The 144,179-nt window shown below is 42.1% G+C and overlaps 1 long non-coding RNA gene and 1 other non-coding gene across 3 annotated transcripts; both read right to left on the bottom strand.

The window, feature by feature from the left end:
- Positions 1 to 24,802: 24,802 nt before the first annotated feature.
- Positions 24,803 to 24,909, bottom strand: LOC131820179 (U6 spliceosomal RNA). The gene has a single exon (XR_009349498.1). It is a non-coding gene; the product is annotated as a U6 spliceosomal RNA (small nuclear RNA).
- Positions 24,910 to 51,729: 26,820 nt separating this feature from the next.
- LOC131819973 (uncharacterized) lies at positions 51,730 to 136,258 on the bottom strand. 2 transcript variants are annotated; one of them, XR_009349431.1, is made up of 3 exons: positions 136,054 to 136,258; positions 63,090 to 63,149; positions 51,730 to 51,928 (listed from the first exon to the last, which is right to left on the bottom strand). It is a non-coding gene; the product is annotated as an uncharacterized LOC131819973 (long non-coding RNA). The 2 variants fall into 2 exon arrangements; XR_009349430.1 differs by lacking the exon at positions 136,054 to 136,258 and adding an exon at positions 71,639 to 71,715.
- Positions 136,259 to 144,179: the final 7,921 nt, after the last annotated feature.

Raw genomic sequence — 144,179 nt, 5'->3', positions numbered from 1 at the left:
TAAGGCTCTTTCCACAGGCACAACCGCGCTTTTCTCTCAGGCAGAGGGGATGCTCAGGCATAGAGGATTTCGTTCCATGCGGGTTTATTACACCGTGCTGAGGAAACCAGCTCAGGCAACAGGAGCATCCCTCAGACCTAACTCTAATTTCCCAAAGATTGCTGTGCTTTCCAAGAGGGGATGCCATGGCAAAGAGGCTTTCGCTCTATACGGGTTCACCCTTCGTGCTGCGATATTAGGCTAAGGCAAGCAGCAACAGCAGCCCACAGAACCGACTCTGATTTCCCAGCGACTGCTATGCGTTCGCAGAGGTTTTCAGCTTGGCACGAACCGCACTTCGCTGCTGCTTCCTCAGAAAGGCATTGGGTGTTCACACTGCGGGGCAGGGAAGAAGTGCCGCGGGAGAGGTGGTGCCTCTTGGGTTTGATTTCCCGGGCTCCGAGTTTACGCCCGGGATTCACCTTGCTATGCTGAAATAAGCAGACAAAGTCACAACCCTGCAGCAGAGAACTTGGCCTAGCATGGCATCTATGCCTATTAACATCTCCTGGGGTAGGTTAGGCTTTGCTTTTTGCTCTGGCTCTAAGGCAGGCTCGGCTAGGCCAGTGCCTTCACCACAGGAGAGAGGAGGCGACAGGATCCCTGCACACGGCCCGTGCACTGATTATGGAGCTTTTGGGGACTGTGCCCACTCCTTCTCCTTAAACCCCGTGCCTCCTCCAAGCTTCCACATCCTAGAGGAAGACAGCATCTGACTCCCCGTGCTTTCAGGGAGCTGTTTCTGCAAGTTTAGCGTAGGCGCCTGGTGGCTAGCCCAGTCTGCCCCAGGGACAGGTGGCCATGGAGCTGCTGTCTCCTTAGGCAAAGAGGTTCAGGAAAGGCATGCTTTCTGCCCAGACTCCTTCCTATGAGTGGAGCACGCGCCCTGCCCTACTCATGCCCTCCTGTCGCCTTAGCGGCCAGGCTTCTTTCACTCTGCATTTTTAGCGGGTGACAGTTGTATTGCCACTGGCCGCTGTGCCTGCCAGGGCCGGTTTTCATGCTCTGCAACCTTTTCCACACCAGAATGCCAACGGCTCCTGCTCTTCTGCCTGGTCAGCGTGCTGCACCTTCCACAGACATGCTCCTGGGAACCGCAGTGAAAAACGTGTCCCTTTCCTTAAGGCTCTTTCCAAAGGCGCAACCGCGCTTCTCTCTCAGGCAGAGGGGATGCCCAGGCATAGAGGATTTCGCTCCATGCGGGTTTATGACACCGTGCTGAGGAGACCAGCTCAGGCAACAGGAGCATCCCTCAGACCGGACTCTGATTTCCCAAATATTGCTGTGCTTTCCAAGAGGGGATGCCAAGGCAAAGAGGCTTTCGCTCTATACGGGTTTCACCCTTCGTGCTGCGAATATTATGCTAAGGCAAGCAGCAACAGCAGCCCACAGAACCGACTCTGATTTCCCAGCGACTGCTATGCGTTCGCAGAGGTTTTCAGCTTGGCACGAACCGCACTTCGCTGCTGCTTCCTCAGAAAGGCATTGGGTGTTCACTCTGCGGGGCAGGGAAGAAGTGCCGCGGGAGAGGTGGTGCCTCTTGGCATTTGATTTCCCTGGCTCCGAGTTTACGCCCTGGATTCACCTTGCTATGCTGAAATAAGCAGACAAAGTCACAACCCTGCAGCAGAGAACTTGGCCTAGCATGGCACTCTATGCCTATTACCATCTCCTGGGGTAGGTTAGGCTTTGCTTTTTGCTCTGGCTCTAAGGAAGACTCGGCTAGGCCAGTGCCTTCACCCCAGGAGAGAGGAGGCGTCAGGATCCCTGCACACGGCCCGTGCACAGATTATGGAACTTTTGGGGACTGTCTCCACTCCTTCTCCTTAAACCCCGTGCCTCCTACAAGCTTCCATATCCTAGAGGAAGACAGCATCTGACTCCCCGTGCTTTCAGGGAGCTGTTTCTGCGAGTTTAGCGTAGGCGCCTGGTGGCTAGCGCAGTCTGCCCCGGGGACAGGTGGCCATGGAGCTGCTGTCTCCTTAGGCCAAGAGGTTCAGGAAAGGCATGCTTTCTGCCCAGACTCCTTCCTAATAGTGGAGCACGCGCCCTGCCCTACTCATGCCCTCCTGTCTCCTTAGCAGCCAGGCTTTGTTCACTCTGCATTTGGAGAGGGTGACAGTTGTATTGCCACAGGCCGCTGTGCCTGCCAGGGCCGGTTCTCCTGCTTCGCAACCCTTTCCAGACCAGAATGCCAACGGCTCCTGCTCTTCTCCCCGGGCAGCGTGCAGCACCTTGCACAGAAATGCTCCTGGGGACCGCAGTGTAAAACGTTTCCCTTTCCTAAGGCTCTTTCCACAGGCACAACCGCGCTTCTCTCTCAGGCAGAGAGGATGCCCAGGCAAAGAGGCTTTCGCTGTATGTGGGTTTCTCCCACCGCGAGACTGGGCTCAAGCAAGCAGCAGCAGCCCACAGAACATTTCTCAGCGAATGATGTGCTTTCGCAGAGGCTTTGGCTTGGAGCGAACAGCCCTTCGCTACTGCTTCCTCATCAAGGCTTCAGTCGCGTCAGGGAAGAAGAGCTACGGGGAGCTGGTGCCCCTTGGGCCTTGCTTTCCCGAGCTCCATGTTCGTGTCCTGGGTTCACCCTGCCAGGCCAAACTAAGCAGATACAGCCACAGCCCTGCAGTAGCCTGCATAGCCTAGGATGGCACTCTATGCACACTACCATCTCCCAGTGTAGGCATCGCTTGGCCTTTTACTCTGGCGCTCAGGCGGATTCTCGGACTAGGCCAGTGCTTTCCCCACAGGAAACGAGAGGTGACAGGATCCATGCACACCGCCCGTGCACTGAATAGGGAGCTTTGGGGGACTGTCCCCACTCCTTACCCTTAAACCGCATGCCTCCTCCAAGCTTCCACATCCTGAAGGAAAGGAAGACGGCATCAAACTCCCCATTATTTCACGGAGCTGTTTCTGCGAGTTCAGCATAGGCGCCTGGTGGCTAGCGCATGTCTACCCCAGGGACAGGTGGCCAAGGAGCTGCTGTCTCCTTGGGCCCAGAGGTTCAGGACAGGCATGCTTTCTGCCCAGACCCCTTCCTAAGAGTTAGCATGCACCCTGCCCTACTCTTCCCCTCCTGTCTACTTAGCAACCAGGCTTCTGTCTGTCTGCACAGGGAGCGGGTGATAATTGTATTGCCGGCTCTCCTGCTTTGCAACCATTTCCAGACCAGAGGGTTAATGGCTCTTGTTCTCCCCGGACAGCGTGCTGCACCTTCCACAGACATGCTCCTGGGGACCGCACTGAAAAACATGTCCCCTTCCTTAAGGCTCTTTCCACAGGCACAACCGCGCTTTTCTCTCAGGCAGAGGGGATGCCCAGGCATAGAGGATTTCGCTCCATGCGGGTTTATTACACCGTGCTGAGGAAACCAGCTCAGGCAACAGGAGCATCCCTCAGACCTGACTCTAATTTCACAAAGATTGCTGTGCTTTCCAAGAGGGGATGCCATGGCAAAGAGGCTTTCGCTCTATACGGGTTCACCCTTCGTGCTGCGATATTAGGCTAAGGCAAGCAGCAACAGCAGCCCACAGAACCGAATCTGATTTCCCAGCGACTGCTATGCGTTCGCAGAGGTTTTCAGCTTGGCACGAACCGCACTTCGCTGCTGCTTCCTCAGAAAGGCATTGGGTGTTCACTCTGCGGGGCAGGGAAGAAGTGCCGCGGGAGAGGTGGTGCCTCTTGGGATTTGATTTCCCGGGCTCCGAGTTTACGCCCGGGATTCACCTTGCTATGCTGAAATAAGCAGACAAAGTCACAACCCTGCAGCAGCGAGCTTGACCTAGCATGGCATCTATGCCTATTACCATCTCCTGGGGTAGGTTAGGCTTTGCTTTTTGCTCTGGCTCTAAGGCAGACTCGGCTAGGCCAGTGCCTTCACCACAGGAGAGAGGAGGCGAAAGGATCCCTGCACACGGCCCGTGCACTGATTATGGAGCTTTTGGGGACTCCTTCCCCTTAAACCCCGTGCCTCCTCCAAGCTTCCACATCCTAGAGGAAGATGGCATCTGACTCCCCGTTCTTTCAGGGAGCTGTTTCTGCGAGTTTAGCGTAGGCGCCTGGTGGCTAGCGCATGTCTGCCCCAGGGACAGGAGGCCATGGAGCTGCTGTCTCCTTAGGCCAAGAGGTTCAGGAAAGGCATGCTTTCTCCCCAGACTCCTTCCTAAGAGTGGAGCACGCACCCTGCCCTACTCATGCCCTCCTGTCTCCTTAGTAGCCAGGCTTCTTTCACTCTGCATTTGGAGCTGGTGACATTGTATTGCCACCAGCCACTGTGCCTGCCAGGGCCGGATCTACTGCTCCGCAACCTTTTCAAGACCAGAATGCCAACGGCTCCTGCTCTTCTCCATGGGCAGCATGCTGCCCCTTCCACAGACATACTCCTGGGGACCGCACTGAAAAACGTGTCCCTTTCCTTAAAGCTCTTTCCACAGGCACAACCGCGCTTCTCTCTCTGGCCGAGGGGATGCCCAGGCATAGAGGATTTCGCTCCATGCGGGTGTATGACACCGTGCTGAGGAGACCAGCTCAGGCAACAGGAGCATCCCTCAGACCGGACTCTGATTTCCCAAAGTTTGCTGTGCTTTCCCAGAGGGGATGCCAAGGAAAAGAGGCTTTCGCTCTATTCGGGTTTCACCCTTCGTGCTGCGAATAGTAGGCTAAGGCAAGCAGCAACAGCAGCCCACAGAACCGACTCTGATTTCCCAGCGACTGCTATGCGTTCTCAAAGGTTTTCAGCTTGGCACGAACCGCACTTAGCTGCTGCTTCCTCAGAAAGGCATTGGGTGTTCACTCTGCGGGGCAGGGAAGAAGTGCCGCGGGAGAGGTGGTGCCTCTTGGCATTTGATTTCCCTGGCTCCGAGTTTACGCCCGGGATTCACCTTGCTATGCTGAAATAAGCAGACAAAGTCACAACCCTGCAGCAGCGAGCTTGGCCTAGCATGGCACTCTATGCCTATTACAAACTCCTGGGGTAGGTTAGGCTTTGTTTTTTGCTCTGGCTCTCAGGCAGACTCGGCTAGGCCAGTGCCATCCCCACAGGAGAAAGGAGGCAACAGGATCCCTGCACACGGCCCGTGCACAGATTATGGAGCTTTTGGGGACTGTCCCCACTCCTTCCCCTTAAACCCCGTGCCTCCTCCAAGCTTCCACATCCTAGAGGAAGACAGCATCTGACTCCCTGTTCTTTCAGGAAGCTGTTTCTGTGAGTTCAGCGTAGGTTCCTGGTGGCTAGCGCATATCTGTCCCGGGGACAGGTGGGATGGAGCTGCTGTCTTCTTAGGCCCAGAGGTTCAGGACAGGCATGCTTTCTGCCCAGACTCCTTCCTAAGAGTGGAGCACGCGCCCTGCCCTACTCTTCCCCTCCTGTCTCCTTAGCAGCCTGGCTTCTGTCTCTCTGCACTGGGAGCGGGTGATAATTGTATTGCAGGCGCTCCTGCTTCGCAACCGTTTCCAGACCAGAAGGTTAATGGCTCTTGTTCTCCCCGGACAGCGTGCAGCACCTTCCACAGACATGCTCCTGCGGACCGCACTGAAAAACGTGTCCCTTTCCTTAAGGCTCTTTCCACAGGTGCACCCGCGCTTCTCTCTCAGGCAGAGGGGATGCCCAGGCATAGAGGATTTCGCTCCATGCGGGTTGATGACACCGTGCTGAGGAGACCAGCTCAGGCAACAGGAGCATCCCTCAGACCGGACTCTGATTTCCCAAAGTTTGCTGTGCTTTCCCAGAGGGGATGCCAAGGCAAAGAGGCTTTCGCTCTATTCGGGTTTCACCCTTCGTGCTGCGAATAGTAGGCTAAGGCAAGCAGCAACAGCAGCCCACACAACCGACTCTGATTTCCCAGCGACTGCTATGCGTTCTCAAAGGTTTTCAGCTTGGCACAAACCGCACTTCGCTGCTGCTTCCTCAGAAAGGCATTGGGTGTTCACTCTCCGGGGCAGGGAAGAAGTGCCGCGGGAGAGGTGGTGCCTCTTGGCATTTGATTTCCCTGGCTCCGAGTTTACGCCCGGGATTCACCTTGCTATGCTGAAATAAGCAGACAAAGTCACAACCCTGCAGCAGCGAGCTTGGCCTAGCATGGCACTCTATGCCTATTACCATCTCCTGTGGTAGGTTAGGCTTTGCTTTTTGCTCTGGCTCTAAGGCAGACTCGGCTAGGCCAGTGCCTTCACCACAGGAGGGAGGAGGCGACAGGATCCCTGCACACGGCCCGTGCACTGATTATCGAGCTTTTGGGGACTGTCCCCACTCCTTCCCCATAAACCCCGTGCCTCCTCGAAGCTTCCACATCCTAGAGGAAGACGGCATCTGACTCCACGTTCTTTCAGGGAGCTGTTTCTGCGAGTTTAGCGTAGGCGCCTGGTGACTAGCGCAGTCTGCCCCAGGGACAGGAGGCCATGGAGCTGCTGTCTCCTTAGGCAAAGAGGTTCAGGAAAGGCATGCTTTCTGCCCAGACTCCTTCCTAAGAGTGGAGCACGCACCCTGCCCTACTCATGCCCTCCTGTCTCCTTAGTAGCCAGGCTTCTTTCACTCTGCATTTGGAGCTGGTGACATTGTATTGCCACCGGCCGCTGTGCCTGCCAGGGCCGGATCTCCTGCTCCGCAACCTTTTCCAGACCAGAATGCCAACGGATCCTGCTCTTCTCCCTGGGCAGCATGCTGCACCTTCCACAGACATACTCCTGGGGACCGCACTGAAAAACGTGTCCCTTTCCTTAAAGCTCTTTCCACAGGCACAACCGCGCTTCTCTCTCTGGCCGAGGGGATGCCCAGGCATAGAGGATTTCGCTCCATGCGGGTTTATGACACCGTGCTGAGGAGACCAGCTCAGGCAACAGGAGCATCCCTCAGACCGGACTCTGATTTCCCAAAGTTTGCTGTGCTTTCCCAGAGGGGATGCCAAGGAAAAGAGGCTTTCGCTCTATTCGGGTTTCACCCTTCGTGCTGCGAATAGTAGGCTAAGGCAAGCAGCAACAGCAGCCCACAGAACCGACTCTGATTTCCCAGCGACTGCTATGCGTTCTCAAAGGTTTTCAGCTTGGCACAAACCGCACTTCGCTGCTGCTTCCTCAGAAAGGCATTGGGTGTTCACTCTGCGGGGCAGGGAAGAAGTGCCGCGGGAGAGGTGGTGCCTCTTGGCATTTGATTTCCCGGGCTCCGAGTTTACGCCCGGGATTCACCTTGCTATGCTGAAATAAGCAGACAAAGTCACAACCCTGCAGCAGCGAGCTTGGCCTAGCATGGCACTCTATGCCTATTACCATCTCCTGTGGTAGGTTAGGCTTTGCTTTTTGTTCTGGCTCTAAGGCAGACTCGGCTAGGCCAGTGCCTTCACCACAGGGGAGAGGAGGCGACAGGATCCCTGCACACGGCCCGTGCACTGATTATGGAGCTTTTGGGGACTGTCCCCACTCCTTCCCCATAAACCCCGTGCCTCCTCCAAGCTTCCACATCCTAGAGGAAGACGGCATCTGACTCCCCGTTCTTTCAGGGAGCTGTTTCTGCGAGTTTAGCGTAGGAGCCTGGTGACTAGCGCAGTCTGCCCCAGGGACAGGAGGCCATGGAGCTGCTGTCTCCTTAGGCAAAGAGGTTCAGGAAAGGCATGCTTTCTGCCCAGACTCCTTCCTAAGAGTGGAGCACGCACCCTGCCCTACTCATGCCCTCCTGTCTCCTTAGTAGCCAGGCTTCTTTCACTCTGCATTTGGAGCTGGTGACATTGTATTGCCACCGGCCGCTGTGCCTGCCAGGGCCGGATCTCCTGCTCCGCAACCTTTTCCAGACCAGAATGCCAACGGCTCCTGCTCTTCTCCCTGGGCAGCATGCTGCACCTTCCACAGACATACTCCTGGGGACCGCACTGAAAAACGTGTCCCTTTCCTTAAAGCTCTTTCCACAGGCACAACCGCGCTTCTCTCTCAGGCAGAGGGGATACACAGGCAAAGAGGCTTTCGCTGTATGTGGGTTTCTCCCACCGCGAGACTGGGCTCAAGCCAGCAGCAGCAGCCCACAGAACATTTCTCAGCGAATGATGTGCTTTCGCAGAGGCTTTGGCTTGGAGCGAACAGCACTTCGCTGCTGCTTCCTCATCAAGGCTTCAGTCGCGTCAGGGAAGAAGAGCTACGGGAGAGCTGGTGCCCCTTGGGCCTTGCTTTCCAGGGCTTCATGTTCGTGTCCTGGGTTCACCCTGCCAGGCCGAACTAAGCAGATACAGCCACAGCCCTGCAGTAGCCTGCATAGCCTAGGATGGCACTCTATGCACACTACCATCTCCCAGTGTAGGCATCGCTTGGCCTTTTACTCTGGCGCTCAGGCGGATTCTCGGACTAGGCCAGTGCTTTCCCCACAGGAAAGGAGAGGTGACAGGATCCATGAACACCGCCCGTGCACTGAATAGGGAGCTTTGGGGGACCTTCCCCACTCCTTACCCTTAAACCGCATGCCTCCTCCAAGCTTCCACATCCTGAAGGAAAGGAAGACGGCATCTAACTCCCCATTATTTCAGGGAGCTGTTTCTGCGAGTTCAGCATAGGCGCCTGGTGGCTAGCGCATGTCTGCCCCAGGGACAGGTGGCCAAGGAGCTGCTCTCTCCTTGTGCCCAGAGGTTCAGGACAGGCATGCTTTCTGCCCAGACCCCTTCCTAAGAGTTAGCATGCACCCTGCCCTACTCATCCCCTCCTGTCTACTTAGCAACCAGGCTTCTGTCTGTCTGCACAGGGAGCGGGTGATAATTGTATTGCCGGCTATCCTGCTTCGCAAGCGTTTCCAGACCAGAAGGTTAATGGCTCCTCTTCTCCCCGGACAGCGTGCTGCACCTTCCACAGACATGCTCCTGGGTCCACAGTGAAAAACGTGTCCCTTTCCTTAAGGCTCTTTCCACAGGCGCAACCGGCTTCTCTCTCAGGCAGAGGGGATGCCCAAACATAGAGGATTTCGCTTCATAATGGTTTATTACACCGTGCTGAGGAGACCAGCTCAGGCAACAGGAGTATCCCTCAGACTGGACTCTGATTTCCCAAAGATTGCTGTGAATTCCCAGAGGGGATGCCAGGGCAAAGAGGCTTTTGCTCTATGCGGGTTTCACCCATCGAGCTGCGAATATTAGTCTAAGGCAAGCAGCAACAGCAGCCCACAGAAACGACTCTGATTTCCCAGCGACTGCTATGCTTTCGCAGAGGTTTTCAGCTTGGCACGAACCGCACCTTGCTGCTGCTTCCTTACAAAGGCATTGGGTGTTCACTCTGGGCGGCAGGGAAAAAGTGCCACGGGAGAGCTGGTGCCTCTTGGGATTTGCTTTCCCGGGCTCCGAGTTGACGCCCGGGATTCACCTTGCTGTGCTGAACTAAGCAGACACAGTCACAACCCTGCAGCAGCTTGCTTGGCCTAGCATGGCAGTCTATGCCTATTACCATCTCCTGGGGTAGGTGAGGCTTTGCTTTTTGCTGTGGCTCTCAGGCAGACTCGGCTCGGCCAGTGTCTTCCCCACAGGAGAGACGAGGCGACAGGATCCCTGCACACGGCCCGTGCACAGATTATGGAGCTTTTGGGGACTGTGCCCACTCTTTCCCCTTAAACCCCGTGCCTCCTCCAAGCTTCCACATCCTAGAGGAACGGCATCTGACTCCCTGTTCTGTCAGGGAGCTGTTTCTGCGAGTTCAGCGTAGGCGCCTGGTGGCTAGCGCATGTCTGCCCCAGGGACAGGTGGCCATGGTGCTGCTGTCTCCTTAGGCCCAGAGGTTCAGGACAGGCATGCTTTCTGCCCAGACTCCTTCCTAAGAGTGGAGCACGCGCCCTGCCCTACTCATCCCCTCCTGTCTCCTTAGCAGCCAGGCTTCTGTCTCTCTGCATTTTGAGCGGGTGACAGTTGTATTGCCACCGGCCGCTGTGCCTGCCAGGGCCGGCTCTCCTGCTTCGCAACCATTTCCAGAAGAGAAGGCCACCGGCTCCTGCTCTTTCCCCCCGGCAGCGTGCTGCACCTTCCACAGACATACTCCTGGAGACCGACTGAAAAACGTGTCCCTTTCCTTAAAGCTCTTTCCACAGGCACAACCGCGCTTCTATCTCTGGCAGAGGGGATGCCCAGGTTAAGAGGCTTTGGCTGTATGTGGGTTTCTCCCACCGCGAGACTGGGCTCAAGCAAGCAGCAGCAGCCCACAGAACATTTCTCGGCGAATGATGTGCTTTCGCAGAGGCTTTGGCTTGGAGCGAACAGCACTTCGCTGCTGCTTCCTCATCAAGGCTTCAGTCGCGTCAGGGAAGAAGAGCTACGGGAGAGCCTGTGCCCCTTGGGCCTTGCTTTCCAGGGCTTCATGTTCGTGTCCTGGGTTCACCCTGCCAGGCCGAACTAAGCAGATACAGCCACAGCCCTGCAGTAGCCTGCATTGCCTAGGATGGCACTCTATGAACACTACCATCTCCCAGTGTAGGCATCGCTTGGCCTTTTACTCTGGCGCTCAGGCGGATTCTCGGACTAGGCCAGTGCTTTCCCCACAGGAAACGAGAGGTGACAGGATCCATGCACACCGCCCGTGCACTGAATAGGGAGCTTTGGGGGACCTTCCCCACTCCTTACCCTTAAACCGCATGCCTCCTCCAAGCTTCCACATCCTGAAGGAAAGGAAGACGGCATCTAACTCCCCATTATTTCAGGGAGCTGTTTCTGCGAGTTCAGCATAGGCGCCTGGTAGCTAGCGTATGTCTGCCCCAGGGACAGGTGGCCAAGGAGCTGCTGTCTCCTTGGGCCCAGAGGTTCAGGACAGGCATGCTTTCTGCCCAGACCCCTTCCTAAGAGTTAGCATGCACCCTGCCCTACTCATCCCCTCCTGTCTACTTTGCAACCAGGCTTCTGTCTGTCTGCACAGGGAGCGGGTGATAATTGTATTGCCGGCTCTCCTGCTTCGCAACCGTTTCCAGACCAGAGGGTTAATGGCTCCTGTTCTCCCCGGACAGCGTGCTGCACCTTCCACAGACATGCTCCTGGGGACCGCACTAAAAAACGTGTCCCTTTCCTTAAGGCTCTTTCCACAGGCGCAATCGCGCTTCTCTCTCAGGCAGAGGGGATGCCCAGGCATAGAGGATTTCGCTCCATGCGGGTTTATGACACCGTGCTGAGGAGACCAGCTCAGGCAACAGGAGCATCCCTCAGACCGGACTCTGATTTCCCAAAGATTGCTGTGCTTTCCCAGAGGGGATGCCAAGGCAAAGAGGCTTTCGCTCTATACGGGTTTCACCCTTCGAGCTGTGAATATTAGGCTAAGGCAAGCTACAACAGCAGCCCACAGAACCGACTCTGATTTCCCAGCGACTGCTATGCGTTCGCAGAGGTTTTCAGCTTGGCAGGTAACGCACGTCGCTGCTGCTTCCTCAGAAAGGCATTGGGTGTTCACTCTGCGGGGCAGGGAAGAAGTGCCGCGGGAGAGGTGGTGCCTCTTGGCATTTGATTTCCCTGGCTACGAGTTTACGCCCGGGATTCACCTTGCTATGCTGAAATAAGCAGACAAAGTCACAACCCTGCAGCAGCGTGCTTGACCTAGCATGGCATCTATGCCTATTACCATCTCCTGGGTTAGGTTAGGCTTTGCTTTTTGCTCTGGCTCTCAGGCAGACTCGGCTAGGCCAGTGCCATCCCCACAGGAGAAAGGAGGCGACAGGATCCCTGCACTAGGCCCGTGCACTGATTATGGAGCTTTTGGGGACTGTCCCCACTCCTTCCCCTTAAACCCCGTTCCTCCTCCAAGCTTCCACATCCTAGAGGAAGACGGCATCTGACTCCCTGTTCTTTCAGGGAGCTGTTTCTGTGAATTCAGCGTAGGTTCCTGGTGGCTAGCGCATGTCTGTCCCGGGGACAGGAGGGATGGAGCTGCTGTCTTCTTAGGCCCAGAGGTTCAGGACAGGCATGCTTTCTGCCCAGACTCCTTCCTAAGAGTGGAGCACGCGCCCTGCCCTACTCTTCCCCTCCTGTCTCCTTAGCAGCCTGGCTTCTGTCTCTCTGCAATGGGAGCGGGTGATAATTGTATTGCAGGCTCTCCTGCTTCGCAACCGTTTCCAGACCAGAAGGTTAATGGCTCTTGTTCTCCCCGGACAGCGTGCTGCACCTTCCACAGACATGCTCCTGGGGACCGCACTGAAAAACATGTCCCCTTCCTTAAGGCTCTTTCCACAGGCACACCGCGCTTTTCTCTCAGGCAGAGGGGATGCCCAGGCATAGAGGATTTCGCTCCATGCGGGTTTATTACACCGTGCTGAGGAAACCAGCTCAGGCAACAGGAGCATCCCTCAGACCTGACTCTAATTTCACAAAGATTGCTGTGCTTTCCAAGAGGGGATGCCAAGGCAAAGAGGCTTTCGCTCTATTCGGGTTTCACCCTTCGTGCTGCGAATAGTAGGCTAAGGCAAGCAGCAACAGCAGCCCACAGAACCGACTCTGATTTCCCAGCGACTGCTATGCGTTCTCAAAGGTTTTCAGCTTGGCACAAACCGCACTTCGCTGCTGCTTCCTCAGAAAGTCATTGGGTGTACACTCTGCGGGGCAGGGAAGAACTGCCGCGGGAGAGGTGGTGCCTCTTGGCATTTGATTTCCCTGGCTCCGAGTTTACGCCCGGGATTCACCTTGCTATGCTGAAATAAGCAGACAAAGTCACAACACTGCAGCAGCGAGCCTGGCCTAGCATGGCACTCTATGCCTATTACCATCTCCTGGGGTAGGTTAGGCTTTGCTTTTTGTTCCGGCTCTAAGGCAGACTCGGCTAGGCCAGTGCCTTCACCACAGGAGAGAGGAGGCGACAGGATCGCTGCACATGGCCCATGCACTCATTATGGAGCTTTTGGGGATTGTCCCCACTCCTTCCCCATAAACCCCGTGCCTCCTCCAAGCTTCCACATCCTAGAGGAAGAGAGCATCTGACTCCACGTTCTTTCAGGGAGCTGTTTCTGCGAGTTTAGCGTAGGCGCCTGGTGACTAGCGCAGTCTGCCCCAGGGACAGGAGGCCATGGAGCTGCTGTCTCCTTAGGCAAAGAGGTTCAGGAAAGGCATGCTTTCTGCCCAGACTCCTTCCTAAGAGTGGAGCACGCACCCTGCCCTACTCATGCCCTCCTGTCTCCTTAGTAGCCAGGCCTCTTTCACTCTGCATTTCGAGCTGGTGACATTGTATTGCCACCGGCCGCTGTGCCTGCCAGGGCCGGATCTCCTGCTCCGCAACCTTTTCCAGACCAGAATGCCAACGGCTCCTGCTCTTCTCCCTGAGCAGCATGCTGCACCTTCCACAGACATACTCCTGGAGACCGCACTGAAAAACGTGTCCCTTTCCTTAAAGCTCTTTCCACAGGCACAACCGCGCTTCTCTCTCTGGCAGAGGGGATGCCCAGGCAAAGAGGCTTTCGCTGTATGTGGGTTTCTCCCACCGCGAGACTGGGCTCAAGCAAGCAGCAGCAGCCCACAGAACATTTCTCAGCGAATGATGTGCTTTCGCAGAGGCTTTGGCTTGGAGCGAACAGCACTTCGCTGCTGCTTCCTCATCAAGGCTTCAGTCGCGTCAGGGTAGAAGAGCTACGGGAGAGCTGGTGCCCCTTGGGCCTTGCTTTCCAGGGCTTCATGTTCGTGTCCTGGGTTCACCCTGCCAGGCCGAACTAAGCAGATACAGCCACAGCCCTGCAGTAGCCTGCATAGCCTAGGATCGCACTCTATGCACACTACCATCTCCCAGTGTAGGCATCGCTTGGCCTTTTACTCTGGCGCTCAGGCGGATTCTCGGACTAGGCCAGTGCTTTCCCCACAGGAAACGAGAGGTGACAGGATCCATGCACACCGCCCGTGCACTGAATAGGGAGCTTTGGGGGACCTTCCCCACTCCATACCCTTAAACCGCATGCCTCCTCCAAGCTTCCACATCCTTAAGGAAAGGAGGACGGCATCTAACTCCCCATTATTTCAGGGAGCTGTTTCTGCGAGTTCAGCATAGGCGCCTGGTGGCTAGCGCATGTCTGCCCCAGGGACAGGTGGCCAAGGAGCTGCTGTCTCCTTGGGCCCAGAGGTTCAGGACAGGCATGCTTTCTGCCCAGACCCCTTCCTAAGAGTAAGCATGCACCCTGCCCTACTCATCCCCTCCTGTCTCCTTAGCAACCAGGCTTCTGTCTGTCTGCACAGGGAGCGGGTGATAATTGTATTGCCGGCTCTCCTGCTTCGCAACCGTTTCCAGACCAGAGGGTTAATGGCTCCTGTTCTCCTCGGACAGCGTGCTGCACCTTCCACAGACATGCTCCTGGGGACCGCACTAAAAAACGTGTCCCTTTCCTTAAGGCCTTTACACAGGCGCAACCGCGCTTCTCTCTCAGGCAGAGGGGATGCCCAGGCATAGAGGATTCGCTCCATGGGGGATAATGGCACCGTGCTGAGGAGACCAGCTCAGGCAACAGGAGCATCCCTCAGATCGGACTCTGATTTCCCAAAGATTGCTGTGCTTTCCCAGAGGTGATGCCAAGGCAAAGAGGCTATCACTCTATACGGGTTTCATCCTTCGTGCTGCGAATATTAGGCTAAGGCAAGCAGCAACAGCAGCCCACAGAATCGACTCTGATTTCCCAGCGACTGCTATGCGTTCTCAAAGGTTTTCAGCTTGGCACAAACCGCACTTCGCTGCTGCTTCCTCAGAAAGTCATTGGGTGTTCACTCTGCGGGGCAGGGAAGAATTGCCGCGGGAGAGGTGGTGCCTCTGGGGATTTGATTTCCCGGGCTCCGAGTTTACGCCCGGGATTCACCTTGCTATGCTGAAATAAGTAGACAAAGTAACAACCCTGCAGCAGCGAGCTTGACCTAGCATGGCACTCTATGCCTATTACCATCTCCTGGGGTAGGTTAGGTTTTGCTTTTTGCTCTGGCTCTAAGGCAGACTCGGCTAGGTCAGTGCCTTCACCACAGGAGAGAGGAGGCGACAGGATCCCTGCACACGGCCCGTGCACAGATTATGGAACTTTTGGGGACTGTCTCCACTCCTTCCCCTTAAACCCCGTGCCTCCTACAAGCTTCCACATCCTAGAGGAAGACAGCATCTGACTCCACGTTCTTTCAAGGAGCTGTTTCTGCGAGTTTAACGTAGGCGCCTGGTGGCTAGCGCAGTCTACCCCGTGGACAGGTGGCCATGAAGCTGCTGTCTCCTTAGGCCAAGAGGTTCAGGAAAGGCATGCTTTCTGCCCAGACTCCTTCCTAAGAGTGGAGCACGCGCCCTGCCCTACTCATGCCCTCCTGTCTCCTTAGCAGCCAGGCTTCGTTCACTCTGCATTTGGAGCGGGTGACAGTTGTATTGCCACAGGCCGCTGTGCCTGCCAGGGCCCGTTCTCCTGCTTCGCAACCCTTTCCAGACCAGAATGCCAACGGCTCCTGCTCTTCTCCCCGGGCAGCGTGCAGCACCTTGCACAGAAATGCTCCTGGGACCCCAGTGTAAAACGTTTCCCTTTCCTTAAGGCTCTTTCCACAGGCACAACCGCGCTTCTCTCTCAGGCAGAGGCGATGCCCAGGCAAAGAGGCTTTCGCTGTATGTGGGTTTCTCCCACCGCGAGACTGGGCTCAAGCAGGCAGCAGCAGCCCACAGAACATTTCTCAGCGAATGATGTGCTTTCGCAGAGGCTTTGGCTTGGAGCGAACAGCACTTCGCTGCTGCTTCCTCATCAAGGCTTCAGTCGCGACAGGGAAGAAGAGCTATGGGAGAGTTGGTGCCCCTTGGGCCTTGCTTTCCAGGGCTCCATGTTCGTGTCCTGGGTTCACCCTGCCAGGCCGAACTAAGCAGATACAGCCACAGTCCTGCAGTAGCCTGCATAGCCTAGGATGGCACTCTATGCACACTAACATCTCCCAGTGTAGGCATCGCTTGGCCTTTTACTCTGGCGCTCAGGCGGATTCTCGGACTAGGCCAGTGCTTTCCCCACAGGAAACGAGAGGTGACAGGATTCATGCACACCGCCCGTGCACTGAATAGGGAGCTTTGGGGGACTGTCCCCACTCCTTACCCTTAAACCGCATGCCTCCTCCAAGCTTCCACATCTTGAAGGAAGACGGCATTTAACTCCCCATTATTTCAGGGAGCTGTTTCTGCGAGTTCAGCATAGGCGCCTGGTGGCTAGCGCATGTCTGCCCCAGGGACAGGTGGCCAAGGAGCTGCTGTCTCCTTGGGCCCAGAGGTTCAGGACAGGCATGCTTTCTGCCCAGACCCCTTCCTAATTGTTAGCATGCACCCTGCCCTACTCATCCCCTCCTGTCTACTTTGCAACCAGGCTTCTGTCTGTCTGCACAGGGAGCGGGTGATAATTGTATTGCCGGCTCTCCTGCTTTGCAACCGTTTCCAGATCAGATGGTTAATGGCTCCTGTTCTCCCCGGACAGCGTGCTGCACCTTCCATAGACATTCTCCTGGGGACCGCACTGAAAAACATGTCCCTTTCCTTAAGGCTCTTTCCACAGGTGCACCCGCGCTTCTCTCTCAGGCAGAGGGGATGCCCAGGCATAGAAGATTTCGCTCCATGCGGGTTTATGACACCGTGCTGAGGAGACCAGCTCAGGCAACAGGAGCATCCCTCAGACAGGACTCTGATTTCCCAAAGATTGCTGTGCTTTCCCAGAGGGGATGACAAGGCAAAGAGGCTTTCGCTCTATACTGGTTTCACCCTTCGTGCTGCGAATATTAGGCTAAGGCAAGCAGCAACAGCAGCCAACAGAACCGACTATGATTTCCCAGCGACTGCTATGTGTTCGCAGAGGTTTTCAGCTTGGCACGAACCGCACTTCGCTGCTGCTTCCTCGAAAAGGCATTGGGTGTTCACTCTGCGGGGCAGGGAAGAACTGCCGCGGGAGAGGTGGTGCCTCTTGGCATTTGATTTCCAGGGCTCCGAGTTTACGCCCGGGATTCACCTTGCTATGCTGAAATAAGCAGACAAAGTCACAACCCTGCAGCAGCGTGCTTGACCTAGCATGGCATCTATGCCTATTACCATCTCCTGGGGTAGGTTAGGCTTTGCTTTTTGCTCTGGCTCTAAGGCAGACTCGGCTAGGCCAGTGCCTTCACCACAGGAGAGAGGAGTCGACAGGATCCCTGCACACGGCCCGTGCACTGATTATGGAGCTTTTCGGGACTGTCCCCACTCCTTCCCCTTAAACCCCGTGCCTCCTCCAAGCTTCCACATCCTAGAGGAAGATGGCATCTGACTCCTCGTTCTTTCAGTGAGCTGTTTCTGCGAGTTTAGCGTAGGCGCCTGGTGGCTAGCGCAGTCTGCCCCAGGGACAGGTGGCCATGGAGCTGCTGTTTCCTTAGACCAAGAGGTTCAGGAAAGGCATGCTTTCTGCCCAGACGCCTTCCTAAGAGTGGAGCACGCGCCCTGCCCTACTCTTCCCCTCCTGTCTCCTTAGCGGCCAAGCTTCTTTCACTCTGCATTTGGAGCGGGTGACAGTTGTATTGTCACCGGCCGCTGTGCCTGCCAGGGCCGGTTCTCCTGCTCCGCAACCTTTTCAAGACCAGAATGCCAATGGCTCCTGCTCTTCTCCCATGGCAGCGTGCTGCACTTTCCACAGACATGCTCCTGCGGACCGCACTGAAAAACGTGTCCCTTTCCTTAAGGCTCTTTCCACAGGCGCAACCGCGCTTCTCTCTCAGGCAGAGGGGATGCCCAGGCATAGAGGATTTCGCTCCATGCGGGTTTATGACACCGTGCTGAGGAGACCAGCTCAGGCAACAGGAGCATCCCTCAGACCGGACTCTGATTTCCCAAAGATTGCTGTGCTTTCCCAGAGGGGATGCCAAGGCAAAGAGGCTTTCGCTCTATACGGGTTTCACCCTTCGAGCTGTGAATATTAGGCTAAGGCAAGCAGCAACAGCAGCCCACAGAACCGACTCTGATTTCCCAGCGACTGCTATGCGTTCGCAGAGGTTTTCAGCTTGGCAGGAAACGCACGTCGCTGCTGCTTCCTCAGAAAGGCATTGGGTGTTCACTCTGCGGGGCAGGGAAGAAGTGCCGCGGGAGAGGTGGTGCCTCTTGGCATTTGATTTCCCTGGCTACGAGTTTACGCCCGGGATTCACCTTGCTATGCTGAAATAAGCAGACAAAGTCACAACCCTGCAGCAGCGAGCTTGGCCTAGCATGGCACTCTATGCCTATTACAATCTCCTGGGGTAGGTTAGGCTTTGCTTTTTGCTCTGGCTCTCAGGCAGACTCGGCTAGGCCAGTGCCATCCCCACAGGAGAAAGGAGGCGACAGGATCCCTGCACACGGCCCGTGCACAGATTGTGGAGCTTTTGGGGACTGTCCCCAGTCCTTCCCCTTAAACCCCGTGCCTCCTCCAAGCTTCCACATCCTAGAGGAAGACGGCATCTGACTCCCTGTTCTTTCAGGGAGCTGTTTCTGTGAGTTCAGCGTAGGTTCCTGGTGGCAAGCGCATGTGTGTCCCGGGGACAGGTCGGATGGAGCTGCTGTCTTCTTAGGCCCAGAGGTTCAGGACAGGCATGCTTTCTGCCCAGACTCCTTCCTAAGAGTGGAGCACGCGCCCTGCCCTACTCATCCCCTTCTGTCTCCTTAGCAGCCTGGCTTCTGTCTCTCTGCACTGGGAGCGGGTGATAATTGTATTGCCGGCTCTCCTGCTTTGCAACCGTTTCCAGACCAGAGGGTTAATGGCTCCTGTTCTCCCCGGACAGCGTGCTGCACCTTCCACAGACATGCTCCTGGGGACCACACTGAAAAACGTGTCCCTTTCCTTAAGGCTCTTTCCACTGGTGCACCCGCGCTTCTCTCTCAGGCAGAGGGGATGCCCAGGCATAGAGGATTTCGCTCCATGCGGGTTAATGGCACCGTGCTGAGGAGACCAGCTCAGGCAACAGGAGCATCCCTCAGACCGGACTCTGATTTCCCGAAGATTGCTGTGCTTTCCCAGAGAGGAGGCCTGGGCAAAGAGGCTTTCGCTCTATGCGGGTTTCTCACATCGTGCTGCGAATATTAGTCTAAGGCAAGCAGCAACAGCAGCCCTCAGAACCGACTCTGATTTCCCAGCGTTGCTATGCTTGCGCAGAGGTTTTCAGCTTGGCGCAAACCGCACTTTGCTGCTCTTTCATCAGCAAAGCTTTGGGTGTTCGCTCTGTCGTGGTAGGGAAGAAGAGCCGCGGGAGAGCTGGGGCCTCTTGGACTTGCTTTCCCGGGGTCCAAATTCACTCTCGGGGTTCACCTTGCTATGCCGAAGTAAGCAGACGCAGTCACAAATCTGCAGCAGCGTGCGTGTCCTAGCATGGCACTCTATGCCTATTACCATCTCCTGGGGTAGGTAAGGCTTTGCCTTTTGCTCTGGCGCTCAGGCAAACTCGGGATCGAGGCCAGTGCCTTCACCACAGGAGAGGGGAGGCCACAGGATCCTTGCACACGGCCCGTGCACTGGCATGGGGTACTGTGGGGGACTGTCTTCACTCTTTCACCGGCACACCCCCTGCCACCCACATCGCTGCCACATCTTGGTGGAAGACGGCATCTGACTGCCCGTTTCTCCGTGGGGTTGTTTCTGGGAGTTCCGAGTATGGCACCCGGTGGCAAGCCCAAGTCTGCCCTTGGGACAGGTGGCCAAGGAGATGCTGTCCCTTTGGGACCAGAGGCACAGGACAGGCCTACCTTCTGCCCAGACTCCTTCCTCAGAGTGGAGCACGCGCCTCTGCCCTAGAGGTCCCCTCACGTTTCCTTAGCATCCAGGCTTCCATCTCTCCGCACAGGGAGCGGGTGACACTTGTCTTGCCACCGGCCTGCTGTTTGTGCCACGGCAGGCTATCCTGCTTCCCGAGCGTTTCCCGACCCCAAGGCCAACGGCTCCTTGCCTTCTCCGGGGGCGGCATGCTGTGCCTTCCCCACCCTTGGCTTCTCTCTCAGGCAGAGGGGATGCTAGGGCAAATGGTATTTCGCTCCATGCGGGTATCTTCCACCGAGCTGCAGAGACTAGCTCAGGCAAGCAGCAGTAGCATCCCCAAACCCAACTCTGATTTCCCAAGGAACGCTGTGCTTTCCCAGGGGTGATGCCCAGGCAAAGAGGCTTTCGCTGTATGCGGGTTTCTACCACCGCGAGACTGCGCTCAGGCAACCACCAGCTGCCCGCAGAACATTTCTCAGCGAATGCTGGGCTTTCGCAGAGGCTTTGGCTTGGAGCGAACAGCACTTCGCTGCTGCTTCCTCAGCAAGGCTTCCGTCGCGTCAGGGAAGAAGAGCTGCGGGAGAGCTGGTGCCTCTTGGGCCTTGCTTTCCCGGGCTCCATGTTCACATCCTGGGTTCACCCTGCCAGGCAGAACTAAGCAGACACAGCCACAACCCTGCAGTAGCGTGCATAGCCTAGGATGGCACTCTATGCACACTACCATTCCCAGTGTAGGCATCGCTTGGGCTTTTACTCTGGCGCTTAGGCGGAATCTCAGTCTGGCCAGACCAGCCCAGGGAAACAGTAGCAGCGCTCCGACTGGACTCTGAGTTCCCAAAGAATGCTGTGCTTTCCCAGAGGGGATGCCAGGGCAAAGAGGCTTTCGCTCTATGCGGGTTTCTCCGATCCTGCTGCGAATACTAGGCTAAGGCAAGCAGCAACAGCAGCCCTCAGAACCGACTGATTTCCCAGCGACTGCTATGCTTTCGAAGAGGTTTTCGGCTTGGCACGATCCGAACTTCGTTGCTGCTTCCTCAGAAAGGCATTGGGTGTTTACTCTGCGCGGCAGGAAAGAAGAGCTGAGGAAGTGCTGGTGCCACTTGGGATTTGATTTCCGGGCTCCAAGTTTACGCCCGGGATTCACCTTGCTATGCTGAACTAAGCAAAGTCACAACCCTGCAGCAGCGAGCTTGGCCTAGCATGGCACTCTATGCCTATTACCATCTCCTGGGTTAGGTTAAGCTTTGCTTTTTGCTGTGGCACTCCGGCAGACTCGGCTAGGCCAGTGCCTTCCCCACAGGAGAGAGGAGGCGACAGGATACCTGCACACGGCCCGTGCACAGATTATGGAGCTTTGGGGGACTGTCCCTACTCCTTCCCCTTAAACCCCGTGCCTCCTCCACGTGCTAAGACAAGTGTCACCCGCTCCCTTTGCGGAGTGATTGAAGCCTGGCTGCTAAGGAGACATGAGGGGACGACTAGGACAGGTACGCATGCTCCACTCTGATGAAGGAGTCAGTGCAGAAGGCAGGCCTGTCCTGTGCCTCTGGTCCCAAGGGGACAGCATCTCCTTGGCCACCTGTCCCAAGGGCAGACGGGCTTGACCCCAGGTGCCATACCCGGAACTCGCAGAAACAATCCCATGGAGAAACGGGCAGTAAGATGCCGTCTTCCACCAAGATGTGGCAGCGTTGTGGGTGTCAAGGGGTGTGCCGGGGAAGGAGTGGATACAGTCCCCCACAGTTCCCAAACCCAGTCCACGGGCCGTGTGCACATATCCTGACGGCTCCTCTCTCCTGTGGTGAAGGCACTGGCCTAGACACCGAGTCTGCCTGAGCGCCTGAGCAAAAGGCAAAGCCTTACATACACCAGGAGATGGTAATAGGCCTAGAGTGCCATGCTAGGCCACGCACGCTGCTGCAGGGTTGTGACTGTGTCTGCTTAGTTCGGCTTAGCAAGGTGAACCCCGGGCGCGAACTAAGAGCTCGGGAAAGCAAGGCCCAAAAGGCACGAGCTTTCCCGCGGCACTTCTACCCTGTCTCGACAGAGCCAACGACAAAGCCTTGCTGAGGAAGCAGCAGCGAAGTGCGGTTTGCGCCAACCTGAAAACCTCTGTGAAAGCATAGCAGACACTGGTAAATCCGAGTCGGTTCTGTGGGCTGCTTTTGTTGCTTGCCTTAGCCTAGTATTCGCAGAACGATGGGAGAAACCCGCATAGAGGAAAAGCCTTTTGCCGGGGCATACCCTGTGGGAAAGCACAGCATTCTTTGGGAAATCAGAGTCGGGTCTGTGGGATGCTGCCTGCTGCTTGCCGGAGCTAGTCTCCACAGCACGGTGTCATAAACCCGCATGGAGCGAAATCCTCTTGGCCTGGGCATCCCCTCTACCTGAGAGAGAAGCGCGTTGATGCCTGTGGAAAGAGCCTTAAGGAAAAGGACAAGTCTGTCACTGCAGAGCGATGGAAGCCTGGCTGCTAAGGAGACACGAGGGGAAGATTAGGGCAGGGGAAAGGGCTCCACTCTGAGGAAGGAGTCTGGGCAGAAAGCCTTTGGGCTCAAGGAAACAGCAGCTCTTTGGCCACTTGTCCGTGGGGGAGTCATGGGCTTGCCACCAGGCGCCTACCCTGAGCTCGAGAAACAACTCCCAGAAAGAACTGGCCATCAGGTGCCGTCTTCCTCCAGGATGTGGAAGCTTGGAGGAGGCACGGGGTTTAAGGGGAAGGAGAGGGGAAAGTTCCGCAAAGCTCCCTGTTCAGTGCACAGGGCAGTGTGCAGGGATCCTGTCACCTTCCTTTCCAGTGGGGAAAGCGCTGGCCTAGTCCGCGAGTCCTCCTGAGCGCCTGAGTAAAAGGCCAAGCGATGCCTACACCGCGAGATGGTAGTGTGCATAGAGTGCCATCCTAGGCTACGTACGCTACTGCACGGTTCTGGCTTTGTCTGCTTAGTTCGGCCTGACAGGGTGAACCCAGGATGGGAACATGGATCCCGGAAAGCAAGGCCAGGAGGCACCAGCTCTCCCACAGCTCTTCTTCCCTGATGCGAATGAAGCCTTGTTGAGGAAGCAGCGGCGAAGTGCTGTACGCTCCAAGCCAAAGCCTCTGCGAAAGCACCGCATTCCCTGAGAAATGTTCTGCGGGCTGCTGCTGCTTGCCCGAGCCCAGTCTCTGGGTGGGAGAAACCCGCATACAGCGATAGCCTCTTTGCCTGGGCATCTCCCCTGGGAAAGTACATCTTTTGTTGGGAAATCAGAGTTGGGTTTGGGGATGCTGCTGCTTGCCTGTTCTAGTCTCCACAGCAGGTTGGAAGATACCCGCATGGAGCGAAATTCTCTTTGCCCTAGCATCCCCTCTACTTGAGAGAGAAGCGTGGTCGCACACTTGTGTCACCGCGGTACCCAGGAGCAAGTGTGGGAAGGTACAGCACGCCACCCCCGGGGAAGAGAAGGTGCCGCTGGCCTTAGAGTCGGGAAAATTGAACAGCCACATGCAGAAAAATGACATTGAATCATTTCCTTACACCATACATGAAAATAGACTGGAAATGGATGAAGAAGTATAATGTGAGAAAGAATCCATCAAAATCCTTGAGGAGAGAGCAGGTAGCAACCTCTTTGACCTCAGCAGCAGCAACTTCTTCCTAGGAACATCACCAAAGGCAAGGGAAGCAAGGGCAAGAATGAACTATTGGGATTTCATCAGATCAAAAAGCTTTTGCCCAGCAAAGGAAACAGTTAACAAAGCCAAAAGATGACTGTCAGAAGTTATCTGGGTGAAGATATTTGCAAATAACATACCAGATAAAGGGCCAGTATCCAAAATTTATAAAGAGCTTATCAAACTCAACACCCTAAGAACAAATAACCCAATGAAGAAATGGGCAGAGCACATGAACAGACATTTCTGCAAAGAATACATCTAAATGGCCAACAGACACATGAAAAAATGCTCCACATTACTCGGCATCAGGGAAATACAAATCAAAACCAGAATGAGATACCACCTCACACCTTTCAGAATGGCTAAAATGAACAAGTCAGTCAATGACAGATGCTGGCGAGGATGTGGAGAAAGGGCAACCCTCCTACACTGTACGCGGGAATGCAAGCTGGTGCAACCACTCTGGAAAACAGCGTGGAGGTGCCTCAAAAAGCAGAAAATAGAACTACCCTATGACCCAGTGATTGTAGTACTGAGTATATACCCTAAAGATACAAACGTGGCATTCTGAAGGGGCACATGCACCCAAATGTTTATAGCAGCAATGTCCACAATAGTTAAACTATGGAAAGAACCTAAATGTCCTTCAACAGATGAATCAATAAATAAGATGTGGTATATATGTACAATGGAATACTATGCAGCCATCAAAAGAAATGAAATCCTGCTATTTGTGATGACGTGGATGGAACTAGAGGGTATTATGCTTGGCGAAATAAATCGATCTGAGAAAGACAACTATCCTATGATTTCCCTGATATGATGAAGTAGAGATGCAACATAGGCGGTTTCGGGCGTACGAAAAGAAAAATAGAAGATGGGATTGGGAGGGAGACAAACCATAAAAGACTGAATCTCACAAGACAGACTGAGGGTTGCTGGGGGGAGGTGTGTTGGGAGAGGATGGTGGGGGTATGGACATTGGGGAGGGCAAGTGCTATGGTGAGTGATGGTGAGTGCTATGAAATGTGTGAACCTGGTGATTCACAGACCTGTACCCCTAGGGATAAAAACACATTATATGTTTATAAAAAAATTTAAAAAATAATTTTAAAAATCCATTAAAGAGAAAACACATATTGCAAGCCCAGAGCTAATCTCATATTCAATCAAAAAAGTTTGAAAGTTTTCCCCTTAACGATCAGAAAAAAGACAAGTGTATCCACTTTCACTACTCTCATTTGACATACTACTGGATGTCCTAGCCAGAGAAACAAGGAACACAAGGAAATAAGAGACTCCAAAAAAAAAAAAAAGGAAGAAGTAAAATTTTATTTTTTTGGATAACATGAACTTACATGTTAAAAAATCCTAAAAACTTCACAAAAAATTTTGAATAAACAAATTTAGTAAAGCTGCCAAATACAAGATCAATATATAACAGACAAGAATTTTGTTTTGTTTCATTTCTTTTTAATATGGAATGCTTCCCAGTTTTTCATGTCATCCTTGTTTAGTGATCACGCTAATCTTCTCTGCATCATTCCAATTTTAGTATATGTGCTGCCAAAGTAAGCACAAGACAGGAGCATTTTAACACTCTAATGATGAACTATCTGAAAAAATAAAGAAAACAATCTAATTCACAATAGCATCAAAAATAATAAAATACTTAGGAATAGATTTAACTAAGAAGATGAAAGATCTGTACTCCATAAACTATGACATTGATAAAGAAATTGAAGGAGACACAAACGGAAAGATAGCTCATATTTATGAATGGCAAGAATTAACATTGTTAAAATGTCCATACTACCGAAAACCATCTGTAAATCCAATTCCTATCAAAAATCCAATGTTAGGGGCGCCTGTGTGGCTCAGTGGGTTAAGCCGCTGCTTTCGGCTCAGGTCATGATCCCAGGGTCCTGGGATCGAGCCCCGCATCAGACTCTCTGCTCAGCAGGAAGCCTGCTTCCTCTTCTCTCTCTGCCTGCCTCTCTGCCTGCTTGTCATCTCTCTCTGTCAAATAAATAAATTAAAAATCTTAAAAAAAATCCATATAATTTTTTACAGAAGTAAGTAAAGAATCCTAAAATTTATATGAGACCATAAAAGACGACAAATAATCAAAGCAGTTCTGAGAAAGAATGAAGAAGAGAAATTACACTTCTTGATTTGAAACTATACTACAAAGCCCTCATGCTCAAAACAATAAAGTATACTGGCATAAAAAAAGACCCATAAACAAGTAGAACAGAATTGAGAGTCCAGAAATAAATCCTTTCATAGTCACCTAATATTTGACAGGGGCCAACATATGTAATGGGTAAAGATAGTCTGTTCAATAAATGATATTTAAAACTGAATAGTCACATAAACAGTAAAACTGGAACCTTATATCACTCATAAGTCTTAACTTGAAATAGATTAAAGACTTAAAGGTGATGCATGAAACTACATTTCCTAAAGGAAAACATAGGAAAAATTCTCCTTGACATTGGTCTTGCCAATAGTTTTCTGGATACCAGACCAAAAACACAAGCAAAAAAAAAGCAAAAATAAATAAATGGTACTACATCAAACTAAAGTTTCTGCATTGCCAAAAAAAAAAGAGAGAGAGAATGAAAACACAATCCACAGAATGTAAGAAAATACTTACAAATCTTATATCTGAAAAGAGGTTAATAACCAACAGATACAAATAGAAAAAATATATATAATTAAAAAATAGCAAAAGGATCTCAATAGACTTTTTTTTTTTCAAAAAAGTTATATAAATGACCAACAGGAGCATTAAAAAGTGCTCAATGTAAAAAACTCAGGACAAAGTCATTATGTTGTTGTTGTTGTTGTTGTTTACCTCTGAAAAACACAGCAAGATATTACTACCTATTAGAATATATACTACCCAAAAATTGAAACTAACAAATTTTGGTAAATATTGGGGAAAATGGGGAACTTATGCACTGTGCTAGGGATATAAATTTGTATGGAAAACAGTATGGATATTATTCATATTATTAAAAGTAAAAATACCATATGATTCAGTAATCCCACTTCTAGGTATATATCTAAAGGAAACGAAGTCACTGTTCAAAGACATATCTGCACTCTTATGTTTATTATAAAATTATTAACTCTAAGCAAGAGATGGAAATAACTTCAATATCCATTAATGGATGAATGAATAAAATAAGTATGGTTAAAATATACTATGGAATACTACTTAACCATGAAAAATTAAGAAATACTGCCATTTACAACAGCATGGATGGATCTTGAAGGTGTTATACTAAGTGAAATATTTCAAAGATTTTATATATTTTTTTAATTTATGTATTATGATATCCCTTACATACAGGATCTGAGGAAAAGGCAAACTAATGGAAACGTAGAGTTGAGTTGACAAGGGGTGAACCTGGGGTGGAGTAAGGTGGTCAAAGGGTGCAAACTTGCAACTATAATATGAAAAAGTTCTGGGGATCTAATGTACAGCATGATGATCATAGTTAATAATATATACATACATTTTTATTGTGCTTCCCTTTATTAAACTTTGCATATATCACATTCTTACAAGTTGAAAGTTTATAGCAATCTTGTATAAAAGAGGTCTGCTGCCACCATTTTTCTAACAACATTTGTTCATTTTGTGTCTCTCTGTCACATGTTGGTAATTCTTGCAATATTTCAAGTTTTTTCATTATTATTGTATTTGTTATGGTGATCTGTGATCAGTAATTATGACCCACTGAAAACTCAGAACTAGTTTACTTAAGGTATATACATGGTTTTTCTTTAAAAACATAATGCTTTGGAACAGTAGAATATAGTGTTTATTTTTTATATGCACTGGGAAACGTAATTTTTATTTGCACTGGGAAACCAAAAAAAATAATAATTTGACTTAGTTTTTTGAGATAATCACTTTATTGAGGCAGTCTGGAACAAAACCCACAAGACCTCTGAAGTTTATCTCTACTATACTATATACATAAAAGTTGCTAAGAGAATAGATCTTAAAATTCCTTATGATACATGCATAAAAATCAGTGGCAACTATACAAGATAGATGTATTAACATTTTTATGTAGATTATATTGCAATAAAGATGTATACCAATTTATCAAATTGTACAAAATTTACACAATGTTAAAAGTTTGCAATGTTATAAGAAATCATTTCTTACATTTACAAATTATAATATGTCTTTTTTTTTTCAATAAAGCTGGAAAAAACTTTTTGTAGAATTAATCTATTTTTCAAAAAAGGAAGTAAGGAAGTAGAAACTGCAACTAACTCTGAAATAATAGAATATAAAATCCATTTTCGTTATATACACTGTGACAAAAACTATTACTTAGTTTACAATGAAGGAGTACTTATGAAGCATGAAGGATGGCCTATAAATAAGGCTGAAAGAGCTCAGTTTTAAGGTTTAAATTTAAAATCTTCTTTTGAAATACTAAACTGACCACCCAGTTTTCCAAACATAAATGTCTTAACTGCATGAATTTATTTCATACAACTCTATAATCTAGTTTCATAAGAAAGCAGCATGCAAATTTTGAATAAGACAGACTTGCTTAAGTTTCCTTATGTCCAACAGTAAAGGATACTTCCCTAAAAATAAATAGAAGAAAAATCAGCATATTTATTATGATAATTATTATTCATAATGAGATTCATATTGAATTAGGGAATATATATCCTCAGAGGGGGTAAAGTAAAATGAAATTTATTTTGGTAAATGTGTCTGTGAATAGTCAATACAATGCCTCAATATAAATGAATATTACCATTTTGAACAATTTAATTTATTATAAGTATAAAAATAGCTATCATTTTAGCATGGAATATGAGACACTCATGCTCCATGCTTCATCACATCCACACAACAACTCTGCATAATAAGTATTATCATCACCATTTCATGGGTGAAAAAACTGAGGCTAACACATTTAGATAACTGGTTTATGATTACATGGCTAGTAAAGATGCATCACACTAATTTAGGCTTTATGATTTCAGAATTGTACTCTTTCCACTGCACATTCTATTACTCTGTAAATACTTGGCCTGTTTTCATTTAGTTCTTTAATTTTATTCATGTGGTGATGGCTTAAAGCTTCATTTACCAAAAGCTCCCAAGAATTAAAAATGTCATGGATCTAATGTAGACATGGATATCATTAGTTAATGGGTAACTATATATTTTGCACTCTAGTGAGATAACAATCAGAGTATTTTTCTACGTTTTAGTCTCTCAGTGTTCAAAAGGACTTTGTTAAAATAGAAATATTTAGACAAAGGTGATCAAAAGTCTGGATCAGGTCACCTTAAGATAAATATGAGGAAACTGAGGAAACAAATGGAGATTTGAACACTGAGCTATGATATAATGAATGGTTTCAAGTATTTAGTAGAGTATAGAAAAGCCCTTTAAAGCCTGGTCTTAGCCTAGCATTGCAGCTTCTGGGATATCTGTCTATCTATCATTTATCTATCTAGATATATATTTGAAAACTTTTTTAACTTAAGATTTTGAGAAATAGAACATAATCAGCACCATAGAAGATCTGTTTATGATAACAACCTAGCCCCTCCTCCCAGTTTGTTAATATTCTCTCTTATTTAATGTAACATTGTGCAAATAGACCACTACTGATCTGCCGTTATGAATGAAATAGCTATAATCATCTGTGTGCATATCCTGGTGAAAATATTCATTTAGTTCCATGTTGTATTTCTAGGAATGGACCAAATCTTTATTTAAGTTTTTTAAGTTTTCTAAATATTGTCCAACTTACCTCAAATGTTTTTATTATGGGCACTTTCATTCTTTCACATTCTTGCAAGACAATTTTACTGTTGCCCAATATGGTAAGTGTGTAATAGTATGTCATTTTAGGTTTTAATTTATTTTTAATTTAATTCAATTTAATTCCAGATTCATAATAAAGATAAACAGTTTTTATATATGAGTGGCCATTTGGATTACCCTTTCTGTAAAGTACATGCTCAAATCTTTTGATTTGTGTCATACTGACTTCTTTAATAGTAGATATTCTGAATGAACTTTTAGCTGTGTAGGTCTTCTCTATTTTATTTTGAACTTGTTTTCATTTCAAAATCTTTATATTTATTTTCATAATCTGCTTTTATTTTGCTTTGTCTATTATCTATCTATCTATCTATCTATTTACAAGCAAGAGAGAGCGAGCAAGTGAGAGCGCAGGGAGGGATAGAAAAAGAAGGGGAAAGAATCTTAAGCAGGCTCCAGGCTCAGCACAGAGCCCAACTCTGGGCTCTATTTCACAACCCTGACATCATGACCTGAGCCAAAATGAAAGAAATAAAATACAATTAAGGTGTTAAAAAAAAAAAGGAAAATGAATTGGAGGTTTAATTAAGTGAGCCACCCAGGCACCCCTGTGGTATCTTAAATTAGCTGTCATATCTTTAAAGTTCTAGAGTATCCATTTGGTTCATTTATAAAACCTTTCTCAATATCATTTTTAGTTTCAGTTTTTTGTTCAATTTGCTTCCCCTCTCATTTCTTTGAGCAAAAAATAAAGTCATTTTACAATCTTTATTGATCATTTTAACATCATACTTAATCCCATTTTGTCTATCAAATCTTGTTAATGGTTTTTCTTTGTGTGCTTTGTTACATTTTGCTATGTTCAAGACATTATATTTGAAACTCTTATTGAGTAGGGATAATTAAGAGCTATAATAATGGTATGGTCCTCCTTGGCAGGATTTTCTCTTATATCTGAGACTCTACAAGACAATCATACTCCAAATTCAGTGATTGACTTTCTCAGTTTACACAGAAGGCATGGTAGGCTATAGTCTTATTTCTGCTTCTTCTTGTGCTTTGGGGATCTCAACTTAAATTTGGGTTGTACCAAAGTCCTCAAATTTGATTGCTGCTGGATTTTGAATTTTGTTTCTCTAGTATCAAGAGTCTATTAACAACACAGCTCAGTGTGTTTTAGCAGTTTCAAATGCTCTCATAGCTAAAATGGCTTCAGGGCATATATCTCTAGGCTCTCATTGTATTTCGTATTTTGGCCCAGTAATCCCAACCTTAATTTTTATAATCATTCTGATATTTTTAATTTTAAAAGCTATTTTGTCTGGATTATTAGTTGTCTTAAGTAGGAGTTTTTAGATCACCATTACTAGAAGCAACAACAAATATACATGAAAATGTCTGCAGTAGTTTATCACATCGTTATGGCTTTGAACTTCCGTAAGCTGAGGCATCCTTCTCTAATCACTTAGGCAAACTCCAATTTACCCTTTAAAACAACACAAGAATTGCTTCATTTAAGAACATGTTCAGGGATGACTCTTCCCCACTGTTCTTACCAACATTCCCACACACTCTTTGCTACCCACACCTTGTTTATGAACTTTCATTAGGTATATCAGCGTGACCAGAATTTTGCTCTATTGTATTTTTGTCCTTTAGAGCTTTAATTAAATATGAATTCCATAGGAAGTCTGTCCCTTTTCTTTCAAACCTGGGTTAGTTATTTCTTCTCATTCTTTGTCAGAAGTTACTTTATTAGAGAAACTTATAGCTCTATTGTGACTTTGGAGCCTTTACAGTTTTTTGACTGGAAAAATCACCCATCCCTGAGATTTTTACGCAGCTTCCTAGCTGATATTATTCAGAAATCTGTTCAAAACAGACTTTTTCAGGGAGGCCCTTTCGGACCACTCAGTTAAAAAGCCTCTTCTCAATCACTGCTCTTTTTAAAATGTGCTAATTTAGTTCAAATATGCATCACTATTAAAGAAAAACCAGTACGATTTTTTTTTTAAGTTGGCTTACCTATTATCTATCTCTCCCACTAAAATGATTCCTCTGTGCTGGGGTTTTGTTGTGCTCATCTTAGGCCTGGCACTCCATAAATTGTCTCTGAATGATTGAATTGTTTGACTCCCTTGCTAGATTCTCAACTTCATGAGGCCAAGGATTGTTCTATTCAGTCCTTCTTTATCCTCCATGTCTGTTATATTGCAGTCCCTTACGTGACTAATGGGAAAAATCACAGAAAGAAAGAGTTAAAACAACAGAAAAACCCTGTAGGTTCAATAACACAAAGCTTTCTAAAATTATTTAGCCCAGGAATTGAATACTGGCTGCACTTTTGATTTTTTTTAAATGGTATTGAATTTAATTTAAATGGAAATACTTGAATGGTAGAACAATTAAAAAATTATAAAAGCAACTTGCTCCTTAAAGTAAGAATTATATAGGGCATCTCTCCTAAAAGCAAAATTTTCAAATGTCAAACATCTGAAAGCATAGTAGGAGAAGTAAGAGTGTGAATTGTATTTCAATGCTCTTTTCTTTATATTCAGCAAACAGCTTCATTCACACCTTTCCAATTTTTTCAACTCTTTTGACAAAGCCTTAAGAGGAGTTACTGCTGATGACAACCATCACAGCCTAACAGGAGAAATTTTATAAAGAAAAATAATAGCATGTTTTTCCCAAATTGTTAAGGATATGGTGAAGCTCTGTCGGATTCAAAGGAGGAATGTGCAATTCCATGCTATATATCATAATAACTTATTTTAATAGTGGCTTTGCAATTTTTCAGATATATCCATTTACTGAAACCACTATCAAATAAACAGAAACAAACAAATTAACAGGGGTTCGAGACAGAAGTTATCTAATCTAAAAATAGCACATGTTCACAGAATACACAACACATATCCCAAGTACTACTATAGGTTTCAAGTAATAGTCAAAACAATAGTAAAAATGATTCAGACCCTACCAGTCAAATCATAAATGGGACCTTAACTGTAAATCCTTATCTTTAGATCAAAGCGCGTAATTGGGTGCTGAAGATACATTATAGAACTAATATGTTATAGAACTCCTCTGAAATGAGTCATTTATTCCATCACTTTTCCTGCATAGCTGCTGACCCATGTTTTGGTTCCTGGAAATAGCTGCTACCCTGTCATACTTCTTAAAAGCACATATATTGATAACTCTACTCATTCCTCCATTCCTCTGTGACTGTCACTGTGTTAAAATGTGGAATCAGCTGACTCACTTGGGGTGGTAATAAAGTAGATGAGTTTGCAAAGTATTTTGTTATTTCTAAAAATGCAAAAACCAAATTACATTGAAATCATAAGGGGTGTTTCAGGGAGAGCTGTAGGATGTGGTTTCTTGTGTAATCCACAGAGATTAGCTCCAACACATATTTCAACTCTCCTCTAGGAGCAACCTTAGTGGTAAAGCAAGAAGATAAACAGATGTATACGCACCCTGGCACAAAATTATCACTTATGTTTGGCTTCCTAGTCTCCTCGTGTTACTTATTTAACTTCTCTCTTGAAATCAGGGAACACAGAATCTCAATCAGTTGACATTTTTCTACTGAATGACCCAATAGTGTGATCATACCCCTAAGACTTTTTTAAATTATTTCACTCATAATCCCAAATCTGCTTTGCTTCCTCATCTGAGAACACTGTAATTTGATTTCAAAATGAGGACAGTTGTCAGTAATGCCACATTCATTAATCTATTTTACAATTCCATGTACTTAGAACTATGAAGATATGTTAATAACATCCATTCCAATAAGCCACCCTAAATTTATTATCATGAAACAAGACCTCAAGTAAGAGAATTCAAAATCATCCATGTATTTGCAACTTATTGCAATAAAGCCTTTATCAATAGACTTCCCTGTGCACATGGTGGTCAAATTGCTGGTGAAAACCAGCCAGATCTATTACAAGCTTTCTCATGGCTTCTAGGTAACCCAAGTGAGCCTTTATTGATACTGGGAAGGGATAAAGCAGGGAAGGGATAAACAGTGGTGTAAGAATTGGCTAGACAAAAGTAATGACTCTCATTGCAAAGTGAATATTTGAAAGCAAAAGAGCCTGTTGGGAATATTGTTTTATAAAATAGTGGTTTTTTTAATTAACTTTTTAAAATTCAATTAGTTAACATATAGTGTACCATTAGTTTCAAATGTAGATTTCAGTTATTCATCCATAGCATATAATAGCTAATGCTCAGTACATACTGTTATAGCTTCTTGAAAGCAGAATTTTAACCCACTGAGCCACCCAGGCGCCCTTGAAAGCAGACTTTTAGATCACATTTTCTGATTACTTCCATGTAGTACAACACTTTCCTGCTAGCAACCATCAAAACATACTGTTTGTTAGAGGAATTTCTTTAATAATAAATAAATAGGAATTTATTTAAATTTATAAATATATAAAATAAATAGGAATTTATTTAAATTTATTTAAAATTGCACACTTTCATTGTTCATAGTTGGTAGCACTGATATATCACTTTCTTTTTACTTCTCAGTGCATTCTCTTTACACAAAATAGATATATATTTTAAAAGAATCTGAATCTGTGGCAAACTTTTAAAAAACCCAATACAGTAAAGTTTATCATTTTTTTTTTAATAATTTTTTTATTTTTTATAAACATATATTTTTATCCCCAGGAGTACAGGTCTGTGAATCACCAGGTTTACACACTTCACAGCACTCACCAAATCACATGCCCTCCCCAATGTCCATAATCCCAACCCCTTCTCCCAAACCCCCTCCCCTCGGCAACCCTCAGTTTGTTTTGTGAGAATAAGAGTCACTTATGGTTTCTCTCCCTCCCAATCCCATCTTGTTTCATTTTAAGTAATCTCAATTATCTTCCTCAATTGTGATAGTATATCCTTCTATCTAGGCCAGATATTGTATGAGGGATTTGAAGAGACATACTTTTCTAAATTTCACTTTTCTCATCTGCAAAATGCTTATCAGGATCCTACAATAAAATACACTTACAATTTTTAGATGAAAATTTATTTACTTATTTTAAGATTTTATTTCTTTATCAGAGAGAGTGGGCGAGAGAGCAAGCACAGGCAGACAGAATGGCAGGCAGAGGGAGAAGCAGGCTCCCGGCCGAGCAAGGAGCCCGATGCGGGACTCGATCCCAGGATGCTGGGATCATGACCTGAGCCAAAGGCAGCTGCTTAACCAACTGAGCCACCCAGGCGTCCCTTTTGATGAAAATTTAATCTGTATAAACAATATATTTGCTGTAATGCATGGTTCATGGAAAACATCTTATTTAATTGTAAGCAACAACAGTATTAGAAATTAAGTAAATGTGTCTATAATATTTAAAGTTTTAACACATAATGCCAGTGCTTTGCCTTATTTTCTCAAATCCCTTTACCACTTTCACTGACAGAGTCAAATGTACTTTTTGAAAGAAAGATGCCCTTGTGAATTATTTATAATAGAGATATTAGCAATAATAATAATAATAATAATAAGTAGCAATGAAAATGTTAAAAAAAAAGTTTTCTTAACTAATTAGGGTTCTTAGACATCAATTAGAGGAACCACCTCTGGCAAGCAAATTAATCTGCAAAACATTCCCAGAACTAACAAGTCAGTCAGATACAGGGTTGTCCGTAGACTGAAAGGTGAAGCAAAAGGACTAGGTTTGGAAAATAGGTAAGGACAGTGAAAAAAATGATCAAATTTTTAGGCAAAATAAATTCTTAGGTGTCCTTTCAATGGAGTCCTGGGCATTATGTAGCAGAAACTCTGGAGATTATCTCAATCCATTGGAGTCACCCCGTTTATTAGCTTGCTATTGAAAAAGTTATTTACAAACTGTAGAGCAAGAGGTTGTAATGTAGAAAACTGATGGTAATGCACAAGATTCTTGGTAACAATAATGCAAGTTAGTGATTTTTCATTAGAGAACATAAATTCTATAACCCAAATTATGGGCCCAGAGCACTTCTGCTGCACAACTCTGCTTATATCCCAAATAACCATGTGAACTAGTTTTAATATCTGCTTCTCTTATTAATATTTGAATAAAAATTATTGACACAAGTATTTTATAATTGTGTGATAATCATATTTAATTTCATGGAGAACAAAACACACTTTAGCATAGCTAGGTTCGTTCACAGAACCAGCCTTGATAACACACTTCTATAAGTTAGAAATGATGTAATAAATGTAGAATATTGGGCACTTGTTTGGTATTCTTTGCCATGTTTTGCACTATCTAAAAAGAGATCAGTGAACTTGGACTGGAGTTAGTAGACATGGAAGAAAATAAAATATTACAGAGAAGAATACTCTGTTGTCCACAACCTAAACGGGCTGGGATTCCCATCATTTGGATCCCTGTAGCTTTACAAAAGTCAATTAAATTTTTGTATCTCCGATTAAAGTTGATCCCCCAGTACTTTTTCAAACATCTCTTGTAAAGTATTGTTTCCCAGAAAAAAAAGGATTTTGCACATATATCTGCCTTTGTCTCTGATCATGATCTCAGTCAGGATCCTGGGATCGAGCCCCATATCGGGCTTCCTGCTCATTACGGAATATACTTCTCAGTCTCTCTCTGCCGCTACATCCCCCTGCCCCACTCATGCTCTCTCTCTCTCTCAAATAAATAAATACAATCTTTAATTTTTTAATTAAAAATAAGATAAATAAAATAAAAAGTCTGGTCTTACTGCCCCATTTAGCTCCTTTTTTTTTCAGTTGTATTTAAAGCAGCATGAGAGAACATGAGGCTCTCAAACTTAAAAAAAAAAAGGAAAAAATTGAGTTTTGTTAGGATTTAAGATCTTGTCTGCTAGACAAAAATGTTGGCTTTGTTAACATGTGAAAATTAACAAAAGAGAATAAGATAGAACTCTAATAATTTTTGTAGAAATTAAAAATTTCCTCCAACCCAATTACATACAGACCCATTAAGTAAATTCATTCCAATGTCCCAAACCGACCTTTTCTAATAGTTATGCATCCGTGTAAACAGGGTCAACCCAAGGAATGAATAAATATTATTATTTTTTTCCTGTCTCTTCCACAGTCACATCTGGGTAGATTGGTAGCAAGCCAATTATCTATCTTATAAGACATGATATCATAAGGAAGGGTATTCTGTCCATTTGGAACAACTGAAAATCGTTGTAATTTTATCTTGGTGCAGTAACTTGAGATGGCACAGTGTGGGTTATGAATATATTTTATTTTTTTTACTGGGAAGAAGAGATTATAGAGATATTGGTTATCCAAGAGAAACTGACAGGTGTTGATAGTTGCCAGGTCAATATCCATTTACTTTTTCCTTTAATATCAGAAAGCACTGAGGGATTGACAACAAGGAAATTTAAAACAACATCAAATATTTTATTGTCTCTTTTCTAGTTACATTGTAACCATATGACAAAGTATCAGTCGTACAAGATATCATTCTCTTTTACCTCTATCTTTCTGCCAGAAATGTGGGCTTAATAGTGAGAACTCCAACAGCAATTTTTGCAACTGTGAATAAAAAGCCATGAAAACCTCTAAGATACTTCACTTGACTTTCTTAGGACTCTGAACCAACACCAGAAAACACTCTCTGTAGTCTTCTTGTTAAATGAAAAAATATGGTTAAACCACTTTTGACAGTCTACTACATACAGCAAAATGTAAATCTTAATTGAAATATGTCCTCTCAGCTGTGCTTAAGCAACTGAGTCCTGAGCTTTTCAGGTTTTCAGTCTGAAAGAGTACACCTCTGGTGCTCTGAAAGGGAAGAGAAAGGACACCCTGTTCTCCATATAAATTAAAGAAGAGAAATCTGTGCATTTAAGTGGGCCATATAAAATTTATCAAGCAATTATCTCCTAACTCCTTCCTATCCAAATTACCTGATATGCTCTCCCTACTCCTTTAATCCACGTTACTGCCTTTTCCAGGATTCTGTATCACATCACAACATGTCTTCTGTTATTTCCTTCTTGCAAGCTAGTTTTGTTTTCTCCATCTAAAAAAATCAACAATCATTGTGTATTTCAATTCCCATTTTCCTCAAATGCATTGATTCTTCTTATCTATTACTCTTTTCTCATACTCAGTGTCTTTGTCTTTATGGGGTTTGTACTTTGCTTTACCCCATCCTTTACTGCCCTTATATAATCAAATCTAATAACTTCTTAGAGAAAGTTAAAAATTCCTGCATAGCCACACGTGAACACAAAGTCACTGATTTTTAGCAAACCTATAAGATAGTCAGACATCCATTCAATTTCTTTTTTTAAAGATTTTATTTATTTATTTATTTGACAGAGAGAGATGACAAGCAGGCAGAGAGGCAGGCAGAGAGAGAGGAGGAAGCAGGCTCCCTGCTGAGCAGAGAGCCTGATTTGGGGCTCGGTCCCAGGACCCTGGGATCATGACCTGAGTCGAAGACAGTGGCTTAACCCACTGAGCCACCCAGGCGTCCCTCCATTCAATTTCTTAACTGAGTCTCAAATGCATCCTGAGTTCTAACCTAAACCTAAGTTCTACTTCTTACACGTTGTTCTATGACCAAATTCTTTCAGTTCAGTATTTTGTAACATGTAAATATTAATCAATTGATGCTTTGTTTGTGTATTTCTATGAAAATAATTTGAATGATTTATTGTTATATTTATAGATTTATAATCAAAGTTTCATCAGTTGAAGTTTTTGGAAATTTCAGATATAATGATTAACCTAAAATGATACTGCCTCAAATCCCTCTGATATCAAGGCCCAACACCTGATTATAGCCAAACCTGTGGTGGATAGTTCCATGGGAAATTGCAGCTACTTAACACTGATAGCATCTCATGTTCTCTCTCTCATTTTAGAATGTCTCCAACACAACCCAAAAGTGTAGGAGAGTTAATGTCCTCTGAGGACAGCTCTCAGTGAAGTGGAAATAAGAACCATAGGTAAAATTGTCAGTTTTCAGGTCTTCATGAGGACAACTTAAAGAAGTTTCTTAGGACCTTTCAGTAAAAGCAAGCCTTCATTTTCTATCCACAACAATTATATCAACAATGTACCTCTTTGACAAAGTTGCTTCTTCACTGTATCACTTTCCCATTCTTTTCTACCTTGGGTAATCTCCCAGATAAACTAACAGTACTCAAATCCTTTGTCCTACTCTTTGCTCTCAGGATAAATGGAGCCAAAAGTCTTAGATTAATATCAAGTTCTGAATGGGATCTTAGAGCTATTTCTGTCCAGATTTTCATAAACATAGGGACCTTTGAATTATCAGGCTATAAGTAAGTTCTAAATGGAGGGGGCAAAAGCAAAAAGTAGAAATTTTTATGTTTGATTTTTAATCATGATTAATTGACTTTATTGATTATTAAAAATACTAACATTATAAAAGCGTGGATCTTTGTAAAACAATGTCATTATGTAAGAAATAAGTTGCATAGTCCTTTTGAGAATATTAAACCAAGTGTTCAGGTGCCATCTAATTTCTTGTTTAATCCAGAACTTTGGTGTGCATTATCTTGAGGAATAGGATTTTGAAGTCCAGACAGACTAACAGAAAACTGATCGAAATGTGTGTGTTTATATTTCTGCTTTTGTTGTAAAAATCAAAGTGTGATTGCTGGTTTAAAATGGTAAAACTAATAATGTTCATGGACTCTATTATAAATTTTCTAATTGTATGGGAAGAATCCAATAAACATAGAATTAATTGATTTGCAAATCCTCAAAGAGCTACAGGATCAGGTAGTGGTATGTTCTGATTCAACAGCATCATAATGCAGCATTTTATATGTGTGGCTAATAGATATTTTCATGAGTGTTTGCTAGCTAGTCATCCAATACAGAGAAATATTAGGTAGGGTAATTACTCACAGTTCTGTTTAATAAAATGAGAGAAAATTATCAAATGACACTAATAATAATAATCCTATAGCAGGCTAAATAATTCAATGATAATTACAAGTATTAATCCGGCTTTCTTCCCTGATTATGACTCTTCTCTCCTTTATCCTAATGGGAGTAGCAGATTGTCTGCAATGAATTGTGAAAACCCAGCAGTGACTTTGGCAGTGAAGGCCTCCCATCAATTTTGATAGGTTAAAATGATTCTGGTTGGTCTTGAGCAAATGTGCCAATTTTTTTTTCGGTGTGTGTCAGAAAAGAAAGAAGCAATAGTAAATTCTTGCTGTTATTCCATGGAGCCAATAAAATCATACTGCCAACAAGAGGCTGTTGACACCGTAACTGTAGTTAACTGTCTTGAATACTAGGCCTGGAAATAAAATTCCAATATTTCACATAACCTCTTTTTTTTTTTAAAGAAAAAAACAAAACAAAACAAAACAACTATACAGCTTACATATAGGGCCCTGCTATTGTGTAACTATTTTTGAACATGTCTACTGTGTGTGTATATATATATGTATTTTTTTTCTGTGCAATAAATTCATTTGGAGATAAATTTGGATTGCAAATTATTTTGGGGGAGGCATGGTATTTGTGGCTAGTCTTACAAGTAAAAAGGACTAAAAGAAAGAAGAAAAACATTGTTTATTACAGCATATTTACATCTGTCCAAAGTACTTATTTACTATAATACTGACTAATGTATAATACTGTACACAAAGAAAGAAGTTAAATGAGTTATAATTCAGTTGAAGTATAGCTGGCCATTTTAAAACTTACCACTGAATCTTTCTGGTATGAAATGTGATATCTGGCAATCTGGTCCAGTTCATTACATCAGGTCATTTGTATGTTCTTATTACCATTTTGATAGCATAGCACATTTTATAACCCAGACATTTTACAATGGAACTATGATGCATGTATTTTCAAAAGTATAGACATACATGAAGCTAAGAGGTCAAAAAAGATGAATGTCCGTAGTACCATATAGACTCAACAAATAAAAGTGTCCAAGGCTCTGAGTGAGATTTATGAATATTGTATAAGATTAGGCCAACATGTGGTTTTGATATAAATAATCTGTTCTTAAATTAGAATTACAGTCGTTGAGTACAGTGTTGAAAATGGCAGATAGATTTTAGCTATCTTTGCTCACTAGGGAAAATGGAAAAATGTTTAGTTTGGTCAGATTTTCACTTAACTTCTGAAAAATCTTAAGTTTGAGAGAACCCTTCTGAAATAAGAATCGTTAAAGACATAACCCCTTTGGCACAAGTTTTCAAGAAACTTGTTGGATGTTGTAGACAATTATATGGCACGCGTACTGCTCTAGATGTTTCATGCCAATAATATGTAATCCATACCAAGGCGACATATACATATAGAGATGTTCCTCAGCTTACAAGGGGGCTATGTACAGAGAAACACATAAAAAATTGAAAATGCATTTAATACCCCTAAACTATCAAATATCATAGCTTACCTTAAGCTTATTTAAACATACTCAGAACACTTACATTTGCCTGCATTTGGGAAAAATCATCTTAAGCAAAGCCTATTTTATAACAAAGTATCAAATATCACATGCAATTTATTAAATATTACACTAAAAAAAAGAAGAATGGTTATATATAGAATGGTTGTAAGAATATCAGGTGTTCACCCCTGTAATCTTCTAGCTGACTGGGAGCTGTGGCTCACTGCCGCTGCCCAGCATCACAAGATGGCACCACCACATGTCACTGGCCCAAATTTATAAAGACCCAAATTCAAAATTCAAAGTACAGTTTCTACTGAATCACTTTCACTTTCACATCATTGCCAAATATATCATAAGTTGAATCACTGTAAATCAGGAGCCATCTTATTTGAAAGGTAAATCACAGTCACCCATATACACACAAAAAAAGGCCTTCATGTAGGGCCATCTATGGATCTCTAAACAACATAGCATGACATATCAACGGCAAAAAATGGACGTGAAGGGGACAATTGCTTTGCGTCAGTACTCTGAGCAGTAACATACATGGCCTTACTCACCTAGCAGAACTCCAGAGCTAGCTGATGGCAAGGAATTTTACAAATGTTTGCTGAACAGATGAAGCACTATTCTTTTTAAATTAGTGTGCATATCTGTTTTCTAAAAATATGTTAATTTATTTTATTGACTTATTACAAAACCAAATAATTTCCTCTTATTTAAGTGGCAGGTAAACAGAATTCTTTTTAATTTAAATCAAATGGCTTTTTAGGGAAAATATACTAAAAATTCTGAAACTTGTATTGCTTATGAATCTTTTATTGGAATCCTTATCAAGTTGTATTTTTCAAGTTTTTCCTAAATAATCTTCAATGAATTGAAAATATTTTTTGGATTTTATTCAAGGCTATTAACACACAATTTCACTTTGTTAAATATAGTGCTAAACTTTCAACCAAAACGTTGTTTCTTTTTTTTTCCACTACCACATCCTCCATCTACTGACTGGATTCTCTCCCCAACTAGCACATATATACCATTGTCTATCTTTAGGATAAGTAAGGGTCATCTTTTGTCTTTATTCTATTCCTCGTATGCTTCTGAACTTGTTGAATTTTAATATAGTCACACCATAAGCATCACATATTTGATTCCGCTTTAAATAGTAAACAGTGCACAACCAGAGCATACCTTCAAAGCTATCAATAGACTTACTCTGATATATTATTTTTGTATTTTTGTAAATTAAAATAATTAAATTATAGAACAAGAGTTTCAGGTGGTAGGTATTGTAAGTTTTACCCAAACTGACTTTTGTCAAACTCGTTTTTGTCATCATATATGTCAAGTAGTTTTCTCGGGTTTATTTTTAGAATATCCTTGTATAATGAATATTTACACTGATATCTAGTATAAAAATCTTGCAATTTATTTTAGAAACATTAAGATATTGAAAATCAATCTATTTCTTTAATTCATTGAAGACATTTTTGGCTTGTTTCTAGTACTTTCTTACTGGTTAAAAAATAAATTTGAAGTAGTCTGAATTTCATTATCATATGGCACTTGCCCTTTGATGAATACAAAGACGATATTCTATATTAGCTATCTGAGAAGAATTTATTTTTTTAATTTTATTTATTTGTAAGAGAGTGAGTGAGAGAGAGCACAAGCAGGGGTAGCAGCAGGGTGAGGGAGAAGCAAACTCCCGGCTAAGCAGGGAATCTGTTGCAGAACTGAGTGCCAGGACCCTAAGATCATGACCTGAGCTAAAGGCTCAGGCGTTTAACTGACTGAGCCACCCAGGTGTCCCAATCTGAGAAGAGTTCTGTATGTTATTCCTATTAATATGCAGTTTAAAGTCTAGGTAATTAACTTAATATTTAAGTGGCTATTACATAGATAGCACTATGTTCCAGGCAGAGGGTAAGAAAGAAATATTAAATCAACCATATTCTATGCATTCTAAATGAAAATAATTAATCAATCATAATAAATCCTTCTATTTATGGAATATCAACTTATAAGCTTTCCTCCATATGAACAATGCCAAATACCAGAATAAAGGGTCATCTAATACAAATAAAGGATAGAATTAAAGAATTCTGGTAAGCCATTTAATTTTGAAAAATGGTGTTCTATTGTTGCTGAGTTGTGGTTTTCAGTTACATAATATCTGATAAGTGTAGAAGTAACATGAGTGTTACGTGAGATGAGAAATGGTATATAATTAAGATATTTTTAAATGTACAGATAAATACAAATTTGTAAACATAGCATTATGGAGGAATAAAAATAAATGATAGCTACACACTCTAAAGTGAATAAATCTTGGAAAGCTAATAGAGAAGTAAAACAAGGACAGTGCAAAAAGTATGGTACATTTTTATGAAGTTCAAACAAATTCTGTGAAACCATAGATGGACTTAAAGATACTATTATGTATCAAATATTGTAAAAATTAAGCAAGGAAATAGCAAACATAAAATAACCAAAGCATACAAACTTGGGTAGATACAATAGGTGTGATCATGTTCTACTTCATAAAGAGATGAGTTAATAGATAAATAAAAGTAACTAGACTTTTTAGAAGTTAATAAAACTTTGCCTGTTATTTCTTAGTCATATAAAATATATGGTTTTCTAACAAAAACGTTTATCTTAAAAATATTTAAAAATAAATTTCAGGCTACTCATAAGGTTATATTTACTTTTCCACTGAAGGAAAAGCTGGTTGTTGTAGTTGTAGTTGTTTGTTTGTTTTAGTCTCCTTCTAGTTTTTATTATTATAATGTGGAATGAGGAATGTTAGATTGAAAAGGGAATTATTTTATAGACAAAAATCATTACTTGATTCACCTCCTGGTACAGCAGATGGAACTCCTGAATATATGCCCTTTTGCCTTACGGAAGAGTAACAGTTACGCTTACTTCTGAAACATACTTGGTGGTGGCCCTAAATAGTGACACCATAGTAAACATTTTGAATATTTGCAATTAATTTTTATAGTCATAGGGCTCCAAAAGGCACTGCTGGTATCGTAGCAGGTATTTCAATAAAGCTTAAAGTTGCCTGACTGTTAAAAATATTAACAAGGCACAAAACATGGCAGAAGTATTGTCCTCAGATATTATTTTTTCCATATGCTCCTGATTCCAGACATGACAAGTTATTTTTTAAAAAATTTTTTAATAAAAGATTTTATTTATTTATTTGACAGAGATCACAAGTAGGCAGAGTCAGGCAGAGAGAGAGAGGAGGAATCAGGCTCCCTGCTGAGCTGAGAGCCCGATGTGGGACTCGAACCAAGGATCCTGGGATCATGACCTGAGCCGAAGGCAGAGGCTTTAACCCACTGAGCCACCCAGGCGCCCCCATGACAAGTTATTTTTGATAGATATATATACAATGTATTTTCCAGTTATAAGAAAAATGGTTCTGCTATTTTAAACCTTTTTTTAAAATTACATAATTTTTTAATTAAAATTTTATTTTTTAATGTTTTACTTTTCTTTTCTTTTTTAAAGATTTTATTTATTTATTTGACAGACAGAGGTCACAAGTAGGCAGAGAGGCAGGCAGAGAGAGAGAGAGAGAGGGAAGCAGGCTCCCTGCAGAGCAGAGAGCCCGATGCGTGACTCAATCCCAGGTCCCTGAGATCATGACCCGAGCCGAAGGCAGCAGCCCAACCCACTGAGCCACCCAGGCGCCCCAATGGTTTACTTTTCAATATACTACTTAGAATATAAAACCTATTCCATTTTGTAAGAAGTTTAACCATTTAAAAAATGGTAATTTTCTCATTGTGTCTTCCCCTCACATTGCTTTATTTTGAAAAAAAATTTTCACAATAAACATAACTGATGCTTTCCTTCTGATGGTCCCTCTGTTGGTCATAGTGTATATGAGCCATGACAATTAGTTTTACAAAATTTATTGATGTTTGTTGATATGTTTTATCATAACTAATTTTCCCTCCCTTATCTAGATTCCCCAGCTTTCAGACAGGTGGACACTTCAATAAACCATACCCAAGGGTTGTATCAAGTACTTCTTAGACATTCTCTCAGATCCTTGAGGTCTAATTTTGCCTAGGGATTTGCAATAGGTTCTGCCAGAGGCACCACTGTGACAACTGATGTCCATGGTCTATCTCCTGCTAAGCTAAAGAGGTCACTGGTTTCCAAGTTTATCTATACAATTAATGCATTCCAGCAAGTTCTTTTTTTTTAATATTAACAAACTTATTTTAAAGTTTATATGGAGAGGCAAAGACTCACAGTAGTCAACATAGTGTTGAAGGAGAACAAAGACTGAGGACTGACTTAAAAGTTTACCATAACGATGGGGTGCCTGGGTGACTCAGTGGGTTAAGCCTCTGCCTTCGGCTCAGGTCATGATCCCAGGGGCTTGGGATCGAGTCCCGCATTGGGCTCTATGCTCAGCAGGGAGCCTGCTTCTCCTCATCTCTCTCTCTGTCTGTCTCTTGCCTATTTGTGATCTCTATCTCTGTCAAATAAATAAATAAAATCTTTAAAAAAGTTTACCATAACGATAATTGTAAGCAAGATATTGTAATACCACAGAAAGACTAGATTAAAGCAACAGAATATATATTATCAATTATATTTTATATTTAATATAAAAGCAAAAGCAATACAAGAGAGCAAAATACAATCTTGTAAACAAATGGTTCTGGAGTAATGGTGAAGCTAAATGTAAAAATATAAAATAAAATAAATTAAAAATATAAAATAAATCCAGGCAGATATCATACACTCTTCACAAAAATTAACTCAGATTGGATTATAAACCTAAACATGAAACATGTAGAAGGTAATATAGAAGAAAATTTAAATGACCTTGGTTTTGGCAATAACTTTAGCTACAAAAGCACAAGCCCTGAATTTAAAAATGTCTACTCTGTGAAACACAATGCCAAGAGAATGAAAAGGCAAAGCACAGACTATGAGAAAAAATTTGCAAAATACACATCTGGCAAAGGACTGTTAATCAAAAATACACAAAGACCCCTTAAAACTCAACAATGGGGGAAAAACCTGATTAAAAATGAGCCAAAGACCTTAGCAGATACCTCACAAAAGAAAATATTACAGATGGCAAATAAGCATATAAAAAGATGCTTCACATCATATGTCATCAGGAAAATGCAAATTAAAACAAAAAAGAGACACCAGTACATACCCAGAATCCAGAGCACTGACAACAGAACACGAAATGTTGGTGAGGATGTGGAGCAACAGGAATGTTCTTCCATGTCTATTGAGAATAAAGAATGGAAAACAACTTGGCAGTTTCTTAAAAAACTAAACATATTCTTGCCAGATGATTCAGCAGTAGCAGTTCTTGGTATTCATCCAAAGAAGATGAAATCTATACCCACAAAGATGTCTATAGTAGTTTTATTCATAACTGACAAAAGCTTGGAAGCAACCAAGATATCCTTCCATAGGTGAAAGGAAAAATAAAGTGTAGTATAGGCAAACAATGGAATATTATTTAATGCCAGAGAAATGAATTACCAAGCCATGAAAATATATGGATATAAATATTTAATAAATATTTGATTTTAGGCTTCTACCAGTCTATCAATAGTATTAGTATATTTTAACAGTGAATGCTCAGCATTCATGAATTTACCTAATAAAATATTTTGGTCTCAATATTTTAAATACTTCAACCTCTATGATTATATTCCTAATAATTTTGAATTGGGGTAAATAAACCTTAATTTTTTGTAACTTGTTTCTTATTGCAAAAGAGATCAATGAAATTTTAGAAAATACAAATTTACAAAAAAAAAGTTTAGTTTACTATTGCCAAATAATTTAAAACTTTATCTTATATTCAAATACATATATTTTTCTAAATTGATTTATATGCTACTAAAACCAAAAACTTTTAGTTATACTAGATTTCATATCATGCAATCAATGCCAGAAATCCATCTGGCAATGATTTGTCTTAAATAGAGTTAAGATGGGTGTTATTACAATGCAAGATGGAAACAAAGATAGTATAACAATTGGTGTTACATAACTTTTCCGTTTTGATCAAGTTACTAATCTACAAAAGGCTTTTATCAGTGACAGACTTGGGAATTTAACAAAACTTTTAAACTAGCATGTGCGACTCATTCCTAGAAAACAACACAAGAAAACAACACTTTATTTAGATTAAATCATGACTATTTCTCCATTTGAATAAAAAAGGTCGCAACCCCAATAAGTTTATTGAACATGAAAAGTTGAAATGCTATAATGCTCCTAAGGAATTAAATGATCCAGTCATGAATTACAAAAAAAGGATATAAATTACCAAAGTGTTTGTATAATTGGAATGTACAACTGCCCATTATCGTTCAATAGTGTAGGCTTGTACAAGAACTCTATAAAAGAACTCCACTTCTAAACTGTGGAACATATGTTCCCTTTCCCCCTATATACAACTATTAAGCCATTCATTTAGCTTTTAAAATATCCACTTAATACAGGCTTTTTACACATTTGAACAGGCAGCAGGGCTCTATTCTTATTGCTTACATCTGAAGGATAGACGTCTAGCGTAAGAGGTAAAGCCCATAAAGGAGCCCAATAATAACAACAAAATACAGTTTAGTGAGCCCTTACAATCTGCCAGCTACCTTTCTGAGAATACTTCAATTAATAAAACATATAAAATACCTGACCACAAAGAGCTTACATTCTTTTGAAATATAATAGTGAAATAAACCAATAATAGAGGGGCACCTCGGTGGCTCAGTCCATTGAGTGACTGCCTTTGGCTTGGGTCATGATCTCAGGGTCCTGGGATGTAACTCCCCAGCACGCTTTCTAGGCAGTGGGGTGTTTTCTTCTTCCTCTGCGCACCCTCCCAATTCTCTCTCTCTCTGTCTCAAATAAGAAAATAAACCAGTAATAGAATAATGATTGATGGTTGATGGTGATAAGTGTTACAAAGAAATACAAGAAAGGGAAAAGCCATTGCAGAATGCTGGGATGAAAGTTAATTTTATTTTGTGTTGGGTGGTTATATCTCATTTAGGAGATATTATTTGCACAAAGACCCAGGAAGTGAAGGAGAGTTTTATACAAATATTAAAGGAAAAGATTGCTCTAGGCAGAGCAAGTAAGTATATAGACTTTGTGTGAACAGCTTGTCTGTTGCTTTTGAGGAAAAGCAAGGAGGCCAATGTGGAGTTCATACTGGTAGAGAGAGGAAGAATGTATTGATGTATGACCTTCTAGTACATTGAAACGCCTTCAGTTTTTATTTAATATGAAAGGGGAACATACCAAAAGACTTTCAACAGCAGAATAAAATCATCTGACTTGATTTTTAGGTTAAATTGCTGTACCAAAATAAATTTGCAGGGAGAAAGGAGTGCAGTATGTGTGGAAGTGGGGTTATCAATCAAGTCAATAATTCAGGAACATATGATGGTGTTTTTAGCATGCTGGGTGTTAATAGAAGTGGTGAGGTATGGTTTTCATTTTGTATATATTTGGATGGTGAATATTCTGGTGAACGGGATGGGGTATGTGCAGGACAGACAATATCAACATTTATTTTACCTGCACAAACAGAAGGGTGGAGTCTTCATTTCCTGATATGGAGAGAACTCTGAGTTCAAATGTTCTTCCTCATTAAATGGCATAGTGATGATGAGGATTTAGTCAGACAGTGAAAGAGAGCAGTAAGCAAAGTGTTAAGCGGTAAGACATTATAATACATTTGAACATCAAAAAACGTTGTGTTGGATCATCTGTTTATGTGAGTAAATAAATAAATAAAGCTTCCTGGGGTTCTGATAGAGGTAAAGAAGACTGCTATATGATCCAAAGGGGCACGTGCACCAAATGTTTAAGGCAGTAATATCCACAATAGCCAAACTATGGAAAGAACCTAGATGTCCATCAACAAATGAATTTATATATATATATATATATATATATATATATATATATATATATGCGATGGAATACTATGCAGCCATCAAAAGAAATGAAATCTTGCCATTTGCGTTGACATGGATGGAACTAGAGGGTATTATGCTTAGCAAAATAAGTCAACCAGAGAAAGACACTATCATATGATCTCCCTGATATGAGGAAATGGAGGTGCAATGTGGGGGGTTTGGGGGACAGGAAAAGAGTAAATGAAACAAGATGGGATCGGGAGGGAGACAAACCATAAGAGACTCTTCATCTCACAAAACAAACTGAGAGTTGCCGGGGTGGTGGGGAGGGTAGGGAGAGGGTGGTGGGGTTATGAACATTGGGGAGGGGATGTGCTGTGGTGAGTGCTGTGAAGTGTGTAAACCTGGCGATTCACAGACCTGTACCCCTGTGGCAAATAATACATTATATGTTAATTAAAAAAGAAGAAGAAGAAGAAGACTACTATAAATCATATGCTCTGGTGTTCAGCAAAGAGTGTGTAATCAGGCATATTTTATTAAAGTAACCAAGTAAAATGATGGTCGAAAATTGGAATAACAGAAAACATAAAAATCAGAGATTTTAAAAAAAATATGGGACAGTGTAGAGAATATAGTCAATGATATTATAATAGTGTTATATGGTGACAGATGGTGGCTATATTTGTAGTGATCATAGAATAATGTATGGAGATATTGAAAACCTGAAACCAATGTAACACTGAATATCAACTATACTCAAATGAAAAAATAGTAAAAATTAAACATTTTAATTTAAAAAGATAAAAAGAGGGACAAGAATTTGAAAAGTCAATTTCAAAAAGAGTAAGATGAGGCTAAGACATACTCTGAACCTTGAGGAAAACACCATTTTGAAAATTCTTCCCATTCTGAGAAAACTCAAATGAATCAGTACCATAAAAGAACCCATTTTAACTGAGAGATGTAATGAATGCTCAAGAAATAATTTTATGACAGGATAATTCCTCCCTCTGAAACAGCATACAGAAACCAGGGGAAACACCTGGAAGCAAAATAAGCTATACTGAAAATAAGAATTAGGAAAAAGATAAATGATGAAAGATAAGAAAATTAGACCTGCGACAAAGACCTAGTGAAGAGAATTTTTAGCTTGTGGTTTAATGTTTTTGAGGATAATCTAGAGTTCATAACTGCCTTTAGGCAGACTGGTTGTAGGCAGTTTAGGCAGACCCCTAAGACAGGCCTACTTTGGGCAGGTGGTGTTGGAGGAGGCCATTGGGCTGGACAAAGACAAATCCAACCATTTGACTAAAGTGTCTGTGAAGATGTTGAAGTCAGATGCAACAGAGAAAGACCTGTCAAACCTAATCTCAGAAATGGAGATGATGAAGATGATTGGACAGCACAAGGACACCATCAACCTGCTGGGTCCTGCACACAGGACGGTCCTTCGTACACTCTCATGGAATATGCCTCCAAAGACAACATACAGGAGTACCTGCAGGCCCAGAGGCCTCCTGACCTGGAGTACTGTTACAATATCAGCCACAATGCAGCAGAGCAACTCTCCTCCAAGGACCTGGTATCCTGTGCCTACCAGGTAGCCTGAGGCATGGAGTACCTTGCCTCCAAGAAGTGCATACACCAAGACCTGGCCACCAGGGAAGTGCTGGTGACAAAGGACAACATGATGAAGATCTCAGACTTCAGCCTTGCCAGAAATATCACCACATCAGTTACTATAAAAAGACAACCGACAGTGGACTGCCTGTGAAGTGGATGGTCCCTAAGGCCATGTTTGACCAGATCTACATCCACCAGAGTGACTTCTGGTCTTTTGGGGTGATCCTGGGCAAAATTTTCACTCTGGAAGCCTCCCATATCCTGGAGTGCCTGTGGAGGTGGTTTTCAAGCTGCTGAAGGAGTCATTTGATGGATAAGCCAATAAGTGCACCAGAGAGTTATACACAATAATGAGGGGTGGCTGGCATGTGGTACCTTCGAGCTGCTGGTAGAAGACCTGGATCATACTGTGGCCTTGACCTCCAACCAGGAGTACCCGGACCTGTCCTTGGCCCTGGAACAATACTGTCTATGCTTTCCCAACACCCAAAGCTCCACCTGCTCCTCAGAGAAGAATTCCACCTTCTCTCATGTGCCGTTGCCCAGGGAGGCCTATCTGCCCTGACACCCAGCCCAATTGCCAATGGTGGACTCAAATGACTAGTATCCCTATTACTCCTGTCCAGATTCTGTCATAAGCTGTAACCCTTACCCCCCACCCTCCCTGAAAGACTCACTGCCTTCTCCTTTGTCCCTTTCCTACTGGCAGGAGCCGGCTGCCTACCTGAGGCCTCCACCCGTTGAAGTTCACCTCTCTTCCCCTTTCTCTTCCTCCTCCTTACAACCTGCTCATGAAAGAAAGGCACAGAGAGGCAGGTACTTGCTCGTGGCTACTTCCTTCCCTCCCATATGTTGGACCAAGACCCCTCCCTGTCATCTGGTACTGCCTGGACGTCGAGGGAGTTGGAGATGAGGCATGCCAGTGAAAGCTGTCGGAGCTTTCCTGTTTTGGTTTTGTCTGCTTAGCATAACATGTAAGACTGAGTTCTGGTGGCAGGGACCTAGTCCTTGGGGCTATAGCACTAGCGAGGGGAGGTCAACTGCTCTGGGCCTTGGCTAAGAGCAACCCCTGCTCCAGAGATATGGTGCCAAGGGCTTATTAATTTTGATACTAATTTGCTTTTCTGACCAAATACCTGGTATCAAAAGATGGGAAGGCAAAGACTGGAAGCAGTGTTGTGACCATTGGGTCCAGCCCCAAACTATGAAGAAAACACAAAGTGTATAAATCTGAGTAAGTATATATTTACACACCTTTTTAAATAGGTTGTTATCAAAGATTTAATCAATGGGTAATATGCTTCTCGTGGCTGGGAAGCATCAGTTGCCATATATTAAAAACAAAGAAAAGAGGTGTCTGGGTGGCTTCCTCCATAAGTGTCCCTTCTTTTCAGGTCATGATCCCAGGGTCCTGGGATGGAGCCCCACATCAGGCCCTATGCTCAGTGGGAAACCTGCTTCTCCTTTTCCCTCTGCCCTGCTTATAGTTCCTCTTCCTGTCTCTCTGTCTGTCAAATAAATAAAATATTTAAAAAAATACAAGAAAGAAAAAAATGTTTTTAAAAGGTCTTTTTTTTTTTTTTTAATTTTCTAGGGGTGCCTGGAAGACTCAGTTGTTTAAGCAGATGTTTGCCTTTGGCTGAGGTCATGATTCCAGTGTACAGGGATCCAGCCCTGCATGGGACTACTTGCACCCCAAGGAGCTTGCTTCTTCCTCTCCCTTTGCACGTGATTCCCCCTGCTTGTGTGCTTCTTCTTCTTCTCTCTCTCTCTCTCTCTCTCCTGCTGTCAATAAACAAAATAAAATCTTTTACTAAATAAATAAATAAACAAACAAACAAATAAATAAATAAATAAATCTACTTTCACTCTAGGTCCCTTAACAAAAATTGGTACTGCTTTATTTAAAAAAAAAAAAAAAAGATAATTTAGAAAGATGCTTCCAGAGTTAAAAAGCTGTTTTGTTTCTTTGTCAGGATTAAATATATAAGTGCTTTAAAAAGTAAAAGAAAATATATGCTATATTAACACTAATCACACTATAACTTTGGTGGTTATATCAAGATAATGAAAAGTGACAGATGCTGGCGAGGATGCGGAGAAAGGGGAACCCTCCTACACTGTTGGTGGGAATGCAAGCTGGTGCAGCCACTCTGGAAAACAGCATGGAGGTTCCTCAAAATGTTGAAAATAGAACTGCCCTATGACCCAGCAATTGCACTATTGGGTATTTACCCTAAAGATACAAATGAAAAGTGATTTTAAAGCAAATTTCATTATCAGACATAAAGATCAATTCAAAATTACAGAAGAGTAAAAGGATGAATTCATCAGGGAGTATAATAATTCTTGACTTTTAATACTTAATAACAGGGCACCTGGGTGGCTCCGTGGGTTAAGCCGCTGCCTTCGGCTCAGGTCATGATCTCGGGGTCCTGGGATCGAGTCCCACATCGGGCTCTCTGCTCAGCAGGGAGCCTGCTTCTCTCTCTCTCTCTCTGCCTGCCTCTCTGTCTACTTGTGACCTCTGTCTGTCAAATAAACAAATAAAATCTTTAAAAAAAATACTTAATAACTGATTTGGGGATATATAGGGAAAAACTAAGAACAAAAATCATAACTTCTACCTTAGAAGAGAAATGGAAAAAAATTTCAACACCCTTATTTTAAGATTATATAAGATTATATAGACAAATGGTCATCAAATTGGTAAGATATGTAAGACTTGAACTAAATTATCAACTAACTAGATATGCTTGATATTACAGAACACTCCCAACAACTGCAGACTACATATATCTTAATCCATGATTTTCTTTGCAAAATCAACATTGATAATGTTCTAGTCATACCGCCGTGTACCAGGAAAGAAGTAGCATATTTCTTGAAAAACACAGCTATCAAAGCTCCATTGAGAAACCGTAAAGATGGAGAAGGGATTTGCAAATTATATATCTGATAATGGACATCTACTCTGATTATTAAAAAATGAATAAAAATAAAAAACCTTACTAATAACCAAACAGAGTATCCAATTTTACATGTGAAGAACATTATTGAAGAGACATGTCACCAAAAGTATATGGATGGCTTATAAGCACATGACAAATTTCTCAACATTTAGACATTGAAGAAATACAAATTAAAATCATAATGAGACATGCTTACATATCTATTAGAATGGCTAAAATTATGAAGGCTAATTGTACTTCGTCTGAGCTCGATTGGGAAGCAACAAAAAATCTAAACTGTTGTTGGCATATATCATGATACCACCACTTTGGAAAATAGTTTGAAAATTTTTTTAAATGCAAAATATGTTGCAGTTACACAAATAGCCATTTTACTTCTAGGCATTCAACCAAGAGAAACAAACCCTATGTTCATACAAGGACTTGTATATGAATTTCATAGCAGCTTTATTTTTAAGAATTGAAAACAGTGGAAATGTTCATCAATGTCCATCAATAGAGCAAAGACAAATTATGATCTTTTCATTAAAGAGATTACTGTTCAACATCAAAATGAACTATTTACAATTGGAGATTCTCAAAGTAATGATGCTGAGAAAAGAAAAGCCAGACAATGAATAGTATATACTGTGTGATTCCATGACTATAAAAAATCAAGAAAATACAAATTTATATATAGTCACAGTCATCAAATATATTGGTGTGATTTTAGTGCCTTCTTCTGTGCTCCCATAGCTTCCTCCACTTGGATCTCCGAGCATTTGTTACACCATGTGAAAATATGAACTCTTTTTCTTTATTCTGTATTACTAGAATAAGAATCCTTGAAATTTTATGGACATTTGAACTCTCCGTTATTAGCAGAAATTCTATCACACAGTAAGTTTCCAAATATAAAAGCCAGAGTTTTACAATGACTTCTAAGCTTTTACATGATCTAGCCACTCATTTAACCTCTGTGACCTCTTTCCCTGCTACTCTTCAGTCACTCACAGTGGCCTCCTTGCTATTCCTCAGATATGCCAGGCATGATCCAACCTTATGGCCTTCAAGATAGCCAATTCCTTTGTCTGGAGTGACCTTATTGCTGATAGTTCTGGGCAAATTCATCACCTTTCCATACCTTTGTTCAATTGTCAGCTTCATTGTAACTACCCTGATCTTCCTATTAAAAATTTTAACTCCCCATCCCCTGCCTAGCAATCTTGATTTTTCTCACCCTGATCGAATTTTTCTTTTTCCCCATTGTACTCATCATTTTTGAATGCACTATGCAATTTTTATTAAGGTGTATAGCTTTTGATTGTCTCACCCATTAAAATAAAAGTTCTACAAAGCCAAGTATTTCATTTACCAGTGTAGTCTGAAGTAATATCTGCCATATAATAGGTTCAGTAGACAACTGGTAAATTTCAAAATAAATTAATGTTGAGAGTATACTGAATTTCATAAGTCATTTCAATATTTTTTCCAAAAAATAAACTATGTAAAACATACTTTATATTTACTTTCAAAATATTTTATAGCATATAATGGACAATATACATAAGCCTTAAAGAAACAATCATATAAATAACCATTTCATACCTGCTTAAAAATTGCATAATACCACACTCCTAGATCCTCTCTGAACGCTCTAAAATAACCCATCAAAGGAAATACATTTTTAAAAATAACAGAGTTTTTGGCAAATAATTTAATAAAATTAAAGTTTCATTCATCTATGTAGATCATAATAAATGTTTTTAATAAGCATGAAATTATAACTCTGAAGTGTGCTAAAATGAAACCACCTGCGAAGGGTGAGAGAACAAAAATAAACATCATTTTTCCAAATAAGAGGAATTTATTGCCTTTGAATCAAAGCATGTGGATTTGTTCAAACTGGCAATAAAGGATTATGGAAACACAAACCATAGAAAGTCAGATTTTAGATTTCTAAAAGACTTCGAAGTGAAGAGTATACATTTTTTAAATGCTACATAATGCTACATAATGACAAGATGACAGGTTGTGACAAATAGCATTTTAAAAGCTCTACTCATAATGGAACGGAAGGTGTCATTTCCCTATAATTTTATATATATCATTAATTTACTATATCTGGATACAACATATTACCAAACAGATGTTCATCAAAGACTAAATCATTTCTAATGGAACATAATAATTTGAACCTACATGTATTAATCATTTTTTCCGATCTAACATTTATAGTCTCGCTAAACATTTTATCAGTTGTCGACAAAATTCAAATAAAATAGGATAAAAAGTCGTGTTTGGAAAAGTAGATTTTTTTTCAAATTTGCATTTAAATGAAAATATTTGCTGATATTTTTAAAACTTTAAATGTAATTTTATATATATCTGACCTATCAGATGATATAAAATTCTTAGAGAAAATATGACATATTTTTTTATCTTGGTTGAAGGTATTAATAAAGAGCAACTGTTTGTATTATTTGTATTGTGATATCTTAGTTAATAAACATGAATAACTGGTATAAAATATGTTTTTTTAAAAATTTTATTTATTTACTTGACAGAGATCACAGGAAGGCAGAGAGGCAGCCAGAGAGAGAGGAATGGAAGCAGGCTCCCTGCTGAGAAGAGAGCCCACTGTGGGACTCAATCCCAGGAACCTGGAATCATGACCTGAGCTGAAGGCAGAGATTTTAACCCACTGAGCCACCCAGGCGCCCTAAAATATGTTTTTTTTTTTTATATAGAATTATAGTTCTTGCCAAAATATGGAACTAGCTGGAACTGAATGCCTCCTTCAAAGTCCGCTCTGGAGAAATTATGCAAGTGTAATATGGAACTATTTCAGATATTAACCAAAAACAAAGAAATGATGATAAATTCCTTAAAAGACTCAAAGTTGCTCTTGACTGGTATATTTCAAGCTCTATTCCTGGTTTGAAGACAGGTTTTAACAGGCCTGTCACTGTAGAAATCAGCTGGATGTTTAGAGGCTATCAGAACTGTACAAAAACCTTAAAGGGGTAAGGACTTGAAAATCCTTTAGAGAGATTAGATCCCTAAGGCATTATTCCTCCACACATTTTCCTCCAATCAATTAAGACTGATGGATGAGGGGCACCTGAGTGGCTCTCTCATCACGTGGGTGGTGGGTTAAGCCTCTGCCTTCATCTCAAGTCATGGTCTCTGGGTCCTGGGATCCAGCCCCACATCGGGCTCTACTCAAAAGGAAGCCTGCTTCCCTCCCTGCTTGCCTGCCTCTCTGCTTACTTGTGATCTCTCTCTCTCTCTCTCTTTCTCTCTCTCTGTGTCCAATAAATAAATAAAATCTTAAAAAATAAAGGCTGATGGATGATAAATTATGAAAACTGCTCCCTCCAAATGATGCTTCTTCATAAGGATTTAAGAATTTAAAATTTTAAGAATTTAAAATTGAAACTTGATCATAGGATTTATCTTATAGAATAACATCAAGTGAAGGCAGTTATTATTAGTTCTTAAGTATTTGTGATTCTGAACTCTTGGCCTCATTAGTAAATTTATTTTTAAATTCTCCCATGGAGTGGTGATTGGCCTTCAGTCTTTCATTGATGTACATCATTGGGTCAAATGAGATGTGTGTGCCCAGAACTATATATAATCTTCTTTGTATTTCACTGGAGATGGCATTTCTGAGTTTTGTTCAATTGAATTTGGACAGATGTTTTAATAGTCACTTCTAGAGTTGGCCCTGGAGAATATCTTCCTTTTTTTCTCTTCCCGATTCTCTGAAAAACCTAATTCACATTATCACAGTGATATCACAATTCAAGTTTTTCCAAGCACTATAGCTGCAAAATAGAAGGAAGCTACTCAGAATGTAATACTATTGTGAATGATTGAGAAAGAAAACATTATTATAATTAAGCTACCAGGTTTCAATGTATTTTATTGTTGCTTAGAAAATCCTAGCATACCCAGACTTTACAGAGATTTGATGATCCGAAGAGGAGCTGAACTCATGGACCAAAATAACTATGCACATAAAAAGTACAATTACTTACCTAAAAAAGATGATGTGGTTAACTTTATATGGCAATCCAAGTGTTATTGGAACAGGAATATAAAAAAAAAGCTTAGGGGCGCCTAGGTGGCGCAGTGGATTAAGCCACTGCCTTCAGCTCAGGTCATGATCTCAGGGTCCTGGGATCAAGTCCTGCATCAGGCTCTCTGCTCAGCAGGGAATCTGCTTCCCTCTCTTTCTCTCTCTCTCTCTGCCTGCCCTCCTTCTACTTGTGATCTCTCTCTGTCAAATAAAGAAAGAAAGAAAATCTTAAAAAAAAAAAAAAAAGAATGACTGTACTTTTAAAAAATAGCTTAAAAGGGGCGCCTGGGTGGCTCAGTGGGTTAAGCTGCTGCCTTCGGTTCAGGTCATGATCTCAGGGTCCTGGGATCAAGCCCCACATCGGGCTTTCTGCTCAACAGGTAGCCTGCTTCCCTTCCTCTCTCTCTGCTCGCCTCTCTGCCTACTTGTGATCTCTCACTGTCAAATAAATAAATAAAATATTTTTAAAAATAGCTTAAAAGTATATGATAAAATAATGATATACATATACAAAGAAAAGATACTATACTGTGAATATAAATTAAGTGAAAATTGTTGAAATAAAGAATACAATAAATGGAGACTAAGATGAATATAGCTGTAAAATGAATAAATGAGTTGGGAAAAACAAACAAACAAACAAATTAATGACTTCTGCCCAAATGCAGCAGAAGAGAAAAAAAAATAAAGAAAATATTTAAATAAGTACTGAGATAAATTTTGGAGAATTAAAGAAAGATAAAAGACACCAGACTTAAAATGATGCCAAACATGAGAAATCAGAAACAAAACAAAACAAAAACCACACACAAAAAAAAACCACTCATATACATTATGGTGAGTTTTAAGAATATCAAAAACAGAGAAGAGCATAAATGATGCCCAAGAGAAGAACAGATCACCTAAAATGTACAAGAATAATACTGACAACAGAATTCTCAATAGTAATAGCATATAAAGGAGACAGCTGGGTGTTTGTATAGATGGAAAAGATATTTGAAACTAGATATTATACATCAACCCAAATTATTTTTTTTAAAGATTTTATTTATTTATTTGACAGAGATCACAAGTAGGCATAGAGGCACAGAGGCAGGCAGAGAGAGAGAGAAGGAAGCAGGCTCCCCGCCAAGCAGAGAGCCCGATGCGGGACTCGATCCCAGGACCCTGAGATCATGACCTGAGCCGAAGGCAGCGGCTTAACCCACTGAGCCACCCAGGCGCCCCCATCAACCCAAATTATTGATTAAATTTGAGAGCACAGTAAAAATACAATGAAGCATGTTAGGTCTTAGAACATTTATCACACAGCGACACACATTTTAGAAAACTTCCTTGGAGGACAGCTCAATTTAGATAGAGAAAACAGAATTATGTACTCAAAGGCACATTTTGAAGGAAGGATTGAATATAGTCTGCACTGCAAATATTCTTTAATCGTATGTTCTGAATTTCCTAAATTTAAGAAGTATTTGTTTAAATATTTATCTTTAAATAAACCCTAGGAGACTTTTTCTTGGATTCTGGAAAATCAGTCCATTGGGATACAAATCTTTTTGCCACTGATGGAAATTGCCTAATGTATTGTTACAGCAATTGTGATTTGCCAATACATGGGTGATGTGTGTGTGTTGTGTGTGTTTATTTTTATTTTTGATGGTTTTACTCTTCTATGAGATTTTTAAGTAGACATAATTTTAATAAATTATGATTTGTTGAAATTTATCTGAGGTTATATATAATAAAATGAAATTTGTGTGAACTAAAGAAGTGCGTCTCCATTTTTTTGTTTTAAGAGTAGACTGGTCTTTAAATATTGTCCAAAGAAGTACATTATATTCATTATTAAATTTGATAATATACAATAAAGTATTTATGGGCATATGGAACCATATCAAATTCTACTATTAATTCATATTAATAATTACCATAAGAGGAAAAAGGGATATTTTTCAAAATGAAAATTAGCATATTCTTCGGAATATGATATAGTGTTATTCACTGAACAGAGGGAACAAATGTCAAAGTTTAACACAGTTTACAGAATGTTTTAACATAAATTGAAATTTAAATCTGACCAAATTTCACAGTTTTAAGTAAAATGGTAGCATTTTATATCCTTGAAAAGTGGTAAGTGACCCAAAACATTGCTTAGAAAAACAAATTTAACACTACACTAGTCTGCGATGGTTAAGTGATGGTACAACTTGCCATTGTGTATCATCAAATGGTATATTTTTTTCTTTTGGTCTTGTCATTATATTTTATTTTAGCCATTCTGGTAAGTGTGTAGTGATATCTCAGTGTCATTTTAATTGCATTTCCTTGATGTCTAATTATGTCAAAATATATTATTTTGATGTTTAATGTTCTGAGCTTTCTCAGTTCAAGACCATGAAGACACTTGGGAAAAATACAGTTGCAGATGCACTCATAGACCAACTCTTATTTAGAAATAAGAAGAAACATTACTACCCATTCCAACAAAAAATAGACTTGTTATGCAGTAGGGATTTTATAAATTACCTGACACAACTTATATAGTAAGATGAAATGGGACAGGTGGCTTCTTGCAGCTATATACAACATCATTTTAATTTCAATTTTCAGTATAATTTTTCCAAGGTATACACAGAATATATATTTAATGTAAATTGTGAACATTTTAAACTCTGTATATGGAAATTAATCAATCTTAAGTTTATAACAATCAAAATTAACGGAAGTTTATTTAAAATTAGTTAGCTTTCTCTGCATTGCAAGACAGAATAATCAAGAATTGGTAAGAAAAAAATAATCTCTGTAAAATTACCGGGGGTGCATTAATAAGTGTTCGGTAACCGATCAAACTCACAATTTGGATTGAATGGCAAGTGATTTTTAAAATCTGGAACTCATTGTCAATTTTTTTTTCTTCATTGTGTCTTAATAAATTACTCTGTTCATTTGCATGGAAGTGAAGAAAAATGCATGACATTTCATCTCAACACTAACACTTTTAACTGGCAACTCTGAATGTACTTTACAGCAGTGTCACAAAGTAAAGATCAATGATGTTTCATGAAATATTTGTTATAATTCTCAAGGAGATAGGGAGTTTGTGCAAAAATGCAAATCACTTTGCGACTAAACACATTGTTTATTTCAGCTAATTTTAAGAAAGTATGCTAAGACTCTCTCAAAAAAGGAAGCAATGATTTAGGTTTTCCTTCAAACTCCTTATCTAATCCTGAACCAACAGCACATAGTTCAAAGAGCAACTAATTGGAGCAGCTCCAATTTACACGTTTCCTAACAATGCTTAATTTAGTGGAATTTCTGTCCAATTATGTTAATTTGGTGTAGTGAAAGACAAACATTCAAAAAGATCATCCTTAATTTATATAGATTGCCAAACTCTGCATTTTCTGAATGACGCCCAGGAACGTATTTTCAAAAACAAACAAACAATGGCAGAACCACTATTATGTCATCTCTAGGCAGAAAGTGACTCAGAGCCTACATTACTCTCTACCTGAAAGTATACTGTAGGCACTGAAACTACTACCCTGAGTCTGTGCTATCAAATTCCTTAAGTTAGAAAGTTTTAAACCCGTCTGTGTGGGAGTATTTCATTTACAGATAGAGACTTGGTTGTTTATACATTTTCATACTTGATTTTTAGGGTGTAATAACTATGTTTTAAAATTCATGGTGGTGGGACGCCTGGGTGGCTCAGTTGGTTAAGCAGCTGCCTTCCGCTCAGGTCATGATCCCAGCGTCCTGGGATCGAGTCCCACATCGGGCTCCTTGCTCGGCGGGGAGACTGCTTCTCCCTCTGCCTCTGCCTGCCACTCTATCTGCCTGTGCTCCTGCTCTCTCTCTCTCTCTCTAACAAATAAATAAATAAAATATTTAAAAAAAAATTCATGGTGGTTTTGAATACTGTTGGATAATTGTGCTAAAATGGTATATCCATTCCTCCTAGGAAACAGAAATTATAGAAAGGTAGTGCTTTTCAGATCTGACATCTTTGAGTCATTGCAGTTTCAGTATAAATGCAATAGGAAAAGTGACATTCATGTTTATGATATTTTCTATAAATAAATTAGAATGTACTGGAGGCCTGATATAAAGTGGGATGCCTAAACTTCAGTAAGATCTTGTTTTCAATTCAAAATAAATTTTATTTTTTATTTTTTTTATAATGTCCCTCAATTTCAGATAAGTACCCCCCATTAGGTCCACTCCATTTTTTTTTTAAGATTTTATTTATTTTATTTGACTTATAGAGATCACAAGTAGGCAGAGAGGCAGGCAGAGAGAGAGGGAAGAGGAAGCAGGCTCCCTGCTAGGCAGAGAGCCCGATGCGGGGCTCGATCCCAGGACCCTGGGATCATGACCTGAGCCAAAGGCAGAGGCTTTAACCCACTGAGCCACCCAGGCGCCCCCAAAATAAATTTTAAAGTGAATTATGCACCTCTAAGTTCAGAGACAATAAACATCAACCAACACAATTAATAAGTTCTATTTCTTGAAATTTCGGGAGCATTGATAGTCTCATCTCCTGGAAGAACAACAGCTAAAATTTTTGGTCATGGATTCTTGCTAAAATATCACTTTCCCAAAGAAAATTAATCGAATTTTCATTGATTGTTATTGATCATGAAGAATATAACAACCACGATAAAAAGAATAGGAAAACCATGATATCTCATCTGTAAGGGCATGTGGAAAGTAGGAAATGCTAATAAAAATAACTACCATTATTTCCTAAGTTTACATAATATAACAGAACAAAAATATTTCATAACAATATTTTCTAGGCTCATTCTGATAACTCTTTTCTACATTCAAATTTAAAGGTTGAGGCATGTGATATATATTACACAAAAAACATCCCAAGGAATTTGTTAAAAAAAAAAAAAACTCTTAATAAAGGACAAATGCAAAGGAATTTTTTTCTAATTTAATTAACAAATTGTGAATCGACTTACCTATTTCATCACAGTGTATCAGGCACCAATAATATTTTTTAATCGTCATACCTGATGCAATAGTTACCATCTTTCAGACATACTGATCAGGAACAAGCAAATAAACAAGAGCACTGTAGCTTAAGATCTACCTGCATAAATATAGGACTACTTCAGACAATCTCTTCACCACAACATAGCAATGAATAGAAATCATACATGCTCTGTAATGGACATACAGATGAGATAGAAGGGGATGGGTGTTAATATATGCAGAATCTTTATTAATTACATTGTAAAACATAATATGGAAAAACAGAATACAATTTTAGAAATACCCAGGTCACCATCATTGTTTTATTTTTATATGTGTAGATAAGGAGTTTAATAAACAATCCATGACTATTCAACTTCTTATATTTTGTAAATTTTAGCAAAAGTAACAAACCTAGCAACTAGAAAATTGTATCGATCTGCAAAATACAGCTTTGCCAGTATGGTAGAGGAAAAGCAAAACAAAATAAGTAAGAAAAGTTTAACATTTCACAAGAGTTTTACTTTTATTTTTTTATTTATTATTTTTTATTTTTCATTTATTATTTACTTCTATTTTCTACTTTATTTTAATGAAAATGTCATGACCATAACATAAAAGCAGAATTAAACCAACATGAGAAATTATTTTTTCATAAGTTATAATAAACTAGCTTGGTGATTCATTCAAAAATTATATTACAAACTTCAGTGTTCTTGCAGTAAGTATCACTGCATAAACAAATGAGTCAGGAGTCATAAACTAATGATGATTCTAAATGTTATTTAGAGAGACATTCTGTTCTTAATATATTTCAAATATTCTACACAAGGCAAAGTGGATCCAAGTAATCTGTAGGCAAAATAAGATTTTAGAGAAGTATATATTTCCAACAGTATTTATAAAATATTACCTTTATGTAAGGCATCATCCTGGACTTTGTGGAGAACACACAAAGGAGTAAGAAGTGGCCCTTCAAGAAACATATACAATATCAAGGTTTAACATGAAGCAGCATGTCTTCTCTAAGTAAAAACACATTGTACCAACTGACTTTACTGAAACTTTATATTTATTGCTCTCGTTTTAGGTCATAGTGTCCTTCTGCATGCAGGCTGCTATAACGGACATGATATAGACTGAATAGCTTATAAAGAACAGGAATTTATTTCTCACAGTTCTAGAACTGAGAAGTTCAAGACTAAGGAAGGGGCAGATCCAGGGAGAGCCCACTTCCTCATAGATGGCTATCTTCTCACTGTAAACGTACATGATGAATGAATCAAGAGAACTCTCTGGGGTCTCCTTTAAAAGGACTGTCATCCCACTTATGACCTAATCACCTCCCAAAGGCCCCTATGTTTTAATACTATCACTTCCAGAGTTAGATTTCATAATATGATTTTGGGAGACACAAACATTCACACCATAGTATATATAAACAAAAAAAGACACAAAAACAACAAACAACAAAAATTATTTTAACTACCTATTATTTTCAACTACATAAAATTTTAATTTGTTTCTATATAATATTAAATAACTCATTTGAGTGATTCACTTATATCCAATGCATCTGAGTGCAATTAAATTTGCTTACCCAACATATCCAGCAGCACATTTCTTCAGACTATCCCATTCCCCACCTTACAGGATTTACCACAATTAGAAGACAGGGGATAGAGGATAGATAGATAGATGTATACGTAAACACACTTGTACATACACATATGCACAATTTTCCCTGTTAATGATACTCATGCAAATAAAATTGAAGCTCAAGGAAACCTGTCTTGTGTGTTACTTAATATCCAGTTTTTAGTCAACATCCAAAAACAAATAATCCAATAAAAACATGGATAGAAGACATGAACAAGTGTTTCCCCAAAGAACACATTCAAATGTTCAGTAGATACATGAAAAGATGTCCATCATCATGTATCATCAGGAAATTGCAAAGCAATACTAGAAAGACATACCACCTCACACCTGTCAGAATGGCTAAAATCAACACTACAAGAAACAAAAAGTGTTGGAGAGAATGTGAAAAAGTAACACTTGTGGGGGCTGCCTGGGTGGCTCAGTGGGTTAAGCCTCTGCTTTCAGGTCAGGTCATGATCTCAGGGTCCTGGAATCAAGTCCCACATCGGGCTCTCTGCCAGGCATGGAGCCTGCTCCCTCCTCTCTCTCTCTCTACTTGTGATCTCTCTCTGTCAAATGAATAAAATCTTAAAAAAAAAAAAGAAAAAGTAACAATTGTGAACTGTTGGTGGTGATGCAAACTGATACAGCCATATTTGAAAACAGTATGGAATTTCCATAAAATTTAAAAATAGAAGTCCTTTGTGATCCAACAATCCTGTTGGTGTGTATTTACCCAATGAATATAAGAAAACTTATTCAAAGGGATGCTAGCACCCCTATGTTTATAGCAGCATTATTTGTAAAGCTAAGATATGGAAAGAGCCCAAGTATCCATCAATTTATGAACAAATAAAGAATAAGTGGTATGTATATACAATGGAATTTTAATCTGCCATAAAAAAGACTGAAATCTTGCCATTTGCAATAACATGGATGGAACTAGACAGCATAATGCTAAAAGTGAAATAAGTCAGTCAGAGAAAGACAAATACCTTTACTCATATATGGAATAAAAGAAAAGGAAACAAACAAGCAAAGGGGAAAATAATAAGACATAGAAAGAGAAACAAAGCAAGAAACAGACATTTCATTACGGAGAGCAAACTGATGGTTACTTGAGGGGATCGGAAAGGAGTGATGGATTAAATAAGTGATGGGGGTTAATTAGAGCACTTGTCATGATGAGCACTGAGTGCTATATGTTATATTGTACACATGAAACTAATACAACCATATATGTTAACTAACTGGATTTCAAATGAAAACTTTTTTAAAATCCCAGTTTTTAGCTCACATTCTGGCTTACAAAAGGGATTTAGTCAGGAATTTGGAAATTAGTTAATGAACAAATAAGGGGTGAACAGGCAGTTGTTAGATAAAATTACTATCCTTTCTGGCATGATCTTATACCTTTTATCTAGAATTATTTTTAGCACATTAGACTCTTCTTATTTTATTTTGAGTCATTAAACAAAAATTTCCTCAAAAGACCTTAGACTCCATCCAATTTGAGCAACACTGTGAGAGAGGAAATGGTGTCAAGGAGGAAAAAAAAAAAAAAGATGAAACTACATGTGTTTACTAGTGAATGCATAGTTCTTCCACAGAAGAAGCTCTAAATGGTCATGGCTCCAGCTTTATATGTGTTCAGTCATATGTTCAGAAGTAGGTAACACTATCAAAAAATATAAAGCATCTGAGATTATTTTCCCTTATTTGAAAGCTGGTGTATGAGTCTGCCGTGGTTTCTTGGGTGTTGATAGAAGACGCAGACTCATGGTTCAGAAATAATATAGTTTATTATTCACAGCAATAGAGGTAGCCAGAATATTAACAGTATTTGTGTGTGTGTGTGTGTGTGTGTGTGTTTGTGTGTGTGTGTGTGTGTGTGTGTGTAGGGGTGGGAGTTATATATCAGTTCTGAGCCTCAGTTCCCACAAAAAGAATCAAAACAGAGGCAGATAATATTTGCAAACACAACAGGTTAAGTTAAAAAAAAAAAGATACTATTTCTGTCTTCCAAGTCTATTCAATACAACCATCTTCAAAGGATGGTCTAGAACAAATAATAAATGCAGAAATGTAAGCAACCAATTGAAAAGTGTCTCCCAAGAAACACACTTTGAGAGTCTTCATTTGACAAAAATACTATAGGATATTACATGGATCAGGTACATTGAATACTGGAAGGTTAAAATTACAAGGGACCAAATATTTTTAAGCAGTTCTGGCATCCAGTAGAGTTCAAATAGGTTTTATAAGATTGAGGAAAGAAGCCATCAAAACCTGGGCCCAGGGGCGCCTGGGTAGCTCAGTGGGTTAAGCCTCTGCCTTCGGCTCAGGCCATGATCTCAGGGTCCTGGGATCGAGCTCTGCATCAGGCTCTGTGTTCAGCAGGGAGCCTGCTTCCCCCTCTCTCTCTGCCTCTCTGCCTACTTGTGGTCTCTGTCTGTCAAATAAATAAATAAAATCATAAAACAAAACAAAAAACCTGGGCCCAATTTTCCCAAAAGTATGATTCTGATCCCAAAAGTATGATTCTGATTCTAGTCTCTATGATGTTATCCCTTGAAGACAATGTCTCTAATTGACTTGAATTAGTTTACTAAAGAGCATACCCCCATTTGTTGTAGGAGATGAACAATATTTTAACCTATGCTCACGTAAGTAACTTGGTGCATAATCCCTTTTCTATTAAACCATAGTGCAAGGACCAATGCCGCGTTTTTGAGAGAACCCCAAGCTATTTTTCTAGAATGGCCGTATGCCTATATATCAGGCGTCCTGTTTTCACTCCCTTTGTGGAGCACCTACCCTGGAGGTCATGTAATAACCAATGACCAAAAAACAATCAAAAAGCCCAAACATCCAGGTCGAAGTGCCATCCCTGCCTGGAGATGAGTAGACTGCTCAACAGATCCCGGGCAGGCATCTCAGCCCAGGCCTGTGCTGGGGAAGCTGGTTGCTGGCTTTGGGCGCAATCAGGAAGCCAGCAAACTGACTGGAGAGTGCAGCCAGGGTTAACAGGACTGATGACCTTTTCGCAGCCAGGCCATGGGCGGACACCCGCTCAGGGAGCCAGGCTAGGAGTCTGCCCAGAGCCGGCGCTGGCCACGCTTGCAGCCCCCCAGGGCTTCGGTCCCGCGCCCCAGCCCGGGCCGGCCTCAGGAGGGAGGGGGGCGGGGGCGGCGCAGAGAAGGGGCTTTGCTAATTGCCAAAGCGGGTAGTGAGCTCGGGGAGGACTCAGGAGGGATGGGGGCGGGGGCGGGTCGAGGGCGGCGGGAGAAGGGACTTTGCTAATTGCCAAAGCGGGAAGTAAGCTCTCGGAGGATGTGGCGGAGAGTCTGGGAGGAGGTGGAGCGGCTGGCGGAGGAAAGGCACGCAGCGCCGCGGTGCTGTGCTGCGGCCCAGTCGGGACTGCAGGACCCACCGGACTCGCCGTCCGTGGGCTCCTGCGTGAGGCCCTGCAGTCCCGCTCCTGCTGCCTGCTGCCCCTTCCCGCCCCAAGGCTTCTCCGAACCACCCTCTGCGCACAGGTAAAGTTACACCGCGCCGCGCCCTCACCAGGAGCAGAAAGCTGGGGACGCGACCTGGGGGCGGGGAGGGGGGTTGTCTAGGCCCAGCCTCCCAGGAACCCCAGGGCACCGGGACCACCCCGGACGCTGGGCCGAACCCGGGTCCGCATGGGGTCGGGCTGGGGACAGTGCCTTGCGAGGTGCCCCCCACCAGCGGGCGCACTAGCCCCCATCGTTGGGCACCCCCACTCCCGCGTGCTGAGGACCACCTTCCCTCCCCAGCCTTGGCCCCGCTGCTTTTGTTCTGGACTTGGGATCCCAGGTGGAAACTAGACCCTCAGACCTCCCTGGCAGCAAGGAGGGCAGGGAGGGATTCTTGGTCTTCTGCCCTGGCTCTTCCTCTCTCCCCATTCACAAGCCTTCTGGCTTCCCTTTCCTCTCCTCATTGTCAGTTTTATTAAATGGTTTTCTTCTGCATGTTGACCCGAAGAGCTATTTCATGAAAGAATATACACGAAACTGAGTCGGAGCCCACCTGTGAGAGCCCACCTGTAGAGGCCTTTCTTTAGAATGGTCTCTGGTTCTAGCCTCAGTTCAGAATACTGCATGTACCTGAGGACCTAGTCCAGATGTTTCTTTCATCTCTGACTTGAATTTGAAATCCTCCTCAGACTTCAGCTTCCAGGATTTCTCCAGTCCTTGCTCTCCCACTGTCTTGGTGGGGATCCGCCATGAGTGTTGAACCCAGGAATGAATGAATGATATATACCACAGATCGCTGGGGCTTTGTCTTGTTTTGCTGAGGTTGGAAAGGCTTGGGAGAGACCCCCTGTATGCAGATACAGAGCAGCATGCAATTGCTTAGATAAACGTGATCCCCACTATATTGCTTGGGCATTGAACATTTCGCCCTTAACCTGTGGCTTGAGCAGTTAGGAGGAGACAATCTGGAGGTGAATCAGAAGATGGCTGAATCCACATGGTGGTGGTCTGGGTTTGGGAGATTTTCCTGGAGATTCAAACGAAAGATCTAAATTCTTCCAGTGGGGAGTGGTAAACATTTTATGGATGGGAGATGGAAAATAAATGGTCTGGTTAACCTTTCCCTCCCCCTCAAAACCCATTATTTGAAAAAACAAAAAGAGAAGTGAAGGGAGAAATCCTCCCACTCCCATCCCCACTCACCTCCATAGCCACCTCCTCTTCCAAGAACCGAACAAACAAGGTGCCAAGAAGTGTTAGGTACCAGCAGTGGTCTCAGATCTCATTCAAGGATCATGGTGAAAGGCATTCAGAGATTGTGGGGGCACAGGGATCCAATTAAGGGGGACAAGTTTAAGGTTTGCCTGGCCCCCTAAAAATTAATGGCACTAGAGAAGATGAGTTTTGGGAACTATAGGTTAATGGATACAATGTGTAAAAAGCTTCAGTGAGTCATGGTGGGAAGAGGCCATGAGGGCAGCAAATACAGTCTTAGATGATGTTATTAATAGCACTACAGGCTCTAGATTTCCTGTGGTGGCAAGACCAGCCCGGCCAAAGTGGATACTCACAACCTGGAACAGAGGGTCTTGGAGATCCCAGCACGTGAGTTATGATGAGAAGGTAAAATGATAGGAGGTGTCCTTTGGAAGGGCTGTCTCCTTGACTTTAAAAGGGAGAACCCACATCTGTAGGTGAAATCTTTTTGGCTACAAAGAGGGCCGAGGCCTCCTAAGGTCAAGGTCTCCTCGTCACTTGCAAAGATGTTGAAGAACATATTCAGACATTTCAAAGATGTCCTCATGTCCATGGGTTCCCACTCTGGAATTCTATCAATAAGGTGAGAGTTCCTCTAGTTGCAAAAAAGATCTAAAAAGACGTCCCTTTCTCATGTAATTTCTGTAACCTCCAGGGCACACCCACCTCCACCTTCCAGCTCTGTAATGAAGCCACAGCTGGTGCCAATTTGTGGAACTCCTTAAAGGCTATTCTCCCTTATATACCCCCGGACCAAGTTCCCATGCTCCCTCACCTGATTTCCTGCACTCACCTCCCACCTGGTGTGTTCACACCTGCAAGTGCCTTTTACCAACCCCTTTGCCAAAAGGCAGCCAGAGTGACCTTTCAAAGACCTATCAGTTCCTGGCATTTGTCTCCATAGAAATCTGCACTGATCTTCTAACAAATTCCCAGTCCTCCAAAGGCACCCATAATCCTCGCATCAGTTTCTTCATAGCCCTCCAACTGACTGATGCCTGTTCTGCCCCATCTCTCTGCCCTTCAACCACACTGCCTCCCTCTTCCTGTGGAGACCCCTCATGGCGCCTGCCTCCAAGCACAGGTGATTCCCATTGATGGGAAGACCCTCTTCCTCTCCCCTATCTCCCCACTCCAGTTACTCCCAGTTATTCCTGAGCTCACAAGCCCCATGGTACACACTCTCCATGCAGCCTGCTCTCTCTTTTCTAGCACTGGCCTCCGTTTCTAGCTGTGGTTGTGTCATGGATGTCCCTCCCCAGCCAGCCTCCAAGCTCTCCTTCCCTTTAGCTCCAACACCTGACACAGTGCCTGGCACGTAGTAAGCCCTGGCTAGCTTCTAAGAGCCTCACTGAGGGACTGAAAGCATTTTAAAAACGTCACCACGTAGGCTCCAAACTGTAGGCAGAAAAATCTTTGCCTGGATTGACATTTTAGAGACGTATTCGTCAAGTTGGATATGTTCACTGACTTTACCTTGTAAAATTAAAAAAAAAAAAAAAGGACCTCTGTATCGCTTCGCATCTAACGAAGGCACATGTATACTATTAGACCACGTTATGAGCTTAATGGAAGGAGACAAGATGTTTTCGCTAAGAAAATGTATAAGACTGTTGAGGTCAAGTGGGAGGAAACAGTCCGTTTGTTGGAGCATTGCTATCTTACTCTATCACAGCCACTCATAAAAATCTGACACGGGGTGAGTCAGAATTGTCTGTCGGAGATGAGTTAGATCTTGCTCATGTTCCTACAGACATGAAATCCAGGAATGAAGAAGGAGGCTTTGAAAGCCTGGGTTGAGGAGGCGGTGTGGTTCACTGCGATGAGCTAAGTGCCCAGGGCCACCGGAGGACATGCGGGCCTGTGTCCTTCCTTTGTTCTGGGGTCCCTCTTGCACCATGTGGTGAGGCTGGTGGCTGGGAGCAGCTCAGGACAGGACCCGGTGGCATCTTACCTCTCCCACCCTCCTGTGGGCTCCAGTGGGCTCCAGTAGGTCCCAGGGGACAGCCTGCCTTCCTTGCAAAGCCCAGTAGCACTGGGAGCAGAAACTGGGACCAAAGAGTGAGCACCCTGTTTGACAAGCTGGACCAGCCACCTCTTCTCCAGATGCAGGGGGAGCCCTGGCATGCTGACTCCTCCCTTCTCCCTTTCCCCTTTCCTCTCTTCCTCCCTCTTCCCTTCCCCTCTCTCCTTCCCTGGTGGTGCCCTTTCCCAATGCCCACTTCATCCCTTTTCCTTTCTACATGCCTGTCTTCTAGAGTTTCTTCTCTTTCCTCCCCATTACTTCCCTTCATCTGAATCTCCTCTTTGGTCCCTTTGTCCCTGCTCTCTGCTCCTCCTCCCCTTCCCTGGCCCCTGTTCCCCTCCATCCCGACTGCAGGCAGAGCTGGACTAACATGCTCACTTGCTAGCTCAGCCACCCTCCAGAGAATCACTCCTTGGTGGCCACCTTCCTGACCCCCTGGTCCCTTCTCCACTTGTTCAGATATTGCTCTGAAGTCTGAGGAGGACAGAGGCGGGGCTGCCACAGAATCAGGCCAGAGGAGAACCAAACCATGTGTCCACACTGTCCCCCAGCACTGCTGCTCTGAGAGCTTTCAGAGTCCTCAACAGGGTTAGGATTTAGGGGCTTCTTCAGAACCGGGAGTGAAAACAACCATAGGTCAAAAGAAAAGCTATGGCCCCCACACAAAAATAATAATCACAAATGAAAACTATGTAAACTCTGAAGTCCCAAAGTCGAAGAATTGCCTTGAATCTGTCGCCAGAAAGCACCCAAGGCCTCACTCTCTGGGTTCTGGGTGCCCTGGGAATGGCAGGAGGCTCTGACACGCTCCTGCCAAACGATGGGGGCTAGCCCGCCCACTGGCGGGGGGGTGGGGGTTACTTCGTGCAGCGCTGTCCCCGGCCAGACCCCTGGCGGACGGGGTGCAGGGAGGCGTCCGGGGTGTTCCCGGTGCCCTGGGGTTCGCGGGAGGCTGGGCCCCGACACCCACCCACCCCGCTCGTGCTCGTGGCCCGGGTTTTCTGCTCCAGGTGAGGGCGCGGTGCGGTATCACTTTACCTGTGAGCAGAGGGTCCTCCGGAGAAGATATGGGGCGGGGAGGGGCAGCAGGCAGCGGGAACAGGACAGCGCGGCCTCGGAGGCTAGGCTGGAGCACGGGAGCGCAAGGGCGGCGAGTACTGTAGGTCCTGCAGTCCCGACTGGGCCGCAGCACAGCACCCTGGCGCTGCGCGCCCCTCCTCCGCCAGCCCCTCCACCTCCTCCCGGACTCTCCTCTGCATCCTCCTCGAGCTCACTTCCCCCCTCAGGAATTAGCAAAGCCCCTTCTCCGGGCCGCTCCCGCCCCCCTCCCTCCTGAGTCCTCCGCGAGCTCACTTCCCGCTTTGGAAATTAGCAAAGCCCCTCTCTGCGCCGCCCCCGCCCCCCTCCCGCCTGAGGCCCGGGCCCTGGCTGGGGTGCAGGGCAAAGCCCAGGCGGGCTGCGAGCATTGCCAGCGCCCACTCTGGGCAGCCTCCTAGCCTGGCTCCCTGAGCAGGTGACCTCGCGCGGCCTGGCTGCAAAAAGATCATCAGTCCTAAACGCCAGCTGCACTCTTGGGTCAGTTTGCTGGCTTCCAGATTGTGCCCAAAGCCAGGAACCAGCTTCCCCAGCACAGGCCTGGGCTGAGATGCCTGCCCGGGATCTGTCTGAGCAGTCTCCTCTTCTCCATGCAGGGATGGCACTTCGACCTGGATGTTTGGGTTTTTTGTTTGTTTTTTTTGGTCATGGGTTATTACATGACCTCCAGGGTAGGTGCTCCACAAAGGGAGTGAAAACAGGACACCTTGATATATAGGCATACGGCCATTCTAGAAAAATAGCTTGGGGTTCTCTCGGAAACGCGGCATTGGTCCTTGCATTATGGTTTAATAGAAAAGGGATTATGCACCAAGTTACTTAAATGAGCATAGGTTGAAATCGTTTACTGAGAGTAAATATGTAAAATAGTTATATTTTAACTATAAATCTATCATCAATCATAAATCTATTACACGAAGGTTACAGGCAATTGAAATGCAAGAGCACTCTCTTCAGGGTTTTAAATAATCCGTGTCTGTCTTGGCACATGAGAATGCAAAGATAGGAAATGGTTTGTAAAAGATCATATAATAGCTTTTACTAATTCTATTTATTTGACAGACAGAGATCACAAGTAGGCAGAGAGGCAGGCAGAGAGAAAGATGGGGAAGCAGGCTCCCCGCCAAGCAGAGAGCCTGATGAAGGGCTGGATCCCAGGACCCTGAGATCATGACCTGAGCCCAAGGCAGAGGCTTAACACGCGGAGCCACCCAGGCGCCCCCAGATGAAATACATTTCTGACTTAGAAACTCCATATAGAATTTTTTTGTCCATGATGACAACTGAAGAAAATGTGTCATCCCTAAACCTAACCTTAACCCCTAACAACGCTGAAACCTAAGCTGACCTTAAAGCCCAAACTAGAACCCTGAATCCCAAACCTGAAATGGAACCCAAAGCCTGTACCTGAGCCCTGGATCCAAGCCCTGAACCACGAACCCAAACCCTAAACCAGACCTCCAAGTCATGAACCCTGAACCCAAATCTCAGCATGAAGCCAAACCCCAAATTTGACCTTGAACTTTATCCCCTAAGCCCTGAGTCTTAAAGCCTAAATCATAAACTTAAAGCCCTAAACTATAACTCTGTTCCCTTGTCCTTCACTCTAAATCCTCACCCTAACACTAAACCCAAAGCCTGATCTAGAACTCTGACTAAAACCTGAACCTGAACCCAAATTCAAACCCTTCACCACACTTTGCTTATGCACTTGCCATTGATGGATATTTGCAGTTTCTACCTTTTGATTCTTGTGAACATTGTTTGGGTTGGGGGCTAGGGTTAGGGTCTTGGATTAGGGTAGGGTCCAGGCTTGAGACCAAGTTGAGGTCAGAGTGTGGGTCTGCATCAGGGCCATGTTCAGTGCCACTCTTTGGGTCAAGGACTGTTGTAATTCCACATTGTTTCCAATTCATTGTTCCTTAGCTATTTGGGGGGAAGTTGGGGGGTATTGGGCTCCATGCAGCTTGAATTTCCGGAATGAAATGGCGTCAGCTGGACCCCGGGAGGGAGCAGGACCTTCCACTGAAGGGTGAGCTCCCACAGTCCTGCACTGCCTTCCACCGCCTGCAGAGGGCGCCAGACCGCAGCTCCCGCCCTGAGCCCAGGCTGCGCAGCCACAGCTGGGTTCGGAGCCCCGGAGCCCCGCCTCTTCAGGACCCACTGTGGAGACTTCTGGAGAATGTGGGGCGCCTCCCACCCTGACAGGACAAGCTGAGGAGGGTGTGGCTCTGCAGCCACACTGACCGGACCCGTTGTGGAGGACGCGCCCACACTGGCAGCAGTCCGACCTCCTAAGGACTCTGGAGGAGGTGAGGAGAAGCCGCCTGAGTGGACTGTCAAGGGGTTCGTGGTCTCAGGACCCCACAGAGGAAGGGCGCCCTGTGTAGACACTGGGGCTTCCGTCGTTTTGTGTGAGGAGACGTGGCCTCCTGCTGTGCTGTGCGCGGGGCTGTGGGGTCCCCCCTTTCTGGGCTCGGGTGCTCCTCGGTCCTTGTCTGTGTTTGTGTGCTCGCGGATTCGGTTCCTGGGGCTCCTCAGATGGTCTGCAGTCAGGGAGCGTCCGCCTGCTTCGGTGCTTGTGCTCCCCCCACCTCAGCCCTGCGGGGTCCTTCCCGTGTCCACACCCACTCCAGGCTTGTGCCGAGTCCCGAAATTCAGGAGCCAGAGTGAGGACTCTGTAGACGGTTTTGGGGAGAGTAGGTATTTTCCCAGTGTGGGTTCTTCCCTGAGCACAGTGCCTCCCCATCTCCGTGTGTCCCCCTCCCTGTCTGTCGTCATTGTTGCAGGGCTGTCAGAGGACAGGTCTGTCACCTTCTTGGTTCAGGGGCCTCCCGGGTATCTTGCTGCCTTGGATGCAGGTGTAAATGAGATCGTTCTCCGTAGTCTCTTTCTGATGGTTCCTTCTGAGCACGTAGGAGTGCCACTAATTTGTGCATATTGATTTTTTTCCTTGCAAGTTCTTGAATGTATTAGTTCGATTTGCCTTAAACTCCATCTGCCAGTTATTTGACCAGCAGCATGGGTTTATTTGGGAAGAGCAGAGAATGGCAGTCTGGGCTGAGCAAGCTACGGTCCCATCACAGGCAAGTGCGAGAAACAAAGGAGAGGAACATTATTTCATGGAGGAGGAAGAAGTTGGGAAGGGTGCTTGAAGGAAAGTCCCCTGGAGAAAGGCAGAGTGATGGAGAATTCTCACCAGCTGAGCTGCAAAGCTCCTACAAAAAGTCAGGAGATGAACCTCCGGCTTCCCCTGTGGGGCCTGGAATTGGTGAGTCTCTCCTGTGGGGGATTGCAATGTGGGGTCTGTAATGGGCACTGAGCACCAGGCGCCCCCTTCCAGCCTCCCCTTCTGGCATCCCCCGTCCACTTTACTGGGGCTTCCCTTCCTGCTTTTGCACAGTTCTAACCAGCTTGTGGTGGAAGGTTGTGGAAAACTGAAATTCCAAGTCCACTGCTTCTACTGCACCTGAGATACAGGGGTCCATTATTTAATCCTCCCATGAGTCTCTTGCTAACATGTGTCCTCTCCATGTTGGGTGACCTGGATCTGGGAGGGCTTGGCCTCCATCCCAAAGTCTGATGTTCTCCCTGCTTCCGTGTCGTCGTGCTAACATGGATGTTTGGAAGAGTCATTTCCTCTGCGGTGATTTCAAAGTGCAGTCAGCTTGTTATAGCAGCACAAATACGTGCTGTCTCCACACTCAGATTCCCCAGCCGTCATTTCTTTACCACGTTTGCCACTTCACACGGGATGCTTCAGTGTGTTTGATCCCACACCAGGACAATGTCCTGCAGAACCACCACATAACCTGAAATGAGGAGATCATTACAGAACCCATCCAAGGGTTAGTGTTAGGGACCAGGGACATGGCAGGACTAACCTGAAGACCCCATGGAGAGCTGTCTGGGTGGCTGAGTTGACAGTGTACGTGAGGGTGTCTGGCTCTGGCTTTGTGTCCAGGAGTCAGCTCTGTGTGGGTGTGTCCTCAGCTGGGCATGCAGATTTCTGCTCCTCTGAATCCTTTCCGGAGTTCCAAATGGCACAGTTTCCTTCTGGGCGGCAGGCTGAGTCCTCTGGGATTGCCCAGGTGTCCCCAAATTGTAGGGCACCTACTGCAAGGCCTTAGGGGTCAGAATCCTGAGAACCAAACCAAAGGTTATGGTTAGGGCCCACCACATGGCAGGCCCGATCTGCCAGCACTCTGTCCATCTTTCTGGGGGAGGGGGCAGTCGAGGGATTTGTTCAGGGTGAGTGTCAAGCTCCAGGTTTGCATCCAGGGGCCTGCTGAATATGGGGGTGTCCAGAGGTAGGAATGCAGATTTCAGTTCCTCTGAATCCTTTCTGGGGTTCCAAATGGCATGGTTCCTTTCAGGGTGGCAGGGTGAGTCCTATGGTGTTCCTACTGTCTTCAATCTCTGAGGCTTTGGAGCCAGGCCGTCGGGGACAGACCTCTCAGGACAGAATCTAGGCTTAAGAGTTTGTGCCTATGGGCATGGCTGCACTGATCTGAAAGCACTGTGGCGAGGATCACAGGGGTCTGAGTTGAGAGCATGGTTCAGGATCAGTATCAAGGTCTGGGTTTGTGTCCAGGGGACCGCTGAATGTGGGGGTGGTCTCAGATGTTCAAGACGATTTCCCCTACTCTGAATCCTTTCCAGCATTCCAAATAGCCGGTGGCAAGCTGAAATCTCTGGGATTTCTCAGGTCTTGCCCTTGCCCTTGCAAGGGCAAGATACTTTTTACAGTAAAAGAATTCACCAGATGAGCTGAACAGCAGAAAAGACACAGCTCAGGAGTAAATCAGTGAACAGGAATATCATGCCAAAATCTTCTTTGAGAACACACTACAGAGCAAGGGAAGATAGGAGAGAAAGCTGAGATATAAAGGACAAACCCTCCAACTTTCCAACATCATTCCCTACTTGTTTATTTCCATTGCTGTCAGCTCCTCCCCAGTCAAAAATAAGTCACCTGAGCCAGCCTTTTTTCTTCCTGAGTTTGGCGCACTGCAAAGCCCACCAGAGGGGCCAAGGGCACCCCTGTACCTGCTGAGCTGAGCCCATTTGTACCCCAACATGGAGAAGGTACCAGCCTGGCCCTCTGGTGCTCCATGGTCTGTGGCAGTCCTTCCTTCTGGACCCTGCTTTGCTGCTCTTCCTTCCCTAACCCTGGTCTCAAACTAGGGATTGCTCCTGGAGGAGGAACTCAGGGAGATGAGGCTCAGGAGGGCCTCCCTGCCTGGAATCTCCGTGTGAGGAGTGCACAGCCAACAGATTTTGCGCAGGGACTTGCAAAATGCAGAGAGGCAGATTTCCTTTCTCTCTTTCTCTCTCTCTAGCCTCATACCAGCCGGGAGTTCTTAGAACTTTCTTCAGTGACTTCTAGGTGTAGCTTGGCCACTATTTCCACAGAAAGGCCACTTGAGCATGATCAAACCCACGTATAAGCAATTACATTAAAAAAAAAAAAACAATAAGCCAATGCACACAGACCTTTGACAGCAGCACAGGACGCTCAAGGGACCAGAGTTCCTACCTTGGGCAATAGTGGTAGAGGCCGGGTTCTGCCACGCAGGTCCCTAGACCTTTGGCAGTTTCCATGATTGCAAATCCAGACATTCAGAATCCTGAGGGGCAACATACTAACCACAAAAGAGCAAAAATTCATCAGGATTCAGAGAGTGGAAATCCATTTGTACTGGAAAAGAAAGAAGTAGGCTTGCTGTGAATCCAGCAGGGAGGACAGGCATAGATAAAGGCTGGTGTATGGGTCACGGAAACTATTGTTTCTCAAGGGTCATGCTGTCTCTGTAAAATGCTATGAGGACTGTCTCTTGGGGAACTCCTGCTTTCCTACCAGTGACGCCCCCAGATTCTGCTTTGCTAGTCCCATGGATTCCTGGGGATACCCAGTTGATAAGCTACGCTGTCCTCATGACAACACTTGCTAATGGACTGAATGTGTGTGTCTTGTCCCAATTCAGATGTTGAAGCCCTGACCCTCAAGGAGTGCCATCAGGAGGTATGGGCTTTGAGAGGTGATGAGGTCATGAGATTGGAACACTTGTGAATGAGATAAAAGCACTTCTGAGAAAAGACCTGAGAGATTGTTCTGCCAGCTGTCATCCATGCAAGGCTACAACAGAAATATGGGCATCTATAGATAATGAAGCAGTCTCTTGCTAGATATCAGATCTCCCAGGATCTTGCTTTTGGACTTCTCAGTCTCTAGAACTGCAAGGAATAGTACATGTTTTGCTGTTTCAGCCACCCAGTCTGTCATCATTTGTTGCAGCAACTTGAACTGAATAAGGCAGAGCCCAAGTCCTGGTTAATCCCTGCTTCTACTCATTTCCCCTCAGAAAGAGCTTCTAATCCAGAACTGACCTCTGCTTTCCATTCACGTGCTTCAGACTCCTTCTGTGAGAGCCCAGACTTTGTAAAAGACTCTTCCCTCATGGCAACCAGCATTCTGTGACTCCTGAGGAATGTCCTCCCTGACTATATTGAGTCAATCAATCTGATTTTGATTCTGGAGTCCCAGGATCAAGGACTGCATCAGGCTCCCAGCTTCATGGGGAGTCCGCTTCTCCCTCTGACCTTCTCCCCTCTCATGCTCTCTCTCTCACTCTCTCTCTCTCTCTCAAATAAATAAATAAAAATCTTTTAAAAATCTGATTTTAACGGACCATAAGCTTGTTCTTGCTGGTCTTTGGAAGATTAGGCATTAGCCCTTCGGAGAAAGTTCTGAATGTCTGCTTCATGAAGGGGTGAACTGTGTCCCCAAAGTCTAATCACAGATGCTGAGACAAATCCTCCCAGGTGCTGGTTTTTCAAAGCACTTAATGGTTTGGCTTTGAAGTTCCTCACTTGACAGTTCTGCTTTAATCAGTTTGTGACAAAACAACCAATTGGTGGTGGATGCAAAGTGCACTGATAAAGTTAATGTCAGGGAACAATTTTTTGAGTATCAAGCATGTGCATGTGTGTGCACACACATATCCATGTGCTAAGCATTATGGTAAATGTCTGACAAGAACTAAAACATCAAAATGTCAGGATACCCCATTAGCTGATATTTTTATTATTCCTACATCCTAAACTATGAAAATCAGGGTCAGAGAATAAGAAGTGGCAAAAAGAATCAAGATTTGAGGCAGTTCGATTTCACAGCCAGCCTTGATCAATAGGCATGTACACCTGTGTCTACTTTCAGCTCTGTGTAACCTTGCCATAACCTTGGATAAGCCATTCATCTCTCAAGTTCAGGTTCTTGGTCCAAAGAGGGAAGGGGCACAGGTTGAGTACCTCCGGTGGGACTTCCTGGCAGGCTTGTTCATCCAAGCATTCCTGTTTCAGTTTGAGTAATTGAATCAAGTCTTTGTTTTACCGAAGGCCAAGCTTGTCCAGTGTGTCCATGCCACCAGCCAACAACATTTGTCCATGCCATGTAACAACTGAGCAACGTTCATAGGAATGGGGGGAGGAAAAGATGTCCACAGGTGTTGACAGATGTTCTGCATGGAGGGACAGGAGCTGGGGCCATCACCTGCTGTTTCTAGTGGCCTTCTCTGTCGAGTTAAAATAAATGGCAATAATTTGCAACGACAGGGATGAAAGTAGAGGGTATTATGCCAAGCGAAATAAGTCAGTCAGAGAAAGACAATTATCATATGATCTCACTCATATGTGGAGTTTAAGAAACAAAACAGAATCATAGGGGAGTAAAGGAAAAAAATAAAACAAGATGAAGTCAAAGAGGGAGACAAACCAGAAGAGACTTTAAAAAAAAAAAAGATTTTTATTTACTTATTTGACAAACAGAGATCACAAGTAGGCAGAGAGGCAGGAAGAGAGAGAGAGGAGGATGCAGACTCCCCAGGGAGCAGAGAGCCTGATGTGGGGCTCGATCCCAGGACCCTGAGATCATAACCTGAGTTGAAGGCAGAGGCTTTATCCCACTGAGCCAGCCAGGTACCCCTCAGAAGAGACTCTTAATCACAGTAAACAAACTGAGGGTTCTTGGAGGGGAGGGGGATGGGTGGATGGGGTAACTGGGTGATGGACATTAAGGAAGGCATGTGATACAGTGAGCACTGGGTGTTATAAAAGACTGATGAATCACTAACCTGTATGTCTGAAACTAGTATTATATGTTAATTAATTGTATTTAGATTAAAATTTTCTTTAAAAATAATTTTAAAATAAAATAAATAACAATCAAATAATGATCAGAGTTATCCAGCAGGGAGTATCAGATCTAGATGTCAGTTAAATTTAAGGGGCTTGCCGAAGTTTAGGAGAGTCACGCTAGGTCATTTTCCTGTGTGGAGAAGTCTTCAGGGGCAGTTCCAAAGACAAAGAATATTAATATTTCTCCTTCCCCCATTCCTCCTAGAGCCAAAGATGTTTCCTCCACTCACCCACTGGCCCTGTATGTAGGTGTTGCTTTCTCTCTACCAATCAAAAAATCAGTGAGTAACTAGAACTTCACCTTTTCCAGTATCCCCCTACCCCCGACCTTTTGTCTTTAATGGCCATGGGCAACAGGGACAAAGACATTTTTTAAAAACTTACAGAGATCTATTATGCTCTACTACCTTGGCCCGCATGGGCCACTGCAAAGGGATTCTGTGAACCGTGTACTCAGATGAATGGTCATTATCTTCAAAAAGGCAGGGGCAGTGATAGACACAGGAATCAAAAAAGCAAGAGTTAATGGACCATCAGAATAATGGAGTACCAACACTTTTTTGTCCTTGGCTTGAATCCTCAAGGTCCAGTGTCTCAACAGAATTTTCATTTTGGTCTCATCTGACTCACTTGTCCACCCCTGGGCCAGTTGGCAGTTATACTGAGAACTGGAAATTTTCCTTAGAAGAGAGAAAGAGTATTTGTCAGGTAAACCAAGGAAATGTCCATTATAGGAAGTTAGGCCTTTTGTCGTGGTACTCCATTAGCACCCTCCTGACTGTTAAAGAAAAAAAAAATTTGTGACACCCATTAAAGACAGTAAGGAAGATTTTATTCAAGGGATGCTACTACGATGGGATTTTATTTTATAGTATGGGAGAGAAATCTGGCTCAGCTCAGACAAATGGAGATTTACAGCTAAAGAGCATGGTGGGGGTCACTGAATGTAAAATTAAGATGGAACATCAAGGGTAAGGATGAAGGGATTCTGGCTAAACCATCTGGACAGTAATATTGTTGAAGAAAGGCTAGGGTCATAAACTATTGAGATCAGGGGATAAGGAATTTTTTAAAAGACTTATTAATATATTTTAGAGAGAGGGAGCAGGGGTAGGGGTAGAGGGAGAGGGAAAGAGAATTTTAATCAGACTCTTCACTGAGCATAGAGCCTGAGGTGAGGCTTAATCTCAGGACCGTGAGATCATGACCAGAGCAGAAACCAAGAGTCAAACGTTCAACCAGCTGCACCAACCAGGTGCCCTGGGAATAAGGGATTTGATCAGATATTAAGCATTATAGATACTGAAGCACCTGGGTGGCTTAGTTGGTTAAATCTCTGGCTTTGGCTTAGGTCATGATCTGATCCCAGAATCAAGCCTGGCATTGGGCTTGCTGCTCAGTGGGGAGTCTGGTTCTCTCTCTCCCTCTGCTATTCCCCCTGCTCAGGCTCTCTCTCTGTCAAAATAAATAAATCTTAAAAAAAAAAAAAAAGAGTGGTAAGATACCAGGGGTGAGAGATAAGGAATTTGATCAGATATGAAGAGTAGGATAGGAGATTGCTGAAAAATTGACTAAGCAGATTTCTTGCTAAAACTGGGCTAAGTGGGCGGAGCCTGAGGTCAAGGCTGGACAGAAAGAGGACTCAGAGGAACTTGACTCCAGTCTGGTCAAGGAGAAAATCTTCATCATCCATGACCATTGTATTTTCTGCAGTCACACATTTTACTAATTCTTTTATCAGACATTCAGTGAACGAGAAACATGAACACAGCAGCAATAATATAACAAATGTAAGTGCTCTAGCAGAGACAAAGGCAGTATAGGAATCCACTTCATCAGATTTAGAATATGCATGACTCCATGACTGAATTACTATCACTGCTTGACTGTTGAGATTAAGATGTAGTACAGAGGATCAGAGGGAAGGAAGGGAAATCTGAATGGGAGTTATCAGAAAGGGAGACAAACCATGAGGCACCTTTAACTATAGGAAACAAACTGAGAGTTGCTGGGGCGGGAGGGGAGTGGGAGACATGGAGTAACTGGGTGATAGGCATTAAGGAGGACACGTGATGTGATGAGCACCAAGGGTTATCCACAACTGATGAGTTACTAAATTCTCTGAAACCAATGATGTACTATCTAATGGCTAATTGAATTTAAATATCTAAAAAAGACACTTAAAAAAAAGATGTAGCATAACTCACAATATCCTTTGAGTGGAAGAATGTGCGGACTTTCCACACCTCTGCTGTCCAAGTCCCATGGCTAGTAGCCACATGTGGCTAATGACCACTTAAAAGGTGGCCAGTTCAAATGGAGAAATGCTGTAAAAGCAGGATAAACACTGGCTTTCAAAGACATATTGTAACCAAAGGTCAGAGAGTATTGCCACCCTCACATCACAAACATCGCATGACTTCTACAGCTAATGAGAGTGGGACCCAAGATGGGAGAGGTCAACCTGAAAGTCCAGGATGTCAGAAAGAATATGGGGAAGAAAGAGTCACAATCCTGGAGTGGATGGGCTGAGGACTGTCAGATTGCCTTTCTTTTTTTTTTTTTTTTTTTTTTCTTGGTGATTCTGTCTGTATACGGACAAGGATAATTCACTGGAGATGACATCTGTATGCCTCACCTTTTCAAGGGAAAATTATGAAAACGCATATACACCCACAGCCATAGTTTAATTATATTTGAAATGTATTCAGAACTACTCCAGTCAGTAAATTGCATATTTTCACATTTAGCTTCTCAATTTTCTCTTCGGCACCTCCCATTCTTGAAATGCCAACACAAATCCCATCTCTTGACTAAGGACCATAAACTACCTCACTATCAGAGTCTACACAGTTCATTCATTCATTTGATTCATTCAAAGCAACCTAATCTTGAGTGATGTCTTAGGCGCTCTTCTAGGGACTGGTGACACGGTGAACAAAATAGGTAAAGATCTCACTTTCATGGAGCCTATCTGGTATTTAGGGGAAAATCTTTCCTTATCAACATAAAAAGACTTATTATGGATGTTGCTTAGAATTTCAGTTTTTTTTTTTTTCTTGACAGTATCTCAGGTGATCATCTTTGAGGGGGTTCTCCTGAAAAATACCTTTGGGGGGTGCTGACTCGACTTTCTGAGTCAGACACTTTCCTAAAGACAGGGGTCACAGAAAAAGTGACAACTGTCACTCTTGCAGTAAGAACAGGGATCACAGTACTTGAAACAGAGATATGCTGCTCAGCTGTCAGAAAGTCCACAAGGCTCCAAATGTGTGTGGCCAACTAATGGAACCTGTAACTCAGAGGTTGTCATCCTGAGAGCAATGGGAAATCCCTCTATTTAAGGAATCTCCTTGACGGAAGCTTGACAATGGCCTTGATTTACTTACTATGATGTTTAGGTGATTATACACATTAAGAAAAGTGCACAAGGCACTTACATTTCCATGATACCATCAAAGATATTGTTGTTTTATTAAAATGTTACATCTAGAGCTGTAACGTATAGAGTAGTTAAGTCAATCAGTATGTGGTACAGGTGAGACTATTGTAACAGCCATACTTCCATAAAAAAGAAAAATTTTTTGTGGTTTCTGATCTAGGAATCAGCCAGTGAATAATTCTATATCAGTGTCCAGTTACCGGGCTAAACATGTAATCTATTTATATTTCTGAGGGTAAGCTGAATTGTGATCACTGAGCCAGCTGTGTTCTAGTAACTACTCATTTACCCAACATAACAGATATAAGAAGGTAAAAGGCTTCTAAGGAGACTGGTTACTTATATTTTGAACCACATTTTGGCAGGTATAACTTGCAACTTGTGCTTAGTGCTAAGATTTCTGATATTTACTTTCTCCTTCCTTTGGCAAGTCAAGTTAGTTAAAAAGTAATTAGAGTTGAGTCCATTGTTTTTCTTAAATGTTTACAGAGATATAGAACTCTCAAGTTTCTTTACTAGACAGGATTAGATCACATTAGTGATAAAGATCAGAATGATTTACATTGCTAAAACGAGAACTTCCTGTCAGTTTGGAGAAAGCTCATTTTTATAACCAACATATTGGCTGGGCTAGAGATTAATGAGTGCTATGGGTGGGGTGATGAAAGTGATATATTCAATGACCTGTGGAATTTGTTCTGTAATTTCCCCACTCCTCTGGTCAGCAGAGCGTCTTCTTCAGTACCCAGCACTGCCCATAACTGCATTCAGAAAATCACTCTCCAAAAATGGTTATTTGTTTTGCCTTTTTGATAATTTTTTAAAACATTTGATTTATTTACTTGTCAGAGAGAGAGAATGAGAGCATAAGCAGGGGGAGCAGCAGAGGGACGGGGAGAAGCAAGCTTCCTGCTTGGTGGGATTGCACAAGGGCTGAAGAAGACAGAATGGGAAGGGGACAAGGAGAATAGTGGGTTTCAGATTCTTGGGAACAAAGCCCACATTTATTTCTATGTTTATCTCACTGCTCTAAACCCAGGTCACAGCACAGTGCCTGCAGCAGAGTCATGGAAGTGCTCCAGAACTGATAACTATTGCTATTTATGCTACTCAAATTCCTCCACAAAGGGCCAAGTGTCATAGCTTCTCCCAGTTCCCCACACTGAACGCAATGAAGAATCAAACTATCGGGTTAAGGATGGCGAGGGGCATTTAACAGGACCCAGATCACAGGAGCCATATTGTATTGCAGGACCAGGGGTCTTACCAGTGACTAGGTATTCACTCCTCTTGAGAGGCTAGCTCCTTGGATCTCCCTCTTCAATCCTCTGAACCCATGTCTGGCATCAGAAACAAAAGTAAACATAACGTATCGCCCTCGTTTATTTTTTACTATTATTTGTTACAGAGGAAGAGAGAGATCACAAGCAAGGGGAGCAGCAGGCAGAGGGAAGGCAGGCCCCCTACTAGAGCCTGGTATGGGATCCAATCCCAGAACCCTGGGATCATGACCTGAACCAAAGGTAGATGCTTAACTGAGTAAGCTACCCAGGCATCCCTTATTGTCCTTCTTTAAAATTTAATGTATTCTCTCTCCCTCTCTCTTTGTCCCCACTCTGTCACTCATACTCACACAATCACAGAGTCACAGACAATAGCAAGATATTTCCCATTCTAATTCGCTAAGGCACTATGAGCTTAAGCTCAACAGAATCACTTTGCCAGCTGCTGCTCTACCGTGCCCTGATCCCTGCTCTATCCCCAAGCTCGATCTGTAACTCAAGTGTCATGGTGGTGGCTCTTTCTGCCCTCCCTCCACAAGGCTGTCATCAGCACACTCTTCCCCGTGGCTCCACTCCCCGGCACTGGCTGCCTTTGGTCTACTGGTATGCCCTCTCCTAGAGCTTTTCCACTCTCCCTGAGGGGAAGACAACCCTTACTTCTCCCCTGTGGCTGTCACGTGTCCGCTATATATTGTGACGATCAGCCCAATTAAGAGATTGGGAACTAAAAGACCGGCTTCTGCTTATGGATAAAACTAACTCTGGGGTTTGGGACACATGACAGCAGCACATGGTGGTAGAACTGAGATGGTTAGGGAGTTAATCTGCATTTTCACATCTGGTCAGCAGCAGAACAAAGAGGACACCCCAGATCTCCTATCTCCCAGAACAGTACTCTTCAGGTAACTTACAGCACCATCCTTCTCCAGCTTTGGAAGTGGCACTTTTCCAACCCCAAAGTCTTGATTCTAGGCAGCACTCCGAGAGATACTCCCTCCAGAATCACCCCTGGCTGGAAGTAGTGGTTGGCCAAGGCCTCTCAAATATCTTCCCTTCAGAGTTGCGCTTGCATCAAACTCAAAACTGTGGCACGTACGGGACTTTCCTGTCGGCCTCTAGCTCTAATGACCTATTGGACTTCAGAGGTGCTCTTTTATACCCACTTACCTTATAACATCAACGTGTGACTCCTCTAGAATTCTCTCCATGGTTTTTCTCCTGTACTAATTGTTATGGACTGAATTGTGTCCCCACAAAAGTCATATGAAGAATTCCTAATCTCCAGTGTGACTGCATCTGGAGATAGGGCCTACCCAGAAGGGGGTACTGAAGGCTTGGTGAGGTCACAGGAGTCCTAATCTGCTAGGACTGGTGTCCTCATAAGGGCCCTCATAAGGGCCCCCTCTCTGGGGGCCCACAGAGAAGAGGTCATCTGAGGGCACAGTTGAAAAGATAGTGATCTATAGACCAACAAGAAAATGCTCACTGGAGACCAACCTTGCTGGCACCTTGATCTGGAACTTCTGGCCTCCAGATCTGTGAGAAAATACATTTCTGCCATTTAAGCCCTCCAGCCTGTGTTTGGTATAGCATCCTGAGTAGACAAAAATATACTGATAAAGCCTTCTGTCAAGCTTGGGAGAAACTTTCTATACACTGTGCTCCATGCTTTTGGGTCTAACCCTTCTCTCCATAGCCATTGCTAATATTTGAGCCAGAGAAGTCATAAGTACTAGCAATGTTGGAATTGGATAGGGGATCAATAACCATCTAACACAGTATCCCCAGCTATGAAGAATTAACACACAGACACACAGACACAGACACACACACACACACACACACACACACTACAAACATGGTTATCCCACTTAATTACATTGGTGATTTCTTGATACCCAAGCCCACATGCCAGCTCCCCTTCGGAGTACTAACCTCACTATCTCCCTGTGACCTACCCACCTCCATGCAGACCTAGGACCTTATAACTCAACTCCTGCTGAGCTAATGACAAAAGTTTATGATTCAGTTCCTATCTCTCCTGCTTTATTCATGACCTCTTAAAGTCTAGTGACCCATCCTCCTCTTCTTTCTAAAAAACAAAACAAAACAAAACCCACTGCTTCCTGGGAACCTTTCAGATTTTTAAAAAATTTTTAAAATTTTTTATTTCTTTTCAGCATAACAGTATCCAGTGTTTTTGCACCACACCCAGTGCTCCATGCAATACGTGCCCTCCCCAGTTCCCACCACCTCATTCCCCCTACCCCCCCACCCCTTTTAAATCCTCAGATTGTTTTTCAGAGTCCATAGTCTCATGTTTCACCTCCCCTTCCAATTTCCCTCAACTCCCTTCTCCTCTCCATCTCCCCTTGTCCTCCATGCTATTTGTTATGCTCCACAAATAAGGGAAACCCTATGACCATTGACTCTCTCTGCTTGACTTATTTCACTCAGCATAATCTCTTCCAGTCCCGTCCATGTTGCTACAAAAGTTGGGTATTCATCCTTCTTTCAGATGTTTTTTACCTCTATAATCTACTGGAGGATAACAATGTACCAGAACCCTTGAGTGACCATTAATGCCTATTGGTCACATCGTGTATGCTACGTAGGACCCTATTCTGTGTTCTTAACAATCATGGCTTCGACTCGTTCTGAAGGTGGACTTTAACTGGAGTCTATTGTGCAAATACCTGAAGCAGGAAGTCCCCTGCCCAGTGAATGAGGCATGCAGACTTCCAGAGGTCTTGAGGTCCTCTCTTCAAATATACACATTCACTTTGAGAAATCAGGATTCCCACCCAAACGAGAGACAAATGAAAAGAAAAAAAGTAAAAAAAGAAAAGAGGAAAAAAGAGAGAGAGAGAGAGAGAGAGAGAGGGGAAAGAAAGGGAAGATGAAAAATAAGGTTCAGCCCAGATGGGCCCCAAAATAAGATTAATGAAGTAGACAAACAAAAAGAGATAAAAAGACTGATACAAGTATATGACAAGAGAAATATATATATATATATATATATATATATATATATATATATATATACACACATATATGTATATATATACATGTGCAAATAAAGAAAGAACCTCGTCAAAAAGAACCACAAGTGTAAAATTTATATGCTATCAGGACAAACACAAAAAACACAGAAACACTGGTGGAAGAACATGGGAAAGTTCTTATAAATTCTCAGTGTGTGCGAGGAAGGTTGTTTTGATTCTTCCTGGATGTATCTTGATATCTTTGTTAAAGGACTCAACTTTCCTAAGATAATGGGGATTAAAAATTGGTTTACCTATAGGGGTAGTATTGATTGGGGAAAGGGGACTACTTTAGAGTTTAACTCTATATGAATATTAGAGGATAAAACTAAAAAGGAATAAACTAGACTAAACTAAAATTTTAAAAAGGGAATTCAAAAAATAAAAATGCAAAAGAAAAACATAGGTGTATGTATCGAAAAGTTAGGTTAGAAAGGTATTTGGAATTTGATGTACTGTACAACTCGCTGTGATGGTAAATAGGTTAAAAAAATTACCTATGTGTAAAAAAAAAAAAAAAAAAATGAACCGGAATAGTGGGAACAAGTGAACAATACAAGTTTTCCTATGAAGTAGTGGTTGTTCTCTTGTAGTCGTTTTTTTTTCTTTCTTGGTTTGTTTTCTCGGGGAGGGGCCTGCCACGTGGGTTGTCAGTCAATTATGAGTGGCTGCCTTCGGCTCAGGTCATGATCCCAGGATCCTGGGATCGAGTCCATCTTCAGTCTCTCTGCTCAGCAGAGAGCCTGCTTGTAACTCTCCCTTTGCCTGAAGCTCTGCCTACTTGTGCTCTCTCTGTCAAATAAATAAATAAATAAAATCTTTTTAAAAAACTGGAAGGGCTTCTCAGTCACTCTTTCCTACTATCCCCATTTGTACATAAGGAAAGGCAGTGCAAACCTGGAGGGAGGATCCAAGAATAAAAATGAAAGAAAGAAAGAGAGAAAGAAAGAAAGAAAATGAAAAAGAAAGAAAATGAAAGGAGAACTGGATGAGAGACTAGAACCAGAGCTTCACCAAAGTATAGCCTTCCAGGAAGTAGAAAATGGGATGTTTGCTTCCAGCTTGGAGAGTATTGGAGCTTGGGTAAAAGAAACAAGCAAAATCCCAATGATTACGAGGCTCTGGAGGAATGGGGTGGGGTACCCAGGTGACCAGTAGGTTACAAACACTGATTCTACCCATTTTCATTAGAAAGAAAAAAAAATACCCTGCAGTTCATCCTCTTCATGCCCCTCCCTCCTGAAAAGAGAGTACAAAGCAGTGACTCTCGAGGTACATAAAAATGAGTGAGACATAAACCAACAATCACAAATGTTTCAGAAAAATCAAGCCACGGAATAAAAGAACAGCTTTAATATGTTTTATCCTTTCTTTCAAGAGAGAATATGCACCTAAGGGGGGGAAAAAGTGTTAGACATTAACATCAATGTAATTAAATTAATCATATGGATAAGCCAGAATATCTTATCATGAAATGAGAGCAGGCAGTTATAAAAATAATTAACCGATATCTTGGAAATACAAATAGCAACAGAAGTAAAAAGAAACCTTTCAAAGAGATGGGTTGAATAGCAGAATGAGCACTGCTTAAAACCAAACCAGAGAGATGGAATATCAAGCTAAGGAATTCTCTAAGAAGGCAACCCAAGGAAGTAAAAGAAAAAACCTCTGAGTGACAGGTAAGGAATTACAGAAGACAGACCTAAAAGTTCCAGTAGAAGTCTACAGACATCCCATCGGTTTGTTATCCTTCCTGCTTATCTTCTCAGCCAAAAGTAAAGCACCTTAGCGCCGTTGGACATTTTCCCAGTTATTGTTGGCTTCTGGCTCAGAGGCTCAAGTGCTGGTTTGGGCCCCAGTTTTCCCCCAGGATTCCCCTACCAGCACCTGTGACTTTTTCAGACAGCCTCCTCAGGAAGCCCAGGACAACCAGCAGCTTCAGCGCTACCCAGTCCCTAGCACTGTGCCTCCTAAGCTAACACTTCGTTACACTCTACCCGTCGAGAGCCGGTCCGAGGCGACGCCCCAGGACTCCAATGAGTCCAGCTGCCAGATGCCAATCCAGCGATGAGAAAGCTCCTGAGCTCCAGAAAGCCACATGGGGACGCTGAGCCCCAAGACCCCTGCATCATGGTCCCGCCCCTCCACGCAGACCCCGCCCCTTTATCAGCCAGGCTCTGTTGGAGTGCGGGGCCTTGTGGGAGTTGTGGTCCCCGCAGGGCCTCCAGCCTCCTGCGGGAAGGTGGGGCTGGCAGCTGGAAGAACCCGGGAACCACAGCTGCGAAGGACGAAGGACGCCTCTGCCTCCCTGGGAACTCAGGCTCTATGGCGGCCAATTAGGCAGGACCACGTGAGTCTCCAAAACAAAGAGCAGGAGCAGGCTGGGCGCCTTCCCCTAGGCCCGCCGCCCTCCTGTCCTCCCACCCTCTCGCACTCCCTCACTCCCATGAGCCCCCTCTCAGGTTTGGGACTTGATGAGGGAGCAGGAGGCTGACTGAGGAAAAAGCAAAAGCTGGCACCTTGCACCCCCTCTCCACCCGCTCCCCTCTGTAATATGTGTAACATTCCTCAGGCACCCCTGACCGCCATAAACGAGAAACAAAGAGTTAACTTGCAGAGCTCACAATCCTGCAAGACAGGCATCTCCCAACTATCTTGATGTTAATGGCTTGGTAAAAGACAACTCCTCTTTAGCATATGAAAACTCCCTTGAAACCTCCCTTACCCTCACCTTCCCCCAACCACAGATTTCTTAACCTGCAGCTCTTCCTGCCCACAGGTGCTGTCCCCATGCCTCAATAAACCACCCTTTTGCAGCAAATATGTCTCAAGAATTCTTTCTTGGTCATCAGCGCCGGACCTCAGCCCACTGAACCTCGACATTAAAGAAATACAAATTAAAATCATAATGAGACATGCTTACATATTTATTAGAATGGCTAAAATTATAAAGGCTAATTGTACTTGGTCTGAGCTAGATTGAGAAGCAACAAAAAATCTAAACTGTTGTTGGCATATATCATGATACAACCACTTTGGAAAATAGTTTGAAATTTTTTTTAAATGACTACTAATATCACCTACATTATTTTAAAGCCTGTTTAAGGCTTCTGAAATACATAGGTTTTGTAAACACTTATTAAGCATCTTGTATATATCAAACACTTTAAAAATCTCTGCTTTAAAAACAAAACAAAACAAAAAAACTCTACCTCAATGGAACTTTGAGTCTGAAAAAGACACAGGCAATATACAAGGCAACAGATAGAATAATTACATATTTGATTATATACTCCGAGGATGTCACATTAAATTGATATGAAAATGATGAGAAGGATCTGGATTTCTTGTCAAAATTTTTTGCCTTAAAAAGAAATTGATATTTAGGGAAAGTTGTTACTGAAAGAGGTCCTGTGTCAACCAAAAATGTTAAACCATGATCTGACTAAATTTTCCAGTTGTGATCATTGCTTTGTTTAGCTGTCTTATATTAAGACTGAATTTAGTAATTCAGTCTCAAATTTCAGTAAGTCTTTTTTTAATGATTTTATTTATTTATTAGAGAGCGAGAGGGAGGGGCAGAGGGAGAGGAAGAACCAGACTCCTTGCTGAGCAGGCAGCTGATGCAGGACTGGATCCTAGTACCCTGGCATCATGGCCTAAGCTGAAGGAAGACACTTAACCAACTGAGCCACCCAGGCACTCTAGACTGTAAACTTCTTAAAGGTAAAAACGTTTATTCTTCTAGTAGTTCCACAGACATTTCTAACATCCATAAGAAAGCATGTACTGATGTAAAATGCCAGCAAATCCAATTATTTAGAAAAGAAAGAAAGAAAGAAAAGATATATCTGGATAAAGAGAAAAACAGAAAATCTAATAATACATTGAATTATTAGAGCAAAGAGTGGAGGAAGAGAAAATAAATATGAAATAGAGATTTCCACTAAAAGAAAAAAATTGAATAAGGCAGGAGATTTAGAAAATTATTATGACAGACTTGAGAAAAAAATAAAATGGGAATTTTTAGAAAATAGCAATGAATGAAAAGGTAAATTGCTCCTACCTCTATAATATTAGCTGTTTGTTGTTGTTGTTGTTGCTAATTTACCTATTTAAGCTAATAAACAAAGAAAGGTTTCATTTAGGGATAAGGTTTCTATATATATATATATATATATATATATATATATATATATTTTGCATTTAGGGATAAGATATATATATATATATATATATATATATATATATATATATATACATATATTAATTTTCATTGTTATAAAATGTGTCACAGGGCGCCTGGGTGGCTCAGTGGGTTAGGCCGCTGCCTTTGGCTCGGGTCATGATCTCAGGGTCCTGGGATCGAGTCCCGCGTCGGGCTCTCTGCTCGGCGGGGAGCCTGCTTCCTCCTCTCTCTCTCTCTGCCTGCCTCTCTGCCTGCTTGTGATCTCTCTCTGTCAAATGAATAAATAAAATCTTTTAAAAAAAATATGTGTCACAGAAAGTGTTTAAACTTTAAGATACAGATGCAACATGTAACGAACTACGTTGTTTGAACGTCCAATTTGTAAATGCTATTAGAGGAAACTTGGTGGAAATGTCCTTATGTGGTTGTGTTTCTGGAACTAAGTATATTTATTAATAAGGAATAGTTTAAAATTATGAAATGACCAGGAGTGGACAATTTTCCTAATCCTATCAGCTCTTTGCAGCTCTTTTATTAGCCCCCTTCAGGAATATCAGTTTTATTTATCTAATTAAATTTTATATTAATGTGCTTTTGACTTTTGGCCTTTCTCTTCCTTCTGTTCTTTTTTTCCCCCTAAATTACATGTTTCTGTTTAACAGCTACTATCAATTTTTTGATATGAATTCTCAGCATCAATTTACTAACTCCAGAGATGAAGCAGCATCAATATTTAGAAGCGAAGAATACAAAGCCTTGGGCATCTGGATGGCTCAGTCAGTTAAGCATCTGCCTTTGACTCAGGTGGTGATCCCAGGGTCGTGGGATGGAACCCCAGGTTGAACTTTCTGCTCAGCTGGGAGCCTACTTCTCCCTCTCCCTCTGCCTGCAGCTCCCTTTGCTTGCGTTCTCCCTCTTTTTGTCAACTAAATAAAATAAAATAAAATAATGTAAATAATACAATTATTTATTTATTAAAATGCATTTATTACACAATACATAATGTACTGCATAATTATAATAATGATTAAATAATTTATTAAATATTTATATTAAATATATCGATTTAATTAAATAAATATTTTTTAGAATTTAAAATATTTCAAATTTAGATTGTTAAATATTAAATCATTAAATTAATAAATATCTAAACATAATTAAATAAAATAATTTATTTATTAAAATGAATAAAATAATGTTGTCATTATCTGAGCATGTATTTTTAAATAGTCTAAAAAAACCATCTAATACAGTCTAAATACATTGAGTTCAGATATTTATACAAGTTAACCCAGACACTCAACCCACAGACAGTTTCAAAACATTTGTTTTTATCTACTACTCAAAATACGATTGTAATGTATTTATTTATAACTTTGACATAGCAAGGAAACTTGGAGGAAAAGGAGACATTTGCTTTTAATATTTGAAAATTATTTTGTTGATTTAAAAACAATAAAAACCTTAACACATGAGCATTTCTTCTTAAAAAACACTGTGAAGTTTCTGAGTCACATTCTATTAAAAGTGCTGATAAAATGGCCTCAGTTACTCATTTAAATTATCAGCTGAATGGGTAACAAATGAAGTAGAGAGCTTTTTAATTATTTATGAATGTATTGCTTGTGGATGGAGTGCCACATAGAGTTACCTCTCTTTTTGGCTTTGTTTTGTGAGCAGCAGTGGAATCTATGAATGAGATTAAACATAAGGACATTCACAGAAATTCTTAATGAACTTCTGGGGAAGGGCAATAAGTGCAAGGAAAAACTGCAGCAAGACTAATTACAAATTTCAAGTGGTCATCGCTTAATTATAGAAGCTTTTAAGTTCAAGTAATATATCTTTTTTATGAGCCTATCATATTGTATTAATTACCACAAACTGCACTCTTGAACACTTATCTTTTCACATATTTCTTATTCTTAGTACTTAAAATTACCCTTATGATTGATCAGTAAATGGATTTTACTGACAATGCATTTATTTACATAAATAAATAATGCTGTTTATATATATAAAAACAATTGAATATGTGTATGTGTTCAATGAAATTTTTTTTCAAATTAACATCTTAATTCTACCACATAGGTTACAAATAGATATAGACTTTATAGATTCATCAAATATTTTATTCTCAAATTTATATCTCCTTTGTGAAGTAAATGAAACTGTATATTTTAAATATAATCCTATCACATGTAACAGTTACTAGTGCATCCCAGGACATACATAGGTCAGGTCCTACTCAAGGCATCACGGATAACTGGATTTAACTTTCTATCCTGGGAGTCTTCTGTATATTTCTGTGGCTTTTATACTACAATCAGGAGGAAGAATTCTTTTGCTAAAAGCTTCCAAATCACTATGTGAGTAGATTATTTGTAGACTAGTGATATAATATTATAGTTTAATATGTAAAGCATGATAAAATAAAATGCTATTGCCATATTTAATTTGTTCAGTAAAGCATTCATTTAGTTATCAAGCATTCATTTGCTTTTTTTTAAGATTTTATTTATTTATTTGACAGACAGAGAGCACAAGTAGACAGAGAGGCAGGCAGAGAGAAAGGAAGGGAAGCAGGGTCCCTGCTGAGCAGAGAGCCTGATGTGGGGCTCTATCCCAGGACTCTGGGATCATGACCTGAGCAGAAGGCAGAGGCTTTAACGCACTGAGCCACCCAAGAGCCCCAAGCATTCATTTTCTTTATACAGAAGAGATAGAACAATATTATATAGTAGAAAATACAGTAAATAATCTAGAAACCTTGATCATTTTGTTTTGGCAATTTTAGAACATAAAATTAGCTAAAGCTCAAGTGCAAGTTATATTTGTATCATAGGAGGAAAAGTTAATTAAAAGTTTGTTTATTACCATAGTTTAACACTTCAACAAAATGATAACGAGTCAAAAATTAATGAATATATGAAGTATACAATAAAAACAATAATCTTGAGTGTACGTGACTCACTGTAGGTATTGATAGGCTAGAAATCAAAGGGAAAGTATCTATAGGGTTTGTTCAGTTCCATGCTCATCAGATTAATAGGCTTTCTCATATTGCTTCCTTCACCACATTAATTTGTCTAATGAAGTTTTCAAGAGTAAAAGACAGTGATAGGTTCATGGCTGGAGAGAAGGTACAGAATCTAAGATAGTTCAGCAGTGCTTATTATTTAAGAGAAAGACAGCATGGGAGGTGAGGGGTGGAAGTAAAGGGATAAGAAGAGAGAATCTTAAGCAACCTCCTTGCCCAGCACAGAGCCTATAGGGGCTTCGTCTCATCGCCCTGAGATAACAACCTGAGCTGAAATCAAGAGTCAGATGCTTATCTAATTGAGTCACCCAAGTGCACCATTTTTTTTTCCTGTATCTTTATTTTCATCTCTTTCTGTAACTGAGTTTCCCTTCAAAATCAGGACTTGCATACACAATCTAAATAATTATTTTGGGATTTGATCACGTGGAAGAGGAGAGAATGAGAAGAGCTAAGTGGTCCAGGAGAAACATATATGAGTTCAGACTGAGTGGATTATGATTGTGGACAACTGAGCATCAATCCTAATGCACAGAATACATCTCAGAATTATTTTCCTGAAACAAGAAAGAATCTGTTTAACCCACTGGCTTCTGCATCCTATCCACAGTGGTTAAAATTCATCCCAGAAGTAATTAATGTCCCTGACTTTTCTATTACTGGGCATGAGAGAGGAGCTGAGTGGGCTTGGTCAGTGTCCCACCTAATGAAAGGCAGAGCAGATTCAGGCAAAAAAAAAAAAAAAATTATTAGTTCTTTCCAAATTAGATTTAATGGGATTCTATTTTTCATTCATGAATTCATTTTACATTTTATATTTTATCGATTTTTCTAAGCTTTGGCCAATATTCACTGCATTTTTGAATAGCTTTTATCTATTATTGTAAATCATTTTTCTGCTACATTTGTTTAGTCATGGTTATCCATTTCTTCTTCCAAGTTTTTCAGATATGTGATATCAATTTCCAAATAAATTATTTAAAATGTTTATTTTTTATACTAAACTTCTATGAAAAACATTGATATATGTATTATGGCATATTGTTCCCCTTTCAACTTATTTTTTAAAATGTGAATGTGCCTTGGCAAATATATATTGTTTCTTTTTATGTTTATGTAGATTCTTCATAATTTTCCCAAGTTCATTGGCTTATGGTTTCTATTTTTTAAATAATTTTCCTACTGCCAATTAATAGATTTTTTTCCATTACCTTGTCTAAGTTGCTATTGCCATTATAAGTAAAAAGCATCTGGAAATCTATATCCCTGTCCAGTTTCCTCAAATCACTCATTATTTTCAGGATCTAGTTGGATTTTCTTACAGGTTCCAGGTGGACAAGCTTTTGAACTGGTGCTAATTATTATTTCTGTTTCTGGCTTCCTGCATTTACCAGCTTAGGGATCATTTTTAACAATTATGATGAAATGAGGCATCCTATTCTTATTCTCAACTTCATTAATAATGATATTAGTGTAACATGTCCTACAAGATAATAATAGATACATGTAAAATAATTTCATTGACCAAAAAAGTGGTGGAAAATGTAAATAAAACACAGTGGCAACCAACTAGTCATTTCAAGTTGAGCTATTTTTTTCCCCCTTTATCTCCCTGTCTCTTTAATTTCCTGTAGCACATTCCTACAAAGTATTTTAAGGTGTTTTATATGCACATACATAGAGATCATCATGGAGTCTAAATCTAATAATTCCTTGTCAGTTTTAAATATTTTAAGTATTGTTCATTCCTATGTCAGTTGTCTATTAACTTTTTCTCCACACTGCACTTAATTGCAAGGAAATATTTAATTTTAATATAAATTAATTAATCACTTTAATAAATATTTTTACCTTATGGATTAATCTTTGATGCTTATTTCTTAATTTTTTTTAACTTTTAAAATTTTATTTATTGAGAGAGAGAGAGTGAGAGAGAGAGAGAGAACAAGCGCAAGCAGGGGAAGCTGCAGAGGGAGAGGGAAAAGAAGAAGCAGGTTCCCCACCAAGCAGGGAGTCAAGCTCAGTCTCAGGGCCTTGGGATCATGATCTGAGGTGAAGGCAGAGGCTTAGCTGACTGAGCCACTGAGTCTAATTGTTATCTTTGATATTTAAGGAAATACTTTATCATCTCTAATTGATCCCCTATGTCACAAATACAGTTTTCTCTATGGTGCTATTAATTTTATTGTCTTCAAATTAGACTCTTTTTCTAGAAGCATTTTTAATCAGTCTCTTAGGTCTATAATTTAGTTTTTATACATTTCATTTAGTATTTTATTTTATCTTCATCATTTCTGAGTATTCCTGACCAGTACTCATTGGTCAAATCTTTCTTATTAATCTATTCCAAAAATTTGTTTGTTTCTATAAGATTTTGTTATTACTGCTGTCGTTCTTAGGTTTTGCCTTTATATTCTTTTTGTTTTGTTTTGTTGTTTTATGCTTTGGTGTTTTTGTTGTATTGTTTTCTCTTTCTTTTGAATTAATACAATCAAAGCTTTAGATTTCCTTCATACCTTTAATTATTGTCACTTATTTTCACAAATGATATTACCATAGTACAGTGATTCTAAATATTTCTGAATTAGCTGTATTATTTCTTTTTAGGTATAAAGTTAACTTCCAGTTACATGGACTTAATATTTTGGTCATTCTATTCTAGTTTTATTGCCTTATCATTGGAAAATATAGCCTGATACTGAACTCTAGGTAATGATGTGGGAGAGCTAGGTTCTTGTCTCTTGGAGTCAAAGAAGGAATCTCGTGGGCAATGGAGAGTGAGTAAGTGACAGAAGTTTATCAAGTGAATATTCTTTTTGCACCACACCCAGTGCTCCATGCAAGCAGTTCCCTCTATAATACCCACCACCTGGTACCCCAACCTCCCAACCCCCCGCCCCTTCAAAACCCTCAGATTGTTTTTCTGAGTCCATAGTCTCTCATGGTTCAGCTCCCCTTCCAATTTCCCCCACCTCCCTTCTCTTCTCTAACTCCCCATGTCCATGAAAAATTAACTTAAAAGCATTCATCCACCAGAGTACCCAAAGGGCTCCCATATAAACTATCTGTCGTTACATTATGTCCCGATGTGGAGCTCGATCCCAGGATCCTGAGATCCTGAAGGCAGAGGCTTTATCCCACTGAGCCACCAGCCCCAATGTATTCTCTTCAGTACCAGAATCTGTAACCAATTGACAGATGAAAAAGGAGGCAGTCAAGTGAAAAACAATAGGTCTTAGACCTGCAAGAAATTCGAATTAGATGAATTCAGCTACTCAGGCACTGTTTTACATTTTCAGATCTCTGCAGAATAGGGGTTAACCTTTTCACAGCATGTAAAAGAGAAGACTATAACACATAATATGTGTAAGCATGTAAATATCAAAATATATCCCATTAGCTGCTAAGACACACAGGGCCTATTTTTTCTCTCAAATTCATGAATATGTAGGAGCAATAAGTGAGAAGTGAATGTATACTCTTCTCTTCGAAGTCTTTTAGAAATCTAAAATATGACTTTCTATGGTTTGTGTCTCCATATTCCTTTATTGCCAGTTTGAACAAATCCACATGCTTTGATTCAAAGGTAATAAATTCCTCTTATTTGGAAAAATGATGTTTATTTTTGTTCTCTCACCCTTCGCAGGTGGTTTCATTTTAGCACACTTCAGAGTTATAATTTAATGCTTATTAAAACATTTATTATGATCTACATAGATGAATGAAACTTTTGTTTTATTAAATTATTTGACAAAAAATCTGTTATTTTTAAAAATGTATTTCCTTTGAAGGGTTATTTTAGAGCATTCAGAGAGGATCTAGGAGTGTGGTATTATGCAGTTTTTAAGTAGGTATGAAATGGTTATTTATATGATTGTTTCTTTAAGGCTTATGTATATTGTCCATTATATGCTATAAAATATTTTGAAAGTAAATTTAAGGTATGTTTTACATAGTTTATTTTTTGGAAAAAATTATTGAAATGACTTATGAAATTCAGTATACTCTCAACATTTATTTATTCTGAAATTTACCAATTGTCTATTGAACCTATTATATGGCAGATATTACTTCAGACTACCCTGGTAAATGAAATGCTTGGCTTTGTAGAACTTTTATTTTAATGGGTGAGATGATTAAAAGCTATAAACCTTAATAAAAATTGCATAGTGCATTCAAAACTAATGAGTACAAGGGGGAAAAAGAAAAATTCGATCAGGGTGAGAAAAATCAAGGTTGCTAGGCAGGGGATGGGGAGTTAAAATTTTTAATAGGAAGATCAGGGTAGTTACAATGAAGCTGACAATTGAACAAAGGTATGGAAAGGTGATGAATTTGCCCAGAACTATCAGCAATAAGGTCACTCCAGACAAAGAAATTGGCTATCTTGAAGGCCATAAGGTTGGATCGTGCCTGGCATCTGAGGAATAGCAAGGAGGCCACTGTGAGTAACTGAAGAGTAGCAGAGAAAGAGGTCACAGAGGTTAAATGAGTGGCTAGATCATGTAAAAGCTTAGAAGTCATTGTAAAACTCTGGCTTTTATATTTGGAAACTTACTGTGTGATAGAATTTCTGCTAATAACGGAGAGTTCAAATGTCCATAAAATTTCAAGGATTCTTATTCTAGTAATACAGAATAAAGAAAAAGAGTTCATATTTTCACATGGTGTAACAAATGCTCGGAGATCCAAGTGGAGGAAGCTATGGGAGCACAGAAGAAGGCACTAAAATCACACCAATATATTTGATGACTGTGACTATATATAAATTTGTATTTTCTAGATTTTTTATAGTCATGGAATCACGCAGCATATACTATTCATTGCCTGGCTTTTCTTTGAGAAAAGCATCATTACATTGAGAATCTCCAATTGTAAATAGTTCATTTTGATGTTGAATAGTAATCTCTTTAATGAGTAGATCATAATTTGTCTTTGCTCTATTGATGGACATTGATGAACATTTCCACTGTTTTCAATTCTTAAAAATAAAGCTGCTATGAAATTCATATACAAGTCCTTGTATGAACATAGGGTTTGTTTCTCTTGGTTAAATGCCTAGAAGTAAAATGGCTATTTGTGTAACTCCAACATATTTTGCATTTCAAAAAATTTTCAAACTATTTTCCAAAGTGGTGGTATCATGATATATGCCAACAACAGTTTAGATTTTTTGTTGCTTCTCAATCTAACTCAGACCAAGCACAATTAGCCTTTATAATTTTAGCCATTCTAATAGATATGTAAGCATGTCTCATTATGATTTTAATTTGTATTTCTTTAATGTCTAAATGTTGAGAAATTTGTCATGTGCTTATAAGCCATCTATATCCTTTTGGTGACATGTCTCTTCAATAATGTTCTTCACATGTAAAATTGGATACTCTGTTTGGTTATTAGTAAGGTTTTTTATTTTTATTCATTTTTTAATAATCATAGTAGATGTCCATTATCAGATATATAATTTGCAAATCCCTTCTCCATCTTTACGGTTTCTCAATGGAGCTTTGATAGCTGTGTCTTTCAAGAAATATGCTACTTCTTTCCTGGTACACAGAGGTATGACTAGAACATTATCAATGTTGACCTTTGCAAAGAAAATCATGGCTTAAGATATATGTAGTCTGCAGTTCTTGGGAGTGTTCACCATCCTTGCCTCTAACTCATCTCTCACTGCCCACACATTCAGATATAGGGGAATATTGATTGACAAAATATTAATTGCCAAATAACACTAGTTGGAGAATAAGAAAAATGCAGGCACCTAATTATATAATATTACTTAAATAAAATATGTTTTTATAAGTGCTATTGGAAGTAAATTCCTCAATACTTTAATCACACAGAATGATGGAATCCTAGATTTTTTTTTCTTGTATTTACTAAGAAAATGATCATGCCTCAAGTATATTAAAATGGAATAGGGAAAATTAAAATTTGTTTTAAGTTGATTTGCATGTGTTGTGCATATGTGAGAGAGAAAGTGAGAGAGAAAGAGAAAGAGAGAAAAAGAGAAAGGGAAAGACAGAGAGGTGGCTGCAGTGAATTGATGAGTTGCAGGATAGATTTTAAAGATTTGTCTTTTGCTTTCTACATTTCCTTTTCCTTAGGTTCAAGAGAACAATCAGTAATATCTCAGATGACTGCTGGTAACATCAGCAGAAAGAGTGAGAGGTTCCCAGAAAATTAAAGATGAGATATAGTTTTCCTGACATAAGAAAAGTCATTTTTTGTCCCCAGCTATTTTCAATGATCTATACCCCACCTGTGTACTTGCCCAAGCACACTTCTTCCAAAACTCCCTGGGAGGTTCTTACAAAGAAATGCAAAAACCTCACTAGTTAAAGATTTTGAGGGAACAAGGCAATGGGAAAACTCACAGTCACCACCAGACCAGGAAATAGCCTAAGCTATTGAGACAATAAATCAGTGGTAAAACTCCTAGTGCTATTTCAAAAGTAATCAAGGCCTTGCATTCCTTGTCCCAGAAAATGAGCCCAAGACCCCATCTAGTTTATAGCTGCTCTTGAAGCCTGCAGAGTCCCTTTCCCTTGTCCAACAGTTACCTCTGCTTTATTCTAACGTTGAAGTTTCTGCCCTCGGTGGAATACAAGCTTCATTCAGGTGAACATGCAATACATATTGCACAAATACATATGTGGATGTGCATGCATCCACAACCTTATGACCAACCATACATGGGATAATAAAACTCTCCCTTCTGAGTATTCATCTTAAATACTAAATAAAAATGTCTCTCCTGTTCAAACAGTCAAGGCTTTGGAACTTATTCCCTGTGATCTCCTTGTATGTTGTAAACAAAGATTCCTTTGTTTGACAACTCCACCTGTTTCTGTGATTCACCAAAGACTGACCTCAGTTAGTTCCGTTACTGTAATGGCTTTCACTACTCTGATTCTACCTCTGCAAGTCTCCAAATTTAACTATTTTTTTCTCCCAATTCCGCATGTTCTTGGCTTTAAACTGCAACTCTGAAGAGATGATTTGCTTGTTTAAAAAAAAAATCAAGAAAAGGGAGTAGTAGTCAACATTGTTACTTTGAACTTCCTGCCCTAAGGGGCTCTCCTGTTGTTTCTCTTTGACTTCCTGGACTGAAACGACAGAAATTTGGCAATGCATCACTCCCCAATCCAGATTACTGACAGAACAGTTTAGACTCTTAGAAAAATATTAGTTTAAAAGATCACATAGTTAAATACTTAAGCATGTAGTGTAATATAGTGGTTTACAAGAAATATATTTTGGTCATCTGAATATTTGGTTTTCAACCATGGCTACTGACTCACAGCTCCTAAAACTCTTGGGATTTCCTGTGATAAGGGTGAGACAGGTGTGTTTTGTTATGTTAATGAAGTGACCTTCAGACCTCACTCAAGGCAAGGGCTGTTTGCCTGAAGGACCAACCACTTGGTGAAAGCCTTCATAACTTTTTGCCCAACATGCCTCCCCTTCCTCCCAATTCAGGATTATCTGGGGAGGGAAGAGGAGCTGGAGATTAGATCAGCAAATGACAATGATTTAGTCAGTCATGACTATGTCATGAAGCCTCCACAGAAAACCTGAAAGGACTGGGTTCAGAAAGCTTTTAGTTTGTTAAATGTATGAAAAGGCAGGAAGAGTGGCAGTCTTACAGAAGGTAATAGAAACTCTGTGCCCATTCTCCATACCTTGCCCTGTGCACTTCTTTATCTATCTATTGATTTAAATCTTCTATTATATCTTTTAATAAGCTGGCAAACATAAAGTAAGTATTTTTCTGAGTTTTTTGAGTCCCTGTAGCAAATTAAAAGAACGTAAGAAGTAGGCCACTGGGACTTCCAACCTGTAGTTGCTCCGTCACAAGCACAGGTAATAACCTGGGGCCTACAGTGAGACTGGCATCTGAGATGGGGTTGGAGATAGTCTTGGAGGACTGATCCCTTAACTGATGAAATCTTAGGCTATGTTCAGGTAGATAGTGTCAGAATTTAGTCGAATTCTTGGAGATCCTGCTGTTGTCTGAAAATTATTTGGCATTGTTGGTATGATGTCCTAAAACCCAAAAAGATATAGCTACCTCAAAATAAGAATAAGGTTGACAGCTTATATATACTAAGTGAGTATATCAGGGATTTAAAATATACCCAATAAATAATGTAAGGAAATAAGGAAAGATTTTGAAATAAAAACAAGAATAAGAACCTAGTGGTACTACTAGATTAAATATATGTAATCTAGTTGAATTAAGAATACAATGGATAGAATACGTAATGGATTCAATAGAGATAAGAAGTCACTTAAGGATATAGTCATCTGGATACCAGCAAAGCATTAAAATTATCAATATAAAAGAGGTGTAAGATGTAGGTGATGTGTGTGGAACAAAAGCTAGAGAAAAAATTAGATTTCCTTACTACTCATAGCCTGTTGACAAGTCCTTGAAGTTCCTCTGGGGACTCAGATGCTTCCATGTGGACACAACCACTCAGGGCAAAAAGCATTCTTAGTCCACCCCCCCAGGATACTGAAAATCTACTTTCACATGTAAAAATTACTTTGGAAACTTCTTTATCTCTACTCCCCACCCCTGCCCTCAAGATATACATTGGCAATCATCTCCCAAGCATATACCCACTGATACACATCAGAAGAGTCTCTTCCCTGAGTTTTTACTAAATAGTAATAAATGACCTTTCCCTAACAATAGCTAGCCCCCTCAAGGTCCTGGAAACCTTGTTTATAAACTACCTTGGAGGCTTGTGCTATCCCTAACCTCCTCCCAAATTGAAAGTATATAATCAGCCACTCTTCATGACCCTCTCTCTCTACTCCAAATAAATAAATAAATATTTTTTAAATAAAATAAAATAAATGACTTTTTTTAAATGAAAGAAGAAAACGGAAAGAAATATTTGAATATTAATGAACATCTATTTCTCAATCATAAAATAGTCAAGACACTGGATTAAAACTTACATACAAGAAAAGAAAGAAAATATTCATAACTATAGTTGAATCTATGAATCCGAAACTAGGGCATACATACCAAAGACAAAAAAAAATAAAAATCATAAGTGTTAGAGAGAAAAAAAATAATTCATTAATAAAGAAACAAGAATCAGACTGACAGAAATTTTTTAAATAACATCAGATATAAAAAAGAATGAAGTAATAGCTTTATTATCTTGAAAAAAATAATCACAAATGTAAACATTTAGATCCTTATAAAATGTCATTGGATTAGGAAGGCATAATAAAAAAAAATATTTTCAGGAATACAGACCACAGATAATTTGCCTTAATTTGTGTAGGCAGCACTTAAATACTAATATTATTTTAACAGTTAAAATGTACTCTATGACCTATGGGGTGGGGGAAAAGAGGATGACCAAGTCATCTTGAAATAATTCAGTTTTATGAAAAAAGTAAAAAGATCGAAAAAAGACTTGAAGAAAAGAGAGATAAAACATATGCATAATAAAAATAAATAAATAAATAAACAACTGGAGTGCCTGGGTGACATAGTCGGTTCAAGTGTCTGTCTTCAGCTCAGGTGATGATCCCAGGGTCCTGGTATTGAGCCCTGCATCAGGCTCCCTGCTCAGTGGAGAGTCTGCTTCTCCCTCCCATTGAGAAAAAAATTTGACTTATTTATTTGAGAGAGATAATCTTTAAATTTTACTTATTTATTTGAGAGAGAGTGAGAAAAGGAAAACATGCACACAGCAGGGGGATTAAGAGAGGGAGAGGAAGAAGCACCCCACTGAGCAGGGAACCCCCTGCGGGGCTCTATCCCAGGACCCGGGTATTATGACCTGAGCTATAGTTAGACACTTAACTGACTGAGCCACTCAGGTACCCCAATAAATACAATCTTTAAAAATAATAATAATAATAATAATAAATAATATTTCAGATAGTATGATTTTTTTAAATGTAAACTTGGTATAAAAATAGGATGACATACTTGTCTAATTATAGCAAAAGACTTTGATAAGTTTAGATACAGTAGTACATAAAAAATTTAACTTCTTTCATTAACTGATAATTTAATTAGATTAAATTAAGAGACATTAAAATTTACAGAATCTAATAGTCCTGATTTATTAATAAATGTAGCAATCCTGACCCCAAAACTATAGTCTTCAGTAACTATATAAGCATAAGTTGAACATTTACACAAACAGGCCATTATTTAGGCCAGAAGTATATGCCAATAAATTCCTAGAGTTAAATATCAGGCTATATTTTCCAAGAATAAGGCAATATAATTAGAAAACAATGACCAAAATATTAAATTCATATAATTGGAAGTTAACTTCATACCTAAAAAGAAATAATACAGCTAATTCAGAAAATTTTAGAATTACAGTACTTGGTAATATCAACTCTCAAAATGAGTAATGGACATGTGGGGCTAAGGAAGAAGAGATCCATAGGGAACTTTGTGAACAGGCTCTCAGAAATCCCCAAAATGTGGTGTGGCAAAACCAGAGTAAAGAGATAAATTGGACCACCCTACCCCAGGGAAGAGCACCCTGATCTAGGCATGTGGGATGGAGGACCACCCTGCTCTAGGTGTATGGGGTGGGTCATGTGGGGTGGGTGTCTCTATGATAAACACCTGTAACCAAAAAAGAATAATCAGACCCTAAAAAGGAGGTAAGCCATTGCAGCAGTTATTGATAGAGATGTTAAAAGGATTAAAGTTGCCTGGTTACCTTTTTGTAAAAAATAAACCCTGAAGGCACTCATTGTTAACTGTGTGGGGATCCCTCTTAGTTGTGAGAGCTTTTTCTATATATTCACTTGGTAAACTTCTGTCACTTACTCACTCTCCATTGCCCACGAGATTCCTTCTTTGACTCCAAGAGACAAGAACCTAGCTCTCCCACATCATTACCTAGAGTTCAGTATCAGGCTATATTTTCCAATGATAAGGCAATAAAACTAGAATAGAATGACCAAAATATTAAGTCCATGTAACTGGAAGTTAACTTTATACCTAAAAAGAAATAATACAGCTAATTCAGAAATATTTAGAATCACTGTACTATGGTAATATCATTTGTGAAAATAAGTGACAATAATTAAAGGTATGAAGGAAATCTAAAGCTTTGATTGTATTAATTCAAAAGAAAGAGAAAACAATACAACAAAAACACCAAAGCATAAAACAACAAAACAAAACAAAAAGAATATAAAGGCAAAACCTAAGAACGACAGCAGTAATAACAAAATCTTATAGAAACAAACAAATTTTTGGAATAGATTAATAAGAAAGATTTGACCAATGAGTACTGGTCAGGAATACTCAGAAATGATGAAGATAAAATAAAATACTAAATGAAATGTATAAAAACTAAATTATAGACCTAAGAGACTGATTAAAAATGCTTCTAGAAAAAGAGTCTAATTTGAAGACAATAAAATTAATAGCACCATAGAGAAAACTGTATTTGTGACATAGGGGATCAATTAGAGATGATAAAGTATTTCCTTAAATATCAAAGATAACAATTAGACTCAGTGGCTCAGTCAGCTAAGCCTCTGCCTTCACCTCAGATCATGATCCCAAGGCCCTGAGACTGAGCTTGACTCCCTGCTTGGTGGGGAACCTGCTTCTTCTTTTCCCTCTCCCTCTGCAGCTTCCCCTGCTTGCGCTTGTTCTCTCTCTCTCTCTCACTCTCTCTCTCTCAATAAATAAAATTTTAAAAGTTAAAAAAAATTAAGAAATAAGCATCAAAGATTAATCCATAAGGTAAAAATATTTATTAAAGTGATTAATTAATTTATATTAAAATTAAATATTTCCTTGCAATTAAGTGCAGTGTGGAGAAAAAGTTAATAGACAACTGACATAGGAATGAACAATACTTAAAATATTTAAAACTGACAAGGAATTATTAGATTTAGACTCCATGATGATCTCTATGTATGTGCATATAAAACACCTTAAAATACTTTGTAGGAATGTGCTACAGGAAATTAAAGAGACAGGGAGATAAAGGGGGAAAAAAATAGCTCAACTTGAAATGACTAGTTGGTTGCCACTGTGTTTTATTTACATTTTCCACCACTTTTTTGGTCAATGAAATTATTTTACATGTATCTATTATTATCTTGTAGGACATGTTACACTAATATCATTATTAATGAAGTTGAGAATAAGAATAGGATGCCTCATTTCATCATAATTGTTAAAAATGATCCCTAAGCTGGTAAATGCAGGAAGCCAGAAACAGAAATAATAATTAGCACCAGTTCAAAAGCTTGTCCACCTGGAACCTGTAAGAAAATCCAACTAGATCCTGAAAATAATGAGTGATTTGAGGAAACTGGACAGGGATATAGATTTCCAGATGCTTTTTACTTATAATGGCAATAGCAACTTAGACAAGGTAATGGAAAAAAATCTATTAATTGGCAGTAGGAAAATTATTTAAAAAATAGAAACCATAAGCCAATGAACTTGGGAAAATTATGAAGAATCTACATAAACATAAAAAGAAACAATATATATTTGCCAAGGCACATTCACATTTTAAAAAATAAGTTGAAAGGGGAACAATATGCCATAATACATATATCAATGTTTTTCATAGAAGTTTAGTATAAAAAATAAACATTTTAAATAATTTATTTGGAAATTGATATCACATATCTGAAAAACTTGGAAGAAGAAATGGATAACCATGACTAAACAAATGTAGCAGAAAAATGATTTACAATAATAGATAAAAGCTATTCAAAAATGCAGTGAATATTGGCCAAAGCTTAGAAAAATCGATAAAATATAAAATGTAAAATGAATTCATGAATGAAAAATAGAATCCCATTAAATCTAATTTGGAAAGAACTAATAATTTTTTTTTTTTTTTTTTGCCTGAATCTGCTCTGCCTTTCATTAGGTGGGACACTGACCAAGCCCACTCAGCTCCTCTCTCATGCCCAGTAATAGAAAAGTCAGGGACATTAATTACTTCTGGGATGAATTTTAACCACTGTGGATAGGATGCAGAAGCCAGTGGGTTAAACAGATTCTTTCTTGTTTCAGGAAAATAATTCTGAGATGTATTCTGTGCATTAGGATTGATGCTCAGTTGTCCACAATCATAATCCACTCAGTCTGAACTCATATATGTTTCTCCTGGACCACTTAGCTCTTCTCATTCTCTCCTCTTCCACGTGATCAAATCCCAAAATAATTATTTAGATTGTGTATGCAAGTCCTGATTTTGAAGGGAAACTCAGTTACAGAAAGAGATGAAAATAAAGATACAGGAAAAAAAAATGGTGCACTTGGGTGACTCAATTAGATAAGCATCTGACTCTTGATTTCAGCTCAGGTTGTTATCTCAGGGCGATGAGACGAAGCCCCTATAGGCTCTGTGCTGGGCAAGGAGGTTGCTTAAGATTCTCTCTTCTTATCCCTTTACTTCCACCCCTCACCTCCCATGCTGTCTTTCTCTTAAATAATAAGCACTGCTGAACTATCTTAGATTCTGTACCTTCTCTCCAGCCATGAACCTATCACTGTCTTTTACTCTTGAAAACTTCATTAGACAAATTAATGTGGTGAAGGAAGCAATATGAGAAAGCCTATTAATCTGATGAGCATGGAACTGAACAAACCCTATAGATACTTTCCCTTTGATTTCTAGCCTATCAATACCTACAGTGAGTCACGTACACTCAAGATTATTGTTTTTATTGTATACTTCATATATTCATTAATTTTTGACTCGTTATCATTTTGTTGAAGTGTTAAACTATGGTAATAAACAAACTTTTAATTAACTTTTCCTCCTATGATACAAATATAACTTGCACTTGAGCTTTAGCTAATTTTATGTTCTAAAATTGCCAAAACAAAATGATCAAGGTTTCTAGATTATTTACTGTATTTTCTACTATATAATATTGTTCTATCTCTTCTGTATAAAGAAAATGAATGCTTGGGGCTCTTGGGTGGCTCAGTGCGTTAAAGCCTCTGCCTTCTGCTCAGGTCATGATCCCAGAGTCCTGGGATAGAGCCCCACATCAGGCTCTCTGCTCAGCAGGGACCCTGCTTCCCTTCCTTTCTCTCTGCCTGCCTCTCTGTCTACTTGTGCTCTCTGTCTGTCAAATAAATAAATAAAATCTTAAAAAAAAGCAAATGAATGCTTGATAACTAAATGAATGCTTTACTGAACAAATTAAATATGGCAATAGCATTTTATTTTATCATGCTTTACATATTAAACTATAATATTATATCACTAGTCTACAAATAATCTACTCACATAGTGATTTGGAAGCTTTTAGCAAAAGAATTCTTCCTCCTGATTGTAGTATAAAAGCCACAGAAATATACAGAAGACTCCCAGGATAGAAAGTTAAATCCAGTTATCCGTGATGCCTTGAGTAGGACCTGACCTATGTATGTCCTGGGATGCACTAGTAACTGTTACATGTGATAGGATTATATTTAAAATATACAGTTTCATTTACTTCACAAAGGAGATATAAATTTGAGAATAAAATATTTGATGAATCTATAAAGTCTATATCTATTTGTAACCTATGTGGTAGAATTAAGATGTTAATTTGAAAAAAAATTTCATTGAACACATACACATATTCAATTGTTTTTATATATATAAACAGCATTATTTATTTATGTAAATAAATGCATTGTCAGTAAAATCCATTTACTGATCAATCATAAGGGTAATTTTAAGTACTAAGAATAAGAAATATGTGAAAAGATAAGTGTTCAAGAGTGCAGTTTGTGGTAATTAATACAATATGATAGGCTCATAAAAAAGATATATTACTTGAACTTAAAAGCTTCTATAATTAAGCGATGACCACTTGAAATTTGTAATTAGTCTTGCTGCAGTTTTTCCTTGCACTTATTGCCCTTCCCCAGAAGTTCATTAAGAATTTCTGTGAATGTCCTTATGTTTAATCTCATTCATAGATTCCACTGCTGCTCACAAAACAAAGCCAAAAAGAGAGGTAACTCTATGTGGCACTCCATCCACAAGCAATACATTCATAAATAATTAAAAAGCTCTCTACTTCATTTGTTACCCATTCAGCTGATAATTTAAATGAGTAACTGAGGCCATTTTATCAGCACTTTTAATAGAATGTGACTCAGAAACTTCACAGTGTTTTTTAAGAAGAAATGCTCATGTGTTAAGGTTTTTATTGTTTTTAAATCAACAAAATAATTTTCAAATATTAAAAGCAAATGTCTCCTTTTCCTCCAAGTTTCCTTGCTATGTCAAAGTTATAAATAAATACATTACAATCGTATTTTGAGTAGTAGATAAAAACAAATGTTTTGAAACTGTCTGTGGGTTGAGTGTCTGGGTTAACTTGTATAAATATCTGAACTCAATGTATTTAGACTGTATTAGATGGTTTTTTTAGACTATTTAAAAATACATGCTCAGATAATGACAACATTATTTTATTCATTTTAATAAATAAATTATTTTATTTAATTATGTTTAGATATTTATTAATTTAATGATTTAATATTTAACAATCTAAATTTGAAATATTTTAAATTCTAAAAAATATTTATTTAATTAAATCGATATATTTAATATAAATATTTAATAAATTATTTAATCATTATTATAATTATGCAGTACATTATGTATTGTGTAATAAATGCATTTTAATAAATAAATAATTGTATTATTTACATTATTTTATTTTATTTTATTTAGTTGACAAAAAGAGGGAGAACGCAAGCAAAGGGAGCTGCAGGCAGAGGGAGAGGGAGAAGTAGGCTCCCAGCTGAGCAGAAAGTTCAACCTGGGGTTCCATCCCACGACCCTGGGATCACCACCTGAGTCAAAGGCAGATGCTTAACTGACTGAGCCATCCAGATGCCCAAGGCTTTGTATTCTTCGCTTCTAAATATTGATGCTGCTTCATCTCTGGAGTTAGTAAATTGATGCTGAGAATTCATATCAAAAAATTGATAGTAGCTGTTAAACAGAAACATGTAATTTAGGGGGAAAAAAAGAACAGAAGGAAGAGAAAGGCCAAAAGTCAAAAGCACATTAATATAAAATTTAATTAGATAAATAAAACTGATATTCCTGAAGGGGGCTAATAAAAGAGCTGCAAAGAGCTGATAGGATTAGGAAAATTGTCCACTCCTGGTCATTTCATAATTTTAAACTATTCCTTATTAATAAATATACTTAGTTCCAGAAACACAACCACATAAGGACATTTCCACCAAGTTTCCTCTAATAGCATTTACAAATTGGACGTTCAAACAACGTAGTTCGTTACATGTTGCATCTGTATCTTAAAGTTTAAACACTTTCTGTGACACATATTTTTTTTAAAAGATTTTATTTATTCATTTGACAGAGAGAGATCACAAGCAGGCAGAGAGGCAGGCAGAGAGAGAGAGAGGAGGAAGCAGGCTCCCCGCCGAGCAGAGAGCCCGACGCGGGACTCGATCCCAGGACCCTGAGATCATGACCCGAGCCAAAGGCAGCGGCCTAACCCACTGAGCCACCCAGGCGCCCTGTGACACATTTTATAACAATGAAAATTAATATATGTATATATATATATATATATATATATATATATATATATATATATATCTTATCCCTAAATGCAAAATATATATATATATATATATATATATATATATATATAGAAACCTTATCCCTAAATGAAACCTTTCTTTGTTTATTAGCTTAAATAGGTAAATTAGCAACAACAACAACAACAAACAGCTAATATTATAGAGGTAGGAGCAATTTACCTTTTCATTCATTGCTATTTTCTAAAAATTCCCATTTTATTTTTTTCTCAAGTCTGTCATAATAATTTTCTAAATCTCCTGCCTTATTCAATTTTTTTCTTTTAGTGGAAATCTCTATTTCATATTTATTTTCTCTTCCTCCACTCTTTGCTCTAATAATTCAATGTATTATTAGATTTTCTGTTTTTCTCTTTATCCAGATATATCTTTTCTTTCTTTCTTTCTTTTCTAAATAATTGGATTTGCTGGCATTTTACATCAGTACATGCTTTCTTATGGATGTTAGAAATGTCTGTGGAACTACTAGAAGAATAAACGTTTTTACCTTTAAGAAGTTTACAGTCTAGAGTGCCTGGGTGGCTCAGTTGGTTAAGTGTCTTCCTTCAGCTTAGGCCATGATGCCAGGGTACTAGGATCCAGTCCTGCATCAGCTGCCTGCTCAGCAAGGAGTCTGGTTCTTCCTCTCCCTCTGCCCCTCCCTCTCGCTCTCTAATAAATAAATAAAATCATTAAAAAAAGACTTACTGAAATTTGAGACTGAATTACTAAATTCAGTCTTAATATAAGACAGCTAAACAAAGCAATGATCACAACTGGAAAATTTAGTCAGATCATGGTTTAACATTTTTGGTTGACACAGGACCTCTTTCAGTAACAACTTTCCCTAAATATCAATTTCTTTTTAAGGCAAAAAATTTTGACAAGAAATCCAGATCCTTCTCATCATTTTCATATCAATTTAATGTGACATCCTCGGAGTATATAATCAAATATGTAATTATTCTATCTGTTGCCTTGTATATTGCCTGTGTCTTTTTCAGACTCAAAGTTCCATTGAGGTAGAGTTTTTTTGTTTTGTTTTGTTTTTAAAGCAGAGATTTTTAAAGTGTTTGATATATACAAGATGCTTAATAAGTGTTTACAAAACCTATGTATTTCAGAAGCCTTAAACAGGCTTTAAAATAATGTAGGTGATATTAGTAGTCATTTAAAAAAAATTTCAAACTATTTTCCAAAGTGGTTGTATCATGATATATGCCAACAACAGTTTAGATTTTTTGTTGCTTCTCAATCTAGCTCAGACCAAGTACAATTAGCCTTTATAATTTTAGCCATTCTAATAAATATGTAAGCATGTCTCATTATGATTTTAATTTGTATTTCTTTAATGTCGAGGTTCAGTGGGCTGAGGTCCGGCGCTGATGACCAAGAAAGAATTCTTGAGACATATTTGCTGCAAAAGGGTGGTTTATTGAGGCATGGGGACAGCACCTGTGGGCAGGAAGAGCTGCAGGTTAAGAAATCTGTGGTTGGGGGAAGGTGAGGGTAAGGGAGGTTTCAAGGGAGTTTTCATATGCTAAAGAGGAGTTGTCTTTTACCAAGCCATTAACATCAAGATAGTTGGGAGATGCCTGTCTTGCAGGATTGTGAGCTCTGCAAGTTAACTCTTTGTTTCTCGTTTATGGCGGTCAGGGGTGCCTGAGGAATGTTACACATATTACAGAGGGGAGCGGGTGGAGAGGGGGTGCAAGGTGCCAGCTTTTGCTTTTTCCTCAGTCAGCCTCCTGCTCCCTCATCAAGTCCCAAACCTGAGAGGGGGCTCATGGGAGTGAGGGAGTGCGAGAGGGTGGGAGGACAGGAGGGCGGCGGGCCTAGGGGAAGGCGCCCAGCCTGCTCCTGCTCTTTGTTTTGGAGACTCACGTGGTCCTGCCTAATTGGCCGCCATAGAGCCTGAGTTCCCAGGGAGGCAGAGGCGTCCTTCGTCCTTCGCAGCTGTGGTTCCCGGGTTCTTCCAGCTGCCAGCCCCACCTTCCCGCAGGAGGCTGGAGGCCCTGCGGGGACCACAACTCCCACAAGGCCCCGCACTCCAACAGAGCCTGGCTGATAAAGGGGCGGGGTCTGCGTGGAGGGGCGGGACCATGATGCAGGGGTCTTGGGGCTCAGCGTCCCCATGTGGCTTTCTGGAGCTCAGGAGCTTTCTCATCGCTGGATTGGCATCTGGCAGCTGGACTCATTGGAGTCCTGGGGCGTCGCCTCGGACCGGCTCTCGACGGGTAGAGTGTAACGAAGTGTTAGCTTAGGAGGCACAGTGCTAGGGACTGGGTAGCGCTGAAGCTGCTGGTTGTCCTGGGCTTCCTGAGGAGGCTGTCTGAAAAAGTCACAGGTGCTGGTAGGGGAATCCTGGGGGAAAACTGGGGCCCAAACCAGCACTTGAGCCTCTGAGCCAGAAGCCAACAATAACTGGGAAAATGTCCAACGGCGCTAAGGTGCTTTACTTTTGGCTGAGAAGATAAGCAGGAAGGATAACAAACCGATGGGATGTCTGTAGACTTCTACTGGAACTTTTAGGTCTGTCTTCTGTAATTCCTTACCTGTCACTCAGAGGTTTTTTCTTTTACTTCCTTGGGTTGCCTTCTTAGAGAATTCCTTAGCTTGATATTCCATCTCTCTGGTTTGGTTTTAAGCAGTGCTCATTCTGCTATTCAACCCATCTCTTTGAAAGGTTTCTTTTTACTTCTGTTGCTATTTGTATTTCCAAGATATCGGTTAATTATTTTTATAACTGCCTGCTCTCATTTCATGATAAGATATTCTGGCTTATCCATATGATTAATTTAATTACATTGATGTTAATGTCTAACACTTTTTCCCCCCCTTAGGTGCATATTCTCTCTTGAAAGAAAGGATAAAACATATTAAAGCTGTTCTTTTATTCCGTGGCTTGATTTTTCTGAAACATTTGTGATTGTTGGTTTATGTCTCACTCATTTTTATGTACCTCGAGAGTCACTGCTTTGTACTCTCTTTTCAGGAGGGAGGGGCATGAAGAGGATGAACTGCAGGGTATTTTTTTTTCTTTCTAATGAAAATGGGTAGAATCAGTGTTTGTAACCTACTGGTCACCTGGGTACCCCACCCCATTCCTCCAGAGCCTCGTAATCATTGGGATTTTGCTTGTTTCTTTTACCCAAGCTCCAATACTCTCCAAGCTGGAAGCAAACATCCCATTTTCTACTTCCTGGAAGGCTATACTTTGGTGAAGCTCTGGTTCTAGTCTCTCATCCAGTTCTCCTTTCATTTTCTTTCTTTTTCATTTTCTTTCTTTCTTTCTCTCTTTCTTTCTTTCATTTTTATTCTTGGATCCTCCCTCCAGGTTTGCACTGCCTTTCCTTATGTACAAATGGGGATAGTAGGAAAGAGTGACTGAGAAGCCCTTCCAGTTTTTTAAAAAGATTTTATTTATTTATTTATTTGACAGAGAGAGCACAAGTAGGCAGAGCTTCAGGCAAAGGGAGAGTTACAAGCAGGCTCTCTGCTGAGCAGAGAGACTGAAGATGGACTCGATCCCAGGATCCTGGGATCATGACCTGAGCCGAAGGCAGCCACTCATAATTGACTGACAACCCACGTGGCAGGCCCCTCCCCGAGAAAACAAACCAAGAAAGAAAAAAAAACGACTACAAGAGAACAACCACTACTTCATAGGAAAACTTGTATTGTTCACTTGTTCCCACTATTCCGGTTCATTTTTTTTTTTTTTTTTTACACATAGGTAATTTTTTTAACCTATTTACCATCACAGCGAGTTGTACAGTACATCAAATTCCAAATACCTTTCTAACCTAACTTTTCGATACATACACCTATGTTTTTCTTTTGCATTTTTATTTTTTGAATTCCCTTTTTAAAATTTTAGTTTAGTCTAGTTTATTCCTTTTTAGTTTTATCCTCTAATATTCATATAGAGTTAAACTCTAAAGTAGTCCCCTTTCCCCAATCAATACTACCCCTATAGGTAAACCAATTTTTAATCCCCATTATCTTAGGAAAGTTGAGTCCTTTAACAAAGATATCAAGATACATCCAGGAAGAATCAAAACAACCTTCCTCGCACACACTGAGAATTTATAAGAACTTTCCCATGTTCTTCCACCAGTGTTTCTGTGTTTTTTGTGTTTGTCCTGATAGCATATAAATTTTACACTTGTGGTTCTTTTTGACGAGGTTCTTTCTTTATTTGCACATGTATATATATACATATATGTGTGTGTATATATATATATATATATATATATATATATATATATATATTTCTCTTGTCATATACTTGTATCAGTCTTTTTATCTCTTTTTGTTTGTCTACTTCATTAATCTTATTTTGGGGCCCATCTGGGCTGAACCTTATTTTTCATCTTCCCTTTCTTTCCCCTCTCTCTCTCTCTCTCTCTCTCTCTTTTTTCCTCTTTTCTTTTTTTACTTTTTTTCTTTTCATTTGTCTCTCGTTTGGGTGGGAATCCTGATTTCTCAAAGTGAATGTGTATATTTGAAGAGAGGACCTCAAGACCTCTGGAAGTCTGCATGCCTCATTCACTGGGCAGGGGACTTCCTGCTTCAGGTATTTGCACAATAGACTCCAGTTAAAGTCCACCTTCAGAACGAGTCGAAGCCATGATTGTTAAGAACACAGAATAGGGTCCTACGTAGCATACACGATGTGACCAATAGGCATTAATGGTCACTCAAGGGTTCTGGTACATTGTTATCCTCCAGTAGATTATAGAGGTAAAAAACATCTGAAAGAAGGATGAATACCCAACTTTTGTAGCAACATGGACGGGACTGGAAGAGATTATGCTGAGTGAAATAAGTCAAGCAGAGAGAGTCAATGGTCATAGGGTTTCCCTTATTTGTGGAGCATAACAAATAGCATGGAGGACAAGGGGAGATGGAGAGGAGAAGGGAGTTGAGGGAAATTGGAAGGGGAGGTGAAACATGAGACTATGGACTCTGAAAAACAATCTGAGGATTTAAAAGGGGTGGGGGGGTAGGGGGAATGAGGTGGTGGGAACTGGGGAGGGCACGTATTGCATGGAGCACTGGGTGTGGTGCAAAAACACTGGATACTGTTATGCTGAAAAGAAATAAAAAATTTTAAAAATTTTTTAAAAATCTGAAAGGTTCCCAGGAAGCAGTGGGTTTTGTTTTGTTTTGTTTTTTAGAAAGAAGAGGAGGATGGGTCACTAGACTTTAAGAGGTCATGAATAAAGCAGGAGAGATAGGAACTGAATCATAAACTTTTGTCATTAGCTCAGCAGGAGTTGAGTTATAAGGTCCTAGGTCTGCATGGAGGTGGGTAGGTCACAGGGAGATAGTGAGGTTAGTACTCCGAAGGGGAGCTGGCATGTGGGCTTGGGTATCAAGAAATCACCAATGTAATTAAGTGGGATAACCATGTTTGTAGTGTGTGTGTGTGTGTGTGTGTGTGTGTCTGTGTCTGTGTGTCTGTGTGTTAATTCTTCATAGCTGGGGATACTGTGTTAGATGGTTATTGATCCCCTATCCAATTCCAACATTGCTAGTACTTATGACTTCTCTGGCTCAAATATTAGCAATGGCTATGGAGAGAAGGGTTAGACCCAAAAGCATGGAGCACAGTGTATAGAAAGTTTCTCCCAAGCTTGACAGAAGGCTTTATCAGTATATTTTTGTCTACTCAGGATGCTATACCAAACACAGGCTGGAGGGCTTAAATGGCAGAAATGTATTTTCTCACAGATCTGGAGGCCAGAAGTTCCAGATCAAGGTGCCAGCAAGGTTGGTCTCCAGTGAGCATTTTCTTGTTGGTCTATAGATCACTATCTTTTCAACTGTGCCCTCAGATGACCTCTTCTCTGTGGGCCCCCAGAGAGGGGGCCCTTATGAGGGCCCTTATGAGGACACCAGTCCTAGCAGATTAGGACTCCTGTGACCTCACCAAGCCTTCAGTACCCCCTTCTGGGTAGGCCCTATCTCCAGATGCAGTCACACTGGAGATTAGGAATTCTTCATATGACTTTTGTGGGGACACAATTCAGTCCATAACAATTAGTACAGGAGAAAAACCATGGAGAGAATTCTAGAGGAGTCACACGTTGATGTTATAAGGTAAGTGGGTATAAAAGAGCACCTCTGAAGTCCAATAGGTCATTAGAGCTAGAGGCCGACAGGAAAGTCCCGTACGTGCCACAGTTTTGAGTTTGATGCAAGCGCAACTCTGAAGGGAAGATATTTGAGAGGCCTTGGCCAACCACTACTTCCAGCCAGGGGTGATTCTGGAGGGAGTATCTCTCGGAGTGCTGCCTAGAATCAAGACTTTGGGGTTGGAAAAGTGCCACTTCCAAAGCTGGAGAAGGATGGTGCTGTAAGTTACCTGAAGAGTACTGTTCTGGGAGATAGGAGATCTGGGGTGTCCTCTTTGTTCTGCTGCTGACCAGATGTGAAAATGCAGATTAACTCCCTAACCATCTCAGTTCTACCACCATGTGCTGCTGTCATGTGTCCCAAACCCCAGAGTTAGTTTTATCCATAAGCAGAAGCCGGTCTTTTAGTTCCCAATCTCTTAATTGGGCTGATCGTCACAATATATAGCGGACACGTGACAGCCACAGGGGAGAAGTAAGGGTTGTCTTCCCCTCAGGGAGAGTGGAAAAGCTCTAGGAGAGGGCATACCAGTAGACCAAAGGCAGCCAGTGCCGGGGAGTGGAGCCACGGGGAAGAGTGTGCTGATGACAGCCTTGTGGAGGGAGGGCAGAAAGAGCCACCACCATGACACTTGAGTTACAGATCGAGCTTGGGGATAGAGCAGGGATCAGGGCACGGTAGAGCAGCAGCTGGCAAAGTGATTCTGTTGAGCTTAAGCTCATAGTGCCTTAGCGAATTAGAATGGGAAATACCTTGCTATTGTCTGTGACTCTGTGATTGTGTGAGTATGAGTGACAGAGTGGGGACAAAGAGAGAGGGAGAGAGAATACATTAAATTTTAAAGAAGGACAATAAGGGATGCCTGGGTAGCTTACTCAGTTAAGCATCTACCTTTGGTTCAGGTCATGATCCCAGGGTCCTGGGATTGGATCCCATACCAGGCTCTAGTAGGGGGCCTGCCTTCCCTCTGCCTGCTGCTCCCCTTGCTTGTGATCTCTCTCTTCCTCTGTAACAAATAATAGTAAAAAATAAACGAGGGCGATACGTTATGTTTACTTTTGTTTCTGATGCCAGACATGGGTTCAGAGGATTGAAGAGGGAGATCCAAGGAGCTAGCCTCTCAAGAGGAGTGAATACCTAGTCACTGGTAAGACCCCTGGTCCTGCAATACAATATGGCTCCTGTGATCTGGGTCCTGTTAAATGCCCCTCGCCATCCTTAACCCGATAGTTTGATTCTTCATTGCGTTCAGTGTGGGGAACTGGGAGAAGCTATGACACTTGGCCCTTTGTGGAGGAATTTGAGTAGCATAAATAGCAATAGTTATCAGTTCTGGAGCACTTCCATGACTCTGCTGCAGGCACTGTGCTGTGACCTGGGTTTAGAGCAGTGAGATAAACATAGAAATAAATGTGGGCTTTGTTCCCAAGAATCTGAAACCCACTATTCTCCTTGTCCCCTTCCCATTCTGTCTTCTTCAGCCCTTGTGCAATCCCACCAAGCAGGAAGCTTGCTTCTCCCCGTCCCTCTGCTGCTCCCCCTGCTTATGCTCTCATTCTCTCTCTCTGACAAGTAAATAAATCAAATGTTTTAAAAAATTATCAAAAAGGCAAAACAAATAACCATTTTTGGAGAGTGATTTTCTGAATGCAGTTATGGGCAGTGCTGGGTACTGAAGAAGACGCTCTGCTGACCAGAGGAGTGGGGAAATTACAGAACAAATTCCACAGGTCATTGAATATATCACTTTCATCACCCCACCCATAGCACTCATTAATCTCTAGCCCAGCCAATATGTTGGTTATAAAAATGAGCTTTCTCCAAACTGACAGGAAGTTCTCGTTTTAGCAATGTAAATCATTCTGATCTTTATCACTAATGTGATCTAATCCTGTCTAGTAAAGAAACTTGAGAGTTCTATATCTCTGTAAACATTTAAGAAAAACAATGGACTCAACTCTAATTACTTTTTAACTAACTTGACTTGCCAAAGGAAGGAGAAAGTAAATATCAGAAATCTTAGCACTAAGCACAAGTTGCAAGTTATACCTGCCAAAATGTGGTTCAAAATATAAGTAACCAGTCTCCTTAGAAGCCTTTTACCTTCTTATATCTGTTATGTTGGGTAAATGAGTAGTTACTAGAACACAGCTGGCTCAGTGATCACAATTCAGCTTACCCTCAGAAATATAAATAGATTACATGTTTAGCCCGGTAACTGGACACTGATATAGAATTATTCACTGGCTGATTCCTAGATCAGAAACCACAAAAAATTTTTCTTTTTTATGGAAGTATGGCTGTTACAATAGTCTCACCTGTACCACATACTGATTGACTTAACTACTCTATACGTTACAGCTCTAGATGTAACATTTTAATAAAACAACAATATCTTTGATGGTATCATGGAAATGTAAGTGCCTTGTGCACTTTTCTTAATGTGTATAATCACCTAAACATCATAGTAAGTAAATCAAGGCCATTGTCAAGCTTCCGTCAAGGAGATTCCTTAAATAGAGGGATTTCCCATTGCTCTCAGGATGACAACCTCTGAGTTACAGGTTCCATTAGTTGGCCACACACATTTGGAGCCTTGTGGACTTTCTGACAGCTGAGCAGCATATCTCTGTTTCAAGTACTGTGATCCCTGTTCTTACTGCAAGAGTGACAGTTGTCACTTTTTCTGTGACCCCTGTCTTTAGGAAAGTGTCTGACTCAGAAAGTCGAGTCAGCACCCCCCAAAGGTATTTTTCAGGAGAACCCCCTCAAAGATGATCACCTGAGATACTGTCAAGAAAAAAAAAAAAAACTGAAATTCTAAGCAACATCCATAATAAGTCTTTTTATGTTGATAAGGAAAGATTTTCCCCTAAATACCAGATAGGCTCCATGAAAGTGAGATCTTTACCTATTTTGTTCACCGTGTCACCAGTCCCTAGAAGAGCGCCTAAGACATCACTCAAGATTAGGTTGCTTTGAATGAATCAAATGAATGAATGAACTGTGTAGACTCTGATAGTGAGGTAGTTTATGGTCCTTAGTCAAGAGATGGGATTTGTGTTGGCATTTCAAGAATGGGAGGTGCCGAAGAGAAAATTGAGAAGCTAAATGTGAAAATATGCAATTTACTGACTGGAGTAGTTCTGAATACATTTCAAATATAATTAAACTATGGCTGTGGGTGTATATGCGTTTTCATAATTTTCCCTTGAAAAGGTGAGGCATACAGATGTCATCTCCAGTGAATTATCCTTGTCCGTATACAGACAGAATCACCAAAAAAAAAAAAAAAAAAAAAAAAAAAAGAAAGGCAATCTGACAGTCCTCAGCCCATCCACTCCAGGATTGTGACTCTTTCTTCCCCATATTCTTTCTGACATCCTGGACTTTCAGGTTGACCTCTCCCATCTTGGGTCCCACTCTCATTAGCTGTAGAAGTCATGCGATGTTTGTGATGTGAGGGTGGCAATACTCTCTGACCTTTGGTTACAATATGTCTTTGAAAGCCAGTGTTTATCCTGCTTTTACAGCATTTCTCCATTTGAACTGGCCACCTTTTAAGTGGTCATTAGCCACATGTGGCTACTAGCCATGGGACTTGGACAGCAGAGGTGTGGAAATTCCGCACATTCTTCCACTCAAAGGATATTGTGAGTTATGCTACATCTTTTTTTTAAGTGTCTTTTTTAGATATTTAAATTCAATTAGCCATTAGATAGTACATCATTGGTTTCAGAGAATTTAGTAACTCATCAGTTGTGGATAACCCTTGGTGCTCATCACATCACGTGTCCTCCTTAATGCCTATCACCCAGTTACTCCATGTCTCCCACTCCCCTCCCGCCCCAGCAACTCTCAGTTTGTTTCCTATAGTTAAAGGTGCCTCATGGTTTGTCTCCCTTTCTGATAACTCCCATTCAGATTTCCCTTCCTTCCCTCTGATCCTCTGTACTACATCTTAATCTCAACAGTCAAGCAGTGATAGTAATTCAGTCATGGAGTCATGCATATTCTAAATCTGATGAAGTGGATTCCTATACTGCCTTTGTCTCTGCTAGAGCACTTACATTTGTTATATTATTGCTGCTGTGTTCATGTTTCTCGTTCACTGAATGTCTGATAAAAGAATTAGTAAAATGTGTGACTGCAGAAAATACAATGGTCATGGATGATGAAGATTTTCTCCTTGACCAGACTGGAGTCAAGTTCCTCTGAGTCCTCTTTCTGTCCAGCCTTGACCTCAGGCTCCGCCCACTTAGCCCAGTTTTAGCAAGAAATCTGCTTAGTCAATTTTTCAGCAATCTCCTATCCTACTCTTCATATCTGATCAAATTCCTTATCTCTCACCCCTGGTATCTTACCACTCTTTTTTTTTTTTTTTAAGATTTATTTATTTTGACAGAGAGAGAGCCTGAGCAGGGGGAATAGCAGAGGGAGAGAGAGAACCAGACTCCCCACTGAGCAGCAAGCCCAATGCCAGGCTTGATTCTGGGATCAGATCATGACCTAAGCCAAAGCCAGAGATTTAACCAACTAAGCCACCCAGGTGCTTCAGTATCTATAATGCTTAATATCTGATCAAATCCCTTATTCCCAGGGCACCTGGTTGGTGCAGCTGGTTGAACGTTTGACTCTTGGTTTCTGCTCTGGTCATGATCTCACGGTCCTGAGATTAAGCCTCACCTCAGGCTCTATGCTCAGTGAAGAGTCTGATTAAAATTCTCTTTCCCTCTCCCTCTACCCCTACCCCTGTTCCCTCTCTCTAAAATATATTAATAAGTCTTTTAAAAAATTCCTTATCCCCTGATCTCAATAGTTTATGACCCTAGCCTTTCTTCAACAATATTACTGTCCAGATGGTTTAGCCAGAATCCCTTCATCCTTACCCTTGATGTTCCATCTTAATTTTACATTCAGTGACCCCCACCATGCTCTTTAGCTGTAAATCTCCATTTGTCTGAGCTGAGCCAGATTTCTCTCCCATACTATAAAATAAAATCCCATCGTAGTAGCATCCCTTGAATAAAATCTTCCTTACTGTCTTTAATGGGTGTCACAAATTTTTTTTTTCTTTAACAGTCAGGAGGGTGCTAATGGAGTACCACGACAAAAGGCCTAACTTCCTATAATGGACATTTCCTTGGTTTACCTGACAAATACTCTTTCTCTCTTCTAAGGAAAATTTCCAGTTCTCAGTATAACTGCCAACTGGCCCAGGGGTGGACAAGTGAGTCAGATGAGACCAAAATGAAAATTCTGTTGAGACACTGGACCTTGAGGATTCAAGCCAAGGACAAAAAAGTGTTGGTACTCCATTATTCTGATGGTCCATTAACTCTTGCTTTTTTGATTCCTGTGTCTATCACTGCCCCTGCCTTTTTGAAGATAATGACCATTCATCTGAGTACACGGTTCACAGAATCCCTTTGCAGTGGCCCATGCGGGCCAAGGTAGTAGAGCATAATAGATCTCTGTAAGTTTTTAAAAAATGTCTTTGTCCCTGTTGCCCATGGCCATTAAAGACAAAAGGTCGGGGGTAGGGGGATACTGGAAAAGGTGAAGTTCTAGTTACTCACTGATTTTTTGATTGGTAGAGAGAAAGCAACACCTACATACAGGGCCAGTGGGTGAGTGGAGGAAACATCTTTGGCTCTAGGAGGAATGGGGGAAGGAGAAATATTAATATTCTTTGTCTTTGGAACTGCCCCTGAAGACTTCCCCACACAGGAAAATGACCTAGCGTGACTCTCCTAAACTTCGGCAAGCCCCTTAAATTTAACTGACATCTAGATCTGATACTCCCTGCTGGATAACTCTGATCATTATTTGATTGTTATTTATTTTATTTTAAAATTATTTTTAAAGAAAATTTTAATCTAAATACAATTAATTAACATATAATACTAGTTTCAGACATACAGGTTAGTGATTCATCAGTCTTTTATAACACCCAGTGCTCACTGTATCACATGCCTTCCTTAATGTCCATCACCCAGTTACCCCATCCACCCATCCCCCTCCCCTCCAAGAACCCTCAGTTTGTTTACTGTGATTAAGAGTCTCTTCTGAGGGGTACCTGGCTGGCTCAGTGGGATAAAGCCTCTGCCTTCAACTCAGGTTATGATCTCAGGGTCCTGGGATCGAGCCCCACATCAGGCTCTCTGCTCCCTGGGGAGTCTGCATCCTCCTCTCTCTCTCTTCCTGCCTCTCTGCCTACTTGTGATCTCTGTTTGTCAAATAAGTAAATAAAAATCTTTTTTTTTTTTAAAGTCTCTTCTGGTTTGTCTCCCTCTTTGACTTCATCTTGTTTTATTTTTTTCCTTTACTCCCCTATGATTCTGTTTTGTTTCTTAAACTCCACATATGAGTGAGATCATATGATAATTGTCTTTCTCTGACTGACTTATTTCGCTTGGCATAATACCCTCTACTTTCATCCCTGTCGTTGCAAATTATTGCCATTTATTTTAACTCGACAGAGAAGGCCACTAGAAACAGCAGGTGATGGCCCCAGCTCCTGTCCCTCCATGCAGAACATCTGTCAACACCTGTGGACATCTTTTCCTCCCCCCATTCCTATGAACCGTTGCTCAGTTGTTACATGGCATGGACAAATGTTGTTGGCTGGTGGCATGGACACACTGGACAAGCTTGGCCTTCGGTAAAACAAAGACTTGATTCAATTACTCAAACTGAAACAGGAATGCTTGGATGAACAAGCCTGCCAGGAAGTCCCACCGGAGGTACTCAACCTGTGCCCCTTCCCTCTTTGGACCAAGAACCTGAACTTGAGAGATGAATGGCTTATCCAAGGTTATGGCAAGGTTACACAGAGCTGAAAGTAGACACAGGTGTACATGCCTATTGATCAAGGCTGGCTGTGAAATCGAACTGCCTCAAATCTTGATTCTTTTTGCCACTTCTTATTCTCTGACCCTGATTTTCATAGTTTAGGATGTAGGAATAATAAAAATATCAGCTAATGGGGTATCCTGACATTTTGATGTTTTAGTTCTTGTCAGACATTTACCATAATGCTTAGCACATGGATATGTGTGTGCACACACATGCACATGCTTGATACTCAAAAAATTGTTCCCTGACATTAACTTTATCAGTGCACTTTGCATCCACCACCAATTGGTTGTTTTGTCACAAACTGATTAAAGCAGAACTGTCAAGTGAGGAACTTCAAAGCCAAAGCATTAAGTGCTTTGAAAAACCAGCACCTGGGAGGATTTGTCTCAGCATCTGTGATTAGACTTTGGGGACACAGTTCACCCCTTCATGAAGCAGACATTCAGAACTTTCTCCGAAGGGCTAATGCCTAATCTTCCAAAGACCAGCAAGAACAAGCTTATGGTCCGTTAAAATCAGATTTTTAAAAGATTTTTATTTATTTATTTGAGAGAGAGAGAGAGAGTGAGAGAGAGAGCATGAGAGGGGAGAAGGTCAGAGGGAGAAGCGGACTCCCCATGAAGCTGGGAGCCTGATGCAGTCCTTGATCCTGGGACTCCAGAATCAAAATCAGATTGATTGACTCAATATAGTCAGGGAGGACATTCCTCAGGAGTCACAGAATGCTGGTTGCCATGAGGGAAGAGTCTTTTACAAAGTCTGGGCTCTCACAGAAGGAGTCTGAAGCACGTGAATGGAAAGCAGAGGTCAGTTCTGGATTAGAAGCTCTTTCTGAGGGGAAATGAGTAGAAGCAGGGATTAACCAGGACTTGGGCTCTGCCTTATTCAGTTCAAGTTGCTGCAACAAATGATGACAGACTGGGTGGCTGAAACAGCAAAACATGTACTATTCCTTGCAGTTCTAGAGACTGAGAAGTCCAAAAGCAAGATCCTGGGAGATCTGATATCTAGCAAGAGACTGCTTCATTATCTATAGATGCCCATATTTCTGTTGTAGCCTTGCATGGATGACAGCTGGCAGAACAATCTCTCAGGTCTTTTCTCAGAAGTGCTTTTATCTCATTCACAAGTGTTCCAATCTCATGACCTCATCACCTCTCAAAGCCCATACCTCCTGATGGCACTCCTTGAGGGTCAGGGCTTCAACATCTGAATTGGGACAAGACACACACATTCAGTCCATTAGCAAGTGTTGTCATGAGGACAGCGTAGCTTATCAACTGGGTATCCCCAGGAATCCATGGGACTAGCAAAGCAGAATCTGGGGGCGTCACTGGTAGGAAAGCAGGAGTTCCCCAAGAGACAGTCCTCATAGCATTTTACAGAGACAGCATGACCCTTGAGAAACAATAGTTTCCGTGACCCATACACCAGCCTTTATCTATGCCTGTCCTCCCTGCTGGATTCACAGCAAGCCTACTTCTTTCTTTTCCAGTACAAATGGATTTCCACTCTCTGAATCCTGATGAATTTTTGCTCTTTTGTGGTTAGTATGTTGCCCCTCAGGATTCTGAATGTCTGGATTTGCAATCATGGAAACTGCCAAAGGTCTAGGGACCTGCGTGGCAGAACCCGGCCTCTACCACTATTGCCCAAGGTAGGAACTCTGGTCCCTTGAGCGTCCTGTGCTGCTGTCAAAGGTCTGTGTGCATTGGCTTATTGTTTTTTTTTTTTTAATGTAATTGCTTATACGTGGGTTTGATCATGCTCAAGTGGCCTTTCTGTGGAAATAGTGGCCAAGCTACACCTAGAAGTCACTGAAGAAAGTTCTAAGAACTCCCGGTTGGTATGAGGCTAGAGAGAGAGAGAGAGAAAGAGAGAAAGGAAATCTGCCTCTCTGCATTTTGCAAGTCCCTGCGCAAAATCTGTTGGCTGTGCACTCCTCACACGGAGATTCCAGGCAGGGAGGCCCTCCTGAGCCTCATCTCCCTGAGTTCCTCCTCCAGGAGCAATCCCTAGTTTGAGACCAGGGTTAGGGAAGGAAGAGCAGCAAAGCAGGGTCCAGAAGGAAGGACTGCCACAGACCATGGAGCACCAGAGGGCCAGGCTGGTACCTTCTCCATGTTGGGGTACAAATGGGCTCAGCTCAGCAGGTACAGGGGTGCCCTTGGCCCCTCTGGTGGGCTTTGCAGTGCGCCAAACTCAGGAAGAAAAAAGGCTGGCTCAGGTGACTTATTTTTGACTGGGGAGGAGCTGACAGCAATGGAAATAAACAAGTAGGGAATGATGTTGGAAAGTTGGAGGGTTTGTCCTTTATATCTCAGCTTTCTCTCCTATCTTCCCTTGCTCTGTAGTGTGTTCTCAAAGAAGATTTTGGCATGATATTCCTGTTCACTGATTTACTCCTGAGCTGTGTCTTTTCTGCTGTTCAGCTCATCTGGTGAATTCTTTTACTGTAAAAAGTATCTTGCCCTTGCAAGGGCAAGGGCAAGACCTGAGAAATCCCAGAGATTTCAGCTTGCCACCGGCTATTTGGAATGCTGGAAAGGATTCAGAGTAGGGGAAATCGTCTTGAACATCTGAGACCACCCCCACATTCAGCGGTCCCCTGGACACAAACCCAGACCTTGATACTGATCCTGAACCATGCTCTCAACTCAGACCCCTGTGATCCTCGCCACAGTGCTTTCAGATCAGTGCAGCCATGCCCATAGGCACAAACTCTTAAGCCTAGATTCTGTCCTGAGAGGTCTGTCCCCGACGGCCTGGCTCCAAAGCCTCAGAGATTGAAGACGTAGGAACACCATAGGACTCACCCTGCCACCCTGAAAGGAACCATGCCATTTGGAACCCCAGAAAGGATTCAGAGGAACTGAAATCTGCATTCCTACCTCTGGACACCCCCATATTCAGCAGGCCCCTGGATGCAAACCTGGAGCTTGACACTCACCCTGAACAAATCCCTCGACTGCCCCCTCCCCCAGAAAGATGGACAGAGTGCTGGCAGATCGGGCCTGCCATGTGGTGGGCCCTAACCATAACCTTTGGTTTGGTTCTCAGGATTCTGACCCCTAAGGCCTTGCAGTAGGTGCCCTACAATTTGGGGACACCTGGGCAATCCCAGAGGACTCAGCCTGCCGCCCAGAAGGAAACTGTGCCATTTGGAACTCCGGAAAGGATTCAGAGGAGCAGAAATCTGCATGCCCAGCTGAGGACACACCCACACAGAGCTGACTCCTGGACACAAAGCCAGAGCCAGACACCCTCACGTACACTGTCAACTCAGCCACCCAGACAGCTCTCCATGGGGTCTTCAGGTTAGTCCTGCCATGTCCCTGGTCCCTAACACTAACCCTTGGATGGGTTCTGTAATGATCTCCTCATTTCAGGTTATGTGGTGGTTCTGCAGGACATTGTCCTGGTGTGGGATCAAACACACTGAAGCATCCCGTGTGAAGTGGCAAACGTGGTAAAGAAATGACGGCTGGGGAATCTGAGTGTGGAGACAGCACGTATTTGTGCTGCTATAACAGGCTGACTGCACTTTGAAATCACCGCAGAGGAAATGACTCTTCCAAACATCCATGTTAGCACGACGACACGGAAGCAGGGAGAACATCAGACTTTGGGATGGAGGCCAAGCCCTCCCAGATCCAGGTCACCCAACATGGAGAGGACACATGTTAGCAAGAGACTCATGGGAGGATTAAATAATGGACCCCTGTATCTCAGGTGCAGTAGAAGCAGTGGACTTGGAATTTCAGTTTTCCACAACCTTCCACCACAAGCTGGTTAGAACTGTGCAAAAGCAGGAAGGGAAGCCCCAGTAAAGTGGACGGGGGATGCCAGAAGGGGAGGCTGGAAGGGGGCGCCTGGTGCTCAGTGCCCATTACAGACCCCACATTGCAATCCCCCACAGGAGAGACTCACCAATTCCAGGCCCCACAGGGGAAGCCGGAGGTTCATCTCCTGACTTTTTGTAGGAGCTTTGCAGCTCAGCTGGTGAGAATTCTCCATCACTCTGCCTTTCTCCAGGGGACTTTCCTTCAAGCACCCTTCCCAACTTCTTCCTCCTCCATGAAATAATGTTCCTCTCCTTTGTTTCTCGCACTTGCCTGTGATGGGACCGTAGCTTGCTCAGCCCAGACTGCCATTCTCTGCTCTTCCCAAATAAACCCATGCTGCTGGTCAAATAACTGGCAGATGGAGTTTAAGGCAAATCGAACTAATACATTCAAGAACTTGCAAGGAAAAAAATCAATATGCACAAATTAGTGGCACTCCTACGTGCTCAGAAGGAACCATCAGAAAGAGACTACGGAGAACGATCTCATTTACACCTGCATCCAAGGCAGCAAGATACCCGGGAGGCCCCTGAACCAAGAAGGTGACAGACCTGTCCTCTGACAGCCCTGCAACAATGACGACAGACAGGGAGGGGGACACACGGAGATGGGGAGGCACTGTGCTCAGGGAAGAACCCACACTGGGAAAATACCTACTCTCCCCAAAACCGTCTACAGAGTCCTCACTCTGGCTCCTGAATTTCGGGACTCGGCACAAGCCTGGAGTGGGTGTGGACACGGGAAGGACCCCGCAGGGCTGAGGTGGGGGGAGCACAAGCACCGAAGCAGGCGGACGCTCCCTGACTGCAGACCATCTGAGGAGCCCCAGGAACCGAATCCGCGAGCACACAAACACAGACAAGGACCGAGGAGCACCCGAGCCCAGAAAGGGGGGACCCCACAGCCCCGCGCACAGCACAGCAGGAGGCCACGTCTCCTCACACAAAACGACGGAAGCCCCAGTGTCTACACAGGGCGCCCTTCCTCTGTGGGGTCCTGAGACCACGAACCCCTTGACAGTCCACTCAGGCGGCTTCTCCTCACCTCCTCCAGAGTCCTTAGGAGGTCGGACTGCTGCCAGTGTGGGCGCGTCCTCCACAACGGGTCCGGTCAGTGTGGCTGCAGAGCCACACCCTCCTCAGCTTGTCCTGTCAGGGTGGGAGGCGCCCCACATTCTCCAGAAGTCTCCACAGTGGGTCCTGAAGAGGCGGGGCTCCGGGGCTCCGAACCCAGCTGTGGCTGCGCAGCCTGGGCTCAGGGCGGGAGCTGCGGTCTGGCGCCCTCTGCAGGCGGTGGAAGGCAGTGCAGGACTGTGGGAGCTCACCCTTCAGTGGAAGGTCCTGCTCCCTCCCGGGGTCCAGCTGACGCCATTTCATTCCGGAAATTCAAGCTGCATGGAGCCCAATACCCCCCAACTTCCCCCCAAATAGCTAAGGAACAATGAATTGGAAACAATGTGGAATTACAACAGTCCTTGACCCAAAGAGTGGCACTGAACATGGCCCTGATGCAGACCCACACTCTGACCTCAACTTGGTCTCAAGCCTGGACCCTACCCTAATCCAAGACCCTAACCCTAGCCCCCAACCCAAACAATGTTCACAAGAATCAAAAGGTAGAAACTGCAAATATCCATCAATGGCAAGTGCATAAGCAAAGTGTGGTGAAGGGTTTGAATTTGGGTTCAGGTTCAGGTTTTAGTCAGAGTTCTAGATCAGGCTTTGGGTTTAGTGTTAGGGTGAGGATTTAGAGTGAAGGACAAGGGAACAGAGTTATAGTTTAGGGCTTTAAGTTTATGATTTAGGCTTTAAGACTCAGGGCTTAGGGGATAAAGTTCAAGGTCAAATTTGGGGTTTGGCTTCATGCTGAGATTTGGGTTCAGGGTTCATGACTTGGAGGTCTGGTTTAGGGTTTGGGTTCGTGGTTCAGGGCTTGGATCCAGGGCTCAGGTACAGGCTTTGGGTTCCATTTCAGGTTTGGGATTCAGGGTTCTAGTTTGGGCTTTAAGGTCAGCTTAGGTTTCAGCGTTGTTAGGGGTTAAGGTTAGGTTTAGGGATGACACATTTTCTTCAGTTGTCATCATGGACAAAAAAATTCTATATGGAGTTTCTAAGTCAGAAATGTATTTCATCTGGGGGCGCCTGGGTGGCTCCGCGTGTTAAACCTCTGCCTTGGGCTCAGGTCATGATCTCAGGGTCCTGGGATCCAGCCCTTCATCAGGCTCTCTGCTTGGCGGGGAGCCTGCTTCCCCATCTTTCTCTCTGCCTGCCTCTCTGCCTACTTGTGATCTCTGTCTGTCAAATAAATAGAATTAGTAAAAGCTATTATATGATCTTTTACAAACCATTTCCTATCTTTGCATTCTCATGTGCCAAGACAGACACGGATTATTTAAAACCCTGAAGAGAGTGCTCTTGCATTTCAATTGCCTGTAACCTTCGTGTAATAGATTTATGATTGATGATAGATTTATAGTTAAAATATAACTATTTTACATATTTACTCTCAGTAAACGATTTCAACCTATGCTCATTTAAGTAACTTGGTGCATAATCCCTTTTCTATTAAACCATAATGCAAGGACCAATGCCGCGTTTCCGAGAGAACCCCAAGCTATTTTTCTAGAATGGCCGTATGCCTATATATCAAGGTGTCCTGTTTTCACTCCCTTTGTGGAGCACCTACCCTGGAGGTCATGTAATAACCCATGACCAAAAAAAACAAACAAAAAACCCAAACATCCAGGTCGAAGTGCCATCCCTGCATGGAGAAGAGGAGACTGCTCAGACAGATCCCGGGCAGGCATCTCAGCCCAGGCCTGTGCTGGGGAAGCTGGTTCCTGGCTTTGGGCACAATCTGGAAGCCAGCAAACTGACCCAAGAGTGCAGCTGGCGTTTAGGACTGATGATCTTTTTGCAGCCAGGCCGCGCGAGGTCACCTGCTCAGGGAGCCAGGCTAGGAGGCTGCCCAGAGTGGGCGCTGGCAATGCTCGCAGCCCGCCTGGGCTTTGCCCTGCACCCCAGCCAGGGCCCGGGCCTCAGGCGGGAGGGGGGCGGGGGCGGCGCAGAGAGGGGCTTTGCTAATTTCCAAAGCGGGAAGTGAGCTCGCGGAGGACTCAGGAGGGAGGGGGGCGGGGGCGGGGCGGGAGCGGCCCGGAGAAGGGGCTTTGCTAATTCCTGAGGGGGGAAGTGAGCTCGAGGAGGATGCAGAGGAGAGTCCGGGAGGAGGTGGAGGGGCTGGCGGAGGAGGGGCGCGCAGCGCCAGGGTGCTGTGCTGCGGCCCAGTCGGGACTGCAGGACCTACAGTACTCGCCGCCCTTGCGCTCCCGTGCTCCAGCCTAGCCTCCGAGGCCGCGCTGTCCTGTTCCCGCTGCCTGCTGCCCCTCCCCGCCCCATATCTTCTCCGGAGGACCCTCTGCTCACAGGTAAAGTGATACCGCACCGCGCCCTCACCTGGAGCAGAAAACCCGGGCCACGAGCACGAGCGGGGTGGGTGGGTGTCGGGGCCCAGCCTCCCGCGAACCCCAGGGCACCGGGAACACCCCGGACGCCTCCCTGCACCCCGTCCGCCAGGGGTCTGGCCGGGGACAGCGCTGCACGAAGTAACCCCCACCCCCCCGCCAGTGGGCGGGCTAGCCCCCATCGTTTGGCAGGAGCATGTCAGAGCCTCCTGCCATTCCCAGGGCACCCAGAACCCAGAGAGTGAGGCCTTGGGTGCTTTCTGGCGACAGATTCAAGGCAATTCTTCGACTTTGGGACTTCAGAGTTTACATAGTTTTCATTTGTGATTATTATTTTTGTGTGGGGGCCATAGCTTTTCTTTTGACCTATGGTTGTTTTCACTCCCGGTTCTGAAGAAGCCCCTAAATCCTAACCCTGTTGAGGACTCTGAAAGCTCTCAGAGCAGCAGTGCTGGGGGACAGTGTGGACACATGGTTTGGTTCTCCTCTGGCCTGATTCTGTGGCAGCCCCGCCTCTGTCCTCCTCAGACTTCAGAGCAATATCTGAACAAGTGGAGAAGGGACCAGGGGGTCAGGAAGGTGGCCACCAAGGAGTGATTCTCTGGAGGGTGGCTGAGCTAGCAAGTGAGCATGTTAGTCCAGCTCTGCCTGCAGTCGGGATGGAGGGGAACAGGGGCCAGGGAAGGGGAGGAGGAGCAGAGAGCAGGGACAAAGGGACCAAAGAGGAGATTCAGATGAAGGGAAGTAATGGGGAGGAAAGAGAAGAAACTCTAGAAGACAGGCATGTAGAAAGGAAAAGGGATGAAGTGGGCATTGGGAAAGGGCACCACCAGGGAAGGAGAGAGGGGAAGGGAAGAGGGAGGAAGAGAGGAAAGGGGAAAGGGAGAAGGGAGGAGTCAGCATGCCAGGGCTCCCCCTGCATCTGGAGAAGAGGTGGCTGGTCCAGCTTGTCAAACAGGGTGCTCACTCTTTGGTCCCAGTTTCTGCTCCCAGTGCTACTGGGCTTTGCAAGGAAGGCAGGCTGTCCCCTGGGACCTACTGGAGCCCACTGGAGCCCACAGGAGGGTGGGAGAGGTAAGATGCCACCGGGTCCTGTCCTGAGCTGCTCCCAGCCACCAGCCTCACCACATGGTGCAAGAGGGACCCCAGAACAAAGGAAGGACACAGGCCCGCATGTCCTCCGGTGGCCCTGGGCACTTAGCTCATCGCAGTGAACCACACCGCCTCCTCAACCCAGGCTTTCAAAGCCTCCTTCTTCATTCCTGGATTTCATGTCTGTAGGAACATGAGCAAGATCTAACTCATCTCCGACAGACAATTCTGACTCACCCCGTGTCAGATTTTTATGAGTGGCTGTGATAGAGTAAGATAGCAATGCTCCAACAAACGGACTGTTTCCTCCCACTTGACCTCAACAGTCTTATACATTTTCTTAGCGAAAACATCTTGTCTCCTTCCATTAAGCTCATAACGTGGTCTAATAGTATACATGTGCCTTCGTTAGATGCGAAGCGATACAGAGGTCCTTTTTTTTTTTTTTAATTTTACAAGGTAAAGTCAGTGAACATATCCAACTTGACGAATACGTCTCTAAAATGTCAATCCAGGCAAAGATTTTTCTGCCTACAGTTTGGAGCCTACGTGGTGACGTTTTTAAAATGCTTTCAGTCCCTCAGTGAGGCTCTTAGAAGCTAGCCAGGGCTTACTACGTGCCAGGCACTGTGTCAGGTGTTGGAGCTAAAGGGAAGGAGAGCTTGGAGGCTGGCTGGGGAGGGACATCCATGACACAACCACAGCTAGAAACGGAGGCCAGTGCTAGAAAAGAGAGAGCAGGCTGCATGGAGAGTGTGTACCATGGGGCTTGTGAGCTCAGGAATAACTGGGAGTAACTGGAGTGGGGAGATAGGGGAGAGGAAGAGGGTCTTCCCATCAATGGGAATCACCTGTGCTTGGAGGCAGGCGCCATGAGGGGTCTCCACAGGAAGAGGGAGGCAGTGTGGTTGAAGGGCAGAGAGATGGGGCAGAACAGGCATCAGTCAGTTGGAGGGCTATGAAGAAACTGATGCGAGGATTATGGGTGCCTTTGGAGGACTGGGAATTTGTTAGAAGATCAGTGCAGATTTCTATGGAGACAAATGCCAGGAACTGATAGGTCTTTGAAAGGTCACTCTGGCTGCCTTTTGGCAAAGGGGTTGGTAAAAGGCACTTGCAGGTGTGAACACACCAGGTGGGAGGTGAGTGCAGGAAATCAGGTGAGGGAGCATGGGAACTTGGTCCGGGGGTATATAAGGGAGAATAGCCTTTAAGGAGTTCCACAAATTGGCACCAGCTGTGGCTTCATTACAGAGCTGGAAGGTGGAGGTGGGTGTGCCCTGGAGGTTACAGAAATTACATGAGAAAGGGACGTCTTTTTAGATCTTTTTTGCAACTAGAGGAACTCTCACCTTATTGATAGAATTCCAGAGTGGGAACCCATGGACATGAGGACATCTTTGAAATGTCTGAATATGTTCTTCAACATCTTTGCAAGTGACGAGGAGACCTTGACCTTAGGAGGCCTCGGCCCTCTTTGTAGCCAAAAAGATTTCACCTACAGATGTGGGTTCTCCCTTTTAAAGTCAAGGAGACAGCCCTTCCAAAGGACACCTCCTATCATTTTACCTTCTCATCATAACTCACGTGCTGGGATCTCCAAGACCCTCTGTTCCAGGTTGTGAGTATCCACTTTGGCCGGGCTGGTCTTGCCACCACAGGAAATCTAGAGCCTGTAGTGCTATTAATAACATCATCTAAGACTGTATTTGCTGCCCTCATGGCCTCTTCCCACCATGACTCACTGAAGCTTTTTACACATTGTATCCATTAACCTATAGTTCCCAAAACTCATCTTCTCTAGTGCCATTAATTTTTAGGGGGCCAGGCAAACCTTAAACTTGTCCCCCTTAATTGGATCCCTGTGCCCCCACAATCTCTGAATGCCTTTCACCATGATCCTTGAATGAGATCTGAGACCACTGCTGGTACCTAACACTTCTTGGCACCTTGTTTGTTCGGTTCTTGGAAGAGGAGGTGGCTATGGAGGTGAGTGGGGATGGGAGTGGGAGGATTTCTCCCTTCACTTCTCTTTTTGTTTTTTCAAATAATGGGTTTTGAGGGGGAGGGAAAGGTTAACCAGACCATTTATTTTCCATCTCCCATCCATAAAATGTTTACCACTCCCCACTGGAAGAATTTAGATCTTTCGTTTGAATCTCCAGGAAAATCTCCCAAACCCAGACCACCACCATGTGGATTCAGCCATCTTCTGATTCACCTCCAGATTGTCTCCTCCTAACTGCTCAAGCCACAGGTTAAGGGCGAAATGTTCAATGCCCAAGCAATATAGTGGGGATCACGTTTATCTAAGCAATTGCATGCTGCTCTGTATCTGCATACAGGGGGTCTCTCCCAAGCCTTTCCAACCTCAGCAAAACAAGACAAAGCCCCAGCGATCTGTGGTATATATCATTCATTCATTCCTGGGTTCAACACTCATGGCGGATCCCCACCAAGACAGTGGGAGAGCAAGGACTGGAGAAATCCTGGAAGCTGAAGTCTGAGGAGGATTTCAAATTCAAGTCAGAGATGAAAGAAACATCTGGACTAGGTCCTCAGGTACATGCAGTATTCTGAACTGAGGCTAGAACCAGAGACCATTCTAAAGAAAGGCCTCTACAGGTGGGCTCTCACAGGTGGGCTCCGACTCAGTTTCGTGTATATTCTTTCATGAAATAGCTCTTCGGGTCAACATGCAGAAGAAAACCATTTAATAAAACTGACAATGAGGAGAGGAAAGGGAAGCCAGAAGGCTTGTGAATGGGGAGAGAGGAAGAGCCAGGGCAGAAGACCAAGAATCCCTCCCTGCCCTCCTTGCTGCCAGGGAGGTCTGAGGGTCTAGTTTCCACCTGGGATCCCAAGTCCAGAACAAAAGCAGCGGGGCCAAGGCTGGGGAGGGAAGGTGGTCCTCAGCACACGGGAGTGGGGGTGCCCAACGATGGGGGCTAGTGCGCCCGCTGGTGGGGGGCACCTCGCAAGGCACTGTCCCCAGCCCGACCCCATGCGGACCCGGGTTCGGCCCAGCGTCCGGGGTGGTCCCGGTGCCCTGGGGTTCCTGGGAGGCTGGGCCTAGACAACCCCCCTCCCCGCCCCCAGGTCGCGTCCCCAGCTTTCTGCTCCTGGTGAGGGCGCGGCGCGGTGTAACTTTACCTGTGCGCAGAGGGTGGTTCGGAGAAGCCTTGGGGCGGGAAGGGGCAGCAGGCAGCAGGAGCGGGACTGCAGGGCCTCACGCAGGAGCCCACGGACGGCGAGTCCGGTGGGTCCTGCAGTCCCGACTGGGCCGCAGCACAGCACCGCGGCGCTGCGTGCCTTTCCTCCGCCAGCCGCTCCACCTCCTCCCAGACTCTCCGCCACATCCTCCGAGAGCTTACTTCCCGCTTTGGCAATTAGCAAAGTCCCTTCTCCCGCCGCCCTCGACCCGCCCCCGCCCCCATCCCTCCTGAGTCCTCCCCGAGCTCACTACCCGCTTTGGCAATTAGCAAAGCCCCTTCTCTGCGCCGCCCCCGCCCCCCTCCCTCCTGAGGCCGGCCCGGGCTGGGGCGCGGGACCGAAGCCCTGGGGGGCTGCAAGCGTGGCCAGCGCCGGCTCTGGGCAGACTCCTAGCCTGGCTCCCTGAGCGGGTGTCCGCCCATGGCCTGGCTGCGAAAAGGTCATCAGTCCTGTTAACCCTGGCTGCACTCTCCAGTCAGTTTGCTGGCTTCCTGATTGCGCCCAAAGCCAGCAACCAGCTTCCCCAGCACAGGCCTGGGCTGAGATGCCTGCCCAGGATCTGTTGAGCAGTCTACTCATCTCCAGGCAGGGATGGCACTTCGACCTGGATGTTTGGGCTTTTTGATTGTTTTTTGGTCATTGGTTATTACATGACCTCCAGGGTAGGTGCTCCACAAAGGGAGTGAAAACAGGACGCCTGATATATAGGCATACGGCCATTCTAGAAAAATAGCTTGGGGTTCTCTCAAAAACGCGGCATTGGTCCTTGCACTATGGTTTAATAGAAAAGGGATTATGCACCAAGTTACTTACGTGAGCATAGGTTAAAATATTGTTCATCTCCTACAACAAATGGGGGTATGCTCTTTAGTAAACTAATTCAAGTCAATTAGAGACATTGTCTTCAAGGGATAACATCATAGAGACTAGAATCAGAATCATACTTTTGGGATCAGAATCATACTTTTGGGAAAATTGGGCCCAGGTTTTTTGTTTTGTTTTATGATTTTATTTATTTATTTGACAGACAGAGACCACAAGTAGGCAGAGAGGCAGAGAGAGAGGGGGAAGCAGGCTCCCTGCTGAACACAGAGCCTGATGCAGAGCTCGATCCCAGGACCCTGAGATCATGGCCTGAGCCGAAGGCAGAGGCTTAACCCACTGAGCTACCCAGGCGCCCCTGGGCCCAGGTTTTGATGGCTTCTTTCCTCAATCTTATAAAACCTATTTGAACTCTACTGGATGCCAGAACTGCTTAAAAATATTTGGTCCCTTGTAATTTTAACCTTCCAGTATTCAATGTACCTGATCCATGTAATATCCTATAGTATTTTTGTCAAATGAAGACTCTCAAAGTGTGTTTCTTGGGAGACACTTTTCAATTGGTTGCTTACATTTCTGCATTTATTATTTGTTCTAGACCATCCTTTGAAGATGGTTGTATTGAATAGACTTGGAAGACAGAAATAGTATCTTTTTTTTTTTTAACTTAACCTGTTGTGTTTGCAAATATTATCTGCCTCTGTTTTGATTCTTTTTGTGGGAACTGAGGCTCAGAACTGATATATAACTCCCACCCCTACACACACACACACACACACACACACAAACACACACACACACACACACACACAAATACTGTTAATATTCTGGCTACCTCTATTGCTGTGAATAATAAACTATATTATTTCTGAACCATGAGTCTGCGTCTTCTATCAACACCCAAGAAACCACGGCAGACTCATACACCAGCTTTCAAATAAGGGAAAATAATCTCAGATGCTTTATATTTTTTGATAGTGTTACCTACTTCTGAACATATGACTGAACACATATAAAGCTGGAGCCATGACCATTTAGAGCTTCTTCTGTGGAAGAACTATGCATTCACTAGTAAACACATGTAGTTTCATCTTTTTTTTTTTTTTCCTCCTTGACACCATTTCCTCTCTCACAGTGTTGCTCAAATTGGATGGAGTCTAAGGTCTTTTGAGGAAATTTTTGTTTAATGACTCAAAATAAAATAAGAAGAGTCTAATGTGCTAAAAATAATTCTAGATAAAAGGTATAAGATCATGCCAGAAAGGATAGTAATTTTATCTAACAACTGCCTGTTCACCCCTTATTTGTTCATTAACTAATTTCCAAATTCCTGACTAAATCCCTTTTGTAAGCCAGAATGTGAGCTAAAAACTGGGATTTTAAAAAAGTTTTCATTTGAAATCCAGTTAGTTAACATATATGGTTGTATTAGTTTCATGTGTACAATATAACATATAGCACTCAGTGCTCATCATGACAAGTGCTCTAATTAACCCCCATCACTTATTTAATCCATCACTCCTTTCCGATCCCCTCAAGTAACCATCAGTTTGCTCTCCGTAATGAAATGTCTGTTTCTTGCTTTGTTTCTCTTTCTATGTCTTATTATTTTCCCCTTTGCTTGTTTGTTTCCTTTTCTTTTATTCCATATATGAGTAAAGGTATTTGTCTTTCTCTGACTGACTTATTTCACTTTTAGCATTATGCTGTCTAGTTCCATCCATGTTATTGCAAATGGCAAGATTTCAGTCTTTTTTATGGCAGATTAAAATTCCATTGTATATACATACCACTTATTCTTTATTTGTTCATAAATTGATGGATACTTGGGCTCTTTCCATATCTTAGCTTTACAAATAATGCTGCTATAAACATAGGGGTGCTAGCATCCCTTTGAATAAGTTTTCTTATATTCATTGGGTAAATACACACCAACAGGATTGTTGGATCACAAAGGACTTCTATTTTTAAATTTTATGGAAATTCCATACTGTTTTCAAATATGGCTGTATCAGTTTGCATCACCACCAACAGTTCACAATTGTTACTTTTTCTTTTTTTTTTTAAGATTTTATTCATTTGACAGAGAGAGATCACAAGTAGAGAGAGAGAGAGGAGGGAGCAGGCTCCATGCCTGGCAGAGAGCCCGATGTGGGACTTGATTCCAGGACTCTGAGATCATGACCTGACCTGAAAGCAGAGGCTTAACCCACTGAGCCACCCAGGCAGCCCCCACAAGTGTTACTTTTTCACATTCTCTCCAACACTTTTTGTTTCTTGTAGTGTTGATTTTAGCCATTCTGACAGGTGTGAGGTGGTATGTCTTTCTAGTATTGCTTTGCAATTTCCTGATGATACATGATGATGGACATCTTTTCATGTATCTACTGAACATTTGAATGTGTTCTTTGGGGAAACACTTGTTCATGTCTTCTATCCAGGTTTTTATTGGATTATTTGTTTTTGGATGTTGACTAAAAACTGGATATTAAGTAACACACAAGACAGGTTTCCTTGAGCTTCAATTTTATTTGCATGAGTATCATTAACAGGGAAAATTGTGCATATGTGTATGTACAAGTGTGTTTACGTATACATCTATCTATCTATCCTCTATCCCCTGTCTTCTAATTGTGGTAAATCCTGTAAGGTGGGGAATGGGATAGTCTGAAGAAATGTGCTGCTGGATATGTTGGGTAAGCAAATTTAATTGCACTCAGATGCATTGGATATAAGTGAATCACTCAAATGAGTTATTTAATATTATATAGAAACAAATTAAAATTTTATGTAGTTGAAAATAATAGGTAGTTAAAATAATTTTTGTTGTTTGTTGTTTTTGTGTCTTTTTTTGTTTATATATACTATGGTGTGAATGTTTGTGTCTCCCAAAATCATATTATGAAATCTAACTCTGGAAGTGATAGTATTAAAACATAGGGGCCTTTGGGAGGTGATTAGGTCATAAGTGGGATGACAGTCCTTTTAAAGGAGACCCCAGAGAGTTCTCTTGATTCATTCATCATGTACGTTTACAGTGAGAAGATAGCCATCTATGAGGAAGTGGGCTCTCCCTGGATCTGCCCCTTCCTTAGTCTTGAACTTCTCAGTTCTAGAGCTGTGAGAAATAAATTCCTGTTCTTTATAAGCTATTCAGTCTATATCATGTCCGTTATAGCAGCCTGCATGCAGAAGGACACTATGACCTAAAACGAGAGCAATAAATATAAAGTTTCAGTAAAGTCAGTTGGTACAATGTGTTTTTACTTAGAGAAGACATGCTGCTTCATGTTAAACCTTGATATTGTATATGTTTCTTGAAGGGCCACTTCTTACTCCTTTGTGTGTTCTCCACAAAGTCCAGGATGATGCCTTACATAAAGGTAATATTTTATAAATACTGTTGGAAATATATACTTCTCTAAAATCTTATTTTGCCTACAGATTACTTGGATCCACTTTGCCTTGTGTAGAATATTTGAAATATATTAAGAACAGAATGTCTCTCTAAATAACATTTAGAATCATCATTAGTTTATGACTCCTGACTCATTTGTTTATGCAGTGATACTTACTGCAAGAACACTGAAGTTTGTAATATAATTTTTGAATGAATCACCAAGCTAGTTTATTATAACTTATGAAAAAATAATTTCTCATGTTGGTTTAATTCTGCTTTTATGTTATGGTCATGACATTTTCATTAAAATAAAGTAGAAAATAGAAGTAAATAATAAATGAAAAATAAAAAATAATAAATAAAAAAATAAAAGTAAAACTCTTGTGAAATGTTAAACTTTTCTTACTTATTTTGTTTTGCTTTTCCTCTACCATACTGGCAAAGCTGTATTTTGCAGATCGATACAATTTTCTAGTTGCTAGGTTTGTTACTTTTGCTAAAATTTACAAAATATAAGAAGTTGAATAGTCATGGATTGTTTATTAAACTCCTTATCTACACATATAAAAATAAAACAATGATGGTGACCTGGGTATTTCTAAAATTGTATTCTGTTTTTCCATATTATGTTTTACAATGTAATTAATAAAGATTCTGCATATATTAACACCCATCCCCTTCTATCTCATCTGTATGTCCATTACAGAGCATGTATGATTTCTATTCATTGCTATGTTGTGGTGAAGAGATTGTCTGAAGTAGTCCTATATTTATGCAGGTAGATCTTAAGCTACAGTGCTCTTGTTTATTTGCTTGTTCCTGATCAGTATGTCTGAAAGATGGTAACTATTGCATCAGGTATGACGATTAAAAAATATTATTGGTGCCTGATACACTGTGATGAAATAGGTAAGTCGATTCACAATTTGTTAATTAAATTAGAAAAAAATTCCTTTGCATTTGTCCTTTATTAAGAGTTTTTTTTTTTTTTTAACAAATTCCTTGGGATGTTTTTTGTGTAATATATATCACATGCCTCAACCTTTAAATTTGAATGTAGAAAAGAGTTATCAGAATGAGCCTAGAAAATATTGTTATGAAATATTTTTGTTCTGTTATATTATGTAAACTTAGGAAATAATGGTAGTTATTTTTATTAGCATTTCCTACTTTCCACATGCCCTTACAGATGAGATATCATGGTTTTCCTATTCTTTTTATCGTGGTTGTTATATTCTTCATGATCAATAACAATCAATGAAAATTCGATTAATTTTCTTTGGGAAAGTGATATTTTAGCAAGAATCCATGACCAAAAATTTTAGCTGTTGTTCTTCCAGGAGATGAGACTATCAATGCTCCCGAAATTTCAAGAAATAGAACTTATTAATTGTGTTGGTTGATGTTTATTGTCTCTGAACTTAGAGGTGCATAATTCACTTTAAAATTTATTTTGGGGGCGCCTGGGTGGCTCAGTGGGTTAAAGCCTCTGCCTTTGGCTCAGGTCATGATCCCAGGGTCCTGGGATCGAGCCCCGCATCGGGCTCTCTGCCTAGCAGGGAGCCTGCTTCCTCTTCCCTCTCTCTCTGCCTGCCTCTCTGCCTACTTGTGATCTCTATAAGTCAAATAAAATAAATAAAATCTTAAAAAAAAAATGGAGTGGACCTAATGGGGGGTACTTATCTGAAATTGAGGGACATTATAAAAAAAATAAAAAATAAAATTTATTTTGAATTGAAAACAAGATCTTACTGAAGTTTAGGCATCCCACTTTATATCAGGCCTCCAGTACATTCTAATTTATTTATAGAAAATATCATAAACATGAATGTCACTTTTCCTATTGCATTTATACTGAAACTGCAATGACTCAAAGATGTCAGATCTGAAAAGCACTACCTTTCTATAATTTCTGTTTCCTAGGAGGAATGGATATACCATTTTAGCACAATTATCCAACAGTATTCAAAACCACCATGAATTTTTTTTTAAATATTTTATTTATTTATTTGTTAGAGAGAGAGAGAGAGAGCAGGAGCACAGGCAGATAGAGTGGCAGGCAGAGGCAGAGGGAGAAGCAGTCTCCCCGCCGAGCAAGGAGCCCGATGTGGGACTCGATCCCAGGACGCTGGGATCATGACCTGAGCGGAAGGCAGCTGCTTAACCAACTGAGCCACCCAGGCGTCCCACCACCATGAATTTTAAAACATAGTTATTACACCCTAAAAATCAAGTATGAAAATGTATAAACAACCAAGTCTCTATCTGTAAATGAAAGACTCCCACACAGACGGGTTTAAAACTTTCTAACTTAAGGAATTTGATAGCACAGACTCAGGGTAGTAGTTTCAGTGCCTACAGTATACTTTCAGGTAGAGAGTAATGTAGGCTCTGAGTCACTTTCTGCCTAGAGATGACATAATAGTGGTTCTGCCATTGTTTGTTTGTTTTTGAAAATACGTTCCTGGGCGTCATTCAGAAAATGCAGAGTTTGGCAATCTATATAAATTAAGGATGATCTTTTTGAATGTTTGTCTTTCACTACACCAAATTAACATAATTGGACAGAAATTCCACTAAATTAAGCATTGTTAGGAAACGTGTAAATTGGAGCTGCTCCAATTAGTTGCTCTTTGAACTATGTGCTGTTGGTTCAGGATTAGATAAGGAGTTTGAAGGAAAACCTAAATCATTGCTTCCTTTTTTGAGAGAGTCTTAGCATACTTTCTTAAAATTAGCTGAAATAAACAATGTGTTTAGTCGCAAAGTGATTTGCATTTTTGCACAAACTCCCTATCTCCTTGAGAATTATAACAAATATTTCATGAAACATCATTGATCTTTACTTTGTGACACTGCTGTAAAGTACATTCAGAGTTGCCAGTTAAAAGTGTTAGTGTTGAGATGAAATGTCATGCATTTTTCTTCACTTCCATGCAAATGAACAGAGTAATTTATTAAGACACAATGAAGAAAAAAAAATTGACAATGAGTTCCAGATTTTAAAAATCACTTGCCATTCAATCCAAATTGTGAGTTTGATCGGTTACCGAACACTTATTAATGCACCCCCGGTAATTTTACAGAGATTATTTTTTTCTTACCAATTCTTGATTATTCTGTCTTGCAATGCAGAGAAAGCTAACTAATTTTAAATAAACTTCCGTTAATTTTGATTGTTATAAACTTAAGATTGATTAATTTCCATATACAGAGTTTAAAATGTTCACAATTTACATTAAATATATATTCTGTGTATACCTTGGAAAAATTATACTGAAAATTGAAATTAAAATGATGTTGTATATAGCTGCAAGAAGCCACCTGTCCCATTTCATCTTACTATATAAGTTGTGTCAGGTAATTTATAAAATCCCTACTGCATAACAAGTCTATTTTTTGTTGGAATGGGTAGTAATGTTTCTTCTTATTTCTAAATAAGAGTTGGTCTATGAGTGCATCTGCAACTGTATTTTTCCCAAGTGGCTTCATGGTCTTGAACTGAGAAAGCTCAGAACATTAAACATCAAAATAATATATTTTGACATAATTAGACATCAAGGAAATGCAATTAAAATGACACTGAGATATCACTACACACTTACCAGAATGGCTAAAATAAAATATAATGACAAGACCAAAAGAAAAAAATATACCATTTGATGATACACAATGGCAAGTTGTACCATCACTTAACCATCGCAGACTAGTGTAGTGTTAAATTTGTTTTTCTAAGCAATGTTTTGGGTCACTTACCACTTTTCAAGGATATAAAATGCTACCATTTTACTTAAAACTGTGAAATTTGGTCAGATTTAAATTTCAATTTATGTTAAAACATTCT

This window comes from Mustela lutreola, chromosome 17 (assembly GCF_030435805.1).
Source record: "Mustela lutreola isolate mMusLut2 chromosome 17, mMusLut2.pri, whole genome shotgun sequence".
Lineage (NCBI taxonomy): Eukaryota > Metazoa > Chordata > Mammalia > Carnivora > Mustelidae > Mustela > Mustela lutreola.
This window is presented reverse-complemented; position numbering and strand designations above follow the sequence as displayed.